The 107,277-nt window shown below is 34.2% G+C and overlaps 2 protein-coding genes across 8 annotated transcripts; one reads left to right on the forward strand and one right to left on the reverse strand.

Annotated features, from left to right (window-relative positions):
- Nucleotides 1-3,446: 3,446 nt before the first annotated feature.
- LOC128985470 (ATP-binding cassette sub-family G member 1-like) lies at nt 3,447-99,015 on the forward strand. Of its 5 annotated transcripts, none has more exons than XM_054404976.1 (13): nt 3,447-3,587; nt 25,287-25,469; nt 67,064-67,181; nt 73,025-73,214; nt 73,853-73,998; nt 75,345-75,583; nt 79,042-79,155; nt 81,983-82,155; nt 83,072-83,240; nt 83,486-83,586; nt 84,046-84,201; nt 97,563-97,870; nt 98,182-99,015. In XM_054404976.1, the coding sequence occupies exons 2-13, from the start codon at nt 25,415-25,417 to the stop codon at nt 98,273-98,275; spliced, it is 1,863 nt and encodes a 620-aa protein (XP_054260951.1). In that variant the 5' UTR covers nt 3,447-3,587; nt 25,287-25,414; the 3' UTR covers nt 98,276-99,015. The 5 variants fall into 5 exon arrangements, with proteins under 5 accessions (XP_054260951.1, XP_054260949.1, XP_054260947.1 ...); XM_054404974.1 differs by lacking the exon at nt 3,447-3,587 and adding an exon at nt 5,204-5,299; XM_054404972.1 differs by lacking the exon at nt 3,447-3,587 and adding an exon at nt 16,769-16,811.
- Nucleotides 99,016-99,193: 178 nt separating this feature from the next.
- LOC128986660 (uncharacterized) lies at nt 99,194-106,874 on the reverse strand. Of its 3 annotated transcripts, none has more exons than XM_054407135.1 (5): nt 106,755-106,874; nt 104,641-104,836; nt 103,475-103,585; nt 102,120-102,206; nt 99,194-100,195 (listed from the first exon to the last, which is right to left on the reverse strand). In XM_054407135.1, the coding sequence occupies exons 2-5, from the start codon at nt 104,812-104,814 to the stop codon at nt 100,061-100,063; spliced, it is 507 nt and encodes a 168-aa protein (XP_054263110.1). In that variant the 5' UTR covers nt 104,815-104,836; nt 106,755-106,874; the 3' UTR covers nt 99,194-100,060. The 3 variants fall into 3 exon arrangements, with proteins under 3 accessions (XP_054263110.1, XP_054263112.1, XP_054263113.1); XM_054407137.1 differs by having other exon boundaries at nt 106,655-106,759; XM_054407138.1 differs by lacking the exon at nt 106,755-106,874 and adding an exon at nt 106,478-106,535.
- Nucleotides 106,875-107,277: the final 403 nt, after the last annotated feature.

The raw sequence follows: 107,277 nt of genomic DNA on the forward strand, positions 1-107,277 counted from the left end.
CTCCTAATCTGGACGTTTTTAAGACTCAAAATAATAGCATTTTGGAGCTCGAAAAGAACCATGTCTGCCTGGGAACTATCACCATCACCCCATATATATTTAATTATACAGTTTTTACATTATCGTTATAATACTTAAGCATTGATGTCGTTCAATAGTAAATACTTATACGATCAACCCGCAATACACCTGATGCGACCTCCTCTGAACATACTGCATTTCATTGAGGATGGGTTTGAGTATAAGAATCGAAAATATACTATTTTATAGTTCTCAGCTTTAGATTCTGGAGGAAATGTATCTAGGGAAGCGTCAATACAGTGCTTCTCCTTATTGTGTCTTTATATGTTAACGTTACCAGATAAAATAAATGGTAAGTACATCTGGGACAAAGGAAGGCACTTTTTAGGCACTTCAAGAATGGTTTGCCACAGCAAAGAATGGTTTTGGGTTAGGATTCGCTCAGTTTATGTTCAGTAGCTTTATGTATAGGTACTTTTTCGTTTACCTTTAAGTCCTACAGCGCTAGACTGTAGCAAAAAGAACAAAATCCTAATCCAGGAAAACTGAAGTAAAGTTCCACACTTCCTTTTGATAGAGTAGAGTTTAAACTCAATTTGCAACAACAAAATATCTTCTTGTGACCAAAGATTGATATCACACAAGAAGCCATCTACAAAAAACTTCAACTGAAAGCAGAATCAGGACAAATGTTTAAATCTTGTTGTCTTTTAAGGAAGAGCCAACGGACAAGTTTGTGAGAGTACAAGTGAATATATGAGAGCGGTTAGCTTAATTTTAATACCGATTCTTGTCTCTTGGTCTCCATGGTTTACAGTATATGACATTGGACTCAAAAAGGCACAACAAAAGGAATATACAAAAGAAATATGTATAGGTATAACAATATCTTATCCCCGCCTACTCACTCGTTGTTATTTCTTCAGGGAGAAGGTTTAAAGTTTTTAAAACTTATTGCTCAAAGAAGTTGAATTTTCATGGCTACTGTTTAACTTTATTACATGCTCATTGTTGTTCTCCAACGTTAATCCATCTATCTATACTATTATAAAATTAAGGTGGTGTCTGTCTGTCTGTCTGGACAGCTGTCACGACTAAAATACTAAGCCGATAAAGCCAAAATTAAGCACAAAGATGGTCCACATATCTAGGAAGGTCATAGGCATAATCGCTTCCCTGAGTTTCTCTCTTTTCTACGCTCCTTGAATGTCCAAATTTTTGTTTGAGGTGAGGTTTTCAAAATATTAATTGGTCTCCATGGAAGCATGAAAACATTCACAATGTTTACCTTTGCGTTGACATTTCAATGTAAACAAGCAGTGCTGCCAAATTGCTTGTTTCACAATTTACTTCAGAAAGCTGATCCAAAGAAATTAAATATTATATTTTACACAACTAGGCCTATGTGGCAGGTTTATTTGTTCTAAAACTATGTCATTGATTATGAAAAAAGATTCTATAACCGTTGCTGTATCAACCCAAGCTCTGCTTTCGATTTATTAAAGTGTTAAAGTTATGAAAATAATGTTATTGATATATTTTCATATAAATAGTACGATAATTACAATGAAGGTTATACTTTTGTGTATAACTTTACTATTTAGTGGCTTATTGTTTATAAATTCAAACTACTTAACAAGGGTTTGGATTAGACGGTGTAGTACACCTTCCCGTTGCGAAGCACGGGTACAGCAGCTAGTGTCTTTATAAATCAGTGTCTCCGATATACATTGTTCTGTTTTGTAACTGGGTTTCAAAGGAGGGTCTAAATAAGTGGATCTTTCTAGCCACTAGTTTTCTGTAGAGGAGATTAGTCCATGGCAGACAGTCCGAACTAATGAGACACCCTTCAAGATGTCTTCTCTCTGTGGTGTTATGTTATATAACGTTTAGATAACGTAGTCGCACTGACAACGTTACCTTTTAGAGCTATTTTGCCTATTAAAAAAATATTTTTTAACATAATCAATTCCCACTAGAAAATTATGTAATCTGTTGTAATCGGTTCACTTTAGATGAAACGTGTACAAAAACTTATTTTCGATGCTTTAAAACAACCTGGGGAGCTAAGACATTCTCATTTTGGCCGAATATGTATGCGTATAAAAATGTGTAAAATATGTTTTTTTTTTTACGGGTGGTCCATAATAACCGTTGACAATTTGTTTTGTGACAGCTCAGCTAAAGCCTCGGTCACACTAGGCTGTTTAGCAGCCGCTGGTAAATGCCAGCAGGCTGGTGTTTACTAGCCGAAATCAAAAGTCTTAACATGTTTGGTAGAGAGATGATTTTTGCGTTGAATGGTTCCTTCATTAATAGTATTTTTTGTATTATAAGTTGTTCACACTATTCTATATTTATGCTAATTCAACACCAAAATCATCTCTCTAGCCCATGAATTAGCTGAGCTGTCACAAAACAAAATGTTAGCGGTTATCATGGACCACCCTTTATACATAAAAAAATAAAATTATTAGTTTATATCTTTGGACTTCAATAGCATCACTGAGCTCTTTTACAGCTCTTTAGAGCTTTTATGCCGAACCATGAACTGAGAAGTATGAATTGATTGTTTTTTAAAATTGTTTTTTCAACCTTTTTCATTCTAATACATTTTGCTTTAGTATGTGTTTACCATCTTGGCAAATGATTATAAATCTAATTTAATAATTCTGTAAAGGCGAGTAACACATTTTAGTCTTGCTAAATCTATTTTAAAATATCAACTTTGTTAACACAAGTGTTTTGAGTACTGTAGACTATTTTTATTGTAACACCGAAACCACTGAGTTGTTATATTTATACTCTAAAAATTAAATTTATTCACACATTTGATAATTATCCGTATATGCCTAGTGAAAGAATATGGCAATACTTATTAATAATGATTCTTGTCAAAGTTGGTACATTTTAAATGTTCTTAATGCATTCATTCATAGTTTATACTATTTAAATATACCATAGACAATAGACAAGTCTTTATTGTATATAACGCTTGAACACAATAGTTACACAAGTAATTCCCAAGCTGGTACTTGGTCAATTAAATTTCATGGACGTGGATTGTAATAATATTATTACAAACATCACTAATCACATAACAACAATATAATAACTACTGCCCCTAATTAGTGGAATCATCTCAGTTTCTTTAGTGATGTTTTTAATCATGTTTATATAATATTATGATATCGTTGTAGTTTGAATATATTTTAAGACAATTTTCTAAATTGCTATTCCAAGTTACACAGATAGACTTTTGTTTTCCCGTAACAGTAGTCTGCTACATACTAATGTACATATATTTGGATGACTTCAAGTTGTTATCAATGCCTTATCAACACAACACGCTCTTGAATGATACTGAACGGTGGTGGTGATAGTGAATGATAGTCTCTTCTCAAATCATGGTTAGTTATTTGAATGCTAATTTTTTGTTGCCCGTGATGAAACAAATGCACTTTTGTTTGACGGTTCCATGAATGGATATATTGTTGGAATTTCCCCCACCTGTAACCTAAGATATCTTCGAACGTAATCTGATATGTTACAGGACCACTATTAAGGTAAGATAACCTCTGATAAGAACCCTAACAATAAATAAACATGTTAAATTGTCAGAAGTTCAAACCATCGATCCACTAATAACAGGTTTAAGTTGAACAAATTCCCAACAGGTAACGATTTTATTACTCGAAGACTTGTTAACAAAAGTTACGGCTTGTAATGTCATTTTTGTTTGTAAAAATACTTCTAAAATCCTCACTACACGATACCGGTTTGTCTCTGTGTGCGCGTGTCTGTGTGTGTGTGGATGTGTACAGAGGTACAGACCACACCTGTGTGTGTGGTGAATGTTGATGAAATTCGGTAGGTACTAATCCATGGTATCTGTAGGCATTTTTTGAATTTTTTATTTTTAACAGGGTTTTCCACATAAACTCCATAGGCCTAAAATAACAGAGAAAATCTGATTTTCTCGAAAATGGTCTGAACTATTTTGATAACAATTTAGTATGTTGCAGCCCTTTAAATTCTGAACAAAATGGTACGACTCCCATTACGGTTCAAAAGTTATTGTAAATTGTGTTATTTTCCCATGAAACCCCCATAAAATAAGAGAAAATCGTAGTTTTGAAAGAAACCGGTTTTGATTGAAATTAGTATGTGATAATCCTTATAATTCCAAACAACATAGTGCAAGCCCCAATTGCTGTACAAATTATGGTTCAAAAGTTATTGTAACTTATGCTATTTCCCCATAAAAACCCATTCATCAAAAAACGGAAAATGGATTTAAAAGAAAGTCGATTCTGATTGAAATTCTTCTGTTATGGTCCTTATAATTCTAAACAAAATGTGCATCCATTTATTCCTGTTAAAATTACTGTTCAAAAGTTAATGAAAATTTTGTGATTTTACTTATTAAATATCATAGATACTCTCATCGCTTACCCATGATAAAGGTTGTTGAAAAGCTAATGGGAGAAAGTATGTGTCGGATTGCTGATACCGTATATTTAATCATTAAGATTTTTTGTACTATATTTCATATTTATTAATCCTAAAACTGTAGAGCCGCATGCATGTATGCCTACGCGATTAGACCATTTTCCTTGATCCTACTGCTACATGTCAACAGCTTACAGCGTTTCCTCATTATGCATACATCAATTGGCTTTTTACACAAGAGGAAGTTTGCAAGTTCAATTAATTGTTTACCATCAATTATTTATATGAAGTAAAGAATGTGATGAAATTCCTTATTGACATCTTCATTTGACACTTACGCGACAAAAACACCAATTATTCAATATAACCTCAAAAGCAATTACGCTAGTTTTACTTGAACTAAAAAAATCCTAATACGATTGCAATTAATCAATCAAAACAATCAAAAATAATTGTCGATAAAAAAACTCACGTTTACGTCAATTGCTACCATTATTCTGAGTCACTAATTAAACCTTAAACAATGGACAGTTGACGAATTAAATACCAAGGACATTCCATTCAGGACATACGATTAGTTATGGTGCATGCTCTGAAAAATTATATACTTTTATACGGTAAGTGGTTCAAGACGACAGCGACACTGGGTTGACAGAGAGGTTATGTTTACTCGATTCCCGCGCTGGCTCGACAATGACCAGCTGACTCGACAATGATAGCTGTGAATCAGCTGTTAGATTAGACTGATGATACAGTTTAGTAGCTAATGTGCTCTCTATAGTGGGACATCGTTCAGTATACCTCTAGCGTTGTTACTGTGATTCTTGTGAGTAGATGGTAATTTTTTATTAGACTTAAATTAGTTTACATTATCATTATTTTAGTTAAACTTAACCATTTGGTGTCTTATAATCTGTGTAGCTTTTTGCGCGGAGGTGGTCAAGTTGTATGTTGAAAGTAGAATATGCACAATAAAAAAAGGTAATAATGTGTGAAAATTAATGTGCATAGATTTTTTTATTTGCAGTTCAAAGGCTTTTTTAATATTATTATTTTATAGATTTTTTTTATCGTTTTGTGCTTAAGTAGGAAAGAGCACAGGCTACTTTCAGTGTTTTGAATTTTTGCTACCGGCAACACATTTGAAACTCCAAAAGGCTACTACTTTAAACAATTAAAAATCAACTAAATCGGATAAACAACAACAATAGAATACGCTCACATATGTACGCTCACATCGCAAATTAACTTAATTCGTTTGACATTCCAAAATTCCTAAAACGTTTCAACACTACATACAGATAAAGTTACCGCGTTATACGTGCAAAGTACGATAGCTAACTTTGAGTTACAACATAAAAAATAAGTTTTTATTTATTTTGAAATAGTTTTTTTAAGGTGGAATTTATATTCCATCAAAGGAAAAAATAATTTAGGCCTATAGCCTATTTACTAAATCAAGTAATAAATACGATTTACATTCTGGTATAGAAATACAAATATTTTAAAGTGAACTCAAGATGTGAAGAAAAAGAAACTCGAGAACGAAGTTTGACAGATTTTACCTTAGGTATTTTAAAAGTCATTGTAAACATCATTAGTAGCAGTAATTATTAATTAAAATATTTTATAAATGCCTTGTTCATTGAGAAAGAGTCTGTATGAGTCTTTGTTTTATAGGTCTTTTTGCTCAACTATACTATGTAGACAACCATAATTTACTGCAAAAGCTAATCAAAATGGTCTGCAGTTTGATTTGGAAAAGTCAAAAACCTCCTTCGACAAACACATTTTACAATTAAACATGTAGTTTTGCTTATTTAAGTGAGGTGATCCAGATATCTTTGCTTATAAATCGTAACTAACCTTTGTAGGATAGCTTATAATAAAAATAAAAATATAAAACTAGGTTTTAAAAGGGAGTGAAGTAAAAATAGGTTAAATAAATTAAGCCCGGTGCAAGTTTGTTACCTATCTTGACGATAAGATAAAAATAACATATAATTTTGTTTATTACTTGTATTTATATTTTCAATGTTACACTTATTTCAATTTACGGACTGCGAGCAAAATTTACATTTTAAAATAAAATACTCCAATAATTTAGGTTCTTTTAAGAATTTGCTCTTTTTTTACCAATGTCAATAGAAGCAAAAGTTTGTTAGCATATTGATAATGATTTTCGAAGCCCCATAGCCTAGGTCAAGGTCACGATCTAGTTGTCAAATGTTCAGTTAGTCATTTATTCATTTGCTCCCTCCATCATTTGTTTATCTTCATCCCGTTTATTTGTCAATTAACACGTCATTTCGAAAATTTTCTTCTGAAATCAATGTATCTACGACTCATTCAGAATAAGATACCGATCAATTTTAATCATTAAAAGTTCAAATGGCAGACAATCTACTATATGGCGAACAATTTATATTGAAACTTAATGTATTGTGATAAATTATACTTATCTGTTTTTTTTTTTACTTGATAATAACTGGTTCTGTATGAAGATATAATTTATTTGTATTTTATTTATAGGGCAAAAAATTGCATACTAATTTAATACGAGCTACTGGCGGTGTGGTAGAATAAAATGTCACGAATCGAAATGTAAGCAAAGTAAATGTAAATAGAGTAAATTTGAACACTATTTTTTGTTTTATTTTCCATGGACACCAATCAATATTTACTACTTCCAAAAGCTATTTCACGAATCTTTGTTACAAAACTATATTCTCGGGGCCTTGCCTCGTTAAGGGGGGAAGGGGATTATTGTTAGGGAATAAATATACCAGTTTTTTGCCGAATCCATGAGAAAGAAATACATTTGTGTAATATTACAACCCAGTTGTTACCAGTTTTTTCTCATCCGAAACAAACATATACACACAAACCACCTCTCTAATTTGCAATGAAAAAAGTATTATTAACGAAACGCGTTAATTTATTTCATTATCCTAAGTTATCTGACACCTTTTTAAAACTACGTCATCACTTCGTAACAATATTTATTTAATTTTTTACTGGTAGAAACTAGAATTTGCAGCAATTTGAAAACACTCTAGCCTTGCTCTATAATTTTGTTTGGAAGGTCGTTGCCGAACAATGGTAACATCATTGCACACTTGTTTGTATACAACGCAGATCCACCGAGATCTGTGTTATCTGTTGGACATTGTTTCATGTGTAATATTTGGCAGTTTCAATGACTTCATAAGTCATGTTGATGATTAATTGTGATAGAAAATATGTAGTTTAATAACTAGAGCTCACCCCGTGGTCAAAAACTCGACCAAAAGTATATATTGTGTTGTTGTATTAATAGTCAAAGGTATTGTGCAAACTTCTTGATTTTTACCCCACGCTGTAAATAAAACATGTGATTGGAATTTTTTCCATTTGTTTTGATTTTTTGTTTATCTTTTGTTGTTATTTTGTCACCAACATGACAATCCATAAGACCCATGTTAATTTTATTGAAATTTCAAATTCATTTTTCGTGCTTATTTTTGAGGCTATTTTAATTTATACAGGGAGTACATTTACAGGTAAATATCTTTCATTTCGTAATGTAATGTTTCATTTTGTGTAATTCGGTCCAGTAGTATGGCCAGACTAGCTGTCATGTTTTGCAAATGTTTTTTAGTATATAAGATTGTAGTCTTTATACAAGAAGTACTGTACTAGAATTCATGAATATTATACCTTATACACACTGCGAGAACATTGGGCTTATAAGAAATATGTTTGAAATATTTTATCAATAAATATTATGTTTTACCTAGACATCTTATTCCATTTGAAGGGATTGTTGTGTGCATGGTAAACTTAACGTAAGTAATACAATTCATAGCTTGCAAATTCACATGACTTCCATTTCGTATTATTGTACTGTACATACTTCCCTTTCATATTACTAGCGTTAGCGCTTTATTTGTCGTAATTGGGAATGTGTCTTATTCTACAAGGTAAGTACCTTGTCATAAGACCAATGCTATTAATATTGTAAACAAGCATAGGCCTTCACGAGGACAATGTTTTCCATCATTAGTAATTCATTCCGGATAAAATTTAAAGAGGTTTGTTTAGTTTGCACACAAAAAAACTGAAAATGCCACTTCCAGCTTAAGTAAATAATTTATCGCATTACTTCTACTTTTGCCATTCAAACAAGTTGAAAAATATGACCCACCCTTTATTACACCTCCTAAAAAGAATCCATTAAACTAAAAAGTAAAAAAATATGATTTTGCTAAACAAAATACAAACCAGTGACAGTTTTACATTGTCAAGGTATTTAGTTTCATGAGTTATAAACACCCTGAGGGCTGACAGGCAAGTCAGATACCAAATACCATTTCCTCGTCATCACAACCGACGCCCTAAGCTAAAAGGGATTCCCGTACGAGTTTTTAGACTGATGTCCTGGGACTACTACATTGACAGCAAAACACTATTTCAGAAGTCCGGTGTTTCATATCAATGAACAGATACTGTGGAATTTCCCCTTCCCTAATGACAGGTGGAAATAGTTCTGTTAATTCCTTTAATCTGGGATGTTATATCGTTTGACAAGGTATTTCTGATTGTTCTACGTCAAGTTCCCAACAACATGATGCGTCGATGGATTTACGATGTCGCGTGGCGGTTCGAGACTAGAGTTCCCACGATGTCGACTGGAATACAATAGTTTTCTAGAATTATTTCGTAGGATAATTTGTTTCGTTTTGAGGTACGTGTGATATTGTGCATGATTACACTATGTTAAACTGTAGCTTTACCCTTGCTTTCCAACGAAAGTATGAGTTAAGCCTTTCAATCAGCCACAAAAGCAGATACCATAAAATTTTAAATAACCACATGATAACGGTTACACTTAAAGTATTACGTCCGGCTGGACTAACAGTTTTACGAATTTACCATTATGTATCAATGGCAAACCTGCAAATCATAAAACTTCCTACAAAGTTTTGTAAAATATAGTATATGAGTCATCACCTGTGTTACAGTGTAAGGTCAAATTTAAAATAAACGAAATCAAGGGATATCAAATTGTATTCCATTGAATATTACCATAGATAAAACAAAGGGAGTATGATTTATCTATGATATTACATTGTTTTGAATTTTACCTGTGTATAGTCAATGATATGACATTGTAACATAGCAGGTTTGAATCATACTCCATTAATAATTTTCAAAAGATTACCTAGTTAATATTGTTTTTGGAAGGTTAGGGGCAGACCCCCTGTGGGAAAATTGGACGGCAATAAGGCAGAAACCTCACATAAAAACATTTCCAAAGTTTCACGGCGACCAAAGGCACAGTTTGTTGATGCAAAAATGATATATATTTATACGTACATATATTTGATCGTATAGTAAATACAGATTATTGAAAATAGCAACTAGGCCTAATAGTTTTCCTACTTTACATATCATAAACATTTTACAGTATTTAATTTTAAGTAATACGAGCCAGAATAACTTTATTATTGAAATTACCTAAGCTTTAAAATAATATTTTTCAAATCGTTAAGCGGTACTTTGAATATTCAATATCAATAATACAAGTGGAAATTTAAAGTTGTGTGTGGCCTTCACAAAAAGTTTTAACTACTAGCTAATTAATTATACTCTTCGTCAATAGTGACGCTAACCTTTCATTAAGATGTAATCATTGCTGTAAGCTTGTTAATTATTTCTTCCCCGTATGTTTCCTTCCCTGAGGAAACCGCTGGACACGTGATCATTAATAAGCTTAGGTTTTATGTTGTGTTAATAGTGTTGAGCAAGGTTCTTTGTTTATTGTTCAGGCATAGAGTATAAACATAATTTAGTTTTCGAACTAAAGTACAAACAAAATTGTCACAATAATGCGCACCAGATAAATAATATGTAGCTGGAAATAGACAATGTACTAACCAAAATTTTCCCAAGATGAAGCCTTCAACACAAATAAGTTAAATTTATCCTTATTATTACTTTTCTACACGGTAGTTTAGTCTTTTTCCTTGTAGTTTTGAGTGTTGATATTCCCAAATCCCTTCATCCATATAAAGAAAAAAATGAGTGATCTTTATCCAACAATTAGTTTTTGTTGATTTGACTTAATATTTTTCACACCAGCACGCCAGAAATAAATGCGATAATAAAGACCTTTTTAATGCCCGCCCCTCATATTACCTTTTTAGTACGACGCTAGGCCTATGTCCCGAACCTTTCAGGCTACGCCTAGAGGGTCCAGGCATATCACCTGGAGGGTCCAGGCATATCACCTAGAGGGTCCAGGCATATCACCTAGAGGGTCCAGGCATATCACCTTGAGGGTCCAGGCATATCACCTTGAGGACTAAAGCCCAGTGATGTACTATTGGACTAGCTTGCTAACATCTATGTAGCCAATACCGATAAACATTCCCTCAAGGCTTTATGAAACTGCGAACACCAAAAACATCCTGTGTTATTCTTGTTATTACTTATCCACACATTCTAATCTTTCCAAAACTTGCAAAATACCACTTTATATATATCACAGACAACTCTTTACGACGGCAAATTCCCTAAATGACTCACTTAGGTGACGAATACTGTTGTTCTAATAGGCAATACCGTCCTAACACCATCAGTTGGCCAGTTTATGTAGAACTAGAACATCGACAGTGAGGCGTATACATCTAGTGTTAAGGTAGGCTCGGTTTTAACCTATGCATATTTTATTATTCGTACTGATATTTCTTGGGTCTGACTTAGGGGAGGTACGAATGAGGCATTAGTTCAAAATTCCTCCGTGAACAGCGCTGTAGTAGAGAGTACTTTGGCAAAGAAGGTTTACTAATCGCAAAAATAGTTCTGTTCATCAAATAAAATTATAAATGCCTCAAATTCAATTTTATTATTTTTTAATTATAAAACTAAACTATCATAACCTAACCGAACTAACCAAACTTGCTGATAATGAAATAATATAACAAAAGTTTATTAATAGAAAAAATAATTCTGTTTCTTAAATAAAACTAGAAATTGCTCTACTAAAATTTTATAATGACTTTATAATAAAATTAAACTGTCATAACCGAACCAAACCAACCAAACTTGCTGATAATAAAAAAATCTTGGACAAAAAGTTAATGTCACGAACGGGATTTGAACCCGGGACCTTCAGCATATCAGCCCGGCACGCTAACCTTTAGACCACCGAGGCCAATGATTGCTGATTGTTTTGTTACGGTAATGGCGTTCCCTCAGCTAATAAGAAGCCCACAGCTGTCATCGTAGCCTCTTCTATACCTCCCCTGAGTAAATACCATATTTCTTCCTTATACAGTTTTTTGTTGTTCGTACCATTGAATATAGATTCCAAAAAATATATACAGGGTGGTAAAAAAGTCCCTGGAGAGTTGAATATTTTAAAAAATAATGCAGATAGAGCTATAATACTTAGTACAAAGTTACAGGGCATAAAACTCTATTTTAACACATATTCAGTGATCCAATAACCCTTCAGGGGGACGGCCCACAAGGAGTCAGAAGAAAATCTTAAACAGAAGCATAGGTCAATATGCACATCAAATTAAAGGTCTTTTTTTGTAGAATACAATGCCGCAAACCGCACTTCAAAAGGTTGATCCTGCGCAAAATGACAGTTGTTCAAAGATTCATTTAATTTACATTGCTATTATACGCTTACTCCTCAGGGGCACAGCCCTAAGAATCGGAAGAAAATTGTTAACGTAAGCATAGGTCGATATGCACATCAAATTAAAGGTCTTCACTAGTAGATTACGATGCCGTAAATTCAAGCTCAAAAGAATGCCTGAGTAAAAAATGGCAGTCGTTCAAAGATTCAAAATGGCGGATTCAAGAAATCTTTGAACATCTGCCATTTTGCGCAGGATCAACCTTTTGAAGTGCGGTTTGCGGCATTGATTCTACAAAAAAAGACCTTTAATTTGATGTGCATATTGACCTATGCTTCCGTTTAAGATTTTCTTCTGACTCCTTGTGGGCCGTCCCCCTGAAGGGTTATTGGATCACTGAATATGTGTTAAAATAGAGTTTTATGCCCTGTAACTTTGTACCAAGTATTATAGCTCTATCTGCATTATTTTTTAAAATATTCAACTGTCCAGGGACTTTTTTACCACCCTGTATAGTAGCTCAACTGACCTGGGTAATAATAATTTGATGTCTGTTAACTACTGTCAAATATCGAGATATGGCAAGTCAATTTTACTATCTTGATATTACTACAGTACTGCTTATGTAACAACATTCAAACTGATTATTTATATTTCCAATATTTACATTAACAACTTCGGAATTGCAGTATTTATTGTAGTGAAATATAAAAGACCTGTGAAAGGATGTAACACAGCGTACACGGTAAACCATAAAATTTTATAAGAATTTTAGGGACGACTATTTTTATAATTAAAAAATACTTATGTGTTTAGGAGACGTTACATTTCTTTCATCAGCTATGACTATGATGAAATTTAAAATCTATGACTATCCTAGATGTTTACAGACGTTATATTTAATTCCATTTCGCAATGCCAGTGCTGGCGTTCTAGTGTCAACAGCCGCTTTCGGCCTGCAGGCTATGTGTTTAGTCAATACTATTAAATGATAAAATATGTCAAGTCAACACTGGACGACAGGTCCACTACAGTTGTAGCAAAGATTATAAATTTCGTCTTTAAATAACTAACAATGCGTCTTCCCTGTAGGCTAAGGATAATCAGCTGGAGTCCGGAAAGTGTATTACTACATATATATAAAACACACTCCCTTGGTTAGTCTAAGGTATTACCTTCAGTATCAAATAGTCTATAGTATTACCGTACGGTAGTCAATGGTAGTACGTAAAGTAATATCATCTGATTAAGCAGGTGGCAAACAGCTGTTTTCTGGACTTAATCCATTCGTGGAAAGTCAATTTTAACCGAGTATTATGAAGTGAATACATTATTATCAGCGTCGCCCCTCCTATCGTGACAGTTAAGAAGCACAGTAAGTAATTTTCATTCATCAAAAGCGTCCATAAATGAGTTAAATGGGTTGAGTATGATGTTTTATCAGAGCCGACCGTTTCCCAGCTGGTGGAGTGTCAATGTTTACAGTTGCGTTGGGCGGGTATAGGCTACATCGTCTTTTGTTGGCTTTGACAATCACGTGTTAATTGTTTAACATGATAACTAGTTTACAAGTTGCCTCTCCAAACAGAAGGGGTTCAAAAGTCGGACCTAGTGTCTTAATGGGGTGTGTAGGCCTAATTAAAAACTTAGTAATTTGAAGATTCTATATACTTAATACAATACGGGGTTTTCGCGGTTACATCCTTTTCCCCGCCGCCCTACTTAACTTATTTTTACGATTGAGCTGTCACTTTAAAGCCTCTGATCTAGCGCGCCTGCGAATGGTACCGGCAATACACACGTAATGTGCTTAGGGCTTCGTGGCACTAGAGTTCGATTTATTTCTAGAGTTTGCTTTTTAAACGATCCGCTGATGCTGCCCAACCTTATTTAGAACGAATTAAATATCAATTGTAATTGAATAGCTGAGACGGTACTTCAGTTGGATGTTTAACAGTCAGATTGTAAACAAGTAACAAAACGTTTTATAAAAACAGATGTTTATAGGCTACTTATTTGATAGTTAATTGACCTGATTGAGGTAAGTGGGTCTAAAATTAACAATTTCTTTTTGTAAATTTAGTAGTTGTATTCACCTAATAACTGTATTAAACAAACATAATCTATGAAAAGAAAGGGTATTAATTGTTTGTTTTGCCTCGATAAGTTGTCAACCCTATTTAAATGCATGATTTGCGCACGTGTATACCTATTTTTTTACCTATTTTTTCAATAGTACTGTGGCCTATTATAGACATTACTTGTAAAGGTTATTGTGTGACAAAAGCGAGGTTTCCAAATTACGTATGCCTTATGGATTTTACCATTTACTTATTAGCTGTCAGGAAACAAAAACTGTTTTCTATAATATCTTAATTCTCTTAATTTTTTGTGATAACACTTTTTATTTGTAGGGTGGATTTTAACGTGAATCCCGTTCTAAAGTATGGTTATAATTGAGACATTTAATTAAAAGTAAATCAATCTGCAAACCTAAATACGAATAAAAATTAAGAAGAGATTGATATGCATATAATTCTAATGTATTGTGTCATTAGCATTGTTAATTACTAGTGTTAAGAGATTGAGGAAGTTGCTAAAGTGCAATAAAGATTTGTTTATTTAGACTCGTTTTTACTGTACATTGGTACTAATAATAAACTCATAGTCGTTGAAAAGTATGAAAATTAATGGAAAAACAAACAAGTTTGATTGATGTAGTAAACACAATGACAATGGAATGTAATAGTTGTTATTCGTGAGATTTATACTCTCTGTTAAAAATAACTGTTTATGATACTTATTTTTAGGGCTTTTATCATTAATTAGCCGTATGAATCTTTCCCAAAAACCTTCCTACTTATGAACTACCCAGTAGCTTGTATATTATCAAAAAAATCAGCCAATACATTGGTAAATAAAAAAAAGAAAGTTATTGTCCATATAACTGTCGAAACTTAGCCCAGTATACAAGTTTTCTGCATAGGTTGTTTTATTTTTTATTTCCATCTAAATTCGAATGGATTTAAGGTTATAGTGATTAGTTTAAAAATTTCAAATCAGGTAGAAGCTTATATAATTTTGTAGATTTCATTTTGGCAAAAATATTTGGTCAACTTATTTTGATCATACATCAAACTACTCAGTGACTAAGTTTGATCAAAGTCTGACCAAGTTTTTTTTTTTATTTTTTAAACCTGACCAGTGAGTTGATCAACTAGTTTAAAATGTTATATCAAATTCATCTCGGACGAAATGTTTTGACCAAAAATGACAAAGTAAGAAAGATCAACTTAAAACAAAATTGACCAAACATGTTCAGAGCGGCAACTTTATTTATGGGAATTTATAGTAGGCCTACTTAAAATCCAAGCCCAACAAAGTTGTGTTACAGTTCAGACAATAAATAGTGGTTTGTTCCCCCAAATTTGACGTAATAATTCTGGCAGAGCGTTGTGGACGTCCTCGAAAATGTGATAAACCGGTCGTGTTGGCAGTCGGAACAGGAAACTTACAGCTTTTAGAGGAACCAGAAGCAGAAAACTTCCTACAATAACAAGAGGTGCATGGTTAGAACTAAATCAACAATAAAAGACGAATCAATAGCGAACAATAAAGTACTCGCAGGAATTATAAAATGCAGACATCAAGAAGACAGAGATTTTATTTTCAATACTACTCGAACCTGTATCCACAATGTTAAACCTTAGTCAAATAGACTGGACTGAAATTTAATCGTTGTCATTTCTCAAATTAATTGCAGCAAAATTTTTTTTTAACTACCGGTATACGAAAATGTTTTTTAATTGAGGCAAATTAAAGTTTTTGTTTACGCAGTTGAGATCTAAACACATAATTTAAGTAGAAAAAATCCTATTCAACTTCCTGTTTTTGTAATCCATAGGTAAACATGATTGAACCGATTGCATAACTTAAGTAAAGGGTATTCAGTTAAGCGCCCTATCTCTTGCAAACAAAAGCTGAACTCCTTGGATCTATATAAAGCATATACGTTTAGTCCATTACATTAAAGGTGACTATTTCTTGCCAAAATCCGTTTTGGCTAAGCTGCATTTTGGTCCTACGCCCCATTTAAAATTCAAATAATAAAAATGAAATAAATAGTCCATAGGTTAATTGATCAAGAATGTATTTAGATTTTTATCGTTCTGTATTTTTGGATAAGCTAAGTTAACAAGACCAAACCTAACATGATTGATGTATACGGGAAATTTAGTTATGGCTTACCGGTACCTTTAATTTTATAAAGAAAAACTGACAGTCACTCGGCAAACAGGATCACAATAATGTACTACAACAACTTCTGCTCAAAACATAAACCTCACGTCATTATCTAACATGAATATTGGTCCTAACGAAAATTCAAATCTCATCCAAAATATAAAACTCCTTATATCTTCCTCGTATTCTGTAATATACAAACACGACTGAACATTACATAACTAAAAGGGTAATTAAGTTGCCCCGCTCCTTATCTGTTTGCAAACAAATGTAGTATAACAGTGACATTGGCGACAGTTACACTTGAGCTTATTATGGTCGCTGTGTTAGAGTTTTGTGCTGACTAGTTGTAAGTCGGAGTCGTCATGAATGTGCGAGTGGACAGTTTGCTATTCAAGTGTCACTTAACGCGGTGTCAGAGACCAGAGTTAACCATGGAAAATAATGTACACAGCGATATTGGTAAGTTTGGATATTAAATTATGTTGGATTTTCTCAAAACTAATTCAACTAAGTATCCTCATAATAGTGATATGTTTCATAATTTTGCTACAAGACTGAACCTATCAAAAGTGTCTTTAGGTATCTTTTTTTCGGTTGTGATTTAAATGTTTTGCTGCATATCAATAGTTTTGGAAGTATGTTGAAATTTCTAGTACTATCCTTGTGATCATATGGACACAAGGACATTTATTTTACCATAACAAACAAAATTAACCTACGTGAATTACGAATTTATAAGATACACATGTACATATGTATAAGGCTCCGATATGTCGATCCTCACGAAATTGGAAGTAAATATAAAAATAATTCTTTGAAGATACGATAAGTATAAAGAGAGACTCTTACGTAATGGGAAATCGGTTAGTGAATAGGTTCTACCGTTCTACGCACTGCAACCATCGATCTCTATTATTACTACCTGCAACCGATGCAAACTAATTAACTAATAGGTGTTTCAATAACAGTTATGGAACTAAATGGTTTCTATTTAAAGCATAATTTTTAGCACTATTATTTTTCTTAGCAAATTTAAAGATTTGAGTTGGTTGTGCCACTCATCTGAGTCACTAAGGTCTTCTGACTGTTCAGGTTGAGTACAAACAAAACGGCATGAAATTTACTTCGAATATATTTAAAGCAACATGAGTTTGATTAAAAAATATAGGGCCTAGATTAAGTTTATTTGTCCTTCATTATTTCAATAACTTAACTTTGCAGTATTTTTTTTATTCAAAAAAAGTATTTTTTATAATGAAAATTCAGAGATTTTAAATTTATTCCTTTGCTGTAATGCAAATTAGTTTTTTACTATCATCTAGCCAATGTACACCTACATATAATTGTTGTTTCACAACTATAAAATCATAATTGGCCTTGAATTAGCTTGTTTTTTCCAATCGCACAGGTTAATTATACATTACACATGACGTGATGAACCTACCTGTTTTCTCACGTGGTGTCTTTTTGTTCTCTAATGTCCTGCTGGGTATTGTTTAGCAATTTTCCATTGTAAAGATCATTAGGTTGGCTCATTAGTTATAGTTGTGTTCGTTCGTAAATGACAAAACTAAGGTGACTCGTCAGGTTTTTGCTCCCAAATATTAATGACTCAGCCGGGTAAAGTAGTGCAGTTTTCAATCCGATCCTGAGATATGTGAGCACTTTTAAAATGTTGGAAAACGGCTGCTTTTGATTGGACATAGGACAGTAAATTTAGAAATTTTGAACCCAATAGGTCTAAAGGTGATAGAACGTGCTCTATCGTCAAAGACAATTGAACAGTTCGTCTTCCAACAAATAAAACTTCTTTTGGAAATCTTCTTTCGTGGACCATCTTGTGTTTCTTAAACATTCTGTAGAAGATCAAAACCCTGTTAATTATTGTGTGACGGTGATGGTTATCTTACTAATATTATAAATGTGAAAGTTTGTGTGTTTGTTTGTTTGTTTGTTTGTTTGTTTGAAGTTCAATCACGCATTAACTACTGGACAGATTGGGCTCAAATTTGGCATGATTATAGCTTACACTCCCGATTAACATATAGGCATATTCTTATCCCAAAACTCCTTTCGGGCTCCGCCCCAGTGGCTCTTATCTGTGGTTCCCCATGTTAACCTTATGAGTATTCATATTTAAAGGGAATAAAAGAATTTAGTCAGCTGTTTCAACTAAAAAAATGGTTCTATGGTATGCAAAAGCATTAAAAGTTATAAGATTTACCAACAGGGTGCGGCACTATTACTTTTTTTGCATTTATGGAAACAGCTAATTTGAACTAAGCAACAACAACAACCTTTGATATGCAATGAGAACTGTCAAAGAAGAATTGTTGTACAGTTACTTTTGTTTTTAATTTAATAAATAACTTGTGATACATTGCAAATTTTTAATAATTAGTTTTTCTCTATTGTTTAGGTGGTTTAGTTGAAGTGGTAGAACATTATGGCTATGGTAGATGTGTAATAAACTATACCGTAAATTTAAAGAAGAAAATGTTATCAAATTGTGTCCTCCCCATTGCAAACGTAAAGCTTGAGTATAACTGCAATAAACATTTTATACTTATATGCCAATCCCGTACGAAGGATGGGTACTCTGCTAGTAGAAAATAGTTATACCAGTAAAAAACACTGATTAAGGTAGCTGAAATAATTAAGGCAATACGTTATATTCACTAAAACAAACTTTCTAATTGTTTAGTAAACGCATCAACTGGAAAAAAACCCTTCTCTGATACATATAATATAGTTAGTAACCTAAAATAAACATTACTAAAACTCAATTAATTCGAAACGAAAGTAATTTAACTTTTAAACCTTTTTTAAATGCAAATTATCTAAAAAAAAATAAATAAATAAAGAAGCATAAGCCCAAAAATACATTCATCAGAAAATTTTGGACAAATTACACCAAAGAGTTTCAGAGTGAAAGACGACAAGTTAGCATACTGGATGATTATGTTGCGATTATTTCAACGTGTTCATATTTTCACTTGGTTAACTCTGGTGGAAGTTTTGACGGTCTGTTATCGTGCAGTTTGGTGGTCGGTGTTAGCTGCAGTACCAAGTCCAAGAGGAGGTCAGTGCAGCCGCCCACACGTGTTTTAACTCAACAGCTGGCCGCGCGTGGATTTGACTCATCATAGAGTGTGAAGTTTGAATCCACTTCATCAATGAACAGATTTACCACAAGCATAGACTAACCAACTATGTTTTATCTATGCCACAAGTCATTCATCATTTTGTGTTATCTCATAAAGATCAGTAAACCACGAGTTGCCATTGACTTTTCCCTTTGACTTCTACACGTCTAAACATTCCATCCCCATGTTAAAGTTGTGTCTGTTTTTTTTTTTTTTTTTTATAAAATACAGACCCAACGTAGTTGATGTGAGCCAATGACAGGTTGCGCGGATGTAAATTACTGATTTTTGTTGTTTTGATACTTTTCAATGGGTTTTCTACTGACTTTTGGATACCGGGGTGGACCTATGTAAAGCTGTAATCAAATATCTTTATTTAAATAGAACGTCGTTGAATGGACTTTCAATCAAAGAGTCGGATACTGTCAAAATTAGTTTACCTCAGTTTGTGTTACTTTGATAGTTTATGTGACATAAAACATTTCATATCAATAAGTCTTTCCAGTTTGGTCCACTTAAAAGTTGAAGTATGCGATAACAAGAAAAACAGCAGCTAAGGTTGGATTTAACGACATCATCTTAATTATAAAAATGTCTGTAGCTTCAAGGTAATAGAACGTGTGCTTTCCATAAAGCTTTACCCAATAATTTTACAATAGATGTTGATAGACAATAACAAAAATTGTACAAGTATGATACATTCGAGAAAATTCTGACTCTTTAAGGTTCAAGCAGAAGCACAGACTCTTCTCTTTTAATCGGTGGCAGAGGACCCCACACTGCATCTATATAAACTGTGAAGCTTGATTTGATCCGTAATTTTATAGTCGTAGTATTGTTAGTTCAAGATTTAAAAGTGTGTCTTCTTATTTTTTATTGTAACGTTATTTTATATATTGCCTACATAACATTGCCATACCTTAATTACTTAGGCGACCTTTCACCATTTATCTACAGTTTTTTATCGAGTTTTTGAAAACTTTGGTAAGATTAAATAATGTTGATATAGGCTACAACTAGTTTATAACACCAACTAAAGTCGTTACAAAACCATTCCCATGTATCTAAGCTTACAGAAAATGTTCATGCGATTCGGGGATTTTCCGGAAAGACCCTACTCGAAACCTCTTAAAATTGATGCCTATCTCATTATTTATCAAACCCCACGGCACTGAATCCCACAAAAGTTATGACGCACGGAGAAATATGTACAAACAACTTGATAATTCATTGGCTGCGATACAAGATATGACTGGTCATTAGGTATAGATAGATCATGTTTTACGGAAATGGTGTTTTGAATGACTTTTATCATTATAATACGATAAATGTTAGGTTTGAGTTAAATTATATCATTAAACTATCTTTAGCTAGACGTCGGGACCACAGTGTCCATTTGACCTTGGCAATGAAGTTTCGTGATAGTAGCTTTACAACAAACCGTAAAACAAAATTGATAAAATTAATATAATTGTATCAGGAATTCTCATGTTCTTCTTGATACAAATAAAATATGAATTGACCATACGCAATTCGCCAATATGGTGGCTAACTTCAAAATATCCAATGTAAGAAATCCTAATTTCGAAATTTACTGCAACATTTAAATAGCCTACCTTACCTTTTTTCTTTGGCGTTCTATGTTAACATTTTTGTCACAAGGTAAATAAATAAACTAACACACCACCACCGCCGGAAACCTCCATTTGCCTGATTTAAATGTAGAGACCATACCACCCTATATTACCCAATTGTGGTCGTTTGTAAGCCCAATTAATGCATTAAAGCATTCATTCCAAATTGCATCAAAATCAGACCAAAATTAATTGCTCGAGCTATTGCGTCCACTGACATTATAGGGAAATTTGCAAAAGGTTTAGTACCTTTGTCAGAAAACCTTAATCAAACCATTTAAATGCCTTTACATATTTTTCCTACAGTTACTTGACAAAGTGGGCTTCCTTGTACTGATTATGGTGCGCAAAGTAGCTACCTCATGCATTTACTTACGGTACTTTTGCCGCACTAATTTTTTGCCACACCATTTTTGGTGGCACTCCAGTTTTCCAACCAAACAACACAGTGTACTTTCATTAGGCATGTAATACGTGCACGCTTGAAAATAAGCTGGCAACACTTAGCAAAAGACTAAGACTACTACCAGCTGGTGCAGCGTTTTCCATTTCATTAAACGCTTGGATTTAACCTAACCTAAAAACGTGCTGTACAGTGTTTGGCAGACTAATTATTTATATGCTTTATAGTAACTGTATGAAAAATACAATGTGTAACACAAGTGCAAAATGCCTTTGCTGCACAAGAAAATTTCCACACTCGCCTGCGGCTCGTGCGTAAACATTTCTCTCTCGTGTGCAGCTGAGAGTTGTGTTTCTCAATTGCGTTTGCAACAAGGAAGTTGCAGGGTGTAAAGAAGACACAACAGCTGATACGTGATAACAGTTGATAACAGCAGGTTACTAGAACACTGCGGCGACCCTCGCCTACAAACCTCTTTACACACTCACTCGATACAATAATTTAAACTATAACATGTAAAGCAGATAAATATCTAATTCACATTGTGTACCGGCTGGTCGGGTCTGGACTCCTGACGGAGAAATCGCCTAAACTTTTATCTTGTCAAATAGGAAACAATGTTTTTCTCAACAACAATATATGGCACAAAATTATATGGTAAAAAATCAAACTGTTAAAATGTTAACATAGTATACAGTAATTAACTGGCTTGTAATTCGTTTATTTAAGCTTTTTATGAATAATTTGTTTAAATTTTTGTTGCCTTACAAGAGATGACAATCAACCCATAAGGTCCACGTTAATTCCTAACAGATAAAATAATATCTTTACAAAATATAAACGTTTGTTGGCCCAACCATTGATCTAGGTCTATTTATTTTAGTAGACTTTAGTTATACTCTACAGATAGCCTATAGGTTATTCTTAAGGACTAAAGCCTATAGCCAATACAAAAAAAACCAAATATTGTTTAGTCCAATTGCTTAAGGACTAAATATGAGAACACAGTTCTACAAAACTAAGTATCCCAATATCATAAACAGATACAAGTAGTATAACAAATTTGCTAATTAATTAAATTACCTTAGTAATAAAATAAATTTGGCTATTTTTTTATTCATCTTAAATTCTTAAGCATAACTAATTTCAATATAAACATACTCGATTGCACTTCTACACTATAACTTACATTTTAATTTCAACTTGTATATTCATAGAAGATTATTAAGAAACTTCTAAATGAGCTTTGATGTTTTGATGCTAGTATTTACAAAAGGTCAACGGTCAATGGGCGTATGTATATGGCCTGTCAAATAAGTCAAAAACTTTCGTCATATCTCCTTGACCAATTAATGGCATCCTTAAGGTTAGAAGGTGATTTGAGATATATTTTTGTATTATTTATCATAAGCAATAAACAATAATAAGTTTGGTGTCCTTTCCCAAAAACATGCATGGATATATACGTGTATAATATATTTATTACTTTATATGAAAACTGATAAGCTGTTTTTGGCCAGTTTGATATCAACCATGTCGTGAAGGAAATGGATCTTTTTACATCCGCAAATTAAAAAGAGCATTAAAGTATATTTAGTTTATATATTTGTCAAGTACAATATTAAAATCAAAATATAGTATAGGAATATTGCAAATCTGTTTAATGCAATTACTTCGTGTTTATTTTCAACTTATGAATTGGTAGGGTTGTTTTTTGTATTTAAAGTTTTTTATACTGTAATGAAAACCGTCATAAGTTGACCTTTTTAATTACAAGGAAATTTACTTGTTTGCCTACGAGAAGCTAGTAGAAGTAAGATTACCTAAGGTTTTGTAAACTTCGATTGTGATGTAAACAAAATATAAAACACCATAAGACATCAAATCTCTCAGATCTTATGTTGTTTGTTTATCAGTTTCTTAAGCCAACCAGTATCATAATAAACCATTGCTTTCGTCCCACTGAAAGACTATAACAGCTCGTAAAGTCCTTGATGGAAGCAAAAAATATGCACAATTATGCTCAAAATTACGGTGTATTTTCTCATAAGAATTATTGGGCCGGAACGATTCAAACACGTAGTAAAATTTACCACGTAATAATTTAGATTTAATCATACCGCTGGCAGTAATGATAACAAATTTTGGCTGACCTTCGCAGGGTGGAAGCGTACGATTTACTGCAATTGTGAGAATGACAGGCGATTTGATCGTGATGTACTTTAGAGACACGTACTCAGGCCTGACTCATTATAGAAGTATGATGGCGGCTGAACAATGGGAGAAGCGAAGGCGTGATTCCGGGAAACTAGGCGACTATTGAGTCATATTTCGTGTTACACTTCATTCGAGATGAAATCTTACCTCGTGAGTTATATCCTCTGAAAATAATAAATTATTTCGAATAAGTTAAGACAAATCAAGGGCTATGCTTTGACGTCTATCTCAATTAAGCTTAACAATTAATTAATTGTCCTTTAAATTTGTTTCTATTACACAAGAGATGTTTTAGGATTTTTTATGAAAGTGGTTCAAACACTTAGAAAAGATGCGTTGAAATAGTATTTTCTGTTACAGCTTTATACTTAAAAATCAATGTTGTCAAATTACATTGTACATTATAAGGTACTATGTGTATCGGATGTGATCTTAATATTAGCATTGGGAATAATTGGGAAAGTTATTTTCTAATATTAATTACTAGTACTTATTTTTTTTACATTTTGTTCCTACAACGGTTTGATTAAGGACACTCAACTCCAAAAGGGAATGACTGAGTGACAGAGATATATTTTGATTGAAACTATAAAAAAATACACCAATTCTATCTTTGGCTCACAGTCTAGTGTTGGGGCTCACGCACAGATTTTTAAGGAGCGCTTTAGTAAACATCTTAGCTAGTCCAAAATTTTGAAAAGAAATTACTCGAAATTGTATCAATAACTATCCGTCCTTAGCTATAACATTTATATTGTTCCATATAATACTATAAGCTCAAGCTTGGTTTGAATCTTAAAGTCGATAATAAATTTTATGACAGTAAATGATTTTACAATAGTAGTAGGTATATATAGTCAATGTTAATAAGTCGTTTTTAATGTAACCTTGGCTAGTTTGCAAGCCTTTCCTCTTGTTCTGGATACAAATTGATGTTTGTGTTTTCCTCAGTTTATGATTTCGATTCTAAGTTGGCATACAATTTAAAAAGAAAAAAATACCATATCGAAAGTCTACATGCAAGATATGAGAAAAAGTTCATAGTCTGTAATACATTCACCCAAACCTACTTTAGGAAATACAATTTAAAGACAAATTATTAAAAAACTGTTCAAGTTTGTTCCACGGAGAACATTTCCAAAAATTCTTCACCAGTATGATTTTGTCTAACAATCATTTTGCAAATCATGTTAACTGTTTTGCTTATTAACGTGGAAATTACATATCCACAACCACAAACCACAACTGACAACTACAGCCGCTGGCTCCAGAGGGTTCTACCGTCCCCCCTCTTATTACTTTCTCCGCTAGTCACTTAGACAACTCCTTCGTCCTTACTACAGTCCTGACCGCGTACCGAACATGACCAACACGCTCATGAGGCGCGTACGTTAGTGGCTTCTTGAAATTGGTGTAACTTCGTGAAAAATCTTTCGTTCAATATAAAACAATACAGTAATATTTTACATCCATATTTGAACATTTTGTGTATTCACCATGTCGGAAACAGTGCAAGTTATGTCCTGTCCCACAGGAGAAGAGGAGATCGTCACCCTCCCTAGAAGAAAGAGTCTGGTGCGATTCTCCGCGACCGACGACGCCGAGAGACCGAGGGCGATCACCAGGATACCCACGAGGGCGGAGTTGACGACCCTTACGAGGATGGCGAAGAGACCCGCCGTGGATATCGAGTTCCAGGACCTCACCTACCAAGCAGGTCAGTGAATATGTTAATCCTCCTAAAAGAAAATGGGCATGGGTATAAAGTAAGGGTAGAGTTAAAAACAAGAAAAACTGAATCTGTAGGGTTGTTAAAAATTATCATGTTTTTTTGGGATTGACGTGCTTGTGAAATATCGAGCGTCGCAGAGTCCACTGAGGTTGTTCTTGGATAAGGCTCGCTTATATGTTCAGCAGGATTACTGGGGGGGTAGTTCTGTCACGATGGATAGGTAACAACCCCTATACTGTAAGATATTTTTTAAGAAATGCAGTTCAGTTTCCACGTGAATGATTCATAAAATATAAAGAAGATATTAGCCGGCTCAGAAAAACTAGGCGTTGGAGGTTGTTAGAAAGGGATTAAAGTTATCAAGAACTTTGAGTGTAAGTGTGTGACGTTTATGATAAAATAGTTCAAGATGACCGGCAGAAATGACCACAAAGAAGATCGTTAGTCTTTAATGGTCCTACATCTTTCATACAGATATGGAATACGTCATCAAAGTTGATAAATTCTAACGGGATTAGGCAACGAAACAGCTATTTTGTTAACCGCTCCAGAGTTTAGAGCGGGGCTACTACGAGCGGGGGGGGGGGGGGACTAGTGATAGTGATACGAGCATAGATGAAGTAATATAATTAATTATATTATAACTAATTATATTACTTCATCTATGATACGAGTGTGGGGCTTCTGTTCTGAAGTCTCGGGCTCAAATCCTGCCAATTGCTAAAAAAACTGCAACAACATAATAATCCCATTCCGGGGTTTAAATACCACCTTGTTGTAGGTCCATACTAAGTTTAAAAAGATACATATCTAGGTGAGAATAACTGTATTTTATCTCAAGATAACCCTCTTCGTAAAGCTATACGATTTCGTTACCACTACCCTAACAGGTTGTAGATCAGATGTTTTGTAATGAGTATTTTCTAATATTGAAAACAATTCGGATCTAACGAAGGTAAAAATTAACACGCTACGAACACAAACTACACACGATTACACACATTACACTACGAACGTAACACTCTGTTTAGCTAAAAAAAAAAAATAAAATGTGATGTTTAAGCACGGTTCATTGAATGGTAATCAAAACCTTTCTCCTGCACGTGTACAGGGCTAATTACCAACAAACGGTTTAAACCAAAGTTCACCGAGTACTTGATAAACTGCACATGTTTGAATATTATTGCGTAAATCGCGAGCATGTATCATTCCGGATCAGAAAGCGTTTAGTGAAATATATTTACATCCATGTTTGTTACTGCCGGTATAAATCATAGTTTTATAGATTTAAAACACCTAAAGGAGGACTCTACTTTTTTCATATCAACAAATAAAAACTACAAGCTAGAAAATATTAAACGAAACATTATAATTATTATATTTTAGTTAGTCTATACTTTACATTGATATAAAAAGTAAATAAGATCATAAATATTTATACTTTCTAGTAAAGTAAAATCCATAAATTTCATAAAGCTTTCTACTTAAGCTTAGATTTTTACCTATAAAATAACAATAAGCCAACAAAATCAACTCGTGTTTTAGAGTATGGTCCAGGTTCAGAGTCCTTAATTTATCTTAACCTATTTTAACTTTACCTTATTCACTAAAAGAAATTATCCTATCGATGAAAAAACGAAAACAATTTATTGTCAAAAGTATCGTCAATTTATTGCATAAAATAAATCCAACGTATAGTAATGTATTTTAACAAAAATATCAAGCATTTAGAATGAATTTCAAACTTCACAAACTTCATATTCCTCATTGGATATGTTTTTAACGTAATTCAGTCTTCAATAATATATTCCGCAATTGATTAACACCACCGATTGGTTAATAGTTTCTCTAGTCTCCTTGTAACTACTTGATGATCTAAATAATGTAACAAACCATCGACTCACTGGGCATTAATAACAAATCTGCAATGTATTGCTTATATGGGCGAGGCTTGGCTAACGATTTCCCGAACATTAATGGAGTTTTATATTTATGATGCAATTATGGATGAGGGGAGGGATTCGAATGACTCAATCGGCCTTTAGTAATACATTTTACTTTACATCACGCTGCTCATTGCTGTATATCCTACATACATTGTAACCTCCTGGAGCTTAGTGCATCAGAAGCATTGCATAGTGTATTCGTCGAGACACATTAACAATTTTTTTTAAAACGTAATGCGCCAAGTCGGCATTATTATAGTGTAATACTCGTCGAAGCATATCATGTGGCTTTTTCATTAATGTTTTCATTAAAAGCGGCGTCTAAAGGGTGATGGGTGGATAAATGGTTATAGTGCTCGTCTAAATACATAACATAAATAGGTTTTGATGTATCAATATTAATACACGCTTATCGGTCATATTTTTTTCTCACGAATTTCTAAGCAGCTAACCTTCTAAATTCAAGCTCAACCGAAGCCTGGCTTGGTAGATCTACAGGGGTTCTAAGCACGTCCTTGCCATTTGATTATAATCAATAATCCTAACAAAGAGGAAACGAGATTATGTAATGACCGTGATAAAAAACTATTTACCGAGCACAGCCTAGCGACGCCGCTGGCGTTGTGTGAACATCATGTCCATGGTCATCAGTTACAGTTTCCTGATAGGTAGGTCCGAAGCTGAACTGAAGATTCTTCTTTACATCGTTGTTTGATAGCCTACTAGAATGGGGAGCGAGCTGGTCTAGTGGTTAGAGCGCGGTACCAACCACGTCGCTACAAAATTAATGAATGTTGGAAAAGGTTTGATTTTTTTCTAATTTTCAAAAGTCAAGCAATTAAATTATAAGTTATTATAAGCTATATAAGTGTACTACTTATATAGTCACGCTAAGTGCTAATATCTCAACACGTAACAATCATATGTTTACGTGTTTACGATTGTTTAATTGTTGTAACGTAGCATAAAATATTTTTTTTGCATAATGGGCCTTTAAAAAGAGTTTCAGTAGCAAACTACCTACTGATTTTTTCCAAAGATCGTTTATTTTTATAACCGTCTAAAATGTATTTAAATTATCACAGCATTCCTCCAATACTGTAATACTCCATACCGTAGTTTAGCGTTGTCACGACAAGTCTGTGTTTACATATCTGCATTGACTACTGATACCAAAATATTTTACGAATTCGAAAACAGGTTTTTCTAGAATCCTTCAAAACATTGTTGTTTTCTTTCTGTACTGATTTATTCTTTGATTACTTGCACGTTTCGTCACTTGGTATTCTGTATAGCCCGTTACGTCCTTGGACCTAGTTTATTCTTTAATCTTCATTGTTAACAAATATTATCAGATCCTCAAATCAGTAGACGACAAGATCAAACATGATCTGATGTTTACATTGATTTTATTTTTTGTCCCAAGGATCAATTCAAATGTCTCAAAATTAAAATTTTAATTGATTTGCTGATTGTTATTTTCTTGTCTTAACATAGACAATGCAAATTCATGTAACTCATATCATCATAATAATTAGGCCCTGTTACAAAAGGCAAAAACTACATATTAATGTTGGTTAAAAGTTACAATTAGTAAGAGGAATGGTTTTAACGGAACCCAAATACTTCCTGTAATATTTTGATGAATTTTCGTTGATGTTTTAACATTTTTTTGTACTTTCTTATTCATGCTTCGTATCAAATTAAAGCTTGCAATTCCAAAGTGAGCCTTTTGTAGGTTGAAATAACCCTAAAGGATACGAAATGTACCAAATGGCGTACTAAGTGTCGATAGTATTTATGCAAATTTGGTCATCATTCGTTATTGGTTCAGTTAATTTCAATTTATTCAATAATAACATCCAACATTAGTACATTGATGTATATAAGTCTATTTCGATTGTTAATGAATGTAATGTAGCTGCTTAAAATCTCAAGTTTTACATATTTCAACAGTTAAAAGCGAACAAGAAGCAGAAGGTAGTTCTATTTTCCACGCTGAGTTGTTGACAATAGGTATCAGCTGACTTCAACTCACCTTAGTTTCCGGTCATGAATATGCAACTGTCGACATCATAGCATGCTCTGTTAACACCGTAGTTGCAAACAGGCAAAAACGCCAGCTTGTCAACAAATACCCAACCTTGGTATTTCTATGTTATTTGCTAGGTGTTTATCTTGCATTGATCTTTGACTATTGGATACTAAAGTACATTCCATCATTAATTTAAAAAAAAAAAAATCGATGTGTGAGGCAGTCACAGAATTCGCTAGGGTCTAAAATTCCATTTTCTACCTCATTTTTTGTTGCTGACAAAGTTTATGGGTCAAAAAGTAGTTGCTATCGCTCACAAAAGTCGTTCTATAGGTTTGGCTAGGTAAAATGTTCGTATATTAGTTATAAATCAGTAATTTACATCAAAACTATCTGTCGGTGGCTCACATCAACGTTAGTTGGAAAATTACATAATATATTAGATAATGTGAGTTAATCACAAAAATAGTAGTGTATAAATAATATATTTTCCTAATGACTTGTTGACAAAAGTATTTACTGAATTTTATCGATTAAGCCATTTTATGTAAAATTTAAAATAATCAAGTCAAAACTGCGTAGCTATAACCATAGACTAACCATGTTTTATCCATGCTATACGTAGGTTTTAACCTTATTTTCAAAAGAAATCCCAAGGGGCTTTGAGATTATTTCACGTAGACATTTCTCTCTCGATCGTGTGTCCGGTTCGTAGTATTGATTAACATACTACTTTCTGTTTAAACTTCGTTTTACTGTTAAGTGATGAAAAAATGTCAAAATATCACAAATACAAAATGTTTCTTAAACGTATGAAATTTTACATGTGAGCAACTTAAAACAGGCCAGTCTATATTTTTATTTTATTAACATAAAAATAAAAATAAAGCCCTAGGGATTATTTTATAGTTTTCTTACATAATCGACAATCTGGGTGCTTATTTCAAGGTGATGAAGGGAAGGATGAGTTCTAAAACACTTAATAGTTTTTAAATTTGTTATCTTTGTAGTGTTTGTGTTTCCCTGTTCCTTACATATTGGCAACTAATTTTCGACTATATAATTAAGAAATGCTTATTAGCATGCTTATTTTTGTTACCCTGCTTTTCAATTGATGAAATTTTAATCACTTACGTTAGCTATGAAGTGGAAAATGGAGAAATCTAAGTTAATGAGAGTGAGGGTGAGAATGTTTTACGTTTAGATATTCTTTAAATCAACCACACCTTTTAATCTTCCTCATATTACCCTCCAATTAACCACATCTGAACCTTTTAATCGTTCCTATAGGCGTAGGCCCTTCAATTATGTTTAAAAAATCCCTGTCTCAAAAATGTGCAAAAATGCAAAGGCACAAATCCGTTCAAAAATTTCTCCAATGAATTACAACCCAGCTTTAATTTTTTTTACGATTTCTAAAGGCTTTACTATTTTCCTTTTGACAATCCTCCAACCAACCACAACGCAACTTTTTATTTCTTCCTTGTAGATCTTGTTGTGAGTTTACAATAGCTCTTCACTAATTAATCGAATACAACCTTTCCTCGTCAGGCATCATACCAAGTGTGCGTCAGAAATCTGACATTTCCGCATTTCTGATGATATCAACACTCGGGGTTTAACTGTCGGACGAGTTACTCCGGTCGCAGACACGTGTTACTGCCTGTTGATTGCTTGGCATCTTTCTGTCATAAAAATACATTATGTCGTTACGATCTGTACGTAATGATACGTAATGTAAGTAATGTCAGCGTTGCGTCATCATAGTGTCCGTAATCTTCTGATAAGTGCTGTAGTGGAGAAATTAGCAGTGATGCTGAGTAGGTGTTGGGCAATTCGCTGGATTACAAAATTCTGAGGATTATAGTATTACAAACACCGAAGTTAAGTAGTGTTGCTATAGACAAACCAACACAAGTAGACTTATAATTCCATACATTTTGAAGCTCGTTTTTCGTGTCTAGTTCATGTGACACTAATCGCTAGTGTCGACGAAATTATGTTTATATTATGTTAGGTTTAATTTTACGATTTGTGCTTTACTGTTTGGTTATATAACTAGGGGACGAGTTACTTTTTACGAATAGATAGTTTTTTTTTTTTTTTTTTTTTTTAACGAGGTTATGTAACAAGAAACAAATTGTAAACAAAACACGACCCCCACAGTGCACCGGGCAGAACCAACAATAAAATTGTCTTCAGCTGATCCATAAGGATAAGGAATATACTAAGGTAGTATGTTTTAACTCCAATAGTCTATGGCATTACTTACTGTAAAACATCATTAAATAGATTCTAATCGTTAAACATTTCAGCATTTGTCTTTACGCGGGTTAGTATTCCTATGATATTGTTTATGCTTACATCTCTTAAAAAATACTAAATTAATTATTTAAACAAGCCGTTCCCTATTAGATACAGTTTAACTGACTTGATCCCTGTGAAGACCGGACCACGGACCAACAGCTAGTATATTATTTAACGTGGACTGGATGTACTTTGTGGTTACGGATTTGTGTTCACCGGTTGTTGGCTGCGGGTTTTTGTATATTTTGGAAGTTTCAATGTCTTCAATACCTGACTAGTTAAAAGGCTGCACCTGCAATGTAGCAGCCCTGCACCAGGATATGGATGATAAAGTGTCGTCTTGAAGGACTCGGGTTCAAAATGAGCCAACCCAGCCGGGAATACCACCAACACCTTCCTGAGGGATAGGCTGGAATACTGATGACGAGTCTAAGAGATCGCATCTGCCGGTGAATTTCAATGCATTCACGGTAGTTCATGCAAGACACTGAACAATTCCGGATATTTTCACCCCAAAACTCTCCAAGTAAAATAACGTTTGTGAGATTGAATGCTACTGCAAGTGTTCCTTATACAATGAGGATTGGTATTATTTATCGGTATTAAATTTAAATTGTAAGTGTGAGAATACACCACTGCATCTAACCTATTTGAAATATCAAAGAAAATTGTTGTAACAGTTAAACGTGTTTCCTCCTTATATGAATCAGTTGTTATTAAGAGTTCAAGGGGCTTAAGTTTATACCGTAATTAAAACATGATTTTACTAAGAAACATTTAGTTAAAGAGCTATATGTGCAAAGAAAGAATTAAATTATTAGAACTAGAACTAGAAGTTTAAGTTTAACTTTAAACTTTTTGCCCATGCTGCTCCACAGCGTTGAAATAAATATCATAACCGAGAAATAATCAAATTTATGATTTTTTTATTGAGTAGTACAGTATCTTGAACTTAATTGATTAAAACGACCAATAGCACAAATAAAAGCTGAATTATATAATAATTATATACATTTACTGATTATTTTGAGTCTAAAATATATAGCCTATAAAAAAACTATTGATTTTTAATCATTGAAAACCTTATAAAAATAATTTTTATGCTGGCTGTTCACCTTGCGTTTGCTTGAAACTCTTCCGATTTAAATAAATAGCTTAAATGAAAGCCGATATTTCACTGAAGGTTCTTACACCAAAATAAATAGGATTATATAATTATTACTGGTGAAACACATCTTAAATTGAAGTAAGAATTCGAAAATTAATCAAACTTATGTTTTTTGGTCGAGTAATTCAGTAGATAAATATATGCCGATGCTTGATGTGTAATCTGTGCGTGCATACCTTCAATTTGATACACCAATCATTAAAATCGGTTGGGTAGAAGAGCGAAACGAATTTGGTCGTTATATCAACTGACCACCAACCATTGGCGGTCTCCAATCAGATTCGGACTAGGAGCCCTGTGGCCCTGAACGAGAGAGTTACAAGGATAACCACCATCCTCCGTTGTTCTCTAAGTAATGCGATGACACAACAGTAAAGAGCTTCCTCCTCCTTCCGTTTCCTTCTTCGTGCACTCGCCAGTGTGACAGAGTTAACAGACAACGCTAGAAGGAAGGTCAGTGGTGTTGACATTCTGCCAGATATTCTGGGCGTGGAATTATTGTGGACTGAAGGATATTGAGTTGCTTATGAATAAATTAACAAATATTGTGTACTTTGTTTAAAGATCAGTGTCCAGGGATAACCTATGTCAGGATACCTATGCTCGGGGTCACCTTACTGCACTCTAAGACAGCGCCGCTTTAGTAAATGGGCCTAGAAGTGCAGGACGTTTTAGGGTTTTTTGGGATGTGAGGATGAAAAATTCCACCATAAAGGGAGGTGGAGGGCGGCGCAATCTTTTGAGCTCATAGAGCGTTCCATGCAAACCGCGGGCTGCCTACAAGAGACTCAAGAGTAAGAGTAGTCTTATTCCAATGGGACGGTTTAAATAATCTTTAATAATCTATTTCCAGTTCCTTAATCAGTGTACTGTAGCATAGATTAAACATACTCTCTTGATTTGTCATCCTTATGGATCAGCTGAAGAAAATGTTTATGTTCCGTCCGGTGCCTCTACGAGCGTGTTTTGTTTACAATTTTGCCTTTTATTTTAATAATTATTTCAATGCTTGTTTAGCCGAATAATACAATCTTATTGTGAACAATAATAGCCTGTGGGTGTGTAACCAAAAAGTAAAAGTAAAGCACGGATCATAAAAAAACATTTGAAAAAGAAACAAAATTTCGCCGTCACTCGCGCTCATAGTGAACAACACACGAATACTAGAAAAATACCGGTATAGATCATAAACATAAACAAATGACGTTTTTGGCCCGAATGTAAACAAAACTCCTATTCTAATAGAATTAATTAACATATGGTTTTGTTTGCTTTCGGGCCAAAAACGTCATTTGCTTATGTTTATGATCCATACCGGATCTCTTCTAGTATTCGTGTGAACAACATAGACATAATTACACTGATCAGATACAACTGTAGCATTCGTGTGAACAACATAGACATAATTACACTGATCAGATACAACTGTAGCATTCGTGTGAACAACATAGACATAATTACACTGATCAGATACAACTGTAGTTGCTTTGTTAACACGTCTGAGTGGTTGCTATTCGTGTGAACAACATAGACATAATTACACTGATCAGATACAACTGTAGTTGCTTTGTTAACACGTCTGAGTGGTTGCTATTCGTGTGAACAACATAGACATAATTACACTGATCAGATACAACTGTAGCATTCGTGTGAACAACATAGACATAATTACACTGATCAGATACAACTGTAGTTGCTTTGTTAACACGTCTGAGTGGTTGCTATTCGTGTGAACAACATAGACATAATTACACTGATCAGATACAACTGTAGTTGCTTTGTTAACACGTCTGAGTGGTTGCTATTCGTGTGAACAACATAGACATAATTACACTGATCAGATACAACTGTAGTTGCTTTGTTAACACGTCTGAGTGGTTGCTATTCGTGTGAACAACATAGACATAATTACACTGATCAGATACAACTGTAGTTGCTTTGTTAACACGTCTGAGTGGTTGCTAGGAATATTTTGTTTACATTTCGTTGTTATTCATAGCAACCCATAGGTCCAAAGTTAATATAAAAAAATGCTACATTTGTTTACCGATTTGGGAAGAATTTCCGTTAAATTATATTGAGATGCATTCATATTGGCTCAGAAAAGTAGCCTGGGGATTTAATTAATTATTTTTTTTTTTTTTTATTATTAACTATTGTTCTTACTAGAGAATTAAAGTCAGACAATAATGTAGGCCTATTAATTGGCATAGGTACATTTTAATTTGATACGCTCGCCACTTAGCCTACTACAAATTTTCATTGCACAAAATGTCTAATCGTATCTTGCTCACATGAGTTTCAAAACATGAATGAAACTGGAAAACTAGTTTGTCTTGAGATTGCTGTGTAAGCACCTACTACAGTACAATGATTGTCTTTTTTTAATTTTATAATATGGGAATGTTTTAGTAAATATTTTATAAACATTTTTTGTAATCTTTTTCAATTATTAGCCAAATACTTATTTTATGAACAAAATTACATAAACACTACTTTACGAACCAAAGATTAGAGTAATGATATTTAATAGATAAATGCATACAGGGTGTTAGTTAATATGTTGGTTAGAGCAGGAAAACCGTAACCACACATTTAAGCAAAACCTTATAACCGCTGCCAACTTAATTCCTTTTTCATCAATGACTGCATCACTTTATGAAAAGTAGGTTTTTACACTTTACGATTTGGGTCATTTGGACCGGTTGGGAACCAACTGATTTGCCACCAGCCTTGCTAAACTTTTTGTAAATGCTTGAGACTGTAAAAGGTCAATTAATTCTTTTAAAAAACCACGTAATGCTACCACTTTCCATTGTACGTTTTATAACCTCTTTACATTTTTTCAAACTTTTGGAATTTTTAAACTTGTATTACTAGATAAAATATACAACTGTGTGAACGTGTTTAGCAGTCCAACCAAAGATCTTCTTGCAAGAACATTTTATACGTTTTTAAAAGGTTTTTAAAGCTTGAAGTTGTAGCCGACTTCAGTGAAGTCAAACATCACAAGAGTATTGATGTTAGGCCTACATAGGCCTGTACGTAGTTTAGTTTTTCAATGAGTATTTGGGAAAATTGTCTTGATATATAATCTTATTTAATCAAAACACCCTTTAAGGCTTTAACAAAATTCGTCAATTTTTGTTTATGATGCAGTTGTACCATTGACTTTTGGATATTTTAGTAGAAACCACTACTGCAAGGACCTGTTGTAGCCAAGTTTTAATTTTAAAATAATTAGCTACTCGCAGAATGGGCCACAACATACAATTTTATTTTTTCTCTCTTATTTATGTTACTTTGATGGTCAATGTAGGATCAAATGTGCAGCTATAAGTCGTCGTTGCATTGGGCTGGGTTAAAAAGGTCCCTTTTCCGACAGAAATCAGCAATTCATACCAGTAATTCACTCATTCGATGTCTCAATTAACTGAACTAAGTTCGTTTCATTTTAAAAATGGCTAACACTTTAACGTAGAAATGGAATGTCTAATGTTATCCATAGTCAAAGGGTCTACCATAAATTAGGTGTATTAATGCTAGGGCATGCAAAATGCTAAGGCCAATTTAGATATGAATGTTATTCTCCATCGACAACACATAAATAACACAAATGTAACACCAGAAGGTCAGGTTATATACCTAGTACAACGACCCTCATCGAATCAGCTGATCTCATATTTCACTTTCACAGACAGCTGACGTCAAGGCCAGAGCATTGTTGCCGTTAGGCGATTGTAGCGTGTTCATGACGTCAAAGCCAGAGCATTGTTGCCGTTAGGCGATTGTAGCGTGTTCATGACGTCATGAGCGGTATCGTGAAAATCTATTGTAGAATATGACATGTTAATTTTTGAAAGTTCTGAATGAGTTGAAATAAGTATATTATGTTGGAAGTACTTAAAAACTAGATTGTACTCTTCGGGAAATATAGGAATAATTTTAGCTTATGCCCAATCTCAAATGTATAGTTTAAATTATCTTAAACATGAGATAGTTATGGTTGCAGTGTTGAACAAAGCATTAATTCAGTTAATACATTATATTCATTATTATACATTAATATAAAGGTGAACACAACAAACATGCCAGTTGTAAAAACAATAGTCTCAATCAGATATTTTGTTGTGTTTAAATTACGTAATTTAGTAGTTCAACGGCTAGTTTTTAACAAATAATTTGTTATTTCAATTCCCGTGCTTCTAAGAAACCAAGAATGGCATCAGTTATATAATTCCAATGTTTTCTTGCAAATAACCGGGCAATCTGTTATCGAGATTTGCAAACTGTAAATAATAACAAGGAAACACATTGCTAAATGAAAGCGTATTGAACTTATGTTTGAATGTGCGCAATAATATATCAAGGTTAGCCTAGTTTCAACGTATTTTGTACATCATCATGTTGATGGGTTTTATTCAGTTTTCGAAGTAATGGACATTTTTATTTTTTTATTTTTTATTTTTTTAAGATGTTGGCGGCCTCTTTTCCCTTATTTCCCTTGGTCCATAAAGAGTAGACGTGGTTTAGTCCTTTTTCTAATTGCTGAGATTGTAATGTTTTTTCTAAAAAGTTTCTTGAATAGTTAAAAGCCAACAGTTTTGGTCAGTTAATTTGTAGGTTTAAGATATAGGCTAATACTTTATTTTGTTAACACTATATTCAAAAGCATCAAACTATTAAGGACCTAGTTATGAAATATAACTTCCATATTATTAAGTATAGCGAGACAGTTAAATTTAACATACTTTTTAGAGGAGGTGAAAATATTATTTTGGTAAATTCTTTTACGAGTCATCATTAAAATATCTAAAAAGTTATGAGTTTTCTAAAATACTAGATTCTAGCATAGACTTACCAACACAAGTATGTTTTATCTATGATTCTAGATACTAGATTCTGTATTGATTGGACTTTTATGAATCGGGGTTCCCTTAACCCCGAGGAACATTTATTACATATTTCACAAGGACAACAGATTGATCATGGCTATTTTTTCATGGGAATATGTTCAACTTCAACACGCCAATCGTATATATAGTCCACAGTTTTATGACCAACCAGAGAATCATGTTATTCTGGGGTTCTGCCCCCACAGCAGGCAGACCAATGTATTCGTCGCTCACCTTACTCTCTGGTCTACATCACTGGTATAACAGGAAGACTTGCCTCCACACCAGATGACAGTTACGTCACTGATCTCCACGACTTTCACTGCTGACCTCGCTCTGGACAAGAAATTGTACATACATTCATGCAATCACTTCTGGGTTACAATCCGTTAATTGTGACTTATGTTGCGGTTATAGAGATCACAAAGGAGTTTTAACTTTTTGGCTATAACAGTAGGTGGTACGGTAAGATCTAGACAGGGGATGATTTACTTTTTTATTTAGATGTACCCAGAGGTCAAAAACACGATCCATTTAAATTTACATATACTGTATGTCCGTGAACGCGATAACTCGAGTAATTTCGGATCCGATTTTGATCTAATTTGGCTTTAACTTGAAGGGCGGGATAATCTTGAATGAGTTCGCGAACCAGCAAAATTGGGTCATGGGAACGGGATGTTATGTGGTAGTGAAATGTTGTAATAATGGGTGTTTATTTTCATATTTTTACCCATAAAACACGGAAATGCCCAAATTTCATTAGTGCCATTGTACAGAGCTAAAAAAATAATTTTGTAGATTGAACCTTTGTTGTACGGTTGAAGGCTACGGAGTAAATAAAAAAAAACCATAGCCATGTTTCATTTAAAATTCCCATGTCATTTTTATGGAAAAAGGAAATAATTAATGTTTTCTTCTATAAACTTGTACCTATAAGGATGGATGTTGATCAAATTTGGCAAAATAATTTTTTTCATCCTACACTATAAATATTTTTGGTCGAAAACACTTTTTAGCTTCCCCGTAGCAATAAACCTAGGTACTCGTTAAATCGACTGTTATTTAAAAAATCCAATCACGAAAATAGAAATTCGCTTAGTCTGCAGGTTTGCTGTGGTGGGGGTATTTATTGTTGAATCTTGACTACGAATTATACTAAATGCATTTTTACATCTATTAAGCCATGTGGCGGTCAACTATAATGTTTTAAGAAACATGTTTCACTGCAATAAAGTTGGATTGGAGACTATGTAATTGTTTGGTGATTTATGGATAACACCAAAAAATTAAAATAACCTGATACAACATAGAGAATAAATATAATTTCTATCATATTTATAGGACTAACTCAAAATTTTAAACCATTGAGAAAGCCTTAAAATGAAAAGTGCTTTGTTTACCGAAAAAATATTTTTCTGTTTAACTCTTACAGGAATATATGTCAAAACATTCAAAACCATATTGAATTTTCCGTACTATTTTTCTTACAATAGAAATTGGAGAAGAAGCTTCAATATTTCTCATTTAACAATATTTTATCCCACTAAAACGTCGTACTCTTACGTTTGTCTCAAAAGAAGTGAAATAATTAGAATGACCATTCGCCAGAAACACCATCCCACAACAAGTTTATGATAAATTATCTTTATTTTTCCAACTCCGGATTTGAATATCAAAACCGGATGGTATTTAACACAATCTTGAGCGATTTACCCCTCTTTCGCGACAGTAAATATTGATAATGTGTTTGTTTACCTATACTAATTAAGATACAGTACAGAAAATAAGATTTGCATTCTTATAGTCCATTTAATGCGTGGCCGATAAGCTGTAGGATTAGAATGGATTTCCTTCAGCTATCAAAACCGAAACCAGAAGCTAAAATTTCAAGGACACAGTTTAACTTTTAATCCCTAGCCCATATACCGGTCATGGAAAAGTTAGTGTATATTTCTATTTTTTGCTAGACGATCGAGTTCGAAAATTTTAATGGTTTCCTGACTTAAACGAAATAGTAGAGGCTAAAGATTATAAATGGATCCAAGAAAAACTAGTCAGTCATAGACATTTGACCATGAACATAAGACTTGTGGTATTAGATTAGCTGTATCAGGGTGACACCTCGATGTTTACGTTGGTTTCAAGATCGTCTAGATGTCTAGATATTAATAACATATCATCAAAACTTCATCTATTTTTATGTATTATTTACCAACAAATTGTCTATTTGATTCGCACAAAAATAAAAGATCAGTAAAAATGATTTATATTACAACAACTTTAAAATTAACATACTATTGAGTTGCCTCAGGTATCTGAAAGATTTTATGAAATATATACAAGATAACACAAAATAAATATAGATTCAAATTATAAAATCTCTTATGTACAATACAGTACCTATATAATTTAGTTTACAAATTCGATAGCTGGGATGTTTATTTCTTTCTAAATTGGAGTTAATTGTTCAATACTGTTCAATGAAATGGCGACCATACATAGTAGGTATTTTAAGCCAATTGATTTAATAAAGTTCAACACATTATAATATACTGGAAATAATTACTGTACAACTAACAGTCATTCATTGTGAGACTACCGATGTATCCTTGAGTCTTAAATGGTATAAATTGAAATTGATTGCAATAATTAGTTGCAAAGTCAAGTGAGTTTTGCCGAGCTGTAATCGACTGTAAAGAAATTGTCTAAACTAAACTTTACAATGAGTGTAAAATAACACTTCTTGATTGTCATTAAACCATAGTATCCACTTTATTATTAATTTGTACAAGGAATATTTACGATGACATTTATTTGACTATATATGTTTTAAATATTAAGAATAAGCAGATTCGAGCAGGAATGTATTAATTAAATAAATTTCACGTGGTTAAGAAGGTAATGGGACTTAAATTCTTCTTTGTGAGGTCTATGAAATATTCTATTTTATTTTCTTATGAGCTATACGAGGGAGAAGGTTGTCATTATGTGCTGATAATGATATGCAAGTCCCTATCATGATCCTATAATGATACAACTGTCCTATACAACTTCAGGTTTGTTTCAAATGATGGTGCTCGTTTTATTAGCTTAGCTTGCTATAAAACTTAATCAGCCATAAATTTGTTTACCAATTAACTAATGATGCACTCATGGATTTATTTTTACTTTTTACATAAACCGATTTGATGTTTGTATTACCCTATAAAAAGTTGAAGCAGGATATTGAGGATGTTCACAAGCCAGTAAGACTGTGCTCCTATCAAATGACAATCATACAATAATAATTGTGATATTTTGTGTATTTGGTTATTTCCAACATTATTATATAACAGAACACAAACACACAGTTAACATGCATTTGCAATCAATCTGTTTTAAAATTAGCGAGAATCTATTTTGTTGTTGAATATTTGCTCTGTTGGTTACACCATTGACTATATGTATATAGATTAAGACCATTATATTGCACTATTGCAATTTTATTTATGCCTACGTGGGAGAAAATCAATAAAACAGTTCTCATAAACTTAAGATGATAATTATGCCCATAAACTATCCCTCCCAATGTTTTACGGTGGTTAGATGTGTGGTTAATAATAACTCGTAAAAGGCATATATAGCCATTCATGGATTTTGTTTGATACATATATTATATGTAAATTTTAAAATTATTACTATTATATCGTATAATGATTTTGCGAGCATACAAAAGTATTGAGCACATATTACGTATTTTTCCATTTTCCCCTAGTTATCTAGACAGTTTAGAGTCCATTGTTATCACAAGTCTGTGCTCCTGACCCCCTTGAATACAATTGATAAGAAAACCTTGAAATATTTGTTTGTTTGGCACTTTTATCATCTAGGGGTTTTAGCTGATTTATGTAACGATTTCCTTTTACTTTTACATTGACTAAGGTCGGTAGATGATTGGTCCAACTTTGGACCAACCTTTGCAGCCAATGTAAAAAGGAAGCCTCTTACAACACTTTTTATTGTCAAACTGATATGTTTGTGGATCAAATCACTTTCTTAGAAGTGGTTATTGACAAAATGTGATCATAGATAAAGTTGTTAAGATTAGTCATATTCAAAACGTCATGGAAATCGTTCAATATTTTGCGTGCCAATCTTGTCGATCAAAAATGTTTGTATCTGTTTGCTTGTTAGATTAAAATGCGTATAACAAAAATTTGATTTAATGGTTTTTTTTTATTTTATGTGTGCGTATTTTTAGGTTGTTTAAAGCAACAAAACTGGCGGCATATTTCGAGCATGGTTTACCCATACTCTTTAGCACCCAATACGAGTTCATGAATAAAGAAAACCAAACATGAATAATGTCTAAAGACAAGACGAATTACGTCATAAATACAAAATATGATATCGATGATGAACTGTTAAGAAACACGTGGATGTGTATCTATCAATCATGATTAATTTTGTCTCGAAACCCTTGTTTTTACCATGATATTACTTATAAATACAAACATATAGTTGGCAATGTGTGGAAATAAAACCGGAAATATCACTTGACTTTCCTTGTCAGTGTTTATTTTATCGATTACTTCAACTAATCAACCACCATAAAACTTTTACGATGACATAATTGTAAGTTTCCAACAGCAACACTCAACAGACAACCTAGCAATGGATTCCTTGAACAATTTGCAAAATCAAGTGTTTGCGTCACAAAACAGGCTCTATAAGTTATTTCGACAGCAGGAAAGATGATATTTTGCGAGAGGTCCCCGTTGTCGGTGTAGCAGTTGTCGTTGACTGGGCGGCCTTCGCATATGACGCTCAGGAGGATCCTGTTGCTGGAGGAAAATTATTACTAACCACAAACTCACAAAACAAGCTCTATAAGTTATTTCGACAGCAGGAAAGATGACATTTTGCGAGAGGTCCCCGGATTCGGTGTAGCAGTTGTCGTTGACTGGGCGGCCTTCGCATATGACCACAGAAAACGTACTACGTTTTCTGTGATATGACGCTCAGGAGGATCCTGTTGGAGGAAAATTACTACTAACCACAAACTAACTCTACTCGCAGATTGCAAATTGGTGATTAGGCGTAAACTAGGAAATTGTAACGAAGTGCATTGTGGTCTGTGATGCAATTTGAGGATTGTACAGATGTAAGTGGCGGTTATGGTAATCAAAACTTTGCTCAAGGTTAATTATAGTTTCCTTCCTCATTATGGTAAACAATTGCTCTCTGGCTAACCATTGTTTCTATTTATGCTTTTTTGCTTTGTCCAACTTTGCTCTTTTAACTTACCAGTGTCAATTTACAAGAGGTCAACGTGAGAATAAAGTTTTGTGGATGTGCCGGGAATTGAGCCTGTCTCCTTGCACCAAAGTCCGAGACTCTAGCCACTAGGCTAGCAACACACCCTTATAAATATTGATTAATAACCTTATTTGGCTAGCTATTTTTATAGGTTGCTGCGAAAATCACTGTTTTTATGTAATTTTATCCATGAGGCTCAGTTAACACAAAGCGAATTTACAAACTACACACATCTCATAAACTAGTCCGGTGTACTTGCTGTACTTTCAGTTGCTTGTTGACAAGCGACAAGTTACTCTTGACGCTGTTGAAGGAATTGGAATTGGTTATAAGTGGGAGCAGGTCGTATTCGCCGACAATCCTGCTTTTTTACTTGCCATTCCCTTGTCTGAGCTAATTATCTTGTAAAATCGCTCCGTGTAATCGAGCCTGAGAAAAAAATGGCTGGAGTCGACAAAATCAGCTGTACACATTTCTTGCGTTGTACGTTTTTATCATAGATTGTCGTGAATTGTTTCATTGTTGTCGGCTGGATTGTAGCTTGTTTGCTTTTAGTCCGACAAGATAAACCAAAAAGTTCAATACCTCGGCATTATTTATTCGTATATAAAAAAGGGATGGAAGCGCTAATGATAAGCGCTAACAAAGTAAACAATATGAAAATTTTAGTGTTGTGAAGTTTATGTTAAAGAACTAATGCAGTGCGACAAAAATATAGCTCACCAAACAGGTATTTTAGTATCTTTAGTAGCTTATTTATTTGCCTATAACAAGGGACTTAAGATGTTGGGTAAATAATTTAGGCTATTACTATTGAAGTCTAATGCGATGGAGTTCACTTAAATTTACGTTCTAAAGGATTTTAAAACTGATTATCCATTGAGTTAAAAATATTGATACAGAGAGAGGAGGCTGAAGGAGGTTGATATTGTCACAGGTCCCCTTTGATGAGGAAAATTCTTGAAATCGAGTATTATCAAAGCAAGTTTTCAAAAGGTTAGTGTAGCCTTGTCTTGTCAAAGTAAACATTCCTTTTTCGGTCAAATAGAGATAAGAATAGACATGAAATGACAGAGCGATATGATTTCAACATTTTGAAGGTCGTGCTATTGTTTACTACACGTATAGAGTAGGCCTATTCGAATGTTAAATTTGTAATATTTAATTATTGTAACTTTAACCAGAGCAATCATACCACACAGCATCATGTGTAAAAATCGTTATGTTATCGTAACATGATTTATGTACATTTGCCGACTAGTAAATGTTCTATATATACAGTCATAAGGGTAGGCATATTGGGAAATTTTGGAAGACATATTTATATAAGTCTTCATATATATGTAATACGTATTTCTACCCAAATCCCCGTTCAAAGTCATCTGGAATGTTCCCTTGACGTAATTTCCATTACGGAAGGAAGCCGACGCGAGGAGGATACCAGGAAAGGGAGTTGGAGGTTCGGCTTTCTCCACTTTCACTTTATCTAACCGACTGTTGCCCTCGGTAGTCAAGGTGATCCGTCCGATGCACCGCCCGATGTGGTATGTGGAACTGGTCTGGACTGTGACGTTAATATTACCTCCATTGATATACCCGGATGGGTATTATGATCTGAATCCGAAAACGTTATAAAATCCATATTATTTATCCAACACATACCTTAGCTGAGTAGTTAAAGCACACGACTAAAACACAATGTTGTTTGTCCGGTGTCCGGTTTTGAGAAAAGTGAGTAGCTTCTTAAAGGCTTTCCTTCATGACTGGGCTTTTAATTGGTTCTTACCAATGATCACTAGACAGCAAATCGTATACACTAACAAAGGTGCATCTCGTTCATGCTACACCTTCCATTCACATTTGGGGGGTTAATTTTGGTAATCTTTTGGTACCTTGAGTTCACATTAACTAAAGAGCCTGGTGGGTCAAAATTTCACTTAAAGACTGATCATGAACCTGGCCTTCCCGTAGGCCTTGCTATGTCCTTAAAATTCCTAGGGGCTGCGGCCCCGTGGATGTCCAAAATTGTCGAGTTGGAGCTTTTTGAATTCAATGCCGATGGTCTTAATGAAAAGAAAAACTTCAATATTTAAATTTTTTCTACATAAATATGCACTTTTTTCTTTGTTTAATGAAATGTGGATTGTTTTGTGAATTTTACCATACCACATTTGAATGAAGGTACTTATGAGTTCCATCTATTTGTTATTTCCACTGTACATAGATTTAAGCATTTTTTTATCTACTACTCTTAACTGGGCCAGATTAAAGAATATAGTTTTGGAAACCTATAGTTTTGTGTAAAATTTGCATAAAACTTCAACTGTTAAATGACTATGAATCGGTGACTAAAAAGTACGATAGAAAACAGAGTTATTGTATATCTTATCGTTATACAAGATTATGTCAAATAAAAAAAAACACCTGACGGCACTCGAATTTCACAATATATACGCTACACCCATTTTGTACGTGCCGCAAACAACATTTGTGAGATCTGAGCTTTGACCTTGACTCCCGCAACTATTATCATTGTTATCAGCGACACATTGTTGCAGACAGCCACATGACTACGCCCCTCTCACGGCCACTGATAACATATAGCTCTGCGAACTGTGGAAACTCTTATTGCGCATCCATCTACGGTCACAAATGTACACACGTTCCTGCAATTTATATTCTTATCATAATGTGGTAAAATGCATTGACTAATACATTGACTTATTACTTCTGATATATCTTTAAATGCCGAAAAATAATTCTAGAGATATTGGAAATGCTTCCCATTACCCACGATTTTCGATCTTCAGCATGTGTCTTCTCCTTCTTCTTTGTCTTCTCCTTTCTGCCTCCTTGAGAGTTTTACTTCAGAACTTGGTGGTCATTTGCATTGTGTCGTTTTCTTATGATATGGCTAATCACGTGAATTTCCTATTTTGGTTCCTTTTGGCTATTCTCTTGGCTTCCTCCTAAAACTATTTTTGTCTGGCCATCGATTGTTAAAGATTGTACAGAAGAAAGTCTATTTTATGAACACTTGGAGTTTCGGTGTTGTGTGTTTTGTAACTTTCCAAGTCCGACAGTCGTGCAGGAAGTACTGAAGTACAAACGTGATGTTGATTCCTAAACTCATTATTATTATTCTTCTTTACAGCTTGTTTGATCTCAAAATTGTTGTCAACTGGATCCAAACTTCAATCGCTTTCGCTCTCCTAATCCTCTGTGATATGTTTTCATTTTTCGCGCGTATTACTTGACAAACATAAAATATATTTTTTATGTTACTTAAATTTCAAGCAAGAACAAAATTGATTTAATATTTGTTCAGATTGCATGTTCCACACTCACTTCCAAAAAACATCCATACCAGCAAGGGACCGTACTCCTGACACAACATAGTCTATAGATCTATTCTTATTAGCTACGTAAGTAGAATAGCCACGTGATCGTCACTCAATGCATCAATTCTGCATATTTAATAGCATGTATATTTCGATTAAAGCCTTGACTTCACCTTTTAACCGTATCGGTGTTCTTAGACAAGCTAAGCTTACAACTATACATTGCACTTGGCTAAGTGAAGCATCTATGTTTTAAACCTCAAAGCCTTCTTGTAAATTAACCTGGTTGCAAAACTTTTTATAAATTAAACACTGAGGTTTTATGTATTCGATTTTATATCCATTCTACAAGTTGCATTGAATATAAAAAGTTTGTCCTGTAAAGCTAGCACTGAAATAAAACATATAATTACTGGTTATAGTACTTTCTATTCCACCGCTTTTAATGAACGGCAAATATATTAGTAGTAATAGGCTACCATTTAGGAAACGTAAAAAAATAACTATTATAGTTTTTGTGGAATCATGTCATATTTAAGATAGAGAAAAAACTGTTAGTCTTAATTCTTTAGTTCTGTCAGTATATTCAGTGATAAAGTTGGTGTTAAGTTTTAAAACCATCAGAACGCCTCCTCAACATAGTGCCATAGACAATTAATATAATTAACACTTAAAAGTGTTGGTCTCATGAACAAATTATGGTAATAAGATAATACTCTTAATGAAGAAATTAGTTTGATATTAAACGTTAACTCGTCAAGTTTAATTACTTACAAACAGCACTTATTAAATGAACAACTATTATAATAATAGTCCATTATTGCATCTGTAATATTCGTACAAATTCAGCTACAGGAATTTAGTAAAATGGGTAGTTAGAAACTCAACTGACCATTAAAATTTACAACATGTACTTGAAACTCCATTATCACGCCCGGTCAAGCTTCATAGGAGGAATGATTTACACACTGATTCAATTTGCATCTTAACAACAATCTTTGGCTTGGCCGAATTTGCAACAATAAATTTCGATATAACTTAAGATAATGATATACGCGCAAGTGTGTTCATATTTACTGCGCTTGGGTGAAGTGTTTCCAAAATTTGTAATTATAACTTATCACACATTTTTAAGGTTATAGTTTGCGCTTGTAGAGTGATAATGAATGATAATGAAAGAGTTGTTTGAGTAACATGTTTGGAGTAGCTTGCACCAGGTCAATAAAGTGAACAGTAAATTCTAATTTGTTTATGGTATTGTCCAAACATGTTTTAACAGATCATTTCCTCTAAGGAAAATAAAAAAGGAGAAACAAAAAACCTTTGAGGAAAAAGTTGAAAGATTTTGCCAATAGTAATGTCGATTTGGGTATTATCGTCCGAAACACAAAGGATCCAGCCTTGAAAGGACTTATGAAAGAGAGAAAAAACTGTTCAGGAATCTTTTGGTTCAGGAAAAACGTACAGATATCTCATTTGAATTTGGGAAAGCTGACTGCATGCAAAAGGCCCTTTGGCATATTGTTCGTAGGACCTTTGAGTTGAAACATTCTTCTTTACTTTCTTCTTTACCTTCATGAATAAAATATGTCTATGTCTATGTGTTAATAAGCACAGTTAATTGAAATTCTATTATTTCATTGCAAGTCATTTTTATGGTACAGTAATAAAAGTTGAATACAAATTGGCACACAAAATTTTTAAAGCGATACAAACTTGAGCAAGTAAAAAAATGCTATATCATATAACATAATGCGTATGCTACATATTTTTTTCATAGATATACTCTATGGAACTTACTAAGAATGCTGGAAAAATACTAAAATTGAACATTAATTGAATAGTAAGGCGAGGAGTCAAAGTGATACCAATACAAATCGCACATAATCTCGCCTTGATTTTAGATTCTTCGGGGTTTACCTATCGTTACAGTTATACATACAAAATAATAATCGTAATAATACATGACTTGTGAGTGTAGTTCTAATTTATGTAAAATGAACTATTGAGTATTATTCCAACACTTAGGCTATTACAAAATTATTGAGGAGATAAATTGTTTTGACATCCTAGCTGTTCTAAATTAATTACAATTTCCAGTTATCTTTACGTATTAAGGTATTAATGTAAATAAATGCATATAAAATGTTTAGTGGAATAAGTAATACTGTAACCTCAGTAAAATGGGGATAAATACCATACCAAAATGAAATAGCCTTGTACCCATTTTTATTCAATTTCATATATTTGTCATTAAATAATCAATTTAGTAATAACCATGTTGTGTAGTGAAGCATGCATAGTATAGTAAATGGTAGTAGATAATTGAATGTTTAATATTAATTTACTGTAAGGTGCATTTGTTTATACTTTTTAAATGGTTTTCATTTACTTTATTTTTCTAATGGGCATTTTATGTTTCAGGTATGTGGGCTATTCTTACATGTAAATTGTAGTCAACATGTTGGTAAGTATTAATAGATTAGATTAATGTATGGACTGCATTTAGAAAACTGAAAAACACCACATATAAATATTTTCAAAATACAACTACATTCAACTGCATTAAAAATAAAGCTGTAAGATTAGAGATTTATAATATAATATTGTATTGAACAAAAGGAGCCCACGAAGGGTAGTATTTGACCGTAAAACATTTACTCATGGTTTTAATTAATGGTAAAAATGTGTTCCGAGAGGTAACATTCATTAGGATTTTTTTTCTCTTTAACTAATTTCTTTTCAGGTCGTAAACAGGATAAAAATTGTGTATTCGAGTTAAAGCATGACTGTGTATCCGCTAGCCGTAATGACATATATAAACTACTATTTTGGAACGAATCTTCTTTTCACACATCTTTAATGAAGGTAGATTGCGTTACCAAATTTCTAATTTAAGACTTCCTGATACCTTTAGTTCGATTGCTTTGTTATTCACCCATTTCAAAGATTATTAATTTCGAAAATCTTCATAATGTCCCATTATTAGCTAGAATTTGATGCATATCAAAATAACATTTTCACAACTTCTGATATCGTTAACCTTATGATTTTAGTTTGTTTGAATGTAAATCCTTTGTAAACAACGTGAGTAGGGCCTCGTCGGGCCCATTAGATTAATATATTAGATTAACACTCATTAGGTTAATACTATTTGATTATGTTTCTTAAAACGGATGTTGCTATGTTTGATGTTTGGTGAGGGTTTAACGATAACCTACATAACAAAGTTATTTGAGATTAAAAGCAAGATTAAACGTAAAATACTTACAAATAGATAAGTATTCTAGTTCCGTGTTCATTTATATATCAGACTAGAAAAAGATTTGTAATTAAATCAGACTTGCACCGACTACAACCTAAGAACTTCAGATCAAAAGATTATAGGCCTACTGTACGTAGTTTACATCTAGGTCTAGAATCCTTCGGTAATAGCTTATTTCCAAAATGGGAAATTTGCCAAAAAGTAATTCCTAGGAGACTTCACGTCAGATTGAATAGTACAAGTGCTACAGTGGGACATATTTACCACACTAACATACGGCCAGTAGACAGCTACATGTTACATACTGATAGCTCCGTGCTCCGTGTTCACTCAGTAGGCCAAGGTGCAAGGTGTCGTCTGATGGTCGTGTCCTATCTTCAATACATATACAACCTGCCTGACAACATAAACCGATCCAACATTAATTGATTTCAAATGTTATGCTTTATCTTCATCTACAACGTACGATTTATGATCGATTGTGAAATACGTCACCGTTCCTATCTGGTAACCTTTTAATTTGCAAGGTTGAAATCTGGGCTTAATCAAGGGTATTGATGCAAGACGAGTTACTTCGCATGGTCTATCGGTTCAATAGCTAACAGTCGTTTTCATTTTTAAACACCAACATGTTAAATACAAATAGTTTATGATATTTTACGTTTTTGTGAAGGTACGTTCCAAACCTTTTGGAGTGATTTTTTGGCTGCCCTCAGAAAGAAATAATACATCACAATCTACGATAAGACTTAATTTGGTCTTTTAATTTATTAAGTTAACGGCTGTTAAGTTTTGTGGTTTTTAGCGAATTTCCCATATAGGGAATAAGCTATTACCTTTGACTAGTCAATAATATTACCGTAGTACTCATGGTAAGACCTGGCCCCGGGACCGATTTTAACTTTTCGTTTTGAGGCCCCTAGAGGACAAAAACACCATCCGTTCAAATTAATATGTGTCCGTTAGCGCGATAACTCGAGCAAAAATGATCCGATTTTGATGAAATTTGGTACAAACGTGTAAACCTATGTTTATTCGAACGAGTTCGCGAACCAGCATAATCGGACCATGGGAACGGGGGTTTATGGGATAAAAAGCGGGTTTTCCCATTTCTCCCATAAAAACACAAAATTTGGCAAATAATAAAAGAAATAATATAGTATATTGAAGCGCTGTTGTACGCCTAACGGTCACGGAGAAAATTCAAAATAAGTGTAATTTAAAATTCCCTTGTTATACTTATGGAGAAAATGAAAACTGTTGTAGTTTACTTGTTTATGGATATATATTGATACAATTTGGCAAATTTCATACTATAGTACTATAGTACTATACTATATTTCATCCTTTAGTATTGAGTTATGGTAAAAAAACACTTTTTACCTTCCCCGTAGCAGCAAACCTAATCACTCGTTAAATCGAATGTTATTTAAATTGGGAATAAATTTGATGTCTTATTTATGAAAATATTTTAATACAAATGTAATCAGACAAGTTGAAATTCGCTCAGTCTGCAGGTTTGCTGCGGCGGGGGTATTTTATGTGTGTAATTGTCTTTGTGTTTTTGGTCATTTAGACTCTGTAGGTTTAAGAGAACTTATACTATGTTTCCTTACGTAAAAAGAACTTATATTACCGAACTTAAATGTGCATTGTAAGAAATAAAACCTAACACGTATACGAGTATCAACTTTTGCTACAAATCACATGAGACCATTTAAGGTTTTCAATTTTCCCGCGGATTTCTAGGTAAATGCGTTGGCCTTGACCCATGTGTTAGTAGGTAGACAGTGAAAGAGGACCAATCAGTTATGGAAATGAGTGAGTATGTTCAACAATTCTGCCGCCGGTTCCATATGCATGGTTGCAAATTTGAAACACTGAGGCATGAACTGGAGTGGCGTAGCCCACTTTGACCTAAATAACTGACTGCAAAGTTCACCGCAGGCGTACCATCATTACAAAAGAGAAATTAGACACATTAGGTTAAGTTAAATCTTAGAAATAAATAGACTTTAGAAAAGTCCATATATTTTTCACCTGTAGGTCAGAGTCCAACTCCTTTTTAGCCACTTTTTGAGTACGATGTATGTCGAACTGGATCTTATGGTGGTAATCGTAGATTATAGTAAATTATGGCTCTACGAATACGACTAAAGTTTAAACTCAGTCTGCAGTCAATATTCCTTAAAAAACAGTTTTTAACCACTATCATTCTTTTTATGCCATACTGTATTTTTCTTATATTTATTTTCGGATTTTTATATTACTTTTTCCTCGGGTAAACTTTATAAGCGTAATCCAAGCACACCAAACTCTCTTGATCTTATAGTAAACAAACTATAGAAATAGAACAATATTCATTTTTGTAAAAAGCGTAAAAGTGCCAACAAAATAAGACAAAGGTTTGATCGGATCTCTTATAAAAAGGTCAATGTTTTAGCGAATTTCCCATATAGGGAATAAGCTATTACCGTAGTACTCATGGTAAGACCTGGACGCGGGACCGATTTTTTTTTTCATTTTGAGGTCCCTAGAGGCCAAAAACACCATCCGTTCAAATTCATATATATATATATATTTATATATTTATATATTTATATATATATATATATATATGTGTCCGTTAGCACGATAACTCGAGCAAAAATTATCCGATTTTGATGAAATTTGGTACAAACGTGTAAACCTACGTTAATTCGAACGAGTTCGCGATCCAGCATGATCGGTCCATGGGAACGGGGGTTTACGGGGGGTTTTATGGGGTAAAAATAGGTTTTTCCCATTTTTGACCCAAAAAACATAAAATTTAGCAATTTCTTTTCAAACCATTTTGTAGAGCTTAAAAAAACAAATAATTTAGTACATTGAAGCGTTATTATGCGCCTAATGGTTACGGAGAAAATTCCAAAAAATTGTAAATTTAAATTCCCATGTTATTCTTTTGGAGAATAAGTAAATTGTTGTAGTTTGCTTGTTTATGAACATATTTTGATCAAATTTGGAAAATGTTTTCATTTCTTACTAACTATTAACGTTTTACAAAAAAAAAAACAGTTTTACCCTCCCTGATGCAGCAAACCTAAGTACTAGTCAAACTAATTCTATTTAAATAGAGAATAAATGTTATATTTTTAAGTAGACATTTCAGTGTAAATCCAATCAGTCAAATGGAAATTCGCTTAGTCTGCAGGTTTGCTGCGGCGGGGGTATTTTTTTTATTAATGGTGTTAAAGGACGTAGAAAGCAACGCTGATAAACATTCGGACCTGCAGTATAAACAACACAGATACCGTGAAATAGTTAATTGTTGCAACTTATAAATAGCTCGAATTACATTTTTTAGTAACCAAGTAAAGCATCCATTTTCAACTTTCAAGCATTAACTTTCGATTACTAACCGGCATCGACATCTGTACCGGTTGATTACTAACCGGCATCGACATAATATGTTGTATGTACATGTTATGTATGTGTAATATGTTATGTGAGTAGACATCCCTACTATTAGAGCACACTATTAGAGGATAATATGTGTTATGTACATATTATGTACCGGTCGATTACTAACTGACATCGACATCTGTACCGGTCGATTACTAACTGACATCGACATCTGTACCGGTATATTGCACAACCAATGCGGGCCAAAACGACTATCTTGCATGACCTACTTTGTTATACCTATAGCTGTGAAGTGTATATTTCTGCTTTGGGAATGGGCATAAGTTCCCTGAGTATTGGGTAACGAACTTGTATACACTTTGTTTGGGGACCTCTAAAACATTTTAATGTAATCTCACACGTGTTTTTAAAATTGAACATTATTAAAATTTAGATATATAATTGATATTCTTTGTCTCAAAATCGGGGATGGTAACTATTTTATCATGAACTTCAATCAGATAAACCAGAGTGTACCATAAAAACTGTTAGTCCATTATGTTATTCCAGGCGGCAATTATTCGGTTTTCGGTTTTATTTTAAAGAGCATGTGGATTCTGTATAGCCTTGTGTTAGTTTCGGGTGAGCGCTTACTTACTGAACATACTGGGTTGAAATTTTACACAAATTTAGATGACGAATTTGCCAATGCAGGGCCTTTTAATTTAAAGAAAATCCCTTAGATACGCCCCGTGGGCTCCAAATTTTTAGGTAGACATTTTGGAAAGTCTAAAATATTAGAAAAGTCATAAATAATTAGGTACAAAATATCAATACTTACTCTCTTTGTATATTTTAATAAAGTTATTTAATTCCGAAAGACATGATATAATACAACAAAAGATAGAGGTAGATAGAGGTGCAAAAAAATTGTTTATCAATTATCTTATATGTGTATAAATATCCATTCTGTTTATAAGTTTGTCTTGTGAATGTTTGCAGGTGTTCTAGGTTATTACAACTTGAACTTCTGTCTTTTATAAAAATGTTCACCAAACACTCTTTTTCAACTCCTCTGCTGGTTTATCTTCTTTGAATCTATTTGTAATTTAAAGTGAGCTTCCTTAAATCACCCTTGTTTACAAACAGGAAATTTCCGAAGATTTTCTAATTGATTCCTAAGTTGTATTCAAAGTGGTCGGTGTTTTACTCAGAAACAAACATATTACAAACATCTTACTCTTTTGATCAACACTTAAAATCGTTAGGGCAGGAAAAACTGCCGATAGGAAAATTTATATGCCTTAACTATGGCTGAGATGTATTTATTGTTGAAGCGTATAGTTTTCCAACCAATCTTTAGATACAACGACTGGGATGGTTACTCCTTGAGACTAAATAGTTAGTTGGTTAATTACCAAGTAATTAAGGTCAATATCGGATTGGATTAGACTTATACTCATCGTATTAGTTGATCGTAGAACTGTGTGCATTAAACAGTGTACGTATAAAAAAATATGACGTTTAGGTATCTAGTGTTTACAGTAGTTACGAGTTGGTTGTTGGAAAATAACTATTATTAATTTAGTTTATTGTTCTTAATTTTGTCACCATGATATTCAACAGAATTCAGAAACTAGCATTGGCACACCTCGTCGGAGGTTCAGTACAACTCCGTGAATTTTTATGGCTACAAATTAATCATGGATTTAAATGTCTAATTCTATCACTACAGTCAACGGTTGTTTGTAATTAATTATTTGTACATTTTACACTCACTTTGTTTCTGAAATTCTTTGATTTTAAACAACTATGATCAATTTGATACTAAGAGTGGCGAGAGTTGACGTGGTATAGAATAAATGTCCGAGATGTTTCCTGTGCTTTGACAATGTCGCAGAACAAGTGTGAGAGACAATGCCTTGTCTAGATGCACGACACGCAAACGCAACTAGCATTGTTGGAACCGATCTTCATGATTCGTGGAACAGTAAATTGCATTCTCAGAAACACAACCTGCTGGACTTCAAATCAGGCTCATTTGATTAAGCATCAAAGTCATCATAATCATCATCTATCATAATATTATTTTTTCCTATATTAAATACATAAGAAAACTAATATATTTTTCTAACTAAAATAGATATAATCGAAAAACCATTATAAACAGGTTTATGAAAGTTACTAGTTTATAGCAGTTTTTTTAAATTAGTTTAATTAATACATTTAATGGTTATTACAATATATTTATGTCGGCTTGAGCTAAAAAGTCTTGAAAACAAAACTTATAAATTAAATTTTATATAAATTAGTAGTTAACAGTTATTTTGGCAACACTTGTACCACCATGTTATCAAATATCCTTATTTGCGTTATAACAGATTTGCTATTCGTAGTACATGATTTAATTGACTCAAATTTTTTAAACTATATTCATTCCTTGTCGACAGCAAACCTAGTTATTCTTTATACATATAAAGTTAAATGTATGTCTGTAAAACTGTATATAATTTATAGAATTACTGAACCACCCATCAGATTGCTGTAAAACTTGGAAATATCATACTGTATGTGTCTAGGATTGTTCTTGTCTTTCTCCCAATCTAAAGACCCCTTAATGTTTTGCGACCTTTTCTGGGGTTAAAAATTTACCATGTTCATTTCTGTATTAATTGGTTTCAAAAAAGAAATAGTTTAAGAACAACACGTCTAAGTTTGTAATTTAACTATTGTTTTTGTTTACATGTTTAATTAATTGATCCTTTTCTTGTATACAGCCACACAGCAAGTTGAATCACACGAAAGATAATATATTGTGTACAATAATGATTAGAGTAATTTTAGAGTATAGATTTAGAGTAAGTGTTGCCAACTTATTTTTCAAGCGTACACGGATTACGTGCATAATAAAAGCACGCTGTTTTGTGTTGTTTGGTTGGAATACTGGTGTGCTACAAAGTAAGGTTTTCTGTACTATAATCTGTGCAAGAAAGCCCACTTTGTGGGGTGACTGTAGGAAAAAATAATTGTTATATGCCAGCTGTTTTACACCAGCCTTAAGAAAGGGCCATACCCCTTTAAAAAACACGGATAAATTCAAATCTTTGAAATAAAACTAGTGTTCAGACTTCAACTAGTGCAAAAAGTCAATCCATCCATTGTTGAGTCTCCGGAACGAACAGCCGCTAACCTCACAGGAGCCGCGCCACAGTAGTTATGTAAATAAAACATAATTATACCTTACATCCATCATCTAGTAGCAAATTGCTGTCTATCAGAAGCTACTTGAGCATTCCGAGAGCGCAGATTTACGTTTCGTAATTGCATCTTAATGTAATCTGTGTGAACAATCGTATATTAGCGTAAATTGTGTAGTGAATAATGTATTTTGTGTGGCAATCTCCTTTATTACTTCAGGTTTTGAATATTAGATATTGTGGAATACATTTTTTGATAGAATACATTCCCGTTCTCATTGTCATTATTTGCTTGATCAGGATAGAAGACATAATATTTTCTATTTAAAAACTTCTTGTTGTGTTGTTAGTATTTTATACTGTATTAAAATGTTACTAGGTAGCCTTTCACTCGAAATCGATTTTAATAGCCATTTTTTTGTTACATTTTGTTAGGCCCTTAATATTAAAGTTGTTAGTAAAATTAAAACCCTTAAACGATTTTTATTTACAATTACTATTGTTCGTGTCGAATTATTAATAAATAATGACAGTAGACGTGTTTTTAAAATACATCTCTTAAAAATTCTTCTACTTCTTAAATTCGTTGAAAAAAATTACGCCCCGATATGGCCTTTGGAAAGAAGTTTGGGAGGAAGGGGTTTTCCTAACGCCAATATTTGTTTTCTTCATTTTTCTTAAAATTTATTTTGAAATTGTCAAAGAGGGTTTTTCCTTATTTAGTACGGTACAACGATTTTTTTTTATTTTACACTTATTAGACAGTGCCAAACGATATCCTCTGTCTCATAATTTCTTCTTATTTACAGCAAATTAATAGTTATTTATCGTTCATTGACCAAATGTTTGTTACTGAGGATGAATGGAACGTGTAATCTCCTTATCTTATTTAATCTCCTTATCTCAACCTGTTTTGAACAAAATCTCCGCAAGGCATAATGTCTCTTGATCTGCAGTTTGGCGACGGGGGTGCTGTATATGCAGGCATGACTATGCACTCAAATCATAGGCTACTCTTCGAATTAAAAATTCGCCTATCGTGTAACTTAATTGCTCAATCACTCTCCAAACCTGTCTCGGATCTCAACTAAACTACGTACGTCATAGGGTTGAATAATTCAGAATGTCCGCAAGTACTTCCTGCTACTATCCAGCATGTATGGCACGACCCTGTGTATAATACCCGATCTATAGGCTACTCATAGACCACTGAGGAAGTATAATCATAGGCTAAGATGTGGAGAGCGTCCAGTGGTGTTTTTAAATCCAAGGACACTCTTAAGCTTTTCGGCACATCTCTGACCATTTCCGCACGGCGGCGGTAAAAGTCAAGGCTAAGGATCAGACAGGAAATTCCTTATTGTGTTTTAGACTTTGGCGACTTTACAATCTTGAATGGGCGGATCGTGACTGACTTTTCAATGCTAAGCTATAGGTTTACTGACCTGGCTTAAGCTTACATTCATACAAGTACTGTAGTGGATATAGATTTGTGGACAGTTAAAAAGCTGAAATGTGTATGGTACTGTGAAACCATTTGTATATAATTGTATCAGTTGGTTGTAAATAATTAAAGGTTATTGGACAAAATTACATCGGTATAGAGATAATAAAATTTCACCTGTACTAACTCGATTTCTTGGTAACTTAATAATACTGTATTTAACGTGCACAGCGAATTGTGACTGAGGATCTCATAGTTCAGTAGTTGTATAACGTATAACAATATACAAATACAAGTTTCAAACAAAATTCATATTCGTTTTTTTTCTCTGATAGTTTAATGTAAATAAGTCGTAAATCTTCACTTTGTGCAATCCAATACATCTAAATACATCTATACATCTATACATCTATTGGTTTATATTGAAATACATGAATCCAAATGTATAAATGTATTTCCCACCATTTAGTCGAGAATTCGCATACTTATTTTAATTTTGTTGGTATATTTCCAGGAATCTAATATTTCATATTCCCCTCGTTTCCGGAATACCATTACCAAGAAACGTTGTAAACCAGTAAACGTTCGACATTAGAATATTTTATTATTACCTGCAATCTGTGATAGTAAAAACACTACCAGTACCATCCTTCATACCTTCATACCATCCGCATACTAGGAATGGGTCCAGTTTTTAGGATGAAATACTAATACTGTAACTTTATTTAACTTCCATCCAATACAGTAGTGCGATCACGTTAGTGCCAAGGGCTGTTCTGTTATATGGTTAGACAATGAAATTTTTTACAATGCCAAACTGAAGTTATTGTAACATTCGTTTTCTTTTTGTAGGCCCAGTAACATGTATATGTTAAGTGTGCAGATATGTCTTAGGGAGGCTATTAAATAGTAAACATTATAAAAGAAATAAATATTTGTATCGCGCTCTTTGACATATTAATTTAACCACAGACAATAGACCATAATTGGTCCGTAGTCTTTGATTTAACGTACTTCTATTATTGATTATTTACTGGCCACAACTGGTTCATATACCAAGGAATATAAATTTGAAATATAGAATCAATAATATAATTCCGTTAAACATACCTGTGTATAATAACTTGAATCAAATTTTAGGAGGAATAAATAATTTGTATTTATTTTGTGGCAATGATTTGTCTACATCTCATTAAGACATCTTAAAATTAAAACTAGAACTGTTTAAACTACAATTATATTTTGAGAGTTTCATAACTTTTTGCTGTAATTATTTCTAAAAAGGCGTTTAAAGTTCAATTTCTAAGAAGCCTTCATTCGTTTCTGTGACAAAAACGGATTATCATAATATGATTAACTCTCCGGAAGTGTCGTGAGAACCTTGACTAGGCTAGGCAAATGTTTCTGCCATCTCCAAAATGTTAAATTATGTATTTCCAAAACTAAAGTCCTTCAACTCGGTCATCAGATTACAAACTATTAGTAAATTAATATTCAAGGTAAGTAGTTTGGCCTTCAAAAGGCCTTCCTTCCAAATCCATTCTTTATTTTTGTAGCCGCCCACTTTCCAAACCCGTCATGAGTCAATATTCGGACATATAATTGGGAAATATGGTGGTAGAGATTTGGGTCGCAATGTTGCAAGTGGTGTTCGAGTAATAAGATTTCATATATGACTATTCGGAAAATTTTATTCAAAATTGCGTATGTGTTATTTCCAAGTTGATACAACTTTAAGGTATCTTCGACAAAAGGTTTCAAAACCAAATCATCCTAAAAAAACGTATAAATTGGAGAATGACAAATCTACCATTTCACAATCTGATTATGAGTTAGGCTTTCCGTGAAGCATTGAGCTTGAAAGCTTGAAGGTTACTCTAAATCATCGAAGTTTTTCCTTAAAATAACTAAATAATCAATTTAAACCAACCTCATACCACACATCTTAATTTTACGACTAGACCACGCTCTATTAACAGCGAAGAGGAAAACAACTCTTTATTTTATGATAACGAGTAAACAACGTACTTAAAAGTATTTGATGATGTAAATGATCTTGGCCTGTATTTGTACATTTACCTCATAGTACTACTCACACCGATGACTTATTCAAAAGGGGGAATATTGACGAGTAAATTGACTACGTATACAAGTTTATGAAACTAAAATTACAAAACTATTTGTAAATTTTAACTTTTTTATATAAAAAAAGGCCCACTTAACTCGGTGATTCATCATGATAATTATAGGCCTACAAAAATTAATCACCCGAAGAATAAAAATGAAGAGTAGTAGGTCTACTGTATAATTCATTTTGTGACTAATACTAATCGATAATTTAAAATTATCGTGTTTTAAATAAATTGTCATTTAAATGGCGGCCTCCAGTGTTAACACATTGGTTCAAACGTTCCCGGTAGTTGTCCATTACCTTTCGGGTCATGTCGGGTGAGATGGCTGCAACTTCATGCCTTATTCTTTCCTTCAGGGCTTCCAAACTTTGAGGACGATGTTCGTATACCTTAGACTTTCCATTTAAATGACATTTTATTTAAAACACGATAATTTTAAATTATCGATTATTAAAACGACATTTTATTTAAAGCACTATAATTTTATATTTTTTAAAATGGCATAATGTGTGTTTTTGGTTAATAGCAATAAAAATGTCATATCTTACTTGGTTTTGTTTTTATTAGCTTTCCTAATAGGGGAGTTCTTTCTGCCGCACCCTGTATTTTCTTCAAACGGTCCACTTAAAAATTTATGTGCGATTTATTTTGTCTCGTATATTTGAATAGTTGTTGAAGTTTGATTATTCACATGTATAAGCTTACTAAATTACAGATTCGAATTATGTATTATCAAAGGTATTATTGAGCGGAGCGAGCGAAGCGAGCGAAGCTCTTATACGTCGACTTTTATGCATTTCGTAATACGCAAACTCCTCCTAGACGGCTGAATCAATCGTTTTCAAATTTTGCATGGTGATAAAGACCATATCGGTGAGTGCCAACATCTATATGGCGTTAAAAAAGTCTCTCAGGAATCCGTAGAAAAATGAAACTGAAAATCACATTTTCTTAACATTAGTCTTATGGGTTGCTAGGTAACCATGTTGGCTGAATTAAATAACAAGTAAAAAGTAAACAAAAGATTTGAAGTTTTAGCATGTGTTCATAATAAGCCAACTACCCACAGTATACTAGGAAATTACAAATACAGTACAAAAGGAAAAACATCACTTGTTAATATTGAGCAAAGATTATACTTAAGATTACTCGATACATTGTAGTCAAGGGTAGCAGTGCGAAGTCTAGGATCTGTTTATGACGAATACATTAAGGTATCTGCAATCCTAAAATGCTATGGGAAGGGAAGGAAACAGGTCCGTGACGTAGGAAGTAGTGAAGGAAGTAGTAAAGGCAATCATAAAATGCTATGGGAATAGAGGGAAACAGGTCCGTGACGTAGGAAGTGATATGAAGGAAGTAGTAAATGCGAGCAGTCCGGAGTGTGGGGACTGTTTATGACGATAAGATTAGGGTATCTGCAATCCTAAAATGCTATGGGAAGGGAGGAAAACAGGTCCGCGACGTAGGAAGTGGTGAAGGAAGTAGTCAAGGCGAGTAGTCCGGAGTGCGGGAACTGTTTATGACGATTAGATTAAGGTATCTGCAATCTTTAAGTGCAATGGGAAGGGAGGGAAACAGGTCCGCGACGTAGGAAGTGGTGAAGGAAGTAGTCAAGGCGAGCTGTCCGGAGTGTTGGAACTATTATGACGATTAGATAAGGGTATGGGCAATCAAAAATGCTATGGGAAAGGGAGGGAAACAGGCCCGTGACGTAGGAAGTGGTAAAGGAAGTAGTCAAAGCGAGCTGTCCGGAGTGTGGGAACTGTTTATGACGATAAGATAAGCCTATCTGCAATCATAAAATGCTATGGGAGGGAGGAAAACAGGTCCGCGATGTGGGAAGTGGCGAAGGAAGTAGTAAAGGCGAGCTGTTCGGAGTGTGGGATCTGTTTATGACGATTAGATTCAGGTATCTGCAATCTTAAAATGCTATGGGAAGAGAGGGAAACAGATCCGCGACGTAGGAACAGGTGAAATAAGTAGTAAGGTGAGCAGTGTGGAGTGTGGGAACTGGAAACCGTTTGTAGCAGTTTTAATGTATCTGCAATGCTGAAATGCTATGAGAAGTAATGGAAGCATGCCCAAGACATAGGAAATTGTGAAAGAAGTAGTAAAGTCTAGCAGTACGGACAGTGGGGATGTTTGTTGCAATTAGATTAACGTATCTAAAATACTAAAATGCTATGGAAAGCGATGAATACAGGTCCACGACGTAAGTGGTGAAGGAAGTAGTAAAGGCTGGCAGTGCAGAGTGGGGGAACCGTTTGAGCAGATGGATAAGTGAATTTGTAATACTTAAATGCTATGAGAAAGGAAGGAAATAGGCCAATGACGTAGTAAATGGTGAAGGAAGTAGTAAGGCTAACAGCGCAGAGTGTGGGAACTGTCTTTGGCAATTACATTAATGTATCTGCAATCCTAAAATGCTATGGGAAGAGAGGGAAACAGGTCCACGACGTAGGGTGTGGTGAAGGAAGTAGTAAATGTGAGCAGTGTTGAGTTTGGGAATGGATTAATGTATCTGCAATGCTAAAATGCTACGGGAAGAGACTGTAGACTGTAATATGTTAAAAATGATTACGAAGCACAAATCGATACATATTTTCGATACATGCAATCGTTTACAATCGAAATTTACAACTGAGTTGACAACAGCTGATTTTTACTCCATAGAGGCTAAAAACGATTTTTACTCCCTAAATATTAAAAATGCTATACTTTAGACCCGCAGCGCATGCATGAAAAAATACTGTTTTGACTGCAGTAAGACAAAAACAATATAATATAAACCCTTGATGACTCCGCTCAATTTTGTGGATGCCTCTGCGAACGCCACCTAGTATATTGTGGTGGCATCTTCATGGACAACTTGACAGCTAGAACTGAGTGATATTGAAACTGCAATAATACATTCTCATGATATTGATTTCTTCCAACACTGGTACCCCGGTGCGACCTCGGGCTGACATTTGCCGTGTGGTAGGTTTGGTGGCCAGTGTGCCAGTTCCCAGTTCCTACCATACCATTAGGCAACAGGCAACCCAGAGTACCACACTCTGGCATGAGCTCCATCTGACACTGTGACTTTCTCTCCTCCTTTACAATCTATGACACAATAAACCGACTTGCTATGATTGTCCTCCTCACTAAGTCTTATAACTGATATCAGAGTATCTTGGCACAAGTTGAAACCCCCATTTGTTAAGTCGACATTCGTGGTTTTCATACTCGTTTGATTAACAATTATCGTTTGGATTTACGCTTAGGGAAATCTCCAACACTCAGATAGCTCATCTCAACTATAAGAGATGTATCTTTTTCAATTGATAGGTGGACATACAGCGTGTTAGACTCCAAACCACTGGGTTACGGAATCATCACATAGCAAGAAACCATAGAGAATCACTATGATCTGTCCCCAGTCCTTCAGGATAGCAGTATAGTGCCGTAACTTAGCCCCTAAAGTCCGTATGATTGAGCTACGTATGATTGAGCGGGACTAGTTCGGGCCTTTAACAATTGGCCAGTCCCGTGGTAGACCTTCGATCATGAGACAGGTCGGACAGGTCTCATCAAACAGAGTATATAGACTAACCGCGCACTATTAGTTTGATCTATTTTACTTTTTCCTCTGGCACATAGAAAGATTGCTTTTGACATGTTATCACCTGCCGTGTATGGAAGACACTTTTCTCTATGCCTATTTACTCTGGTTAATTGAATAACACAATTAGTTTACCAAGCAAATATAGGTTAAATATTGATTTCTCGACAGTAGCCTTGTTGCGCTTATTCACTCAATGACTTTGTATTCATTGTTTATCAGCAGACACTAATATTACTTAAACTTATTAGTGGTTTTTACTGTATAATAAATATACTGCGTTTAAATAAATAAATTAGTTATTTCTTACTCATAACCAGCTAAATTCAGTTAATATCTGTGCTATATCACAGTTAGAATTGATAATGAGGTAACTTAACAAACTATAAACAATGAATAACAAAATTCAATATTCCTATGTAATTATTTCAGTGGTGTTTGACAAAATAACATAACGTGAAACTATTCTATAGTTGAACATTCAGTCAAAATAAAATATAAATAATTTTAGGGATAGAAAACTACAAAAGTCGCCTACTAATCTCGCAATCGTTAAGGTCGTACGTGATTACCGCTTCTCGCAACGTAATTTGCGTGAAGACCCGCCAGCCCTGTAGTTAGTTGGCGAATAATTATATGTATTTTCTCGTCACAACTTTTCTTTTTTCAAACACACGTCTCCGGTCAACTTTCCGGCTTCAATTTGTAACAACTTTGCACACAAAGCACCAAATAATATTGGTTGCATCTGTAAAAAAATTTGCTTATAAAATATCGCCTGAAATTAATTGTAATTGTTGAGTAAGAGTTGGCAACACTGCAGTCAGCTGTTGCTGGATGCTCAGCTGTGGCGAAACGGCGGGAAGGCAGGAGAAAGTGGAGGGAAGGTGGCAAGTGTGTCAGATCAGCAGTCGCTGAAGCTTGAAATGCTGAAGCAATCATGTCGATGTATTCAGCCTAACGTTGAGCTTCTATACACAAATACATATAATGGTACTAACTTCGACACAGAGTTTATTTCAGGATCTTTCAGGTGTGCAAATAAAGGGTTTTCTATGGGGAACGGGACGATTGGCACACATTTTTGGATCTTCTGCCCATCCATGGCAGTATTGGCACAATCATTTGAGCGGGATAAGTAGGGTCAACTCGCCTGCTTGGAAAAGGCACGATTGGATTGGCACAACACTCGACCTGGTAGACGCCATCGAACGAGGGAAAACGGGAATTTTAAAATTCCCCATCAACTCTGCACGACAGTCATTTGCCGGTTATATCACGTATTTTCAAATGTTAGGTTATGTTAAGTTAGGTTAGGTCAGGTTGGTTAGGTTAGGTTAGTGTAGGTTTATTTGGATCCAGCTAGTGCAGTGACCGTAGCTGCAGATTTTTTGCGCAAACTTACACCTTGCTTACTCCAATAAGCACCACATCAAGGAATTTGTGGGACAAAATAATTTCCATTTTCCCACATTCTGGCAGCCTGGCTGCTACTTCCTTGCCGGGCTGTTGTGCCAATAGTGCCTTTCCGGACCTTTCAGGCTGACCCTTCTTAATCCCCTCTAATGATTGTGTCAGTGGTGCTATTCCAAATTGGCTAAAAATGTGTGCCAATCGTTGTACGGCCTTTCTATGATACTTTGAAGTTACGATAGGGTTGTCACACCCCTTTGTGTTTTATTTTTTGGTCATAAAACTATTAATTGAATGCTGTTCGATGTAATGTTTATAGTAAAAATTTTGCATAATGCCTAATACCTTAGCATAACGATGTAGACTTTTCCTACCACTTTTAACACTTGAAATTATTATAATCACTGTTTTTTTTTTCAAGCAATATAAAAAGTTGTCCCAACTAATAAAAAAAAATAAAATAAAAATAAAAAAAAACCTACCGCTAACATTTTCATATAACTGTTTTGACAAAAAACAACAATTTTTGTTAGGTTGCCTTTTTTGTCAGTTGCCTTTTGTTGTTTATGTTTTAGTAGTAACTGCATAATGAGAAATTACATATGACTAAAATCGTAGCTTAATTGTAAACAATTGATTCAGAAACTTAATAAAACTATGAATTGTAAAATTTGTCACAATTTTTATTCGTTCAGCCCTAAAATGAACTTCATTGGTAGATTATGGAAAAGTCGTAACTACTGTATATCACATAGTATATCACAGTACTCCCTGGTACATTTAGCCATAGATTAAAGAAGTAGACAAATATACTCCTTCGAATCGGAATTATGTTGTCTTATATTTCTAGATTACAAATTAGTACTACTCCTATATTGAGATACTCGTCTATAGCTGAATAGAGCAATCTTTACTGTGAACAGCTTTTGGAGCTTTCCTGGTTTAGATTTCAATTAATGCAATTCAATTGACATGTTTAATACTTAATTGATCACTATGTAAAAACATTAGTGCAATATTTGTCCTTACTCCTTAAGGTAAGACTTTTTTCAATTTTTGTGGAAATTATTCAGATCAATGTTAAAACAAAAGAGAAAAACGTCTTAAGTAGTTCTGAAGCTCACTCGAATATCATGTAGCACCTGAATAAAAGGCCAAGTTAAACAATGTATTGCATTTCCTGTTTACATACCGTGTTTAATAGTCCTACTATCATAGTTTATGTCCAACATACAGTCCGTTATGTGGTATATCAAATCAAGGACTTCTCCATCACAGACGCGTTGTAAGGCCAGCCGTAGGAATAATCACAGTTCCCTGGTTTACAATATTTAGAATATTCAAATATGTAAAGGAGCTTGTATCTGACCGCTGTACATAACTATGCCCAACCTTAATTGTTGAGTTCATTATACAGTTCGAAATCTTTCGTTATTCAACCGGTTTTGAAGAACCTGAGACCATCGTTCATGGATGTTGTCATACAATTACCTACCTAAATGTCGGCTTTATACTTTGAAACTGATAATAACACGCAAAAAAACTTTGCTTTATCTTGTCTGTACTAACTAGTATTTACTTTTCCGTAGTCCAAGTTTTCAACCTAAAAGCACAAAAATGAAAGTTCGTAGCGTAGACAGACGAGATCACGAATAGTGTTCGCGTTAAAGATTGACTGGCTGTATATAATGTTAAATCCCGTTACAAAATTATCGTTTACATCTTGAATGCCACCTATGATGTTTAACTATTTGTATACATTAATGAGATATTAAAAGAATGATTTATGTTTTCGCAAAATTGGTGCATGACGATACTGAATAGTGAAAATAAATAGTGAATCAACTAAATATTCGTCGGTAATAACCAAGAATGTTTCGTAAGACCATTGATTATACTACCTACAGATAAATCTTTATAAACATCCCCCTGCTTGAAGCTTAAGTAAGAAAGTGAATTATCGAGACACAATTTGTAGGGAAATTGTAATATGTGATTTGTACGGCTTTGCTGCACCGCTATTCCGTACTGGCTTCGAATGCAGCATAGTACCACTGTGGTGCGCACTAGTTCACAAAAAATATTGTTGTGTGTTTTTTGTTGTTTTATGTTTATTGTTGTTAATTATTTATTCATTTTTGCAGGCCACCAGAGGATTCTCAAGGGTATAAATGGCATCTTCAAGTCCGGCGAGCTCACGGCCATCATGGGGCCCTCAGGAGCTGGGAAAAGTACACTCATGAACATCCTTGTGGGCTACACGTAAGTGAAGCAAGTTCAAAGTTACTTAATACATGCAGCAATGTAACTATTTAAGTTAATTAAGTGAAGCTGCTGATCGCTGGTCATCACAAATTTCACTAATCGCATCACAGAAGTTATTCTGTTATAGTATGAGAGAGGTTTGCACATATATAAAGGTTTTGCTTATTGAACGGTACGTGTCATTTGGGATGGCTGCATATCAAACATATCCCGTTATATATCTCGCATCTTGTTGAACGTCAAGTCAATATTAAGGTATGTTTAGCTCAGACAGATGGAAATTTGGCGTTTGCTATTTCTTTCTTACAATTTCACAGAATTGATGAACGATTTATCAAATTTAACCATCCATACATAAAAATCCTCTGCCACATGGCATTTTAATTTTAAAATAAATCAAATTTTGTTTAAAATCCTAAATTAAGATAACACAGTCGACAATTTGAGTCGACACCAGCGCTCTTTAACCACAACCTCCTTCTGGGCATCTAACACACTCCCAGACAGGGTTTGGATTTCGATGAGAAGTATTCTTAGTATCCAATGCTAGTGGTTTCATGTAAGCTATTCGCTATTGTTAAGAATATTCCCCATTGGTAACAACCTATTACTTTTGATGGACGTTTAATTGAATGTACTTGGCAAAGAGGCTCTTGCCACCATAAATTAGTTAGCAGTATGGTCGCCTTTGGGGATTATGTTTTCAAATGATTCTAGATATGCTTTTTTGCAATGTTTTCCTCGTCCAAATGTAACTGAACCCGACCAGGAAATAACGCAGAAGGCGTGGCAATCCGTTCGGCATCTGGTTCCGTTGCTATAGAAACACATTGAACCCTTGTACCTTATTGGTCGAAGTTTGGTTCCGTTGCTATGGAAACGCACTAGAGAAACAGATCGAGATCAGCTTACTTTATAAGCTGTACAGTCAATTTTTATTTTGAATTCCATGGTTAACCAGAAAATGGCAATCCACGGGTCTTCCATTGGTAGCCTTTTTTCTTAGCCTATATCTAATAGTTTTCAAATTTAAAACAAATCCTAAATATGAGGCTAATAAAAGAGATGGATGGTGTTTGTTTGGTAAAACTAGACTGTAAAAGGAATTAGAGAAATTTATTACGGCATTCCCTGAATTTATCAACCTCAATCTCGGCCTATAAGGTGCCAAATTATCTTTATTGCCTCGTCCACTTTATATCTTCTACTTTATAAACAAGTCTAAACATTTCCAAGGTTGACTTGCGAAAACACCCGACCCGGGTTTGCAAAAATCGACAGGAAAAGTGTTATTTTGATTAGCATCGCCTGTGAACCGTATCAGTCGAATCTCCCCTTGAAAGCGAACTGCCGAATTGAAGGCGAATCTTGATCAAATTAATTGAGCTTTCAACGCAGCCTAAGGATTAAGGATATTCAGTAATATCGTACTGTTTATTCTACTACTAAGTGGGATTTTATGGGGGCAACTACTTAGTATCCAAGCGAGATAGATAAATGTGACGATGATTCATTTATCTACTTCTTATCCAATACACAATTCATTATCTGAAAAGGACATAAGTCAGACTAGCAGTGTTTTAAACCAAAATATGAATGGAAGATAGAAGCTGAGTTGATACTGTAAGGAACTTTTTGTTTTGTTAGGTACTGAATAAGCAAGTACTTCATTACTAAACTTCGCCAGCCAGTACTTTGACTTCGTCATCTTTGTTACTTCATCAGCTGTTTCGCCAGGACTTTAAAAATCAAGGAAAAGTTGATTCAGCAGGATTGGTTTCTAGACTCGATTCTGTCACGATTTTCCGTTTTCATTTTGGAACGCCGTATGAAAAAACGTCATTCCCGGCCATTACGAAAGTCACCACATTTAGTAACAATAACATACGTACGTAATTCTGAACAATATAAAAATAAACAGCATGTATGATTTAATGATCTCTTACAACATAACATCGCACTAATAGGTCACTTATCGCATTATAACTTAGTTGATGCAATTATAATTAATTGCTTTTTCTATGCCAGGTGTTTTTTTCCTAGACAAGGACATACCACAGAATCAGGTGTGACCCTGAACAGAGTTGAATTCCTGTTCCGAACAGAGGGCGTTGGTTGTGTTATGTTGAATGAGTCCACGAAGATAGAAAACGTGACTTTCATGTTGTAGACGAAAGACGAACGTTACAGGGACGGTTTGTACGTAGAGGGAATATTCTTCATCCAAGGCAGAGGAGGTCTTATTAATAGGTTTTCGAACAGTCTCACTGGACGCATAACCCACTGATACACTACGATCACGTCAATAAGAATAGGAAAGCTTTTAAGGATGCGCTCTACCTCAGCTCGGAAATCTCAGCTCGGGCTTCAGTAGCTATGTTGCGCCATTGAACAGCGCCGCGAGAAGCGCTTGCAGACGTTCACGGCAATTGTCTTTGTAAACTACCCATACATGCTAGTAGAAAACAATGAGTGGGGTTTTACAGAACAAAGAACAATCCATGCGACCTTGGTTTCAGAATTTTAAAGTAACAGTTCTGTAATTAGTTAAAGCAGTTTAAAATTGCCGATTTTCGTCTACATTGAAAGATGATTTTCAGGCTGTATATACGATATTAAACATATTACCACAACAATCTAGATAATTTAATCCTCTTCAAAATGCCACCCTAACTTTGGTTCTACGTTAAGTGTAGCCTTCGGAAACACTGTTGCCCCAAACCCTTGCGTTTACACAAAACGGCAGGGGTAGAGCGTACCCTTCTAACTCTCCTCTCTATGCATGTTGCTGGCAAAACACTATAAAAATATTATAATATTGGCCTTCTGTACCTTAAAATTTAGTATTACATTAAACTAGGTGAACCTGTGCGAATTCGCACGAATAATAAATTAGGATATCATAGCAACTTCGTTAGAAGTTGCGTTGTTGTGTCGACGTTGGTCTTGAGCTCGATCGTTGACTATATGCATTCTAAGTTCTTTTTGCTGTTCAGTAGGGGTATTTTGCAGGACGGAGCTCATCATGCTGAAAACTTGCGCGTATGGATTAATATCAAGTTGAGTCAGTGCTGCAAGAGCCATTAGCTTTGTTTAGCATTCTTTCTTGAACAGCGGTTTCGACGTCCGTAGGTATAAATTTAGGCATATGTGGGATGCTCCCCTTCTGACGGTTGAAAGGTGACAATTGGGTGATAAATTGTGTCGTGCACCTTATACATGAAAGGCCCTCCACCGTTATGTTCTTCAATTTTAGCTCGAGTGCTGACCATTGCGAGCGCAGGAGTTGTACGATCTAATGTTCTCTTTGTAGTTTCTGCTCAAATGATTTGCTCCATTAAGTAGGCTCTTAATATAATAGATTTCTTGGTATGGTGGTAGATTCACTTTTCCTTTATGGCAGCAGGATGAAAATCCTTCGCCTCGTCCTCTTTGTTCTCCTTTAAAATGTAGTACACCACATTTCTGACATTTTAATGCCATCTCGCCAAGTGAATGCTGCTGAATTCTTGTTTTTGTCAGGGTAATTTTGTAAATACACGTTGCCACTAAAATTATAACTGTTCCAGCTCTTCGTCTGGGCTCCTTACGTTTTGCATTGCTTGCCGTATGTTGACTCGCCGTGTCCGACCGGCAATATTTCTTTGTCGTCGGGTCCTTGGCATGTTTAAACGAAAATATAATGTAAAACTTTTCTCCCGTCGTGTCCTATAGGTAACATTTCTTTGCCGGGTTTCTAATTGTTTTAAAAAACATGCAAAGTGTATACATTTCAAAACCAAACAAAACAGCTTGGATTTAACTTTTTTTAAACTAATGTATTGACATCTGTTTCAGAATATAATAACATTAAAATCAATCACAATGTTGTCCTTATGGAAGGAACTTTGAGGGCAGCCCACGCCCTTAAAAATATATATTTCGAAAATCTAAAGCCAGTTTGCACATCTACACACCTAGACGAACATTTTGGTACATAATATGTGGGGTTAAATCTTAAAATAAAAAAGCCTTATTGTTCACAAAGTTTCATGTCGCGTATTAAATATATAGATTTCATGCTAAGTAAAAAATACATGTAATTAACAATAATTTCTTCAAACCACTTACAAAAAATAATAATATGAGCATGAAATGTCACACTGGATTCTATTTTTTCGTGGCGTTAGCGAATTTGGACACGGTTTCGACATTTTTGCAAATCAGCTGACCAGCTCGGCCTGTAAAACTTTCACTGTTGCTCGGTTACTTGATCTTTCCTTGCAGAGTCTCGGTGATGCAATACTTGTCCGGCCCTGATAGCCTTTCGTAATTCTGGCGAATCCCTCTGTTAGCGAATTCTGCGGTGACCGTTAAACGCGATAAACAATGATTTATTGGATATCAACATCATACTTCATCCTCCAAACAACTGAGTAAGCCATGCCTTTCAAAATATATTACTGGTAGGCCTACCTATAATAAAAACCCTCTGTCTCAGCAGCAGTGGATTTGATGAAAAAAAAACGTCAAATAGCAAATTCTCCTCGGAAGTGTTTTAATTTGCTTCTAATTTTGGACAGCAAAAGAGAGAAAGCTAATCCACCTAATATTACATCAATATTAAATACAAATGAATAAACCCAACAAATAAACAAAACTTCAACAATCAAACATTATTGAGTTAATTAGATAACAAATTATATTGTTCCGGTCACTACAACCATAACAACCCTTTCGATTTAGGAAAATATAGTAAACAGAAATGGAAGAACGAAAAATGCCAGGACATCGTCTAATGACGCAATAATTGTAAGCATTCTAGGATCTAGTTTATTTGCGACACGGCCGGCGTTATAAGTTATTAATTAATTTGATTATTACAAGTTGAGTGCTAACTCACCAGACTTGATGGTGTTGTTTAGATTTTGCTCGTAACGGATGTCAGAAATGTCATGTTGCTAATGCTTCCCTTTCCTGACAGGAGTCAGGTAATTAAAATCAAAGCCTTGGCACAGGTCTGTGACTTGGCAGGAATTAAGATTGCCCAATTTCATCTTATATTTCATATATTTGAAGTTTTTGCTATGTTATCACACTTGATACCTACACTTCGTCCTCAACAAAAACGTTTTACTGTGATGAAAATTGAAGAAAGTGTGCTGGTGTCAACAAAATAATTTCTCTAATTTCTGGTTAAATAGTGTGTGCTTTACTTTCGTTATGCTACGTAACACAGCTTAAATAAGCTTAAGCTGATAAAAATGTTGATAAATCTTTCAAAGAACATTTATTCAATACCATTGACCTTTGGGTAACTGAGGTAGACATCCCACCTATGTGGTCCACTGGTCCAAGTGTTATAAAGCTTTTATCAAGTAGTTCACAGCTGACGAGTAACTGGTTGCTACTGTCTAGGAGGACTCTATTTCCACACTTAATTGTTGTTGCTGTGATAGTTGATACAAAAGATGCTACAGTGTGCTGTACTACAATAGAGTTTCCTTTCAGTTTGGCTCAGTTAAAAAGTCGACATATTCAACAGAAATCAGTAATTTACACCAGCACACTGCCATTGGCTAAATCCAACTAACTTCATTTTTATTCTAAAACTGGTGACAACTTTAAAATGGGAATTAAGCTGTAAGGATGGTCTAAACATGTTTTTTTATAAGTGTTTAAGATCATGAAAACGATAACACACTTTTTGGAAGTGTTAAAGAGTATGACGATTAAAAGGGAGATTAAATTATCTTTTTTGTTGAGACAACTTAGTTTAAATTACCGTTACTATCAGTAAATACTCTCTGGAAATAGTACAAAGAAAACCATGCAATATTAATTCTAACCTCTGTCCGCAGGTCTGCAGGAGTGTCAGGTACTATCATGACCAACGGGCATCCACGGCAGATGAAGCTGTTCAACAAGCTGAGCTCCTACATCATGCAAGAGGACATGATCCAACCCAGTCTGACAGTGCGTGAGGCGATGATGGTGGCGGCTCATCTCAAACTGGGAGACGAACTGTCAACCGAGGACAAAGAACTGGCGGTAAGTGAAGAATGCATGCATGAGGCATCCACGGCTATCTTTTGAATGATGATAGTTTTGTGGCGTTTATTAAAGAATTTGTGATTTTACAAATTCCTGTGAATCCAAAGGTAAAATTTTATCTTATATGACTGGCATTGAAATTCATTAGAAGGAAATAATCATTAATTTTGTGACGATTCTGTAATGCTGTGTATGTTATTAAAATACAACAAGTAAAAAAGTTAGGAATATTTTAAAGTCAGTGGCTACATTTAAAACATGTTATGAAGAGTGTAGCACAAAATAAGCAAGGGAGTTTAAGCATGGATTAAAGGTCTATACCTACTCTTTAATCTGTGGTTTAAGTCAATTCTTCAATGCGGAATTGAAGATAATGAGGCAAAGTGACAAAGAATTTCAGATATTTCAATGGAAGGAATGACAACTGATATGGTAGGCTTTGTAAGGAGGACCTTACCCTCTTGTTAATAAATAGAGAACAAATGCCGTTATTCATACAAAGTATTCAACCTTCAGCTTCAGCAATTCTTCCAAATAAAAAAAATATCGTGGTGTTTTTTCACCTGCTGTTAATTACTAATTATAACCAACTTACAGCTTTGCCATGATAACAATTACAACTTGTGCCTATCTAGGTGGTGGAGATCCTAGATACCCTTGGACTGTCGCAGTGTGCAGAGACTTCCACAGAGAGATTGTCCGGGGGACAGAGGAAGAGAGTGTCAGTCGCTCTGGAGCTAGTCAACAACCCTCCGGTAATCTTCCTGGATGAGCCCACCACGTAAGTACCATTACCATACCTGTCTTCTGTTGTGTTATTTAAGAGGTTATATGGTAATTTTCCATAACAATTAGTAAAAAACCAAAGTTTTCACGAGAAATATATGATAGTTAAGTTAGTATCTAAAACATGTTTATACACAAATTCATCGAAAACTGGAAAATAAAAAAAAATTAAAATCATACAGGGTTTGGGTATTTTTTTATAGCCAAAGTCAACGCTTTAAATTACAAAACCTTTGTTCATCTAACAATAATGAGGATCTCCTGACAGTTTGCCAGTTATTGAGACAGCTCAAGTGATTGTGTTTGTATTATAGCCTGAAGAAACTTTCAAGTTCAAAACCCATTGAGAGATGACAAAAGTCCTCTCCTTGCCAGTCAGAGGTTCCATGTCTGATGTAGTTCCCAATTCATTGTACTTTAAGTGTGCTCTCTTAACAAGAATCTAAAAACTATATTGTTGGATTTTAGTGGACGTGTGATTACTTTACCTACTATTCTTCCATAAATTTATGTTCCCTAATGACATTGCTTTAAGTATTTTAATTTTTAATCATACACCTTAGAGTAAGATTGATGTTGGTATTTAGTCAAGACGTAAGTATAAGATGCTGTCATATACAGGTAGTAATTTGTACTTGCCTCTATTCATTAGAGGTTAAAAAATAATTCATCCAAATAGATTTCAAGCCTTGACTTTGACACATGTAGACATTTCATCAAGCATTCCAACTGCCTCATTTTTCAAGTGTAATGAATTAAACCGGTGTAAATCTATCAGCTGTTGCCCTTGAAACATGTCAGGAATTCTAATCACTCACAGCTATTGGTTCAATATTTATAAATGGAAGTTAGTCAATCTTCTGTATAATTTATTCATTCTGGTTTAGCAATAGTCAGACGAAAACAAATAAAATAAAATAAAATCATAAGGGACCTTTTGTGCTTGCGCCACCATTAATCCTAATCCCGTTGTTTTAAATTGATTAGAGGTATATAATCCTCAGAAAATAAAACAAAAATCCTTTTATGTGTAATTATAGTTTATAATGTTGTATATATATATAAATATAGCCTATATATATACCTAAACGTAGCAATATGAATTGATTCACCGAGTTCAAAATAACAATCAGGCAACTAAAACAGTCAGCAAGTAATAAAAAATAATCTTTGAAACATTAAAGCAAACAATTTATTTACCAGAGCTTGTGACCATACATATACTAGACATGCCATTGCCATTCCCAAGCAAAACCTTAAATCTCTAGCTAAATTTTTATTCGACGATATACTTATGTAATAAGACTCGATTATTTTAACCTCAGTCAATTTGTTTTCCAGAGGTCTAGACATAGTGTCAATAAACAACTGTATTCAACTACTGAAGGATCTATCCAGACAAGGGCGTACCATCGTCTGCACCATCCACCAGCCCAGCGCCACCATGTTCCACATGTTTGACGTGGTCTACATGTTAGCTAGAGGGCAGTGTGTCTACCAGGGATCTAGTCATCAGCTGGTGCCGTTCCTTAGTCACTGTGGACTGCAATGCCCACCTACCTACAACCCGGCAGACTATAGTGAGTACAGTTGCGATCGGTTTTTTTAATACTTTTGCGACGCTCCTATGGGTAGTCTTGTCTAGCTTTAAGTGAATTTTTCTTCTATGAACAATATTAAGGGCGCGCTCTACCTCAGCTCGGATTTATCAATACGAAGTTGCTGAGCACCGATGCATTGAACAGCGCCAAGCAAGCCTTTCGAATCTGGGTGATTACATCGTTATTCTTAAAGTGTTTAATAAACTAACTGTAGATTCTTGTTTTTAAGAATCTAATGCACTTTTCCAGTTTTTTATTTTTTCTCAAAAAATTATTTGTTTGCGTTAAAACTTATGATAAAAAACGTGTATTTTAACATTTTTTTAATTATCAAAATTAAAAAAAAAACATCAAAACTACAATAATATTTATCAAAAAATATGACACCAAGATCTTTTTAATCGGTTTACAATTGGGGCTACAATCAGTAAGAACTAAACCCCTTGCATTTGTGCGCGCCAGACGGGTAGAGCGCAGCCTTAACAATCTAAAATTTAAACTTTTTCAATACACTACAAAGTCTGTAAATCATTCATTGGACATCTTGTTTTAATGAATAATTCATTAAAGACGTTACTGTTATATGCTTTTCCAGCTGCAACACATACTATTATTGGACAAGTACACTACATTCTCGAGATGCAATAATCATCGATCAACCTTGTAGATTACAAGATAGGTAGTTTGTAGTTTACAGAGAGCTTATCACAATTAATGGCTGTTTCCCTAACAATGCAAACTTGTCACTTGACCACATGAATGGGTCAAGGAAATTGAAAGTAGGTTGACTGCCCATTGCCCATTGTACTTTATCTGCAAATGTAAATCAGCTGGAGACATTAGCATAACCAGGCTCCTAATTGATCAGTGACAAGTTACACTGCGACAGAACAGATAAGGTTTTGGTTTTAAACCTCATTGAAGAATCTTTCTACAGCATCTTGATTGTTACTTTAGTGATTCGCGTCTGCATTTCTCAAAATACTGTATGTCCGTTTTAAGAAGTCATTTAAAGAAGCTCAAGTCGTGGATTATGTTCAGAAAAATCTGACAACAGTTTTTCCTACCATGGAAGCACATAAGCTTGAATATGTAGCACTCTGTTTCCATGTTTACAAAAACTCAAGGAACTGCCATTAAATCCCACAAGGAATTACACTTTTACGTTCATGTGATGTCTTGTACATTAAAGCGAGATAGTAAATTTAATCCAATCTCAAGTGTACCGTACTGTTCTAGTAACCAACCACGTGTAATTCAAAATATCCATTTGTCCAAATTACCAGTGTCAATTATTCTAATCTTCTAATTATTCTAGTATTTCTAATTATTCTAATAGTTCTAATTATTCTAAGTTAATTCATCCAATTGCAATAATGACTTTGTCAAATTTCTTCAAAAAGTAAAGCCGGTGACCAAAGAGTTCCACCTTCAGCCAATAGATAACCGGTCAGTGCTATCAATAGTAAGATTATTAAAAACCTCCCGATCCGAAGATATATTTGGTTTGTCAAATAATGTCGTAAAGGAAATCATCCCTTTCATTTTAGAACCATTAGTCTATCTCATAAACTTGTCTATTTTTTCAGGTACATTTCCCCATTGCCTAAAATTTTCTAAAACACACCCAATTCATAAAAAGGGGGACAGAACAGTTATTGATAATTTTAGACCAATTTCTCTGATTCCAATCTTTTCAAAGATAATTGAACATCATGTGAAATTTCAACTCTACAGTCATCTTGATAAGCACGAAATTCTGAGCCCATCTCAATTCGGTTTCAGACCTGGTTTTTCAACAATAAAGGCAGTTGACAAATTGATTTCTGAGGTATTGAAATCTTTTGAAGACAACAAATATCTTAACGTAGCTTTAATGGATCTCAGTAAAGCTTTCGATAGTACGTCACACCAAATTATTTTGCATAAATTAAAATTTTATGGAGTCCAAAAAAATGAGCTAAATTTCTTCAATACTTATCTATGTGGCAGATTCCAACAAGTGGTTGTTGGGCAGGACTCATCTGAGTTTGAGGAAACTGTAGCGGGAGTCCCTCAAGGGTCTGTGTTAGGACCTATTCTGTTTCTATTAATGATTAACGACTTACCGGTACCGAGTAACCTATCTTGCCAATCACTCTTATATGCCGATGATACCACTTTCTTTTCCTCAAGTAGTAGTTTTACTGAGTCTGAAGCCACGGTCAACAACGCAATTACTTTATCTTCTAATTGGTTTAATGCAAACTCTCTTACCTTAAATCATGAGAAAACTGAGCGGATTTGCTTTTCGCTAAAACACTTAGAAGGTTCAAATATCCCGTCAACAGTGAAACTTTTAGGCATACATTTGGATGCAAAGCTTACCTGGCAACGCCACACTACACATGTTGTGTCTAAGATCTCCCGAGTCTGCTTTTTGTTGAGAAGACTAAAGAGTTGCGTCTCGGATAGTATGCTCATTACTTCTTATTACAGTTTCTTCCACTCTCATCTTCTGTATGGAAACATTCTGTGGGGTAATAGCGCTGGAGCCAGAAAGGTTTTCTCATGGCAGAAAAAAGCACTGAGAATAATTTTTGAAATACCACGCAGAACGACCAGCAAACCTTTTTTTAGCAAACACAGAATAATGACTCTACCGTGTATATTTATTTTTCAAAATTTGCTATTTGTTAAAGAAAATCTTTCATCATTCACAAAACGTAATGAATTTCATAGTTATAATACTAGAACAAGTAACCACCTAGATATTCCAATAGTAAGATTATCAAAATCAACTAATAGTCACAAATTCCTCCAAATACAGCTCTTTAATAAGCTACCTGTATCGTTTCAAGAGCTTAGCTTTAATAAATTTAAAAATAAATTGACAGTTTGGCTTATTGACAGAAGTTTTTTTTTCAGTAAAAGAATCTTTAGGATACCAAATATCTAATATATAGTTCATTGTTTTTTTTCCTTTTCAACTCCTGTTGTAACTTATTTTCTTTCAACACGTCAATTGTGTAATCCATAGAAATTTTGTATTTATTTTGACGTTGTCTATTGTACTTTTGTTTGTATTTAATGACAATAAAGATATTCTTATTCTTATTCTTATTCTAATCTATAATTAAGACAAACCAACACAAAACAACTATTTGCAGAAGCATTGGCCCTCTTCTTATAAAATCAAATTCACCTCTCTAACCTAAGTTTGAGCGTCTTTGTCCAGATTGTGGCGTCAAGCTAACTGAGCTAACCCACTAGGCAATGCAAGGCAAAGGCAATACGATTCATTGTTAGGGTTTCTGTCTCACAGAAACAAGGCTAATCCTGGACCTGTGCTTCTCAAAAATGTTTTTAACATGATCTTTCCACCTAAGCGCAATGAAACAAGTTGTGTCCATAAGACAAAGGCAGTAAGCTTATGAATTTTGATTTTTTTGTTCCAGTTTTTGAAGTTCTCTCATTAGACGTAATCAATTTGATGACATCAGAAATACAAAATGGTAGAATTATAAAGCTGGACCCCCAGACTGCTTCAGAACCGCCTAGATCTAAGCTTTGTAAGTATTGTTTTGTAGCGCTGACATCAAACCATTTAAATGCAACAAAAACCAAACACAAAACTTCTTTTGACCAGTAACCATGAGATTTTACATAAGATGATTTCTATGATTTGTGTTCAATTTCTTTAAGCAAAAGTTGTTCACTGTTTTTCAGTATCCATTATTTATTTTATTGTTTGAAAATATTGTTAAAAAGCATCTATATGGTACTACAGTTTTAAATTCTTGTGTCTCTTCCTCTTCTGCCTTATATTTTGTAATGTTCTAATTTTGCTGTAGATACTTTAAAACAACCCATGTATTGCAGTGTTTTTTAATTTCTACTTTAATATTATAGAAATTTTTTTATTTCCGATAAATAGCGGCTCATGTGTTTATTTGTTTATTTATTTAAATGTGCCTATTGCATGGTGTTGTGCTTAACTTTAAAATGTCAAATGGACTTTGGATTACTGCTTCTGCTGTTCAACCATTCACAACTCATTGTCACTGTTTGCATTTATGGAGTTCTAACGATCTAGCACAATTCATTAGATTTACTGTCATTTTTCATGTTGTATTGGTTTGTTTGAATGTTTTTCACTTTATTGCACTTCTATGTTGTTTGACTTTGTTTGTTGTGTGTTACATGTCATTTGAGTCATCATTGTGTAATTGATATGAATCTTCTGCCTCTTTGGCGCCGCAGGAGAATCTACTTCTTGTTAAGGGGGTATTATTTTATCATTCAACGCTTTTATCTGTCAGCCATTCGTTAAATACAATTTTATGTTAACTGTTCTCTAAAGGAAACATCAGATTGTTTTTTTTTATGAAAAGTATAAATGTGTTCTGTACCGTTATTGGCTATATAATGTTTTATATCAGTTTCATTAAAATTAAAACTTCTTATCACCTACTACAATTAAATATTATTTGAAACAAATATGAAAAACAGCAGAATGCTAACAAAATCTTTAACGATAAATGCATAAAATAATCATTGGTACAACAATGGTATAGGTAAGTGAGCAAAGTTTAAAACAGAACCTTAATTGACCCTCGAGGAGGCGCTTACGGAAGATAGCTCCGCACATTGAGATTTTGTCCAAAAAAACTTCTTAAATGGAGTCTCCAGTCGTGTCCGGCTCTCTACTTGACACGCCACATTCCTCTACTTCTCTATTTCCCCAAAACAATTTTTACACCCACCCTCCCTTAGGTTAAATCGTAGATGCGAGTAAGTAAGTGCAGTTATGTTGCGGAGGTTTTCCCCATTTATATCACATAGGAGTTTTTGATTATACACTTTCCTAAAATATGATTATCCTGTTAAATGATTATTCTATTAACGAGTAATTGCTTCATTGCGGATAAAATCTGCACATGCGCCCTATTCCGTAACACCAACCTTAACCCTCCGAGTGTTATGTGTCGTAAAAGCGACTCATAACACATCCGCTGTAGTGTTATGTGTCGCTTTTGCGACTCACAAACACTGTTTACGGCGACGGCTCTGGGACTGACTGAATCGGATTGAACTGGATCGAGTTAGGTATTGTTTTTTTCAGCAGATTCAGAGCTTTCTCCTGATGTCTGTTTCTATACGCTTTTCATTTTTGTTCCGAAAATATTGTAGCAGACAGCTGACGTGCGTATTTGTAAACAGCTTGGTTAACCTCGCACCGATGACTGATGTTTTTTATTACGTTTATCATTGTTTTAGTGTTAAAAATCAAAAGTAGTGATATACGTGGTGCATTATAAGAAGATTTAAGTGATTTTGAAGGGCTGGTTGATGATCCTGAAGAAGTAGGTAGGGATATTGATGTATTATCAGCCAGATTCCTAGCTATGGTTAGGCTATGCATTCTTAGCTAAGCTCTATGTACCGAAATCTGTTTTTTGCCCATAACTTATTTATTTGCAAACCTACTTCCTCATAATATTATATTTTTGGAATCCTCATAAAATTCTGAACAAAGTGGCTATTTTAGAATATTTGTAGACCTATAAATTATAACAATTTATTGAGCGCAAACATAATTTTTTTCATTTATTTTATAATTTTTGAGAAATGTTAACCCCACAAAAATTGTTGAACATTTTTTTGTAATGTTTTATATGTTACATTGAAGCCCATAATTTTCCAAACAAAATGATATATAAAACAGTATACTTTACATTGTTTTTAAGTTTCTAAGATACATTTTAATAAAACCCTGCGATTGTGCAATAAATGGGCTAACATTAAGACCAAAACTAGAGACACTTGGAGGGTTAAAAACCCACTTAACTATTTCAAAAACTCATTATGGTTTTAGTAATATTACAAATAGTTGTTGTATACTTTAGGGTTTGAAAATGAATTGGTTCCTTATCACTTTAGATAGAAATTAACTCCATAATTACGTGATAAAATAAAATGAAATTAAATCAATTTGAATGATTATGTATGTGGAAAAAGCTTATGCATGCGCCCTCTCACGTTTTAAGGGTTAAGCGCCTGCTCGAGGGTTAACCACCAGCATTAGAAGTATTTTATAAGCACAGTACAAATATTTTCATTCATTTACAATTTTAATCTTAACTTAATAATGTAACCACCATAACTAGAAATTGCATAGAGTACACTGGTACACTTATTGATGTAACTACTAAACAACCATCTTAATATGTCATATCATTACTATAAGTCTTCTGGTCTATCCATCTGTCTTGTTGATTTCCTATCACCATCACAGCCACATCCCATTCCATTCACATCATCTGAGTGTCAGCCATTTTCATGTTCATTTTCATGTTGAAGTTGCACGTTGCGCTTGGCATGTTGCATGTTCCTCAGTGACTCAGGACACAACTCTAGGCAGTGATTATCCATCAGGTCGTAAGGAGACGATGGCAGTAATGCCCCACGTTTACGGGGTCGAACCTGAAACTCTCCAGTTTCCTACCTCCTTCTATCAGCAATTCTGCATCATACTGAGCCGGCTACTCTTGCAGAAGAGGAGAAATAGGGTGAGTAAAATGTTTGGTCGGGTTAAATCTGGAAATCTAAAATGATTCCCAAAAAATTATCTAAATGATTTCTAAAATGACCTTCTAAAATGATTCAGTAAGTGTCCAAATTTATAACACTTTAATCATTTATGCTTCATAAACTAAATCTATGAAAGAACCAAATAAGTACTGGAGACTCGCACTTCTTTAGACAGTTATGGACAGGAACCCTTGTCTAAAATATAAATAAAAACCAAACCATCAAAAAATAGTACAAAATATAATTAATAAATTTTAAAACCCCTTATTATGTGTGGAAAAGTTGGTATAGTACAGCAACAGCAATATACAGTACAATGTAGGATTATATAACTAAAATCTTCATACCAAACGGTGCAGTGAACATGGACTATGTGACTAATAAGAAGGTGGTTGTTTAAGCCATTTTAATTCTTGAACTAAACTGGTTTGAACAAAAAGTGTAGAGAATTTTTTTTCTATACATTTTTACCTTCAGAACTCAGTAAAATTGTTCAAACATTTTCAAAGTAAGTACTAGAAAGAGATGAGAAGTTTGGCAAATATTTTAAAGTGTTGGAACTCATAGAAACACAAATGTTTTGACAGCTGTTATCTTAAACTATGTTTTTGCTATGTAGAAATGCCCTTGACAACAGCACTGCGTTAGATAGGTGAAACCTTTAAAGTCACATATAAAAACATTATCCTAGCACTTGTACTTGGTTTAAGAAGGCACTAGGCCTTAACTATCCCAACAGCAACAGATACAATTTTGTGTTAAAATGTCAGTTTTGATATGCAGCTGCTACAGACTCCATCTGCCTATTGTGAAGATAAACAATGAAAAAAGTACTGCTTATAACTTGTACCTTTCATATGAAACAGTCAACTGACTAAAATAATTATTTTCCAGACGGCCTTGTGGTTACAAATCATCCACCATGTGTTCTCTGGACTTATCATTGGAATCATCTTCTGGGGCATCGGTAACAACGCCAGTCGACCATTCGAGAACTTCAAGTTCTGCCTGTGTGTTGTTGTCTTCATGATGTACACTTACGTTATGTCACCTATTCTAATAAGTAAGTACAAAATAAAATTGTTAGTATGGCCTATGGTTAAAAAATTTAATTAATTTAAATTTTTAAATTAAAAAGTAAAATATTTGTGGTAAAGTCATAGAGTTAAAATGGGATATATAGTTACTATATGGACTGTAACACATACTGTAAATTGTAATTGAATATGTAAATATCTTTGAAATATCTTAAAGATCTTAGATCTATGATCTTTGTGATATCATATAACATTTTGTTTTACTTTCTAGTGCCAACAGAGATGAAATTACTACGGAGAGAATACTTCAACAGATGGTACGGGATCAAAGCTTACTACATGGCTAGGACAGCAGTCACGATACCAATTACAGTGAGTACACCAACATTTTTTTATTATTTAATATTTTTTTAATAACTGCAATTATTAACAAACAAGTTGACATTAGAAGATCAAAGGTACCTAAATTATACACAGATATCATGTTTCAGATTAGCTTGGATTGAAAAAATTAAGGCATAACTAAACCAGTGAAGATATTTGCAAAGCAAAATTGTTCAAACTTCTAAGAAGTCAGGCACATTTTGGATTGATCACATTCTTAAAGAACAGAGCAAAGAGCTTTAAAGTATTGTCACACTGGCTTCTTCAATGTTAAGCTCTCAATGTTATTCTAGCTCTCTCATAAATGATTAAAGATATAGAAAGAAGAAACCCCTTTGATTTCAGGATAGGCAAATCAGTTATCAGCAGGAGTTCAATTCGTTACTCAAGCTTTTCCAGGGTTTTATTTTTTCCTTGTTCTAAAGCCAAGATTCTTGTTTTTCACAGTTCACACTGTGCATGCTCTTCAATGTTCTTGTCTACACCATGTCAGATCAACCCATGGAACTTGCCAGATTTCTCTGGTTCTGCTCTATAACGACAATACTCGCTTTTGTGTCTGAAGGCATGGGAATGCTTATTGGAATCATCTTCAACTGCACAGTAAGTATAGAAACTACACTAGAGATTAAATTAGAATATAACTAGGACAAATGACATATGGTAAAGCTTGTCATGGTTACATAGTTATCCACCAATACAGAGAAAGTTATGCGAGCCTGAGCGACCTCTCCTATTTTATTCTTAATACTGTATATGGAACGGGGTCAGAACTTGAGTACAGTAGACTCCCTCTAGTTCGGCTTCGGTTGGATCGGCCGCCGGATGGTCCGGCCCGGTCTCAGGGGGATAAGTCATACGTCACGGGCGAATGACCTTCGACAGGATTGAACTTGAATGTTTAGTTTCCGGCCATAGAAGTAAACAATTCATGTCAGTTTAGTTTACGGGTGCTTCTATGGGTGAATTGTTGCATATTACAGATATTACCTATGTAAAACTATGTTACATAACCTCAAAAATACCAAAATAATTTTTTATAAATAATTTTTCTTCAGTCCAATATGTTGAAATGCAGTGTATAATTAAATATTTCGGAACACTTTTTTATGCAGTAGGTTCCCCCATTATTGTTTTTGAAACACCACGGTTTATTTGACAAAAATAAATTAAAGCAAAACAAAGAAATAGCCATCGTTAGCTTCAAGGTCAAGCTATCCGCTTGCACTGACAATCATCTGCTCACACAAACTGATGTCTGCTGTGCACTTGCTTGCTATCTCATAACAGTTTGTGATTGGGTGATTAGTAACTATGGCAACTTGTTGAATGTGTGGATGAAGAGAAACTAAAGAGGCAAAGAAAGAATAGAAGAATAAAGAAGAAAGAATAAGCGGTGTTTTACGTCATCCATTGTTATCTTTATCATATTTTACGACTGTCCTTATTATCTTTAAGACTAAGTACTATGATTTTATGCTGTTTTATGAACTGTCTAATGTTTTTATTGACATTCGATAAATGTCGACATATGTTCTGAAACAACATTTAGTAGTAGCCTATGCTGACTACGGTAGCTTGCAGTACTAGACTTTCTATTTTTCTGTTCTTTACGTGATTTATTGCTGTACGTACAGTGTTGTGTAATTTTTGTTTTGATTGAGTAAGCGTGATTTTAAACGTTTCAGTTTTTATTACTGAACCAAGGTTATTGACTTAACATATCACGATTGCGCAATACTATTATTTGTATTTTGATTATGTAAAATGCACTAAATCCGGTTAGTCCGGCCGTTTTGTAGTTCGGCCAGTGGTCCGGTCCCAAGGTGGCCGAACTAGAGGAAGTCTACTGTATTAGTTTTTAGATGGTTCAGGCAGACACCTTCGTTAGACCTCTGTACTTATTACACACAAGTTGTTAAATAAACTAAACAATTTTTCTTCTTGTGTCAGATGACTACCGGTTTTGTAATGAGTGCCATGCCAGTTTTTGGTTTGATTACCGAAGTGCCAATAGTTCTTTTTTCAGCAACATTATGTTTTTTTTACACTTGTTTATCTTGGTTATAAAGTTTCCATACAAAAAGTTATGATTTGGACTGATCAAGCCGGCACTATATATTGGTCATTGGGCTAACTAGGAGTACGCTCTGAAGTCGCGTATGAGAATGAACGAAGACAATTCCATGCATACAAATAATCCTTCTTAATGGTACCTATTAATTCTATTCTTTCTACATAATCAGTTGCCAGCAAGCAGTTTGAATTTGCTAAAGCCCTAAGTTAGATCAAATTATTAATTTTCACTAAAAGGGGTCTCGACTGTACTTTGGGAAATTGAGGAAGGACCAAAAATGAGGGAATTTGCTTTATCATGATAACAAATGGACAACAGTTAAAAGGTAGGGAAACTTTAAACTTTAGTTCACAATGCAGTACTATCATGTGACAGAAAGTATGATTAAAAATCATGGTCTGAGTTTCACTTCTTCAAATTAAGTATTATTATGAACATATTTTTTAAACCTAAAGGATTCTATGATGCACATGTAAACTGATACATGAACAAATAACATATTTCAATGTATTACTGTAAAAAGGAAATTTCTCAATTCTGCTTCTTAGTAACTTACTATAAAGTAGTCAAGCTATGAAAAAACCTTACAATTCTTTGATATTTTTTATTACAATAAAACTTTCAGACAATAACAGAAAGACTATCTTCTACATCAACCATAAAAATTACAAATCACAAAATTGAAAACAGATGTAATTTGTGTAGTAGCCCTTAGAATTAGAATGAATATTAATACTGTAATGTTTACACAAAAGCTTAACAGATCTAGTAATTAATGCATGAGCACCCTAGGTCTGTTGTAAATATTAATTTGAGGTAGCCTACTTCAGAATTATCATCAATTGTTTGATGGCACAAAATGATGTTTATGTAAAATGCATGTAAGAAAAATCTACTATTTAAGTAAGTTATATCTTGAAGTGTAGGGACCATGACACCAGAAGAAATCCTTTTCAAAATTAAAAAGAATAATTAATTAATCCTGACTAAAGAATTTTCTGAATAGGGTTTTTGCTAGCTTTAGTAGCTTGTACTGTATAGGTAGTATACATACAGTAGCAATAAATACAGTGTAATGGAAATTGAATGTGAGGTAAAAAATAACATGATATATATTTCAATTTGTTTTATTGTCTATGTAATAGTTTATACACAATATTGTAACAGATAATTAATTAGGCCTACTGTACATACAATCAAGAAGTAGGTACTATATTTTGTCTTCGATAATTACTTACATACTGAGCTTAGTATAAAATAAATAAATCTGACAAGTTTGATCAAAATATATCCACAAACAAGCCAACTACAACATTTTAGAATATTCCCCATAAGAATAACATTCGGAGTTTTAAATGAAACATATTTTTAATTTTCTCCGTAACCAATAACCGTACAAAAACACTTTGATACTGTATACTAAATTATTTTTTTAGGCTCTTTCAAAAGGTCTGGAGAAAAATTGGTTAATTTAGTGTTTTAAGGGTAAAAATGGAAAAACCTATTTTTACTCCATAAAATCCCCAGTTAAACCTAGATCCCATGGTCAAATCATGCTGGTTTGCAAATTCATTCAAGTTTATCCCGCACTACACCTTCAAACCAAATTTTATCAAAATCAGACCAAAATTCTATTCTGCTAGTAAAGACCTTTAATTTGATGTGCATGTATGCAACCTATGCTTCTATTTAAGATTTCCTTCAGGCTCCTTGCGGGACGTTCCCATGATATGACAGAAAATTTAAAGTTCCTTTAAAAAGTAGATTTTTAGGTGTGGTGTTGATGTACCAAATCTTACATATTAAAAAAATTTGGTTTTTCTTTTCCAAGTTTGCTTGGTTTTTCTACCCGACCGATTTTCATGATTGAGGTCTCAAATTAGTATGCACGCACAGATTTACCATCAGGCATCGGCATATAATTATCTATAGTCTTACTCGGTTTATACGTAAACAAAATTTGCTCCCCATGTATTTCTTATGGGAGTTAAATTTGGTTTTTCTTTTCCGAGTTCGTTTGGATCTTCCACCTGACCGATTTTCATGATTGAGGTCTCAAATTGAAGGTATGCACGCACATATTTGCATCAAGCATCGGTGTTCATAAATATATATATTTAACTATAATCCAAATCGGTATATATGTAAACGAAATTTTCTCCCCATGTATTTCTTATGGGAGTTAAATTTGGTTTCTCTTTGCCGAGTTCGTTTAGCTCTTCTACCCGACCGATTTTCATGATTGAGTTCTCAAATTGAAGATATACACGCACAGATTTGCTATCAAGCATTGGCATATAATTATCTTTAGTTCAACTCGGTTTATACGTAAACGAAATTTGCTCTAGTTATGTATTTCTTATGGGAGTTAAATTTAATTTCTCTTTGCCAAGTTCGTTTAGCTCTTGTACCCGATAGATTTTCATGATTGAGGTCTCAAATTGAAGATATACACGCACAGATTTGCCATCAAGCATTGGCATATAATTATCTTTAGTTCAACTCGGTTTATACGTAAACGAAATTTGCTCTAGTTAAATGTATATTTCTTATGGGAGTTAAATTTGGTTTCTCTTTGCCGAGTTCGTTTAGCTCTTCTACCCGACCGATTTTCATGATTGAGTTCTCAAATTGAAGGTATGCACGCACAGATTTTCCATGAAGCATCTGCATATAATTATCTATAGTCTCACTCGGTTTATACGTAAACTAAATTTTCTCTCCATGTGTTTCTTATGGGAGATTTGGTTTTTCTTTTCCAAGTTTGTTTGGCTCTTTTACCCGGCCGATTTTCATGATAGAGATCTCAAATTAAAGGCATGCACGCAAAGATTTCACATCAAGCGTCGGCATATATTTACCTACTGTATTACTCGACCAAAAAACATAATGAGATTAATTTTCAAATTCTTACTTCAATTTAAGATGTAGTACTTGGGGACCAAGCTTTGCTCGAGGAAAATCATTCCCCCACTCTGCGATGCCAGCCTTTACTACTTCCTTCACCATTTCCTACGTCACGGACCTGTTTCCTTCCCTTCTCATACCATTTAAGTATTAGAGATACATTAATCTAACTGCCACAAACGGTTCCCACACTCTGCGATGCTAAACTTTACTACTTCCTACGCCGTGGACCTTTTTTTCATCTTTTTCCATAGCATTTTAGTATTATAAATACATTAATCTAATTTCCACAGACATAACCCACACTCCGCACTGCCAGCATTTACTACTTCTTTCACCATTTTCCATGACTTGGACATGTTTCCATGCCTTCCCATAGCATTTCAGTATTTTAATTTCAGATACCTAAATCTAACTGTTACAATTAATTGGTTTCCAGTTCCCAGACTCCACACTGCTCGCCTTTACTACTTCCTTCACTTCTTCCTACGTCACGAACCTGTTTCCCTCCCTTCCCATTGTATTTTAAGATTGCAGATACCTTAATCTAATCCTCATAAACAGTTCCCACACTCCGGACTGCTCGCCTTGACTACTTCTTTCACCGCTTCCTACGTCGCGGACCTGTTTCCCTCCCTTCCCATTGCATTTCAAGATTGCAGATACCTTAATCTAATCCTCGTAAACAGTCCCCACACTCTGGACTGCTCGCCTTGACTACTTCTTTCACCACTTCCTACGTCTATGACCTGTTTCCCTCCCTTCCATTTAAAGATTATAGAATTTTAAGATTGTAGATACCTTAATCTAATCGTCATAAACAGTTACCACACTCCGGACTACTCGCCTTTACTACTTCTTTCACCACTTCCTACGTCGCGGACCTCTGTTTCCCTCCCTTCCCATAGCATTTTAGGATTGTATATACCTTAATCTAATCGTCATAAACATTTCCCACACTCCGGACCTCTCACCTTTACTATTTCCTTTACCACTTCCTACATCACGGACCTGTTTCCTTACCTTCCCATAGGATTTTAGAATTGCAGATACTTTAATCTAATCGTCATAAACAGTTCCCTCACTCAGGATAGCTCGCATTGACTACTTCCTTCACCACTTCCTACGTCGCGGACCTGTTTCCTTACCATCCCATAGCATTTTAGGATTGCAGATACCTTACCATCCTTATGGAACAGCTGTAGCCACTTTTATTGTTAGTTCTGTCTGGTTTTCTGTAGATGTCGTATTTTGTTTACAATTTGTTTCTATTATTTTAGGGTTAGTTTCTCATTATTTGTGTCTCACTGTTTGGTAGTGAACGAGTTATCGTTTATGATTGAATAGTATTATTTGGTTAAACGAGGTTTTAAATTACTGAAATAACAAGAAACAAATTGTAAACAAAGCACGACATCTACAGGAAACCGGACAGAACTAACAATAAAATTTGCTTCAGCTGTTCCATAAGGATGGGAAATCTACCTAAATCTAATCGTCATAACAGATCCCACACTCCGCACTGCTAAGTTAGTCTTTACTACAATGTGTCGAGTAAGCTTCAGTATAATCATTGCTCAATAGTAACAAGTGATGTTTTTTTGCTTTTGTACTGTATTTTGTAATTTCTAGTATACTGTGGGTAGTTGCCTTTATGAACACATGTGTTACAGCTTACAAGTCTTTTGTTTACTTTTTCCTTGTTATTTAATTCAACCAACATGGTTACCTAGCAACCCATAAGACTAATGTTAAAAATATGTGACTTTCAGTTTTATTTTTCTACGTAGTTAGATTTTTGTTGGCAGTTCTAACTGCAGTAAACTCGTTTTTAGGCCAAAAATAAACTATCTACAACATTTGAAAAAAATCGTCAGAGCCGTTTTCGAGATCTTTCTGCAAGCAAGCAAGCATACATACATAGCCTACATAAAGCAAACATTGCTCGTATTAGAGTATAGGATTTGACCAGTTATAATAATATAATCCTATATAATTTGGTCAAAGAACCTTATGGTGAAATGCCAAATAATTGGCTTTCATTTAAGCTATTTGTTATTCAAATCGGACGAGTTTCAAGCAATTGCAAGGAGAAAACAACCAACATAACAATAATTTTTCATAAGGTTTTTCGATGATTAAAAATCAATAGCTCCAGTATTGTTTATGTCTTTTATATGTCTTAGACTAAAAAAATTGGTAAATTTAAACTTAGGCTTTAATTTGAGTTATTGATCGTTTGAATCAGTTAAGATCAAGAAACCTACTGTATTACTTTAAAAAATTATAAATACTATTATTTCTTGGTTAGCCTATTATATTTATTTTAACGCTGCGGAGCAGCATGGGTCCTCTAGTCTTATTGATTTATCTGTCGTTTAGAAAATATTAAACCGTTCCGGGACTTTTGGGACAGTCTGTATATAAAAATTTCAACAAATAGTGTTTTTGGCCTCTAGGGACATGGAAATGAAAAAGTAAATTGGTCCCGGGCCTAGGTCTTACCATGAAACCTACGGTAATAGCTACTTCCCCTAGAGGGAAATTCGCTAAAAGGACTGTGTGTCACCCTTTTACAGTACTGTACGCTGTAACAATCAAATAATATAAAAAGTAATTATATAACTGAATTTTACCATTTTAAAACTTGTAAAAAAAACAAGTTACGTCTTTGTAAATCTATCCCTTTATCACACACATTACAGATAGGGCCTATGTTAAAAGAATTCCTTCACCACATAGGAGTGAACTATGGATGACGTAAGGCCCCTATTAGGCACTGAGGATAGTACCGCGCCACGAAAACCCCACGTCTGCAAAACTCGCATGCGGTTTGGGAGCATATCACTGGTAGCAGTGACAGTTGTTGCACCGCAGTGCATTTAAAAGCTACCAAAAGACCAAATGTACCTAAAGCCGAAAAAAAAAAAATGCGTTTCCTATGTCCCCCACACTGGACTTGCAAACCGCAACTATAGAGCAACTGCAGTGCATAAAAGCATCCAGTTGAGTAAATGTTCTTATAGAAACGCAGTGGCTGCCTCAGTGCAGCAACCACGTGCACCACGTGCCTTAGGGTTTTTGTCAAGGACCAGCGCCAACTATAGTTGACAATGGGTCTGGACTCACTGGACCGACGTCAAGTATTTTGTTGATGTCAAAAAGCGTAACTTACACTTTATGGTTTGTGACAAATGTAGGCTAGCCTACAGTTTATTTTATCGACTTAGTTGTTAGTTGTACTTAGGTCTAATGTTATAGTGGAATAAGGAATGGAATAATGCCTAAATATTCTGTTGCTGTGGTTTCTATGTGGTTGATTTTTTTTTTTACATCTCGATTAGGTCTCAATGCGTTAGTTGACCCAGTATCAACTAAAAATTTAAAAATATTTTAGCCTATATACAAATGAAACTGTTCTAAACTAACCTAAACAACCAAACTTGCTATAGGCCTAACATTTCAAAATTCCGTTTGATAGCCTATTCCCTTTATGCATCTTCTGTTATCAAACAAAATTTTGGAACCGGTTACTTAGCCTACAGCAAGTTTGGTTAGTTATGTTAGGTTAGTTTGGAATAGGTCTTTCCTAATTCAATAGGCCTATATAGGATTAGGAATATTAAGGAATTTATTTTTGCCTATAAACTAAGTTAGTTTTTAATTTGTGGTACCGGTAGGCTAATTTAAATGCGTTTAAAGGTAATAAATCAGAAGGAATACGGATCATGAAGTAAAACAAAAATATCAATATAGGCTATCAAAAAGAAATCATCGATAATAATGAATGTTCTCTTTAACATACTTTATACCTAACTAACCAAACCTAACCAACCAAACTTGATATATCGAATGAAATAATCTATATACCTAGGCTATCGATCAATATAAGTAGGCCTATATTTAACTTATTTGATTGTATTTAGCCCCACTTGTGAAAGTCTACCCAATTTAATTTTGTTTTCCTATTTCATAAAAACAAATATTAAGTTATTCGCAGAAGATATGCGTCTGGTCCGGCATGGGACGTGGATTAGGCATCCGATAGTTACTGTCATAACCTAACCTAACCAAGCAAACTTGTTGATAGGCCTAATGAAAAAATTGAGTGAAGGTTAAATTCTGTTCATAAAATAAAATTTTAAATGCCAAAAATTCTAACAAAAGATGTTCAGTTTAGAAGAAATGGCATGCAAAGCGAAATCTTTTGACAAAAAGTTTAAAAGTTACCGATGAGATTCGATTCAGGTACCTCTTGCATATCAGCCAAGCACTCTATCCACTACACCACAAACACCGATGGCTAAACATCGTATCGTTGAGGTAGGGTAATTGCGTTCTGGGCCCCCACAACCCGGTGACGTCACTGCCGAATGCCTAATCCACGTCCGGTTACCGGATGCGTATTCTCTGTGTGAGTTATTTCAACCCTACTTGTTTAGAAAAACAAATAACTTAAATAGGTTTGGTCTGTGGATTAGTTTTAATTCAATAAGCTTGGTCCAAAAGGGAAATCTGGCCTTTAGGTTAGGGTAATGACTAAAGTTTGGTGTCAACTGTATTTGACGATCGGTAACAGACTAACTTATACAGAATAAACCAACGTCTTTTTTTAGAAATGTTAAGCTAGCCTAACTTATCTTACTTGTTATTAAGTTAGGCCTGTCATAAACTAAAATAAACTAATCTTACGCATCCTAACTGCCGCAGCACTGTGTAAAATATTCTTCTTAAAAAGATCGGTACCTTCCTGTTAAAGGGAACATTCATTATTATCGATGATTTTTATCTTGATATATCGATATTAACAAATTGAAACATATCAGCTGACAACTACGATATCTTCTTAAAAAGATCGGTACCTTCCTGTTAAAGGGAACATTCATTATTATCGATGATTTTTATCTTGATATATCGATATTAACAAATTGAAACATATCAGCTGACAACTACGATAAATAAATATAGGCTAGTTCAGTATCAACAAAGGAGGTAATTTGGCTGCACTTTACTTTAGGTCCTACACTCATTCGAATGAAAATATCGATTATTCGATTGTTTCATTCGATATATCGTTTGGTTAGTTAGGTAAGGTTAACCTAACCTAACTAACCAAACGATATATCGAATGAAACAAGATATCGATCGATATTTTCATTCGAATGAGTGCAGGACCTAAAGTAAAGTGCAGCTGGTAAGGTTTAAAAAAATATTTAAATGAAACTGTTATAAACTAACCTAACAAAACTAACAGTACTTTCCTGTTAAAGGGAACATTCATTATTATCGATGATTTTTTTCTCTCGATATATCGATATTTTTGATTTACGATCCAAAACAACAACAACAAATTGACAACTGATCTTGTTTAGGTTAAAATAGTCCATTATATGGATTAAGAAATGGAACTGTTCTAAGCTAACCTAACATACGGTAACCAACCAAACTTGCTGTACGATTTAAAAATTCTGTTTGATAACAGAAAAGGCAAGTTTAACACTGAGTTTTTAAATGTTACACGTTACACAGCAAGTTTGGTTAGTTATGTTATTTTTTAGAACAGTTTCATTTCATTATTGTTTGTTGATACTGAACAATATTTGTCGTAGTTGTTAGCTGATGTTTCAATTTGTTAATATTGATATATCGAGAAACAAATCATTGATAATAATGAATGTTCCCTTTAACAGGAAAGTACCAAACTAACAAACTCGCTGTAACATTTAAAAATTATGTTTAATATTCTCTACTTGCCTTTTCTGTTATGAAACGGACTGGTTGGTTATGTTAAGTTAGCTTATAGAACAGTTTAGTTTCTTAATCCATATAATAGACTATATTTTAGCCTAAACAAGATCAGTTGTCAATTTGTAATTAATTGTAAAGGAAAACAAAAATACTGATAAGAATCGAGAAAATCATGTTCCCTTTAAAAACAGGAAAGTACCAAAAGATCCAAGGCTTATGTAAAATGTTCGGCTGCACTTTACTTTAGGTCCTACACTCAATCGAATGAAAATATCGATCGACATATTGATTAATCGATTGTTTCATTCGATATATCATTTGGTTAGTCGAATGAGTGTAGGACCTAAAGTAAAGTGCAGCCAAATGTTCATATTAAAAAACATAACTTACAATCAAAATTCTAAGGTATCTTAAGCCTACGGTATCGCCTAAAAATGGAACCCGATGATACAATAAGTAGGAGCACAACAATCGGGTAGACTTCCATATCTGTTGGCACAAACAACCGAATGAAATTGTTGATCGATATATTGATTATTCGATATATGTAGCCTATGTAGCCTAGGCCTACCGGTAATGTATGATGAATGTATCGGATTATGTATGAATCGATGATTGATATATCAATTATTTCATTCGGTAACTTATATCAAGTTTGGTTAATTAGGTTAACCTAACCTAACTAAACTTAATCAAATGAAATCATCGATACGGTATATCAAGCAGTCTATACCGTAAATTGATATTTTGCATTCGAGCGAGTGTAGGACGTAAACTTAAGTGCAGCCTAAGTTTACAGCAGCTTAGGTTCGAACAATAATATTTCATCCGATAAAATATCATAGGCTAAGGCTAAATTGTCTGCGGGACTGCACCCTGAAGATAGGGTAGGTAACCTACTACAACACGTAGGCCTAAGCCTATTGGTACCTAATAACTTAGCTAGATGAACGTTAAATACATTACCTTTCTAGGCCTAGATAGGCTATTAACTTACCTATCTTTGTTTTTTTACTTGCTAGGGAGGCCTACGCTCTATGTCAGTGAATAATGCATAAAATCAGATTGTTAGTTAGACAAACAAAAGTAGGCCTAACTTGAAAGTATATTTGTAATGCAGCATTAGTAACACAAGCAAAAGATTTTAACATAACACTCACTGATATGCCATAAGATAGCTTAGCCTTTGTCAACAGACACACTTGACACATACACTTCACATGACACAGCACTTTCTCGCTTGAGTTTATATTTTTGAAATTCCCCTGTCCGTCTCACCACCAGCCTTTTTCCACTGGCTTGGTTTTAAGGGATCAATGTAGACATATGGGCCCAACTTTATGTCAACTCCAATGTCTTGATCTTCACTTATTGGTTATCTTAGCCTAGGCCTAGTCCTTACTTTGTTATATTGACCCTCGGCCTCAACAGCATTAGGCTATTATAAGTAGGCTAGGCCATTAGCTGTTCAAAGCAGTAGCAGGCTACCATTTTAATAGCCTATTACCGTTCAATAGGCCTAATTAGTGAAGTGCCTATAAGCTGGGTTGTCACATAGTCAACTTACAGTTCGATAAGACTAATTAAAATGTGTCAATAGGTACTACTTAGGCAAAATCCTGAAAATGGCCTTCCTGTTGTTGTTCTTGCGTCCATTGACACACGCGTCAACAACTATATAAGATACTTACAGGTACTAAGTTTACTTGTTGCATTGGTGTAGCCTAGAAAAAGTCAATTCGTCAATTGTTGTAGGTTAAACCACAGATAAAACATACTCGTTAAAGTGTTTAGGCTGAGTAGCTTGAGATTTGATTTAATAAGACACTGGTCACTGATTTGCATTCTTTTAAACATCGATTCGATACTACTAACTTAACACTTTAACCTCAAAGTAAAAGTCTGTTGTCTCCTAGCCCTAGCAGACTGCAGTTATATTTACTGATTCTGAATTCTGACTTCTGCTCTGCAGAGTGCAGGCAGACTACGAATTCCTGCTGAAGATATAATTTGAAAAACACTTTAAGAAATAATTATTGGCTTAAAAGCAGGCCTAAGGGGCATGGTGGAAGGAAAAAACATAGGTGTGCTATTCCCACATATTCTGACGTCACTCGTATTGCAAACAAAAGATCACCTGATTGTAACTGTCAAATTAGTAAGATTCAAGATTTATTGAGCCGTTCAGTTTATAACAATTGGCCAAGTCACTAACACTAAACTAAAATACAAAACAGAGATGCATTCCTCTTGATTCACAAAACAATGTCCAAAGAGCACATACAAATGTCCAAAGAGCACACCATGCATAATAGTATATGTATTTGTTTTGATTTGGTTGTTATTGTTTTTATTACAAAACAGTAACAATCAAATCAAAACAAATACATACTAATTTGACAGTTACAATCAGGTGATCTTTTGTTTGCAATCCAAGTGACGTCAGAATATGTGGGAATAGCACACCTATGTTTTTTCCTTCCACCATGCCTAAGGGGTACAATTTCTTTACTGGGCTTGGGCTTGGGCTAAGCTAATATCGATTGAAACTATCGATTCGATTACGATTAGTAACTTAAACCTTCAACGGTCAACGGCTTCGTCGACCGTAGCGTCGTGTAGTCGGACCAAACAATCGTAACCTCTAAACATGTAAAAATGTATTCTTTCATTAGAAATTCGATTGCAATAAATTTCTATATTAGTTTATATTTTTTTAACCACTACCAGTTATATATATTTTTTAAGTATTCTAGAAGTTGTTATAATGTGAATACCGTACAACTGTTACTCTATGAATAAAAGAGTTCATTGGCTAGTAGTTCTCTGTGTCTCAAGTAATCGACAAAATTGTTGCTCGTAAAATGTAAACAAAAAAAAGAAGAAAAAGGTAGCTCTTAATGTTATTCTTATGGGACAAAATTAAAATGGTTATTTAACGATATTTATTTATTTCAGCAAAAATTATCTCCAATAAACAATCCCACGCAAGCTAATATACTATAAAATCTTTGTGCAAAACATCAAGTTGATATACATAGTCATTGTCGAGTTATCGTTGTGCAATGAGATGCATTTTGTCATGTATGAGAATTCACTTCGTTCATTCAATAAATGGTCCTGGCTAAGAAACAGCTGGAGTCAGTAACAAAGCTGCAAAATACATCTCACGCCACTAATTTGTTATTTCTCTGTTTCACTGTACAGAAGATTACATTATCTGTTGTTTCAGAACGGTGCAGTAGTTGGGCCATCAGTCATGGCTCCCATCCTAATGTTGTCGTACCTGGGGATGGGCTACGGCGTCAGGACGGTGCCCTTTCAAGAGATCCTGATGAGGTTGAGTTTTCTGCGTCTCTCGCTGGTCGGAGTCGTGACGACTTTGTACTACCACGACCGAGCTCCCATGGAGTGTATCAACGACGTCCACCCTTACTGTCACTACCAGGACCCCTCGCTGCTGGTGCGGGACCTCGGCATGGGAGGGGAGGTAACATTGTACAACCTCCTCGGAATGTTTGGATACCTACTGCTATTCAGGTAATTATATGAGCTGAGCTAGCACCAATAAATATGTCAATTGATTGAAACTGTGACGCTCAAAACGTTTTCTTAGTTTTTTGCAAAATTAGACAACTGTTCAGGATCTAGCAATTTTTATATAGACTACCAAGTGTTTATGAGAACATGTTAAGTACATACATAACTCCCAGTACTATGGATTTTCCTTAATTCAACAATGTAACAATGTGAAGTGCCGCACCAAGCATTAGTGGTAATGAGGGAAATGGGGAATGTGTGAAAATGTAAAAATTACTTAATTGTTTAAGACTAATAATAATTTTTTTCAGACTTGCAGCGTACTTTGCTATGAGGTTCCGTCTCACCACTCAGCTACGAAGTCACATCATCACCTATGTTCACAAAATCATCAAGCAGAGATAGTGGACACTATCACCGTTCTCCAGTACTTGAGTACTTTGTTCAGCACTCGAGGACTTTGCTTGCTACTTGAGTACTTCATACCGGGCAAGACTATTAATGCCTGTTGTCCCATGTGTACAGCCATTCATCCTCATGTTTCCTTATATTCTTTATTTATTGACATCATCTATCTTATATTTTATACAAGTACTTAAAAATCAAAATATAATATGTAATATATGTAATATAAAATCACCCCTAGTGCCTGTATTTGTTTCTGTAGTGATTACTGTAGAAAATGTCTATGTCTATACTATTTCACTTAAATGTATTAAATGTGAAATGTTTTATTAATTTAACTGTTGCATATTGCATTATCAATTTAATTTAAGCTTTATTTGGTGTATTTTGTTGTTCTCTTACAGCTTTTGATAAATGTACTCAATCAAATGCAAATAAATCTTCAAATACATTACACCATTATTAAATTAAAATCTAGTAACAAAATCAAACTTTGCTTTTTCCTATCTGTTTTTACTTGTACTCATTTCAACAAACCATGATATTATTTTTTACATCAAAGATCATCAGACTGTTTTGTACAAAGTCACTGTTAGTATTAATTTAGTTATAGAACTTATTGTTGTTGCTAATAAAAAAACTACTAAGTCTTCCTACATCAAGGTACAGACGATTTGTACAATAAGTAGTTATTTAAGGATTTTTATATGTATTGTAATTAATAAATATTACATAAGACATATTTTATTTTGTTGGCCATTAGTCAACTTAGTTTTATTACTTTCCTAACTACAATTTTGTCCACCAAAATTAATGCCATTAATTTTTATGGAACCAATGTTGAATTATTGGTGGATAATTCCTGAAATTTTACAAATTTACTGAAGTTTTCGGATTGGGTAGAAAAGATTTAAAATATTAACATATACATAACAATATATTTGACTAATATTTCAACTAAATATTTCCAGCCAGTGAATATGAAAGCTACACAAGTAAATTGCTGTTATCAAGAAATACAAAACCAAAAAGACGCAAATAGCTTAAATATGTAATAAACAATGAAATATAAGTTTACAAACAAATATGAAAAAGTAGGCTACCTAAATAAAATATTAATATAGACACTTAAAAGCTATGGTTTGAATATTTTGTTTAAAAGTTATGTAAGCTCAAGTCCCCATCACCAACAAGGAACTATCAAAAAAACAATTTATGTACATGAAAGGGTTTCTGGATCTCTCATCATTGTTTTCTGTTTGTTGTGTATGACATTTAAAATATTACGATTTTATAAGTTTTTTTTACTTGAACCTTTAAAACTTATGGTTTTATTTTAGAAAACTGAGTCTATAAAGTTTTTGAGCTATGAATTTCCGTGAGAGTCAGGTTAATTCTATTTAATTTATGAAAAATAAAATATCTTTGAACCTGAAGATAATTGTACAAATACTACTACAATATATACATTAGATATGAATTAGCTACAAGTTCCTAAACAATTGTCTAGTTGTCAACTAGATTCAGTATGATGTTTATTTATTTATTATTCATTCAACGGTAACACCATTTTTACATTCGAATGTACATTAAAATAGGATAAAATCACTTTATAAACATAGCATAATTAGGTAATAAAATATGAGCAACAATAAGAATATTAGAAAGCAGGCATGACATGCAAAAGACATTTAACCAGTAGCCTATAAAAGAAAACAAAAATACATTACATAGACTGAATCACTTCAAAAGTATGACATACATATAACATTTTCGGGATGTAAACTAACTGTTGGACTGGCCTTGTATTCGTTGAATCTGTTGTGTAAGTAGTGTTGTCAGTTGACCCTCGGGTATGTTAGCCGCCCAAGCAGGTATGGCAGACGGAGGTAAAGTAAACCCAACCATGGCAGCACGCACCTGTAACCAGATTCCCAGAATTTTAAAACATTGTGTTTGTTTAAACTGTTATGTGTGTATGCCTGTAGGCATAATAACTTGCATAAAAACGTTCAAATTTTGACAAACTTTGAATATTACATGTTAACTAACTTCTATTTGAATGTATTTGTTAGGCCTTGGGTAGGATACAAGCAGTGAGCGGCAAGCAGCGCAGCTCTGACATTGGGCCTCATTTACTTGCGTGTAAGTTGTTAAAAGTGCCCGCGATACGTCTGAGCAGTGAGCGACGGTAAGCGGAGTCCCCAAGTGCCATTCATTGTATCAAGTCCAGACCGATTTCGGGCAAAACGCAGCTTGCCCTTCAGACGAATCTTGCTTGTTTTTTTGTAAACCATGCGGTGCTGTTGTAAACCTGCCCTTATTTTTCAATCTCTTTCTCAATCTGTTGAAATTGTGGTAAAAAGTAGAGATGGACATCTTAGTGTATTGAAAGAACCTATCACCGTAGTTCCTAACAACTTCAGAATAAGATCGTAATGTGCCTTAAACATCCTTCTCCTTTTGTTAATCGGTTGTACCATCATTGTCTTCTACCTTATTTATTAAAACTAAGTTGTTCTTTGACAGACTATTGTCAGATAATAAAAATAGATGCAATACGTCCTCCAGATCTGCACAATTTGACATCTCAAACTACATCAAAAGATCAACCACCACACTACACCATGTTAATGGTATTTTTCATTTCTCAATTGCGAATCATTAGTGTTAGCATGCATTCATAAAGCATGACCAAATAGTAAGATGTAAAACTTACAGCATGTTAATAGTATTAATTAATCCACAAATTGTCATGCATGTAAGTGATTGTACAAATGGCGATTTTGCCGTAAACAAATAAATAAATACAATGAAAACGGAGAAAATTCTATGAGATTCAGGAAAATTACCACTTGTAACACAGCCACCACCCTCCCAATCAGTCGATCGACGCCCACCGCTCGTACTCGAGGCCTTAAGCAGCCCAATTCAACCATGAGAGGGAGTTATCTAACCCAATAGACTTTATACATGACTTTTGGATGAGGGAATTCATCAATTGAGGAAAAATTCTCCTTGTCAAGAAAACCAATCAGTTTTGTTTTCTGGACAGTTGGGGCTTAAAAGGTGGGCCCCAACACACTATAGACACTGGTCAATTATAAAGGCCGCTTCGTTAACCTGTCCTTGGCACAACAATTTTAGCTGTGTTCCGTGAATGACAAGGCAAACATGTAAATTGGACGGTGCTTGCTATCAACAAGCAATAGTTGTAAGCTTGAGACCTTATTTCAAGGGGTTTACCCAAGAACATTTGTTCTACTACAGTGTTATTAGCACTTCAAAATAGCTCTCTATGTGTTATATTAATTTAGATTCAACCTTTCAGCTTAAGAGATGCAAAAAACATATCAAAGAGCACGATAAATCACCCGGCATCACAAAAGAAGACAAAAGACAAAAAAGATTGTGAATCAATATTGTCCATACATTGCAGAGGGTTTGGGACGGCACTATTTGACCAGTGTGGATGCCTAATTTTGAAGTACATAATAGTTAGAGCTATATTTGTAAAAAATTAGATGCCGGAACTGTAACCTATTTAATGTGATTTGTACATATTTATGCCAATATTTTTATCTTACCGAAAGAGAGGTACCATAAATCCGTTCCGCCGCGTTTCCCCGCAAATCGAGCACTGGTAATAGTTATCAATGCCGTTAGAACAAACACATTATCTTGACAGTGTAACACCAACCCCCATTTCATCCTCGCTAATTAATACATTCAATCCTACAGTCACCAAAACTGTTTGACTGGATCCGTTTGTTTTTGACTGAATACTTTCAACTAAGATTTTTCGACATTTTTGTGAAGAACTCAGAATGAAATCTCAACCTACCTGATCACAATCCACAGCCAAATCCGGCCTCGATGTAGCAGTTGAGTAAAGAAGGTCTACTTCTTGTACCTCACTTGTTCTTTGAACCTTGGCAAAACAATCGTTTTATCAGCTATGTTACCTACATTCTTTTTTAAAATACTAAATAACTTTACGTATTGATGTAAAATTAGTAAGTACCGTAACCAATTACCTGGATAATGAAGGACAGCATAAAATTCAATTTAGAACATTCAAAATGTTAGTTTAAGAGACAGAGAAATATATTTATCCTTTTGTATTTTTCTTTTACATGTTTTTCTTTTTAAATGAGAATATGTCATAAATATACTTTTTCATACAAATCTTACATCTGAATTTTTGTAGTGCCAATTAGCACAATATTGACTATTAATTTTGTTCAAGACACAAATATTGGTTATTAGCATTTAGCAACCCAAGGGCTAAATGTAAACTTTTAAGAATAAATTATGGTGATTCAGGAAGCTAAACATAAAATGTCTTAAAAACAGGGTTCCTAACCAAGCAGTTTCGTTGTACCAAGGCCACACTAAAAAAACAGGCCGTAATGCTCGTCAAGCATGACATCACAATAGAACATGGCAATGACGTAATTAAGGTTATATTTTTGTTTTCCATGAAAAGATTAAAACAAGCAGCTGATCACAAACGGCAAAAAATATATCATATAATCTAATAACATAAAATATATATAGTCTTTGCCGTCTTCTATCGTGACGTCATGCTAGACGAGCATTACGGCCTGTTTTTTTAGTGTGGCCTTGGTTGTACAGTGCACATGACAACTAAACCATGTGCACCATGGTCATGGTGGACATGACAGGGGGTTACATGATAAAATCACAAAGATTATACTATTACTACTTTTTAACAAGTCTTCAGCAGATAATTTTTTTTAATAATGGACACAAATAAAAGACCGGAAAATATGAGTACTATATAAGTAATAGGTAAGTATTACAAAATGAAAATACAATTTGATAACACTGCTCCACATTTATAAATTAAGGCTATTATATATTGTCACTTGTCAGCAAGTGCTCACATAAAATTAAAACTATGTTATATTTGAGATTTAGGATTTTAAACAGATATGACAGCAGGATAGGTTCTGAGCCCAGATGAATAAATGTTATTCTACCATCAATCTATGATGCGGTCGAACAAAGATCCAGTATAAATAAACCAGGTCAGGCTGGTTCCATAAAAAAAACTCCTTTAAAAAATGTCAATGTCAATGACAAATTTTTGTTCATTCTTTTAGTTATTTATTGATCTTAGTCCTTGGTTGGGCCTATTCTTTCTTTTATGAATCAAATATGTTTTAAACTTACCACAACTTGTGAAGTGGAGGGTAGGCCTACATCAGCCTGAGTGTTGACGTTTGCAGAAGCAGTTAGGCCTAATTCATTAGTTGGCGCTGAGTCACTGTCACTCTCATTTTCCTGCAAAAAATTAACGGTATAGGTAACTTTGCTGTGAGAACAGTTTAATTCATAACACCTGTTAATTATAATCATATGTTTATTTGTTATTCTATGTTTGAAAAAGGTATGGTAAATAAAGTACTGTACAGTAAGTAGATTTAGAGTTATGACAGTCCCTATCCATGTGAGACAGCGTAAAACATGTTGATACTTAACGATAACTTATAACTGGGACGGGTGGCGTCGTCCTGTAATCCAGCTACTAGGAGGTCACGAATTGTGGATATTTATAGGCATGCACTGTGGATGCGATACTCCTTTGTGTGGATTAAAGTCCGCACGGGTGAGTACTACGACTATCCGGGCAGTACTATCCTGATAATTAGACCAATTCGTAATTACCAAGGCAAAAATGTGGTTCGGATTCCACTATAAACTGTAGGTCCCTTAGTTGCCATTAGCTGTATGGGCTATTAATTAACAGCTGTGTCTAAGGAATGTCGGCCTTAGTCACTAACAAGACTACAAGATCGCGCCACTCATCCTACACTCATCTCCATTCATACTTGGCTTAAAATACCTACTTTGTATGGTCGCCATTTCATAGAACAGTATTAACAGTACAGACATAAACAGTGCATACACTTAAGTCTTAGTAAAATAGTACATGGTGGCAACCACTATAGAGCTAAGCTTCAGAAAAGAAATCCTAGAAGGAAACAATCTGACTATAAAGATAATGAAAATATATACAAGAAGAAAATGAAAGAATTAGAGAAAATGAATACAACAATTCAACTAAGAAGTCAATCACTGTATCAAACACTCATTCAGTTATTCAACCTCTACTACTACTCCAGTTACTCCAGCTAGTTTCTCCTTTGTACCAGCAGATTGGCCAAGATGGAAAACATGATTTCAAAGATATTGGTCAGCATCTGGGTTATCTGAAGAGTCTGAGAACAAACAAATCAACACTCTGATATACACATTAGCTGATGGGATTTTTGCATCTTTTAAACTCCCAAGAAGCTTGGTTACCAAGGAAAAATTAATAGCCTAGTCAGACTGACCTCATCACTGGATGGTCCAAGAACTGGACCTTGGGCCAACAACTCGTACCCAGAAGGAGCCTGTCCCAACATGTCGTCTTCACTCTCATCACTCTCTACGAGTACAGCTTGTGTGGGATACGACATTCGGTCGTCCACTTCCCTCGGTGGCTCTGGAGACCAATCGAACACCATTGCTTAAGATAGGCTACCGTACCTGAAATAAACATAACAAAATTTTTATTGTGAAACAGAATTTTTCAGCTGATTTTTTTATTGTTGTTCTTGTTTACACTGGTAGCATTTTTTTAGAGGAGGAGAAGAGAGACTAAATGCTTTTTGGGAAAGCGGTCCAAACCCATAGGGCCTATGATTTGTCGGTGTGCCAGGAATCGGACGCATTCCTCCTGAACCAAAGTCTGAGATGCTAACCACTAACAACACTAGCAACACGCCCAATTTAATTTCAATTACTGACCCACCCAGTTCACATGTAACTTACAGCTACTCTTTTAAACTATCAAGTCTAACAAATTACGGTTTGATCAATCTAAAAAAAACGTAGAAATGTTAACAGTGTGGATAACAAAATAAAAAGCCAACCACATCACAAGCACAACACCTCGTCTGGGGATCATGAAGATTTAGGTCAGCTTGCAGTAACTTACTGTTGTCATTAAGTAGCACCTTACAATAAGCCTACTGTACACCCTATCAAACTCTAACAAATCTCAAAACTTTCTCTGAGTTCTCAAGTTGATTTATTAGGCCAATGTGGCAAAGAAAACAAACTGGATAGACATATTCTAGTAGCTGGCGAAAATTAGAGCGGTGCAATATCCTAAGCACCAAAGTGTTGCTCAGCTCATAGGTTGATCAAAAAGGGATGTTGCTTAAAAGATGGTTTGCTCTATTGAATTTTGGTAATGTGGTTGTCAAAGATAAGATCCAATGCAATGGTAGGTAACTAAATCTTTGACCACTGAGACATCCATTGTCCAAACGATCAATATATATTTGGCTAATAATTGAGGGGAAACTTGTTCTACGCTGGCTGGAATCAGGGAAACTGGATTTCTTGAGGAATAATGAGAGGCAGGTTAAGTTACCACCTGGATTTAACAAAATAATGAGGTCTTGACTTGCCTTGGGTGTGCTCCAATAGCTAGGTAACATACCAATAACTTAACTACCCAAAGTTTAGGCCACCCCTAGGTTAAATCATAGACTAACCGTTTTATCTATGGTTATATCCATAACTCAACAAGTAGCCTACATAGTTTACCTAGGGAGTAACTTATTATGTCCGTCTCCAAGTACTTTAATACTTTCTTTTAATACTTTCTTATTAAATGGCGACCATACAAAGAAGGTATTTTAAGTATGAATGGAGATGAGTGTATTATGAGTGGAGCCATCTTGTAGTCTTGTTAGTGACTAAGGCCGACATTCCTTAGACATAGCTGTTAATTAATAGCCCATACGGCTAATGGCAACTAAGCGACCTACAGTTTATAGTGGAATCTGAACCACATTTTTGCCTTGGTAGCCTATATACAAATTGGTCTAATTATCAGGATAGTACTGCGGATAGTAGTAGAACTCACTCGTGCGGACGTTTATCCACACCAGGGAGTATCGCATCCACAGTGCATGCCTATAAATATCCACAATTCAAGTTACATTGTGGGAACTCCCAAATAAAGTATTATTCTGAATAAAAAAACCATCCTACTATTCCCTGTTAGCCCAAGTGAAAGGCCTGCCAGTAAGATTATTAGGTAAGGAAAGGAAGTTTGGCTAAGTTAGGAGTATACAGAAATAAACACAATGCTGGTTTTCGAATACAGTACTGTACCTTAGGCCTCATTATTCATTGTTATGAACCAGAAATTGACATTGATAAAATATTGAACCGTTGATGAGAATTATAGAACTATGGAGTATAATATGAATGCCAGTCCTTGTGATTTAAAATAAGAATCATAGGGACTTCAGAGTCAATAGTTAGGTTAAGCCTAACTAATTTACGTACCGTGCTGTTCCTAACTTGGTAATATTTTTGACAGTAGTTTTTTAAAAATATTATATAATATTTATTTTACACTATCACAGTCAAATTAATTTTACATTACCTATATTATTAATTTAAAGAAACCGTGGGCCCTCTTAGTTTACTACTAATAGTAATAGTCTACACAAAAACCTCAAACAAAATGTCAGTGTCAGTCGTCCTCGTCAGTACGTCAGTACTGTCAGACTGTCAGACAGAATTTGAATTGAATGAGGCAACAAAACTACCAACAGACAGTTACAGACAGACAGAATGCAACAGGCAACACTAGGAGAATTAGCATAAGCCTTTAAAGCAACCGTTGATTACGATGGGTTTCACCTCGTTAATTACTAATTCTTCTAATTAATTAGCTTTATTTATTTATTATCTTTCTTTTACATTCGTTTCGATCACATGACATGGTATCACGACAATATGACTATAGATCAAACATACACCTCAATGGTATCCAACCCCCATTTCCAATGATATTTCCATTCTGTTTTTAGGCCCAGTTAAGTTCTTATACATTTACATTTTGATAGGGATTTTAAAACTATTGGAAATATAATAGAATAATCGGTATTGTGACCATTGAGAGC

Source organism: Macrosteles quadrilineatus, unplaced genomic scaffold, assembly GCF_028750875.1.
Source record: "Macrosteles quadrilineatus isolate MER2022 unplaced genomic scaffold, UCM_ALF_1.0 Scaffold_2__2_contigs__length_208266976, whole genome shotgun sequence".
In the NCBI taxonomy this organism is placed as follows: Eukaryota; Metazoa; Arthropoda; class Insecta; order Hemiptera; family Cicadellidae; genus Macrosteles; species Macrosteles quadrilineatus.

Bases quoted from the DNA above. Each gene is read 5' to 3' on its own strand.
- LOC128985470 (XM_054404971.1), top strand. From the start codon at position 25,250: ATGTCGGAAACAGTGCAAGTTATGTCCTGTCCCACAGGAGAAGAGGAG. The intron at 25,470-67,063 runs GTCAGTGAATAT...TCATTTTTGCAG, and splicing joins GGACCTCACCTACCAAGCAG to GCCACCAGAGGATTCTCAAG. The intron at 84,202-97,562 runs GTAAGTATAGAA...CTGTTGTTTCAG, and splicing joins GAATCATCTTCAACTGCACA to AACGGTGCAGTAGTTGGGCC.
- LOC128986660 (XM_054407135.1), bottom strand. From the start codon at position 104,814: ATGGTGTTCGATTGGTCTCCAGAGCCACCGAGGGAAGTGGACGACCGA. The intron at 103,586-104,640 runs GTCAGTCTGACT...AATTTTTTGCAG, and splicing joins TTGGACCATCCAGTGATGAG to GAAAATGAGAGTGACAGTGA. The intron at 100,196-102,119 runs GTAGGTTGAGAT...ATCTGGTTACAG, and splicing joins TGGCTGTGGATTGTGATCAG to GTGCGTGCTGCCATGGTTGG.